Below are 126,653 nucleotides of genomic sequence, written 5' to 3'. Positions count from 1 at the left end.
TAAATAAAGATAGACAATGTGATTAGCGAACGAGTTGGCAATAGACGAATTGGCAATACCTTCATGGGATACCTGATAGGGCTATATTCCACTCGTTCAGGCCAATTTTGCGCTCATCTTCGAATTGTGCAACATTATATAACATTATATACGACAATATCTATATATAATAGCAGAGCCCGCTGTGAGAACAGTTTTTAGAACTCAACTGGTACCCTGGGTAAATATTCCGTTATTATTATCATTATTGTTATCATTATTATTGTTTTTGTTATTATTGTTGTCATCATCGTGTTATATATAAGAAGAATTGTAAGAGCAATTACATTCATTTATTTAGTTATTTCCTCTTTAAGGATATTCATAGCATAGAATGATTAAGAATATTTCAGAATGTCTCAGTAAAGCTTTGTTAGACATGAGTAATCTTTGAGTAATCTTTGTTATTTCTGGAATGTCCAAAGACAATAGACAATAGACTGCTGGTGGCAGTGAAAGGGACAATAGGATTAGCTATGTTGTTCACATTGTTAATTTCACTGAGGTCATTCAAAAGTCTTCTAAAATGAGACTGCTCTAGAAATTGGCAGAATGTTCTTTTTGTAGAAAATACTAGAAGCTTCCAGAATAGTGAATACTAGAAGCTTCCAGAATAGTGAATAATTTATATATAGGCTGGCAGTTTCTTCAAGGAGATCATCACATCACATTAGAACTCAGAGTTTCACACCAGACTTTATGTCAGAGCATAGTTTATTTCCGACTGGGATACAACATGTATCTTCTGTGGAATTATTTGCACGCCATCAATGAACTGTTTGCAGTTATTTTGAGAGAGGAATTCTCAGTTCTTATCGAGATCATCAACCTGTTTAATGAACGCTTTTCAACCAATGGATTGCTGAAATTGACTGTTAATCATCATCACCATCGTCTTCACAGACATTTCAACTCGTTACAGGGACTCTTGTTATTCATCGTGCTTCAACATCAAAGTCATCATCGCCATCATTGTGAACTTTGATTTAAGGAATCTTCGCCAACAAACTTGGATTTTATTTGGATATACTATCAAAACTTTGGCTTGCACATCTGACACTTCAAGAGATGTAAGATCAATATTTTGTTGATGTTTTATTAGTTTATGATTGCTATATTTCCTGTAATAAAAAAAGGGAATTCAAATTTAAAACTAAATTTTCATTGTTATTTGTTGCAGTATCGGAACAATAGTCATCATCTTAATTATTCTTAAAATATATCTTTACTTTTAATATTATTTGCGAGATATTGATCTGCGATGTCTTATAGTAATCAATTTTGTTGGGTGATGAAGACTGGAGGCCAAAAGATATAGGCCTATATCTGTACATAGTCTACCACTGAGTAATTCGTTTTTAAACGCGAGATGACGCTAGTCAGTTATTAAAGATTCATTTTATCAAGTAGGCATATTCTGACATTCCAAAAAGAAATCCGTTCATGTATTCCAGTATTGAAATACAAATCGTAGATTTGTATGGGTGGGGTTTTTTTTTTCATATGTTTTACAAATATGCCACAAGCTTCATCAGAGCAGTTTTTGTTAACATAAAATTACCATAATTACTGGGAATATTTCCTGTTTTATAATAAAAGGAAAATCAAGGACAAGTTGAAATGAATCTAAATGCCGTATGTCTATTGCCCAGAAATATTGCGCAATATTGTATGATGGCAGTTTTAACTTATGGAAAGGCAGACGGGTTTGTAAAAAATCTGCATTTTTACACTCGTCCGATTACTTCCGGCAAATGAAATTGTCATAATTATGATATTGCATTTTTAGAAAGTCAAAAGGGGCCTAAGCTTTCGATCCTAGCATAATCTTCGTCGGAGGCAAAATGACAAACATATAAAGTGGAACGACCATAATATAGACCACAAACAAGCTACAGCAACACTAGAAACAAGGAGACAAAAGGGGCATTAGTGAGTAGAGAAGACCAATCAGGTTAGTGAAGGGGATGAAAGAAAAGGAGTAGGCAGACACAAAGGGAAGTTAGTGTAAGTAAAGCCAGTAAAAGACCTCAAACCAAGAGGGATAAAGATAATGAGGCAGGCAACATCAAACAGATCTGGAACAAAACAGTGATAGAGGGTGTGAGGAGAGATATTGCATTTTTATCCACAAGGGCCCTGTTGAGTAAATTCAAATATTCGAAACGCTTTGCATCATTCTTTTTTTGCTTGTCCCTGTACATCTATGTATTAATCTTGCTTATATTGTGTGGGTATAGCAAAAGGTCATTATGACCACAAAATCATTTAACATAAAAACATGCAACCCCTATAGCCAACGAACGTAGAGAGCAGCAAACCTTTGCAGTGTAGGTTGCATGAGCCTATTTATAAAAGGAAGACAAAAGATGTTCGCCCGAGCCAACCCATTCTCAAATATTTAATTTAATAAAGCTGATTGACAAAAGTGTATGAATATGATTGGCCATCTAACACTGATTCTAGGGAGGGTAACTACTGAACTTCCTTTGCCCAAATTAAGAAAAAAAATATCAATGAATTTGAAACTATTTTGACTGGCGGAAGAATTAGGGCTATTTTACTCTTTCAGGTGATGAATTTGATCCCAGTAGGAGATGCATTCATAAAATACCGATTTATTTTTAAAATGAGCCGGTCGAGGTATCCCTTTCATGCAAGTCAGATATATCCTATCCACTGGTAGTAAACATTCGACCCTCTAATTTCATTCTTATTTTTATGAATTTTTTTAAAGTGCCCCTTTAACACATGAGTCTAATGAAATGTTTTACACTCGTGAAACCATGACGGCGTACGTAAATACGACACACCGTTCCCCCATGTCGTCATGTTTCTTGATGATTTATAAACAATTGCCATTGTTAACAACACAAGAGGATTTTTGACAAGAAGGAAATGAATTCGGCCCGTGGGAGCTATTCCCAAGAGAACTCTCTTACATCCTTGTCCCCACTGGCGGATCGGGGGGGGGGGGGTCACAGCCGACCCGTGGCCCCCCCCCCCCCCCTTTGAGAAGCAAAATTAATTTTTTTAATGTAAAAATTGCATTAAAACAAAAGTGTGGCCCCCCCTTTTTTTTTTTTTTGCTTGTCAATTTATTTGCATACACGCACGCAACCTCTTCCCCACGCACACCCTCAATCACACCCGTAATCTCACACATCAGAATACACACTCTCACACACACAAACCTATACACATACACGCCTACATAACCTAACCGACATAATACTGATTACACTATAGGGGAAGGAGGCACTTCTTGAGGCACTCCATCAGATGTAAAACTACTAAACTATATTCATAATCTTTTACGAGCACAAACTTATGAAGCGACAACTCCACCATATTCGGTAAGAATAATGTATAAGATTTAAGGTATGTATGTATATAGAGACGTATATTTTAATAGGCAAAGTCAGGTGCGCCATTGTAATTTGATAGGGTCACCCAAAGTTGATCGATATATTCGTCCCTCGATAAACAAAAAAGTGGTATAATGAAGGAAAAACAACAAGGGTCCAAATGAATAATAAATACATCATCCATTGGCTTCCAAATTCTTTTTCAGAAGGTTTTTAGACATTTAATATTTACGTTATGTTACCGACATAACATGCATAGGGTACATTGCTTCCGCTAACTCAAGAATGCTTTCCGGAAAGGTCTCGGTCGTCAGTTAAAAAATGATATCTCATGTACAAGTTATATGACCATGAGCCACTCAAATCAGGGAGGTGGGAGTTAGACACCTTCATGCTCAAATACTGTCATTCAATATTTGGTTGTGGATTATTAATTTAGGCCTCCTGGCCCTCCCATTTGTTCTTGAAATCACATTTTATGAAAAAGGGAATTAGAAAGAAATTGTTCACATCTTCAGTAGATATCAAAAGTTACTTCCAAGATTGCAAACTGTGTAGGGATGGCATTGGGCAAGGGGAACCGCCCCTAACAATAATGAATAAGTTAAGAATAAAACAGTGAAAGGGGGGGAATTAGAAAAAATTGTATCTAGACTTCCACCAGAACGAATTTTGTTTTCAAACTGTTTTAGTATTTTTCTGTTTGTTCCTTTTTCAATAACACAAGGATAGGTTTGCTTGTGTGCGAATTTTTAGGCTTCACGTTAACAAAAAACAATATAGCAACGATTCTTTATTCTTGTGATTTCTCGTGAGGTTTAAATCAAAGGTAAAAGATGAATAGAATGGTGATCATGCAACGTACATTTTATTGTAGTTTTTAAACTGTTTCAAAATCACTATTGACATTTTTCCAAATTTTGACTCCTTACAGATTTTCTTGAAGTATTAATAAGAAATTCCTCTTGAGAAAAAATGTAATGAAAAGAACCTTTTAAAGAAATTTTCCTTCAAATGAAGTAATACTCAATCGACTGATGGGATTTAGCATGAGACACAATCTGTGATTTGTGTGCGTGTGTGTATATAACTTAAATGTAAGTAAGGCGAGGTGCCGTGGCAGAGTGGCTTAAGGCGCCCGACTACACCATGAAAGTCCGTGGTTCGATTCCCGGCACGGCCCTTGACCAAAGCATTTTCATCTACATTTCCCTTTTATTTTATCTTGCATCAAATAAAATTAATGAAAATGCTTTATGCATTATTGATACCAATGTGTGTACGTGTTGTTTTTTAAATAAAAAAGTAAGATGCTAGATGATGGTAAATTATAATTTTGAAACATAAATTTGAAACACAATATGATATTTGCAAAAAATCCTCGAATTAAACACCGATGTACCTAGCATTGATTTGTTGGTAGTAAACAATGGGGGCTCCCCCTCCCCCCCCCCCCCCAATTTTTCACGACCAAGAAAAAAAGATAAAAAGAAGGAAAGAGAAAAAAACAGAGGGGCGAAATATGATATTACTTTTTTTTTATTATGTCAAAATCTATCATAAAATCAGATTTTTGTAATAAAGCTTCGCTTGCTCGCAGCATTTTATTACATGATACGCCATATCTAGCCCCCTCTAAATTATTTGGCTCATTACACCACTGGTAGTAACAAAAATACTAAACCTACATTACAATTTGTCTTTACCGTTTCAATTAGAAAAACCCATCATTGAATTCGATAGCTTTTATAAACGGCGTATGAAGGTGACAGGCAAATTATATAATTATGTTACAATTTCATGTGTGCGATTCAGCTGACTGGGCTCTTAATCATCATTTCGCGAAGGAGGGATCCTTACCCGGGAGAGCTCCGGGCGTTCGTCACTCTACTTACCCGCTCAAGTGCCTAATGAAATGAGAAGGAAATTTGAAATCGAAAGTGTCAGTATAATGATGATAAAACCAACCAAAACGGAGTTTTATTGTCACAGTTATCGCTAAATCTCGCTTGGAAAATATTTATATCTCGCGGTGTTATCCTGATGAGAGAAAGAGATAGAGGTGGGAAAAAATGACAAGCAAATAATTTTTTTTTTTTTATTATAATAATAAAAAGGTCCTCACATTCAAAAGAGGGGCAGGCCTCTGTTTTAATGCAATTTTTACATTACAAATTTTAATTTTGCTTCTCAAAAGGGGGGCACGGGCCAGCTGTGCTTCCCCCCCCCCCCCTGGATCCACCAGTGAGATGGAGAGGGTTTTGGAGAATGAAAGGAACGAGAGATAGAGAGGGAAGAAATGAGTAAGAAACATATTTTTTAAAATGGTTGGTCTTCAGTTTATTCTAATTTAATGGAAATGGGGGGTATTGCGCGCAAAATTTTAAAAGCAATATTTTAGTCAAACATGGTATTTTACAGTAAATAGATATTCGTAAATTATGGTTTCACATTTCAAACGATTTAAAACATTACTTTGAAACACTCCTAGCATTAAGCACTGGTATGTGGGTAATGAAAAATATTTGGAGTTTAAAGGGAACTTGATTGTGAATTTTCATCAGAACATTAGCATATTACCTGTTTGATTTGATCGTTCCTCAGTCGCAGTATGCAATGTCAATTTATTCAAGCTTTCATTTACTCATTTAAACATATCAATACAAAATATTAATTGAAAATTCTATGAGAATGAAATATCGTTTTGAAGCCTTACTTTTATCAGAACTGAAATTCGCAGCACTATAGTATTTGTCTTTAATCATTTCCTTTCATTCAAGGTTTCTGTATTAAAGTACAAGTCCACCCCAACAAAAAGTTGATTTGAATAAAAAGAGAAAAAACCAACAACCATAACACTGAAAACTTCATCAAAATCGGATGTAAAATAAGAAAGTTATGACATTTTAAAGTTTTGCTTAATTTCACAAAACAGTTATATACGCACATCCTGGTCGGTATGCAAATGAGGAGACTGATGACGTCATCCACTCACTATTTATTTTGTATTCTATTACATGAAATATGAAATATTCTAATTTTCTCCTCATTGTCAAGTGAAACAACCATTAATTCCTCCATGAATATGTGGAACTAGCATTGCTTAAAACTATATGATTCAGTCAAGTTGGTCCCTATTGTCAAATCTGTAAAAAATGAAATATTGTATAATTCAAACAATAAAAAACAAAAGATATAGTGAGTGACGGACATCATTGACCGTTTCATTGCATGTCACTGAGTTGTGCATATCACTGTTTTGTGAAGGCTTTGAAATGTCATAACTTTCTTATTTTACATCCGATTTTGATGAAATTTTCAGCGTTATGCTAGTTTAATTTTTCTCTATTTATTCAAATCAACATTTTTCTGGGGTGGACTTGACCTTTAAAAACAGATTGATATGATTCAGAAGGAATTAACTTATTTTGGTTATAAGTTAGAAATTGGCTAGAAATAAAAACGACTTTCATATTCCTATCTTGTCCAGATATTTTATGCGTTTATTATCTTAAGGCTTCGTAAATGCTCTTCCCACACATTACGTCAAACCCCCGTTTGGAGAAAGACCGCAGTTCAGATTGCAAACTGCGGTTCTATACCCCATTTTGCGTTTGTAAATCCCAAAATCATTTCCAAGCCCAGGGGGCCGTTTCATAAAGCTGCTCGTAAGTTAAGAGCGACTTTAAGAACGACTGGTGATCCTTTCTCGCGCGCTAGATCTTCGCCAATGGTGTGTACCATTTACCGCAAGACAGGATCACCAGTCGCTCTTTATTTACGAACAGCTTTATGAAACACCCGCCTGATCAATCCCGCTAGGCCAGGTAATCCCCGCTGTCTCAATTTTACCTCCACAGGCCAGATTATGAGCGTTGAGCCAAGGACGAAATGATAAACAACAGCTGTGCTATTACGTAAGACTTCTCTGCCTGTAGTAGGACCTTCGGAATGAAATTATTGTATTCGATATTTAATCACGTTTTCAAATGCATATTGTATTCAGAAATCCAATGTTAGTCCATTTTCAAGTTCGAACGAAGAAAATCGACCTCGAAATAAGGAAAGTAAGTGAATTAAAATGACGGCATGCTTTGCTCGGGCTGTTGTGTTATCTTCGGACCGAGGTCAAGAAACAGGTGTTTTGATACTTAAATTGCTTGCTTGGGGCAGTTATGGTTTGTCGTACTTGGAGAAGAGAATTGATTGAGGGAAACTGGGGTATAGTGTTTTCAAATGAAAGGTTTTCGTCATGAAACACATGCTTCCACTGGCTATACTGTATATAGTACTGGCTTAACAAAGTTATACCCGATTGAATCGTAAAAGTACAGTTACCATGGTCAAAATAGAATAGCTACATCAGATAAACACTTTAAACTAGTTTTTTTAAGATGTATGTTCATCGAGATTGAAAGAACATTTGCAATTGTTTATTAATATTATTCATAAAATTCAAAAGCTGATAATGTAGGCCTATATGAAGACGCCAGAAAGATAGAGGGAAAAAGAAAGTGAGAAAGAATGTGATATATATATCCTCAAAAGCATGATATTTTCACCACGGAATTAGAGGATTAGAGGAAATATGCCTAAAACATCAGTGCCGAAAAATAGAATTCAATTTTATAACAAAAGAGGCGCAAATTTCCCTTTAAGGCACCCCCAAGGCACCGTTACGATGTTATTAGTGGCGCGAACTTATACGCAACCGCGATGCGAGCCAAGATTCAATAAACTCGAGCGGTCGTCATCCACTCAAGCGTCGGCCAAGTCGCGGCGTTGCTATCCACTGCCCAACCGATCGATGCAAAGTCATTAGCTATGTGAGTACACCTGTGCCACCTGTGCGGGCCGTCGCGGGGGACCAGGGCGAAGGAGGTGGCGGTATAAAGCTCGACGGGGGTAAGGGGATCTGGGGATTACAATACGGGAGAGATGAGCGGAACGGAGGGAGATTTATTACGGAGGCTATCGGGGGTAGAGGGTGAGTGGGGTTGAAGGGGAATATGCTTATGAGAATTTGACACTTGATGTGACAGTGTTGGTATTAGAATGGAAACACAGCGTAGTGTTTGGTTCACTGGACGGATTGGGATGAGCTGGAGTTATGGAAAAACGAAGTAAAGTATAGCAAACGAGAGATCGAGAGTGATGCGTGTGTGTGAGTGCGTGAGTGTGAGGTGTGAGTGTGGGGGTGTGCGTGAGTGTGTGTGTGTGTGAGGGAGGGTATGTGTGTGTGCGTGTGTGTGTGTGTGTGTGTGTGTGTAAGGACGAGATTCGAAATAGAAGATAATTTTGTAAAGGATGATTTCGATCAAGGGGTTTCAATTCTTTACTAAACAATTTAATTCTGACACTGGCATTCAAAGATGTAATTAAATAATGACATTGAATAATGACATCATTAAACGCAATACAGATAAAGAAAATAATATTTGGGAGATCATTAAATCCTTTGAATGGGCCTAATCATTATCATGTATTCACGGTACCCATTTTCCACCCAATACAGTAAGGTAAAGAGGAAAATATTTGTGAGAATATGAATGAATGAATTTAAATATCAATCAATCATTAGTTCAGTTGAATTTTTTTTTCTAAAAAGTAAGGAAACGTATAACCTGAATAATCTATTTAAAAAAAAATAATTAAAAAAAGGTATACAGAGAGGGAAAAAAACTAAACGATATACTTTAAAACTTTAAACATAATAAACTTTTTTTCTGGAACACTTGGACATATCATATCACATGATATGCACATTCATATCACGCTTTTCGATAACGTAAGTCACTAGCTCGCAAGTTAGTGATGCTACAAAAATTAAAACTTTCAGAATTAAAGGGGTACTCCAGGATGAAATAATATGATTGGAACAGATGAAAGAAAAATCAGACAAACATATCACTTAAAATTTGAACTAGAACCGACAAGGAATAACAAAGGTATGGCATTTTAAAAATTTGCATTATTCCGCTGAAAGAGTTCTAGGCATGTCTTCAATTGATATTCAATAAGCAAACTGATGATGTCATATCCCCGCTTGTTCTTTTGTATATTTTATTATATGAAATTACGTTTATTCAAATTTTTGCGTCCAAGAACTAAAAAGAAAAATGGACTGACAAACGATTTAGTGCATTAGATATTCATTGCTACAACTTATTTCATTATAGGAGACTCATTCACACATAAATGAAACAATTATGATTTCATGTAACTTTACAGCAGGGGCGACGTCATGATATTTTGATGGGGGGTAAGACGGCCAAAAGGGGCTGGTCGCCCACTGCCCCCACCCTCCTCCCCTCTGTTGGTTTGCCCCTTAATATCGGAGTGTACTTTCTAATTGCCGCATGTCACGTTGTGTAATCAAACAATAATCGGATAAAGTTTAACAGTCATCATTTACTTTGAAAGCACTGCCCATTCTATCTGACATTGAAAATTAAAGGACAAGTCCACCCCCCCCCCCCCCAAAAAAAAAAAAGGGGTGGTTTTCAATGAAATGAGAGAAACCCAACAAGCATATTACTGAAAATTTATCAAAATCGGATGTAAAATAAAGAAGTTATGTCATTTTAAAGTTATGCTCAATTTTACAAAACAGTAATATGCACATCCTGGTCGGTATGCACATGAGGGGAATGATATCGATGACATTATCCACTCACTATTTCTGTTGTATTTCATTGTCATGTGAAACAAAGATTTATCCCTCCTAGCTGAATGTGGAATTACCATTGTTTTAACATTGTGGTTCAGTCAAGATGGCCATTATTGTCAAATCTGTAAAAAAATGAGATATTGTATATAATTCAAACAATAAAAAACGAAAGAAATGGTGAGTGAGGGACATCATCGTCTCTCTTATTTGCGTATCATTGACAGGTGCATCTACAATCATGTAACTGTTTTGTTGAAATAAGCGAAACATTAAAATGTCATAACTTTCTTATTTTACATCCAACATGTCCAAGTGTGATGAAATGTTCAGCATTGTGCTTGTTTAATTGCTCTATATTGATTTAAATCAACATTTCCTGGGGAGGACTTGACTTTTAAGGTATAAATGTGACGGGATTTTATTGTGAAATGTAGTTGATATCTAATCTTCTTGCCGTTAATAGTGGTTATTGTGAAACAATAGGTATGGTAGTTATGGAAAGGTAGTTCGATTGGAAAGCTGATTGCATAATCCTACGCCGATATTCAATAAAAGAAATCAAGAAATCTGAATACATCTAATAAATGAATAAAAATAAAAGCAATCTTACTGCAAACAAATGAAACAAGTAAATAGCCAACAAAAGATCAATATGTTTCACATACGACTGTTATTATGATTATGTTAAGATGAAAACTCAGTGTAATGCCATGAAAATGGGGCACTTTGTTTCAATTCTGCCGACGATCGTCAATATATTCCTCTCATAACGCATGTTAGCGAGGAGGCAGTTTTTCTCTTTTAGTATTAGGATTCCATAATTGATTTTCTTCGTCTTTCTATCCCGTTTATCTTTCCCCCTCTCAATATTTGTACACCTCCTGAGGTCCGTTGCAGAAAGAGTTACGTTTAAACGCAAGTCAAATAATCAATCGCAAGTCCCAAATGCACGCTGTTGATTGGTTGAAAATCAAATTGCGCGTGATTTTTAGAGTTGGGATTGATGCAAATCTTTCTACAACGGGCCCCTGGAGAAAATTTGACAAGTAAGGCAAGATCGACCGAGAAATTCCCCGCAGCTTTACCGGTTTTAGCCTACAAAAAGGACATTGAACAGTAAGTTGAAGCGCGCCTGGCTATCGTCTACCCAACACCGCTCAGCCCTTGGGCAAACACTGCGATTTTGTAAGTAGCTTACACTTATTTCTTTATATAGAAATACTATATTTCTGTATAAAGATGTTCAGTCCCGCTATTTCTTTTTTTGGGGGGCACTTTGACTTGGGTAAAATGACAACCAAAGCACCTCTCTTTCTTTCGCTCTCTCCTCTTCATAAGGCACGTTGGCATCCCATTCTAACCTCGGCGCCTTGTCTCACTTAAAAAAGCGGCACATTATGATAGACGTTTGCACAGCGCAACCCCTCTTGAACTGAATGAGGGTAAATTTGAAACATACTCAAACTGACTTAGTATGAGTCAGAAAATAGGGGCCTTCAACGTGCCCAAGTCGCCTTCTCATTATTCTTGAATTTTTCCCCTTTCATTGTTTATTTTGCAGAGTCGCGCGGTAATGAAAAGATTATGACGATAAAGTATAGGGATGATGATGATAGGACGATTTGTCAATGCAATATTGCCACTCTAAAAAATCGCAAAAGGCTAAAAGGTGGAAAATAGTAAATGGTGGTGATTTTTTTAATCTGATTGCTATAAAGGGTGAATAGTTGTAAGCAAGCAACCAGAGGACCGACGACTTAATGCTCTTTCCGAGGGACCTGGTAATGAGCATTTCCAAGTCTGCGGAGCTAAAGAGTTTTCCATTCAAACGCTGTTATTCCTCGAACCTTCGTTAAAGGGTGATTCACCCCTTACTCATCATGCTCATGTATTATACATACTAACACATTTTTGGGCCTGAGGATTTTGGTTTATCAACCTTACTTAATCAGTTTATATTTCTGTTGTATCTGGCGTTTAATAGGCCTACGTAGGAACGAAGTCTTACAAGTATTTGATTATTGCCATGGTCATCGGATCCTGACTACCCCCCCCCCCACACACACACACACACACACGCACACAATGTCTGCACTTCCTCTACTCCCTTGTGAGAATTCTTACAACATTTTTACGCTTTAATGATAATAGCAATAATAATAATATTAATAATCATCATAATAATAATATTGATAATAATAATAACGGTATATTTACCCAGGGTAGCCACTTCAGTTCCGAAAACTGTTCTCCCAGCGGGCCCTGCTACTATTATTACTCCGGCTTAGCTCGGCTACCTACACAGTTAAAAAAAATAGCACGTTGTTTAAACCCGTCACTCTAATAAGTTGTTTTAAAGAAAATGTAATTGTTTAAACTTTTTAAGCAACTTGTTTAAAAAGTTTAAACAGTTGTTTAAAAAGTTTAAACAATAGAGTGACGGGCTTAAACAACGTGCTTAAAATTTTAAACAGCGTTTTTACAGTGTATAGGCGCTCAAGCATTAAAGGAATTTCTTCCTACCGGGTACTCATTCACCTCACCTGGGTTGAGTGCAGCACAATGTGAGTACGTTTCTCGATGAAGGAAAACACGCCATGGCTGGGAATCGAACCCACGTCCCTAAGATTGAAAGACGAGAGTCTTAACCATGTCTAGATTACGACGCCCCCATATAAAAAGCTTTGGTAAATCTTTACGCTTTACAAAAACAAAATATACATGACTGTGATGCAGCATATGCACAGTAAAAACGCTGTTCGAATGTTTATACAACGCTATGTAAATGTCCAAACAGTTTAAACAACCAAATTTATTTTTTTATATTTAATACTCATCAAGTTAAGCATGGTTGTTTGAAGTGTTAACCAACTATAAATGTTCATGATTATAGTAAACAGCGCTGTATAAAATCTTAAACAAGGTTTTTACTATGTGGTGCATCAGGATATACTAGTACTACATCGGATAATCAGGATTGTGATAAAAGGAATAGATTTAGGGCGAGTATCAAATTTACAGAATTATATTTGTTTTAGATGCCCTGGAAATTGAGAAATACTATACCTCTCTTTGTATAGAACGATGCACTGGAGCTGTTTCCGATCACAAACCTCCACTTAATTCCCAAGGAAGGCAATATCACAAATTAGTCAACATTGTGAAAACAATCTACCTGTTAAACATTTCTCAATGACAGTTTACACAGCGGTTATGTTACAGTCACACCAAAGTAACCGACTCCAAACCGATCAAAGCTATTACATTATTACCAATAGTATATCATCGGTCGGTTTGAAGTCGGTTTCGGTTACAATCACACCAACGAAAACGACTCCAAACTGATCAAATCTAATTCATTATTACCAATGGCACATCAACGATCGGTTTGAAGTCGGTTTCAGTTACACACTAACAAAACCGACTCCAGACCGATCAAAGCTAATACATTATTTCCGATGACATATCATCGGTCTTTTTTGGAATCGGTTTCGGTTACAGTCACACCAACGAAACCGGCTCCAGACCGATGAAAGCTAATACGTAATTTCGAATGGCATATTAAAGAGGTACGCCAGGCTAAAAATAGTATGATTTAAACCGATAAAGTAAAATCAGGTAAAGTCGGAAAGGGAAGAATAAAGTTATACCATTTTAAAAATGTTGCATTAGTTCGGAGAAACATTTTTATGTATTTCTTCATGATATACAATGAGTAACTGATGATTTGTACGAAATTGTAATTATTCATATTTCGTCAATGAATAATAAAACAAATCGTCTACTGATTTGATATTTAAGATAATCTTTAATGCAACTTATTTCGTTAGAAAGGAGACATTATCATACACACATGTATGAAAATTTTATGAAATGATTTCATGTAATAATGTTTAAAAAAAGGTAAAGTCGCCTTTTATAACTTGACATCATCAACCAACCTATTGTATTTTTATTAATAAGGAGTTATTTTTCACACAATATTGCTAAACTTTAAGATTCAATAACTTTGTTATCAGATTTTGATGAAATAGTCAGGGTTTTTCTCGGTGAATTTTACTCTACTATTTATTCAGATATGATTATTAAGCTCGAAGTACCCTTTAAGTTTTGAACGGCGTATCATCATCGGTCGGTTTGGAGTCGGCTAGTGTGGCTGTAGCAAGGCAAAAATAGAAAGAAAAATTATTTGTTCATTGTCGCTACAACAAGTTGTCATTTGGCTAGCTAAGTAGGTATCTATATCTAGCTTTGTTTGCATATCATTGTGATTTGTTATGGTTCCCACGTTACCACATAGAGTGCGCCGAAGCGTCGGGGGAGAAGAGATGTGAGACACCGCTCAGGTTAAGCTCGACTGATACTTGTCAATTCAAGCTTTTCTCTCTCAGACCTATTAGGTGAATTTATCCTGCCGTCATTTTAGCTGTTATTAAAGCAGTAAATGCGAAAAAAAAAAATGGTGATGATGATGGTGATGATGATGACGATGATGATGATGAAGAAGAAGATGATGATGATGATGGTAAGGATGGTGATGATGATGATGGTGATGATGATGATGATGATGATGGTAAGGATGGTGATGATGATGATGATGATGATGGTGATGATGATGATGATGATGATGATGGTAAGGATGGTGATGATGATGATGCCTGATGATGATGATGATGGTGATGATGCCTGGTGATGATGATGATGCTGATGGTAAGGATGGTGATGATGATGATGATGTGATGATGGTGGTGGTGGTAGGTGCTGATGATAACGATGATGATGGTGCATGGTGGTGGTGGTGATGGTGATGATGATGAATGATGGTGGTGGTTGTGGTGATGATGATGATGATGATGGTGATGATGATGATGATGATGATGATGGTGATATTGATGATGGTGATGATGATGATGGTGATGAAGATGATGATGGTGGTGATGATGATGATGATGATGATGATGATGATGATAATGGTGATGGTGATAATGATGACGATGATGAAGATGATGATGATGATGATGAAGACGATGATATTGTTGATAATGATTGTGATGGTGATTATTATGATGATGATGATGACGACGACTTTCTCGAGATAGAGAGGGAGAGATAAAGAGTCTACTCATTCTCTCCATCCCTCCCAACCTCATATCACTCTTTCTCTCTCCCTCATCCTTTTTTTTTTCATAGTACACTTTTTTTCAGTTGTCAGCATTCAATCCTTTGTTAACCCATATACGTCATCCTCCGTGTCCCCAGATCCGGGTCGTGTGGTCCAGTGGTTTGAGCATTGGACTCGCAATCGCAAGGTTGTGCATGAGTTCGAATCCCAGCTCTGCCATGGTCTCCACTTTGATAAGAAGACCCGAGAGTAATATTAATATAATGTCGTCTATAAGGTCAGCCACTATGCATGCTATGTCTGACTTATACGTAAAATGTATCAGCTTGGCGTTTACCCGCAAAAAGCTGTCCTGCCGGGTTCCTATACGGGAGTTACCATAAATAAGAGTCCGTGTATCTGTCCGCTCTGTATTCGTCATTTTCACACCCATATAACCGCCATAAATCTTTATTGATATTCTAATATTCTACAATATCTATAGACAGCCCTTATCATCGCCTCCATATTCATTGAAATTTATTCTTTGATTGATTGTCAAGGCTAGAGACCCTTTTGTTTCAGAAAGCCGGTGATATATTATGATTATATGTAAATAACAGAGGAGTAACGAAAATTAATACCACCATGGACCTACTAAAAAGCATAATTTATGCTTTGTAACTTATAAATCAGTGAAACACAATCATTCTTCAGCGTGCAATATCCAGTCAACGTTCCATTGTCGTATAAACAAACTCAAGTTCGTGCCTCATTCACGGTCGAGATTTGATAACCTGTCATCGAATATAAACTCCCCGTCAAATTCCTGCAAGCGAAGACTGCAGTTCTAGCGCTATGGAAAGGCGAGCCCCGGCGAGCCGCCGGCCGCAGCCCATACCCGATGGCGAGTGGACTGATTTGGGCTTTGGGGTGCAAACTTCGTTTAGATAAACCGAACAGAAATGGACGGTGGCCGCTTATTATATATATCAAAAAGATGGCGACACGAAAAATAAGTAAGAAGGGGTTTGCGCCAAATTGACCGAGTAATCTCGGAGTACTGACCAATTAAACTGTTCACTGAACGGGCAACGGGTGTATTGTTCTGGCGCGTGGCGCTGACGCATGCGCAGCGTTCGTATGATTAATTAACAAGTCGTGTTAATGGTGTCTTTATTCGACACACACACATAATCTCAAACGGTGGAGATATGCAGGAGAAAGATGACACACAATAAATTATAATTCATGCCCAATTCGCTCGTTGCGCATTCATTTGCATAAAAAAAAGGAATGAAGTTGTTCGCGTGCCGTCTGCGGATTTAAAAAAAAAAGAGTTTGGGGACATGGGAGGAGAGTTATTTTTCCAATGGTTAAATACAAACAATATTGGAAACAAGGATGCCTTCCAAAGCGGCACGCGAGCAGAGAGAAAAGGGGTCGATGAAACTAAACGAAAATGAGCCAAGGGGAGGTATGCTAGGACCGCTCCGAATAAAAAGGGATCCCGAAAAGCCCGGGGAAGTCATTCGGGTTTAACCAACCTTCCAATAACACGGCGGTTGGCTTAAATTGTACTTTGTAAAGAAGCTGGCCCTTTTTAACAGCCAATATTTTGTGACGTACGTTATGATGAATTGTGCTCTGTCAGTCATTACAGGGACTGAATTTCGTTTTAAGGACACGTCGCTTATCACAATTTTATCACCACAAAAAAATGATCAGTTTATGATCATTCTTCATTGCTGACAATACTGGGGGTGTCACTCCTATTTCAAAATCTATTTCGCTGGACCTAGTATATTGCAATTTCTTCCTTTTCATTGAAACAGACAAATAGCATTTTAGCACCGATTTGAACTTCATCTCACGGAGGTCGCACCACTATGTTTACAACGGGAAAAGTTCGAACATAAAATCCGCAGCCTTGACGAATCGAAATTCCGTCATATCTATCTTCCAATGACATCGTCGCTCACAAATCGGATGGGAAGACGACGACGGCAACGACTACGATGACGATACGATGCCGTTAACAGCAAAGTTTGACTGAACATTTAAAAATTTGATTATCAAACTGCTTTCTTTCAATACAGCCAAACGAATATTTATCAGGCAATGGGTGTTACGTGTGGTTGTTTTTGTTTCTAAGGAGCAATCTGACAGCGTTTCAGCTAGGAGGACGATATTATCCCAGAAAGGGCGCTCCCTACCGCAGAGCACCCCGGCCTCTTCGGCGTCCAGTGTTAGAAGATACGGACGGGAAATTTCTTCTGCTTTTTGGTGAGTATCGCCGAACAAAATACTTTGTATTTTCCTATCACTCTAAAAAATGAATTGTTAAACCAACGTTTTAAAAGGTTGAATTGACAAACTTTTCTAAATGTTGCATTTACCACTTTAAATGGTTCGGCCCAACACTTGAATTGTCGGATTCAGCTTTATGCAAGGTGGATAAATTTTGGAGAAGGTCACCCCTCCAAATTCTGAAATGTTGATTTAACATTTCACTATTTTAGAGTGCACGAAAATGAGTTCGAAATCGTTTCTCTTGAATGTGTTTTTTCAGGGACGTAGCATTCTTATCGTTATTACAGTTATATGGAATGATAATGTGTTCTTTCGAAAGACACGGAAACAGCAGAAAAGAATCCCCTTCTTGCCTCGTCATAGCATTAACATTACAATAGATACACTTTGCGTTTTCTCCACTTATTTTATCCATCTCCGTCGCAACTTCCCTTTCTCTGTGTGACTGTGTCCTCTCCAAATTTGAATATTTTTTCTATCTATTCCCTTCCAATTTTGAAGGGCACAGGTCCATCTAGTCCCATCATGTAATACTAGAGTTTTTTTTTTTTTTTTTTTTTTTTTCGGTTTTCCGTTCACCATTGCATGTCACTTTTGCAGGAGAAATAAAAGGTTGCTTTTTTACCAACAAGATGTCTACTTCTGTCAGATTCAAACTTAAGAAGTAAAATGTTCAAGGTCTCTGGTGATTTTGACTCAGTTTTCGCCATCATTATCTGTCATTATCATCAAATTAGGAAATTGATCTTCTTCGGTTATTCCGTTACCATGGTTACATTGGAAAGTAGGTTTACCTGGCCTATCTATTGGTAACCATGGAGGTGACACGACCGTTGCTCCTACGACAGTTGGTCTGGGCATTTTTTCGTCTAAGATTTAGGGTTGCAATAGGATTCTATGTTAGGTTTAGGGCTAGGTTTGGGAAACACTGTTAAAAAAACACCCTGATTTTACAGAAAAAAAAAATTTGCGGAATCATTCTGTAAATTCATAGAACAGGAAATTTTCTGAAATTTAACAGAACAGGTCTGTTTAAAAAGAGGAAAAGAGTGTTTTATTTAAGAAAATGTGTAAGGTTACATGCTCCAAATACCGATTTCCTGTAATTTTACGCAATCTGTAAAGATTACAGGTGTTCTCGAGACTCTGCTGAAGGAACTTCTTTTACTTTAAGGATACATTTTCTAACAGTGTAGGGTATAGTGTTAAAACAAGGGTCGAAGTTGGTCATTCTGTTAGCTTGTGGAATTCACAGCAGAGCAATTGTCGCCGGAGCTAATGTCATGGAACCAAAATGGGAACATTAATATTTGTTGTATTAACGTGATACAAAATACTCTCCATTATATACTGTGTGATGCTGCGTTTTTTTTTTATTGTCAGGGATTTTTTTTTTCTTGATATACACTCTAAAAAACATTGGGTAAAAAATGATCCATGAGGGTAATTATGTGTCCAACCATCGTTTGACATTTCTTTTGGGCATTTTTATTTATCCAGTGTGATGAAAATGTTGCCCACTCTAAAGTAAATGCTGCTTATTTGTTTAACCTTACTCGACAATGTGCTTCCCGCATTGGGTAAAGTACTGCCCAAACTTAGTTGGACGCATAATTACCCTCGTGCTGGTTAAAATTTCACCCAATATTTTTTGCAGTTATACGGAAGAATATTTTATTTGACATCACGCGTATTTCCCTTTTTTGCCGAATATCGGGTAAAGATTTTACACTGTTTCTGTACGTATCTTAGCAGAATTAGAAATCTACTCAAATCTCTCTTTTTTATAGAAAAACGAATGATTCATAAATCAAACGAAACTTGTTAAAACTAAAAAGATCACCGAATTATTCATGATAAACAATAATTTGACTCACAGATCCCATCATCAAAAATGTAAGTCAGTGAGGTCTTGAAGTCGGGGAGGGGCTGAATCGAAAGTGGGGGCTGACCATGCAAAAAAGATAAACAATCATGATGGTAATTTTTACGTTTTTAGTACTCGTTTATTGAAAAATATTGCCCCGCGGCCCTTGAAAAACCATTACCATAGTTAAAACCATGAATCTTACCCCTCTCTATCTGCGAGTTTTATGCTTGATATCCATTTAGCCTTCATCGGATGAAATATTGCTCTGATTTCACTTATCACACAATTATCTGTTGATACATTTTTACCATGCAGAACAGAAAGAAAATTATCGTCACAACAGTATAGTCCCAATAACATGTGTTTTCTCTTAGTATAGTCCTAAGCCAATATTTGAGTGTTTTGCATCTCCTCTGTCAAATTATTGCTCCTGAGTTAAACCATTCTCAGCTAAATATTCCTCTGAATTAAAAATATGTGTACAGAAGTGGGCATTTGGAATGAAGCGGCGGTGTTTCGAAAGCAGCCGAGCTCCTTAGGGAACGGAAGCCACCCGTTGATGGTGCCCTAGGCCGTAGCTCCCCGATAGTAAACCCTTCGTTGGTGGTGGGTCGGCTTTGGACAGGGGGAGGCTGTCCAATGTTATCAATTCTACAAGTGATATAAAAAGTTTTGATCGGGCAAAAGAAAATTATATATCATTTCAACTGCTGAATCGGCCTGAATGCATATTAAATTAACTGATTCATGTTACTTCTCAATAGCATAACAAAGATATAGACACACGGTGCTATTATTTCTGTACCAATAACTAATTCATTCTCAAAACATAATTATAGTCATTGATAATGTGTGATTTCTTTCAGTAGTTTGATAGTGGATGGTAATAGACATAAAGTGAATAGGAATCTATTTAAATTTGATTCAGTTTTATTGAATAGTGGTGTGCCTGATTTCCTTCAACATGTTCAATGTCATGCGAGAAATAAGCCGATGTAGAGAGAAATTACAACAATAAAAAATCGATGAGTTTTCAAAAACCGAGGAACATTTTCATCTTCATTCTTTCTCTTTCATCCTAGGGTCATGAAAGGATAATCAAATCAATATAGTCATAGGGAGGTTTCGACTTAATGAAATATGCACAAAATTATTAACCTTACGTGTAATCGGAGGTCCACGGATGAATGGGAGAAATATTTCATGAAAAATCGACTAAAAACACATTATTACGAAGCGATTTGCATTGCTTCCCAATGGACGTTTGCATGAAACATGGGCTGGATTGACCAGTGGTCCGATACAGTTATATCATATTTGTATCATTCAATATACCTTCTATAAAATATACATGGAAATTGACATAATCAAGTTTTCATATAAGAAAATACAAAAAGAAAAGGTACGTTTACTATAATTATAATACCATAAGAAAGGGTGTATATGAGCTATCGTACACACACCCATGTATGGTTGTATGATAGCTCATACACGTTCCTCGATATTGAAACATTGTCCCAAACCACGAGAACAGACATGAAAATGCTTTAAAATTTTCATTTACACATATATTTTTTGGAAAAAAAACACTGTTAGCCTTTGTATGTGTCTAATTTTATGAAACATCATCCGGACTTTTTAAAAACATAACCCTTTTTCGCAATAAGTATTTTTTTAGTAACGTTAGCCGGGTAGAAGGTCTTTGTCATAACCACCTGTTGGAGTTTTAATAAGAACTTTTTTTTATTTAGAATCAAACATTGGGGGCATAATTCGTAAATGGGCAATTCATTTACTGAACTGACACAAAATAGAAAACAAAGATTTAAAGGAAATTAAAAACAGGTAAAATTCATAAGATTTGAAGGATGCACACATTAGAAAAAGACGATAATTGGCCAATATAAAGATTTGAATTTACCAACTCGTTTTTTTTTGCCGCTTCTCAATTATTAATTCGATTCAATAGTTCAGATGCCTATTTTAATAATTTTATAAAAAGATTCTGAAGATCAGTGATTCTATGGTATTTAACACGTTTAAAGGGATTAGAGCTTAAATATAATATGCAATATTAATTTACATTGTTTTGATTCTTGTTGAATGTTGGGATTGTGAAAAAACAGTAAGAACATCTTAGAAATATAGGTGCATGATCTCTTTTAAATGTATATGATTCACTTTTTATTATTATTCGTTATCTAGTCTTGCCCCCTCCACGTTCCTTTTCCTTGATTCTTTTGGCTCCTGTTGCAGGGGGGGGTTAAGGTTTCCTATATTGTTTACATAATTTTTTTGACATTTTTATATAAAAGAATTATACTTAAACTCCCTACCTTGACAGTTAAGCAAAGAATTGAAAGATTCTTTATCTATATATTCTTTTCTGCTGGAAATAAAATGAAAAATAAGATTTGAATCCATTTCTTTAAAAAATGTGCAGTCGGTTACAAGACAATGTAATCGTGTGTAATGCCCAATCTTACTTCAAGACCATTATGACTTTTATGACTTCATAGTGTTAATTATAGTGGTAAAAGATTAAAACGCAAAGTTATATTTTAAGATGAGCAAATATTTTCATTCAAAATCCGAGCAGCCCCGACATGATAAATTACGAGTCGTCCACCCCCCCCCCCCCCCACACACACACACCCCGCCCAATAAAAAAAGAAAGCGGAATATAAAACCAGATGTGGGAAGTGGAAGGTGTAATCTCTTTTGTTATATCGTTATTCTCAAGACCAACTTCTGTGTCAGTGTCAGTGGAAATGAGATTCCTCTCAATTTAGTTCTTCGAATAGAGCTGAACGGCTATGATGGGGAGGACAATTTGAAAAACAGGAGGGAGAAACTAATCGATTTGATTTTATTAAAATCAATTCTGAGTCATCATGAAAAGCTTCCATTAGTAATAAAATATCATATTCATCATCCCCTCATCAATTGGATTTACTGAAATTGCCCCGCCAACGAGGCATTATGACAGAGACGGGATTTGCTCGTGATGTATGTGAATAATGGATTTACTTTATTTTCGATATGATTCGGTGAAAAACATAAATAAATTGCACTTTATCATCGATGTAGGCACATTATTTATCGACTGTTGTATTTAACTTTTATTACCTGTCAAATAATATGAAAACAAAATGATCCGTGGTGCGATTACACTAAATGAGGGGGGTCGATGGTTTCAGGTATCGCTTTTTACACTTTAACAAATATATGTTTATTAATGTATTTCGCTCTATAGTCTATTATAATGTTTGATATTTTTGCAAATGAATAAATGGTATCAATGAAAACTGATATGGAGAAACTTTTTTTTTATTTGATGTCAAACCTGTCAATAAGGCAGAACGATCCTTTGAATAAATGAAACAAATTTTCTTCAGTGAACATCATCATCACAAATTGGCATTATGAACAAGATTGCTATCTATTTGGAATCTTTCTATTATCTATTCATCATCCCTCTTTTTTTTCCTTTTTTTTCAGATTTTTCACAAAGGATCGAATTCTCCATCCGACGTCGCTGGTACAGACATTCCTATAAGGCCATTCTTTAAGAAATAAAGTGAAGCACTTTGATATAGAATTTTCGGTGATCATCGGCCTCGCCGGCTAGGATAATCCCCTTCGATGATGTCGATGATGATGGAAGAATCGCACTCGGAGTCAGCCCTGTACTCGACACCGACCTGCGTCCAGCTCGGCATACCTCTCTCCGACTGCCCGGGCGGCATGTACCCCATCCGCGATCCCCATCACCCATCGGCAACAAACCCCGATGTACCTTTCCCCGTACCAAACTACCTGGATCCGCGCTACGCAAGCTCCTTCATCAGCCACTACGGACACAGCTACGTCCCGCTCCCGAACCCGTTCGGGTTCTACGATCTCGAGCCGAGCTTCATCCGAAGACGCAACGAACGCGAACGGGAACGCGTTCGGAATGTTAACGAGGGGTATGCGCGTTTACGCGATCACCTACCGTGTGATAACCCGGAGAAACGCATGAGTAAAGTCGAGACACTGAGGATGGCTATTCGCTACATTAAGCAGCTACAAGGTGTTCTAGTTGACAATGATGAAGGTGAAAAGGAGAATAATTGTGGCGAACCTGAGGAAAAAGAAAGTGGTTACCATAGCAGCGAGGGAGATGAGAAATAAACATCGATTATATGGATTTTATGAAACAATGGTTCTTCATGACGCTAAATCAACATTTTTCATCATTTTTTTTCTAGTTCAAGAAGCACAATCCTAAAACGTATAACCAAATGTCACATTCCGAATTCATATTGTCAGTGATTGTTTCATTGTATCACACTTGTTAAACGGAAATGTGTTCTCTTCAGTATCTATAATTTATACGCAAAAGACCGAATCAAATATATTTTTGATGAATTGTTTTTTCTGTATATTGATTGTGTTATACAAGATAAGCCAGTACATCAGACTCCGAAAAGCTGCAAATACAAGGAGAAATGATAAAACATTGTACACAGCTTGCCTGTGATTTGCATACCAGGTAACGTGCTTGCTTTGGCAAAGGAAAATATTGTGTGCTACAAATTAATGTGCAATTCTGATTTATAATGTATATTGATGTATACTTTGTACATACCCAGAAAATATATTTATTTAGCTAAGCTAGACTTGAGATCTGTTTTCATGGTTTTTTAAGCGATTCAACTTCCATTTTTTTTTTTCATTTTGTTTATTCCGAAAGAGAATTGTTTTCATCGATTTTCATCAAATTATTTTTATAATCATTATTTTTTTGTTTAAATTGGCATAAAAAAATCTCACCCAAAACAAAACACTATCTTCAGGAAATCGGCTGAAGATAGTGTTTTGTTTTTGGTGAGATTTTTTTATGCCAATTTAAACAAAAAAATAATGATTATAAAAATAATTTGACTTTATTGTATAATTCTCTCTTTCACATTGAAATGATGCAAAAGATACTAAGATAAAGATATAAACATATTGTTAATATTATTATGTGAGGAGAAGTGAGAATTTTTTAGATTAAGTCAATTAATGGCGACAATAGTCAAATATGACTAATTGCCACTCAAACCAACAGAAGAAAACGCTCTTTTAATTTCAAATCCCCTCCCCCCTCTATCTCCTTCACTCCACTTTACACTGTTTAAAAAAAACCTGATTTTACAGAAAAAAAATAAAGATTTTGCAGGAAGCAATAACAGAATCATTCTGTAAATTCATTAAACAGGAATTTTTCTGCAATTTAACAGAACAGGTCTGTTTAAAAAGGGGAAAAGGGTGTTTTATTTAAGGAGATTTTTAAGGTTCCATACACCAAATATCAATTTCCTGTAATTTTACATGATATAATGTAAGATTACGCAATCTGGTAAGATTACAGGTGTTCTCGAGACTCTGCTGCAGGAACTTCTTTTATTTTAAGGATCAATTTTCTAACAGTGTATGTTGCTAGAATTGTCAGTGGTGTCTTCTACATCAAAGAGAAGAGACAGATGAAAAATAATGTAGTCGTTGAGTAGCCTACACAGTGTATCATCACGTGACAGACTTTCAAAATGGATGTGAACCGAATATTCTGGAAACTTAATCTGACAAAAGAGAGATGGAAAAAAATAAATTCAACCCCGTGACATTACTCAATCCAGGGTGGTGCAACTGTATACAATTACAAAATGTTATATAGTATCGAAAGGTTCGTTTAAAAAAAGAGATAAAATATGTCTAAGACCATAATGGCACTCCATACGCATGAAAACCACACGATATGAAGAAAAATTGGGTAAAAATGCACCCCGGGGTTTTGCTATCATTTTGCATGTTCTTAACATCGGGTGTGCTTCACTATGAGGGCGGCGCCGATAATTGGAAATTTAGCGGGTGTTAGTTAACACCTCTCGCCCGAACGCCGGGGTTAGGTGACGGGCGCGTAGCAGGTGTCTCGGTATGCTGTGAAACGCACTAACAAAATGTAAGAGGGGTTGGGAGTTATTTCTCATAATGTGATTTTTTTTTCTGCATATTTTCATGACTGCATGAGCATTAATGGTGGGAAGGAGAAAGAGTGGGGTCTTTTCTTCTTTTATAATGCCCTGGCACGGCGCAAGAATGTTTTCAAGCCTCGTCAATAACCATGATGTGGTATAATTCCAAATCGCGCTAACTCCGCTTTTATTACTTTTTGACAACGGATCATTCCGTTTCTCCTTGTTTTTTTTCTACAGTCGTCAGGAGACATACTTTTCATAATAATTTTGATATCAAGAGTTTTTTTAATAAGTTCCACAGACAGCTTGGTTAAATGTGTCCATTCTTTCGATGACTAGATTTTCATCAAAAACACCTTTTGGGAATCCGAACGAAGAACGTTGAGATAAAGTTGAAGGGTTAATTTTAAGGAAAAAAATTTGAAATAAAGGAAGAAAAATCGTATATAGAACAATGTTCAGCGATTTATAATGATATCTTCTAATGCAGAGGCATTTCAACAACAAATATGTAACCTTGCATAATTCATCATTTTAGTTTTTCCGTCGTCATGGTTATTGTGCATTTATAAATGTATGGAAAGACATCACCGTGAATGTATTAAGAAACCCTTCAAAATAATGCTTATATCTGAAATATAATATCTATAAAAAAATATTTCATACTTGTACGACACATTCCATGCCCCATGTATGGACGGCATTATGTTTTTTTTTTCCTAATTGTAACTGTTAATATCAATGTTTGCAGTCATGTATAGAACGTGAAGAATGCATTGCTCTGTGGCGCCGAATATGAGGCACCAGTTCGACGTGGTTCGTTTCACAGTTTAACCATCTTTAGGCATTCCAGTATTCATAAATTCTTTTGAATCATGTTACGGTGACAAATATTTTAGGATTTCATGTTGATCAATAATGTTTTGCATTTGAAATGTTATTTAAAAGCCTCTTTGTGCCCCCGGTCTGTGCCCGATGATATATATTTTCTGCTGCATCTTTTTTCCCCTATTAATCGTTGAAAGTTGACTTTTCTCTTATCTCGCTTTCTCTCTCTCTCTCTGTCTCTTTCTTTTTTTCTTTCTTTTCCTTTCTCTCTCCTTTTTCTTTCTTTCCTTCCTTCATGAATTATATCTTTCTTTCTCTTTCTATATGTTTTCTCTCTACAAAGCTGAAATTATTTTCTTCTCTTTCCCCAAATCTCTTCTCTCCCTCCCCCCCCCCACACATCCCATTCATAATTCCTTCTTTGTTTCTCTCTCTCTCTCTCCTCTCTCCCCCCTCTCTCTCTGTCTTTCTTTCTCTCCCTTTCTCTCTCCTATTTCTTTCTTTCTTTGCTTCATGAATTACATATTTCTTTCTCTTTCTATATCTCCCTAATGTTTACTCTACAAATCTGAAATTATTTTCTTCTCTTTCCCAAATCTCTTTCTCCCCCACATGCCCCATTCATAATTCCTTAATCTTTCTTTCTTTCTCCCCCCCCCCCCTCTCTCGCTCTCTCTCTCTCTCTGTCTTTCTTTCTCTCCCTTTCTCTCTCCTTTTTCTTTATTTCTTTCTTTCCTTCATAAATTATATCTTTCTTTCGCTTTCTCTTTCTATATCTCCCTAATATGTTTTCTTTCTACAAAGCTGTAATTATTTTCTTCTTTTTCCCAAATCTCTTCTCTCCCTCGCATACCACATTCATAATTCCTTCTCTCCCTCTCTCATTCTCTCTCTCTCTTTCTTTCTCTCTATCTCACTTTCTCCTTTCTTCTCTCCCATTGAAACAAAATAAAAGTTTTTCAACTACAAGATGAATTTTCAGTGTTTGAAACAATAACTTATTTTAATCCTTTTGTTGGCATAAAATATGTAAACGAGAGGTAAATATTTATGGTCATATTCATCATGTTCGCCTGTTCATGGTGAAAAGTATTACGAAATAAATATGTAAGCTATACGCAATCATAATCAATAACGGTTATATCTTTTTTTATTGTTTGTGTTTGTTCACCTGTTTGCTTTCACGCTATTGCTTGCATACTTATTTTAATAATTAAGTTGGCGTGCTGCTGTCATTCATGAGACTTGTTTAAAAAATGTATGTTCTCGGTCAGCTCGCGTAATATAGCCTACTCTATTTAAAATAATGTTCGGCAATATCCTGTCCACACAATATTGGGCTCCGTCATACGAAGAGTAACGATTGATCCGATCAACCTCAAATGTATGGAAATCCATCAGTGTCATATTCTTTTTCTACAGGAAAATTTCCTTTGTAAACAAAAAGATGCATCCTCCCTTTTCAAGAAAGCAATGAATGTAAGAAAAACAGCATATCGAGAAAATGCATTTCAGATGTTGACGTTGCTGGCCATCCATAGTTGTGGTTGATTGGATCAATCGTAACTCTTTGTAAGACGGGGCCAGGTCTGTGTCTTTTCATAACATACAATTAACAATATCAGGTTAAATACAATTTAAATGAAAATTTAAGTTAATAATAAAAAAGAGCAACAAAATATAAATGATATCAACAATTGAGTGTTGGTGATGGTGATAACGCTTTGGTAGTGTGTTGGTGGTGTCTTTAGTAATGGTCGTTAAGGTGGTCGTTGGTGGTGGTGATGGTGATTTTATTAATGGTAATGGCAATATATGGTGAATACTGCATGATATGGTGGGTAAAGTGGTTGTAGTTGCGGTGGTATAGTAGCAGTGGTAGTGTTGGTATTGGTAGTTGGAGCAGTGGTGGAATGACGTTAAGCCTAATTGAATAATAATCATGATAATCCAACTGAGAGAACAAGAAACCATTGCTATTAACATTCATTCAGCATGCCACCAATTTGTTGTCTTTCCCACCCCTCCCCTTCCCCCCCCCCCTTTTTTTTTTCTTCTTAAAGCCATGATACAAACTCGGGTTTATCAATGAAGTGCATTGGTTTCTTGGTTTGCATTGAATCAATAAAAATGATTGTTATTGACGTCTTGGAACAGATTTTTAACGTCACTATGAAAGACGCGACTCAAAGCTCGAACCTTGGAACTCTGATATTGAGAAGGATTCTGTCGCACGCCACAACGACGAGCTAATCAACACCATAACATACACAGTCCTCGTTTTATATCTACGATAGATCATGTGATTTTTTGGTGTGCACGTTGATACAATCCCCGGCATAAAATGTCCCCGGGAATGTTTAACCTTGAATGGCTATCGTCCTGTTGTTGCTCTTGTCCGTGTCTAGAGAATCTATATAAAATACGTTCATCATGGATAAATAATGTATTACTGTTTGAGTAAAAATGACAATTATTTCCAGATGCATCTCTATATGTTTGCACACCTTCAAAGACTTAATCGATAAAGGAGCATATAGTCGTCAATCAATTCTTTAATAATTCAGTGACGTCATTATTTTGAGCCACCGTATCTTGTTTTCCCACGTGCAAGAATCTCTGCTATTGTGCGTATCTCTGTGCCTACTAAATTTTATCATCTCTTTATACTAGATACGTTTAGGAACTACCAGTAAAGCAGTTTCCTCATCACTCTCGGAAAAGTCGATATTCGATTTCGTCCCCCGTCTCGTGTTTCTCCGCCACTTCTATAATCACCCGCGATAATAAAGGACTCCCCACGCGGGGTAAATAACAAACTCGCACGTGGGAGCGACGTAGTTGATGTGTGCGCCTAGTTGTGCTTTTTGCTGTGTTATTGCCCACGTGCGCGCGCCTTGCTCAGCTCTATGCGAACACGTGCATCGCGCTCCGCTGCAAGAGCTCTACTATTTATCTCTTTCCACTCGGTTTCCCCTTCAAAAAACAAGCCGGAGGCCATTTAAACAAGTTAAACCCCCTCGAACGAGGAGATTAAAAAGCTCAGATTTGTTTCATCCATGCTCACATGGGTAGGCCTACCCTCTCCGCACATCAAAAATATAGAAACGGGCCTAAAAGATAACCGTGGAGACACGAGAGAAGGGTGATTGGGGCTGCGAATATGAGACGGACTGACGTGCGTACCGGAGTGCCTCCTACGAAGTTTGACGGTACTTCTTTCGCGGGTTCATTTCCGTGGCTCACGCGTGCGTTACACGTTGTTTGTTTGGTACGGGTGGGAGACCGGTCTCCCGGCCGGTCCCGCGAAGAGCTAAGCCCCGTCCCACGGGGCGGTCCACCGTGTGGTGTCCGCGCCTTCGCACGTCACAATACGTAGCGCGTGGCGACTATTGTTGAGGTTGTGTAATTTTTGCAGGAAGTCAGTTTGACGGAGCGCGATTGACCCCATAAAAGTTAGTCTGGAGCTAATGTGGAAAACGAGTCCAGCTATGGTCAGTCTCGTATTATTTTAAACATTCGTGGAAGGATTCAGGTGTAAACCTCATAGGAGAAAGGGTGTTCAAAAGGGGTGGCGGACAATTTCCATTATACTGTTTTGAAAATTTCAAAGGAATCTGTCGTGGATGCTCAATTTAACGTGATTTATATAGTTACTGTTTGATGGTTTAAATTGACTTTGGTTAATGTTGCGTACAGTGGCGTAATTAACACATAAAAACTAGGGGACACACACTCCAAATGGGGCAATCATCGACTAAAAAGCCAAAAGCCGCGAGCAAGCGAAACTTTTGATATTTCTCCATAAAAGAGAAAAGCAAATTTTGTGATATATTTTGACATCAGTTTCAGAATTGATTTCATACACCATCCCTTCCTTTTTTCTTTTTTTTTCTCTTTTTCTTGGTCGTAGAACTTTTGTGGACCCGAAAAATCGCTCTCAACCCCCTCCCCCCGTCTATGTGACAGTGGTTCTTAAAGTGGTTCATGATTTCAGATTAAGAAAGTGTTTTGACGTTTCCCCAATAGAGTTAAGATAAATATCTGTTAATATAACATTTTATGAAAAACATGCTGATGCATAGAACTGTATGATAGTCATTTTCAGTCAGTTTAATGTTATAAAGTATTAAGATTTTTTTGTGTTGGGAAAACTACAATCAGTGGCAGATCCAGGATTTCATGAAAGCTGGGCCCATGAAGGGGCATGAAACATTTTAATAATAATAATAATACTAATAATAATATAGGATTTGTATAACACACCTATTTCACCTTGCTAGGTGCTCAAGGCGCTTCGATATTACCCCGGCTAAGCTAGTCTACCGATTCCGGTGCGCACAGCTTTTTGAGGAATATTTCCTACCGGTACCCATTAACCTCACCTGGGTTGAGTGCAACACACTGTGGGTAAAATTCTTGTTGAAGGAAAACACACCATGGAATCGAACCCACGTCCTTCAGATTGAAAGACGAAAGTCTTAACCGCTAGACCCCGACGCCCCCACATACTATCCAGTTTTGATTAAATAATATGACAAGCTAAAAGTTTTACTTTTTCAAACAAGTCCATTGTATTTGAAATATCAAGAACAGGAAAGAGAAAAGCATGTTTCCTTATTATCTCTTTTGTGTATCACTCACTTGCATGAAAGGGAAATATGTGTATTTTTAAATAAATAAATGTGTGCGCGTGCATGTGTTTGTTGTGTGTGTGTCTTTTTATATCACAGACTCAAATGATAAGAATATTATGTGTATTTCAAGAATAAAAAAATGTGTGCGCGTGCATGGGTGTGTCTGTGTGTGTATTTTTGTATCACTCGAATGATAAGAATATATGAGTATATTGTGCGTGTATGTGTGTGTATGTCTTTTTTATATCAGTCACTCGAATGATAAGAATATTATGTGTATTTTATTATAAGTTTGTACACGTACGTGTGTGTGGGTGTGTGTGAATGTCAATGCGCCTGTGTGAGGGTGTGTGTGTGTGTACCCGCGCGCGAGCAAAAGCAAGAGTGAACGTATATCAGATAGATATAGAAAAGAAGAAGGGAGGGGTGGAAAATAAGGTGGGGTCCGGAAAATATTAGAAATAATCAAATAAAATATGTAAAAGGAGAAGAGAGAAAGGGCAGGGACAGATAAGCAAGTAGGCCTAAATCAGGTAGAAGGTGAGATCCTCCCTCCCCCTGAAAAACACAAATGTAAAATATTAAAATTAATTCAATTCAAATCAATTGGATCTCAGAAGAATATTCAAGGAGTTGAGTTTTATAATGACCCATTGAATTATTAACTGACAATAAAACTGACTAAATACAAAATGTCAAACATAATCTAAGAAACTGCGATTATTAGAGATGATGTCCGTGTCTTCACCGTGAGGCGGTTATTCTTCCACCACAATAAGAAAAAAAAACCTCGGTGTATTAGTTGAGGGCAGACCAGATAATCACGTCACATTGCAAAATTATGCGCCCCGTTTTAACAACTGAATCCTCTAAAAATAACGTTTTAATCAAATCTTCGGCCGCTGATAGATTATGCAGGTGTGGACTGAACTAATAGAGACTGTCTAACCCCAAGACTGACACCGTTTTTCAAAAAGAAATTATTAAACTGAATTGAATTATGGTTGCACTATTTTCTTTTCAACACTCTCCGCGGTGTTGACGCTGGCGACCGTTTTGATAACGCGCCCGTCGATTTTTTTTTATTACCTCGGGCAAAATCTTCTCCAAAAAGATAGGAGCGCTCCGTACGTTCGTTTTGGAAACGAGCGCGGAGAATGTTGTTTTGCGCAGAGGGATTTCATATCTCGCCCTCTTTCTTTACTCATTAATAGATCAACTCCTTTTTAATTAACAAAAATTGTTTATTCACTCCAGATTTGGAATAAGCAGTGACCGCTTTCAAATTTGGTGCGAAACTCCATCCCTCTCGGCCCTTAAATTATAAAAAAAAAATGCATAGGTGCTGTAAATGTTAGAAGAGTATAATGTTTATTCAGTGGGGAAGGGGGCGTTGTTTGAAACCGGCGAATAGGGTCGCAAAGGCCCCGGGGCATAAACATAAGAAAATTATAGAGAATTTATCAGTCATTGATAAGGATGAATGTACCGTTAAAGAATCGTATTAATATCGACACACATGACATTCATCATTTTATTCCCACAAGGAGGAATTTAATCAAAGAAGTACATTGAAACCTTCAGTTTATTTTAAAAAAAAATATTTTTCTTTTAATTACAGTTTATGGGAAAATGAAACCAAGTATATTCATTCATTTTTCGGTACATGTTTGTTTAGTGTCTATTCAAATTTGTTTTTATTCCATTTTTTCAATTCTTATGCAACTAACTATTCAGAAAAACAGAAAGCAAATGCATGAGAAATAAAACCCAACTAATTTATACTTGTAAATCAAATAAAGGATAAAATGTTTTCAAATTTGATTAATCAGGAGAAATTTAGTGCATATTTGTCATGTTTGTTTGTTTTTAAGAGACCGGTATTGATCATGCAAAGAAGCAAATCTTGTTAAAAGGCTAGTCTCTGGAACAGGTAAATTGTAAAACATGTGACCCCCCCCCCCTCCTTTCCTCCCCCTCTCTTTCTCACACAGGGGCGGCGGAACGTATTTTCGTTTGGGGGGCAAAGCCAAAAAGGGCACTTATATGTCGAAATAAGCATTTTGGTGAAAACCGGTATTTTCACCATGAGTTAATAATCTGCGTGAAGTAGTTGGATGATTTGTATTAATTAAGTTCAGCAATTATTTTTTAAAGTGATTTCTGATTGATAAGATATATATTAAGGCTTTATTTTCCCGCTAACGATTTGAAAAAAAAAATTCTGAAGTTGTAAAACTCTCTTTTTGGTCAATTATGGCGCTAATCACTGTAGAAAGAGCATCCTTGCACAAGATGTTGCAAGCGCGAAACGCGAGCTCAAACTTTCGAACATTTTATGTAATAAGACATGAAAATGTAACATTCCAAACAGTATTTTTTAATCATGAAAAGCTTCGTATCTAACTAAAGCATTAACACGAGCGCAAAGCGCGAGCTGCAATTTTTAATATACTGACCAGAAAAGGGAGACTGCATTTAGTGACTCATGAATAGGATACATATCTCAACAATCGAATGCGAACGAGAAGCGCGAGCCAAAAATTTTGTGATATTCCAACCCATTGGCGTATCTAGGACAAACGGCGCCCGGAGCAAATGCTAAAGTCATGCCACTTTCAAAGTGCATTATATATAATGTATATATATATATATATATATATATATATATATATATATATATATATATATATATATACACACACACACACACACAGCAACAACAAAAGTAAGTCCCCCCTAAATCAAAATGCTGTAACTTTTGAACGGAATAATTATTGAGATATAATATTTTGTAGGTGGTTTTTACACTCATTATGCAAATCCTGGGGGGAAATGAGATTGATCGATTAGGTCATGCATGAGTAATCAAAGATTGAATTAATTGTTTTTTTTAAGTCACAATAGTCGTTTTTCAGATTGTGTAAATACAAATTTGGGCAAAGGTTGTTTTTCGTGAATTTTATGGTGTTAACGTTGTTTTACTATCCGTCATTTAGCCAATCCATCACACAAAATTTTGATAACGTATGCTCATGGTTGAGTGGGCACATTTTTTGTGACGTATCCTCTCATAGGGGTTTATGGTATATTATCCTCTGTAACTTGTTAAATCATGTTAAAATTTGAAAATGTTAGTGGCTCCCCTCCCCCAATTTCTCGGTACCTCCCCAATTTCAAATTCTGGATCCACCACTGATTTGTCCATAAATTCAACTGATCCTGAGAAATTGTTAGGAAAGAATACATTTATGCAGTAAAAAGAGTATTAATTCCTAAGTTTTCGAGTGTGCTCGCTCAACCATGACAGTGTAAAAAGTTCGGAAAGTGTGTGGTGATAAAAATGATGGATGATAAAAACAACACCAATTAAGTTACATTTGAGACCGAATTTGCCCCCATTATTCACTTTATATCCCCTCAAAATGAGTCTGTGACATTGAAAATGCCCCTTTCCCCCTTTGAGGCGTGCTCACTCATCTATAAACAAACAAATCGATTTCATTTTTGCATAGAATTCTGCCCATAGGTTGATAAACATTACTGCCAAATGATTTCAAAGCTATCTTGAGCAGTAACTGCTCAAGATAGCTTTGAAAAAAGTTCCACTATATTGAATGAGGGGTTACTTATTCTCAAAAATATGCACCCAATGTCTATGAGAGAGGAAGTCAAAATTTTAACAAAAGTTAAATAAGGGTTTGATTCATAAACGGTTTTTGTTACTTTTGCCAATAGTTTTCTCATGAAACTTCGCACATGGCTTCAGAGTGACACTATCCATAGGGCTCGCAAACTCAAATAACCATTAGATACGACACAGAATGGGGCCAAGGCCTTGAAATTTCTTCTCATTTGCATAATTTTGGAATATTGTGTGCTCACTGAAGCATTAAATATCGGGATTTTCATAAAAATCCAATCAAATTAAATATGCAAGAAGGTTTGTGACAGATATTCATAGTTAGCAATTTCATTTTTTTCCAATAACGTAAAAGAGCTAATCACATTCCACATGTTCATTCAAGCATGATTTAATTAAACGCCTTTTTATCATTGAAGCATGTTAATTGGTCATAAACTTAACGAAAACGGTTGAGAAAAGATAATTTCAGTTACCAAGTTGAAGCATTACTTGCCAATGATATTTGAAAATCGTATTGTTTGTTTTCATTAAATGTCCATTGAGCCGTGAAATTATGAATATTGTTGAAGATACTCTTCCCAAAAATAATTGTCATTATATTCGATCATTTTCATCGATGGAAATGTGTAAAAATTCCAATAAAAGCAAATTTTGACTGCTTTTATTCAACCGTGAAATTTAGCAAAAAAGTTGTATCGTCTTTAAGAAAGTACCCTTTACAAGCCTTCTGAGTAGTTTTCATGATGAGAATGTGGAATTCGTTCCAATAAACTGGATCAAAGTCATGATATTTTGCTTGTGACATTTAAAAATTGACAATTTTGCATTCTGCCGGTGCTCACTGAAGCATAACATGAAATACGTCCGTAACATTCAATAAGAGGGTAGCTTATAAAATTACCTACATGCTCATGTAAAAATATATTTTAAAATCCCAGTGGTTCGGCAATTATGGATGTTTGTTTAAGGGAGGACTTACTTTTTTGGTGGTGTATATATATATGAAGAGTTTGGTTGCAAAAGGGGTTAGGTCCACTTTGGACCATTCCGAGAAAACCATGTTTTTTATTCTCACTTATTGCAATATTCTTATGAGAAACTAAATTGTCATGATGTACTACCCTATCATGTGAACATAAAATTGGATGTAAAACAAATCTACCTGTCTTCAATATTTTTCCATATATATATTTTTTTAATTATCATTGTGAACCTATATATATAACCCCTTTTGCAAGCAAACTGAAATGAATCCAATCTCTCTTGATTAAAAAAGTGAATTTTCTTTGCCACTTTTATTCACGTTTTCATGTGAATTTCAAATTTTCTTTGGTATCATCAGAGCGACTAGAAATTTAGAGGTTTTGAGACAGAAAACAATAAAATTTGTGAAAAATGGACCTAACCCCTTTTGACAAATGAGTTATTCAGAAGGGTGAAGTTGCAAAAGGGGTTAGGTCCACTCCAAGAAAATCATTTTTTTTTATTCTCCCATATTGCAATATTCTTATGCGAAACTAAATTTTCATGATACCCTACCATGAAAACATAAAATTTGGTATAAAAGAAATCTACCTGTCTTCATATTTTTTGAAATATTCTTTTCCAAAAAGAAATTGTGTGGACCTAACCCCTTTTGCAACCAAACTGAAATGGACCTAACCCATTTTGAAAAAGAAAAAGAATATTTCTTTGTCATTTTAATTCACTTTTTAATGGGAATTTCAACTTTTTTTGGTATCATCTTATAGAGCTATTAAAAATCTTTACATTGAGACAAAATAATTAAATTAGATGGAAAATGGATCAATCCCTATTGCAGGTGAGCTCTTCATATATACTAGAGGATTATGTATTATGCACACTGCATCATTGGTGTAAACGTTTGTTCTTTTATGTGCACAGGGACCGTGTTCATTGTTAGCTGCCATAGCACCTGAAGCTTCATAGCCCAGAGCAACAAATAGACAAGGTTCTTATTTATGAACACGGTCAACTCTCAAACATGCCTACCGTTAACTGCCCAATTCCTGGCTGTGACTACGCCACACCAGACCTTGATGCTGCCATTGTAGCTGCCCTTCTAACTGCCCACAGTACCATTCACACCTCTGGACAAGCCGCCAAGGTCGAGAAGGTCAAGAGACCAATGATTGCTGCTGCTGGCACCAGCGAGGAATGGGCGTACTTCAAGTCGCGGTGGTCCGACTACGTTGATGCAACTAAGATCACTGGGAAAGACAAAGTTGTCCAGCTTCTGGAATGTTGTGACGAGCCCCTACGGAAGGACCTCACACGAGCTGCTGGTGGCAGCCTCACCAACAAAACTGAGGATGAGGTGCTGACAGCCATCAAGAAGCTTGCCGTACGAGAGGAGAACACCATGGTTGCCCGCGTGACACTCCACAACATGCGTCAAGACAGGGACGAGACAGTTCGCAGCTTCGGCGCCCGTCTGCGGGGACAAGCAGATATTTGCAAATTCATCATAGCTTTCCCTGCCTGTAATGCTGATGTCAATTACACTGACGCAATCATGCGGGATGTGCTTACCAGGGGGATTGCCGATTCTGAAATCCAGCTCGATCTTTTAGGGGACAAAAACCAAGACATGGGCCTGGAAGAGGTTTTCCAGTTCATTGAAGCGAAAGAGGCTGGTAAACGCTCTGCCTCCTCTCTCCTCGACTCACACACGGAAACGGCCAGTAGCTCCTCCTATAGGAAAGCTAAGCAGGCGCACCCAGGACCCAAGGACAAACAGGAACTGTGTGCCTACTGTGGCAAGAAAGGACACGGACGGAGTGCCCCAGCTCGTGTCCGCAAGATGCAGTGCCTGGCCTATGGACAAAAATGTGGTCACTGCGACAAGTTCCACCACATGGAGGACGTCTGCCGCACCAAGGGCAAGCCAAAAACGTCACAGTCGACCTCCTCGGGTGAGCAGGAGGGGGCCATCTTCGATACCCTTTGTGCTATCCGTGACCTAGGACAATCACATGGCCTCCCCATTGATCACCACGTATATGATGACATTTCCCAAGCATGGCACAGGAAGAGATCAACTCCTCAGCCATACCTCAATGTGACTGTAAGGGCTGTTCCAGAGGACTATCGAGCCCTCGGGTTTAACCTGTCATCCCCCTCACAAACCAGCGCCATCCCAGCTATGGCGGACACTGGGTGTCAGAGCTGCCTCGCCGGGTTAAAGGTCCTACGCCGCCTTGGGTTACGTCAGCAAGACCTCATTCCTGTCACCATGGCGATGCACACCGCAACTGAGGGCGGCATTACGATCCTCGGAGCCGTTCCCCTACGCCTCTCTGGCCAAGATCCTCTTGGCCACATGGTTGAGTCACGGCAACTCACTTATGTCACAGACAGTTCTGATAAGCTCTTCCTCAGCAAAGAGGCCTGCATTGCCTTGGGGATCATCTCAAAAAGCTTCCCTACTCTTGGCATGACACAAGGGGCACACCAATCAGACAGAGCAGCCACCCTCAAGGAGGTTCCCAAGCGGGCCGCCTGTCCCTGCCCTCGGCGTCAACTGCCCCCACCGCCTCCTACAAAACTGCCATTTCCTGCGACTGACGCAAACCGTGAGAAGCTCCAACAGTATCTCCTAGATTACTACCAGTCCAGCACATTCAATACCTGTGAGCATCAGCCCTTGCCACTCATGGCTAGCCCCCCGATGAAATTGATGGTAGACTCAAATGCGGAACCCGTCGCTCATCACACACCTGTGCCGGTCCCACTCCATTGGCGTGATGCCGTCAAGGCTGATTTGGATCATGATGTGCAGTTGGGCGTGCTGGAACCTGTACCCATTGGGGAGCCTGTTACATGGTGCCACAGGATGGTGGTGTGTGCTAAGAAGGATGGTAAACCGCGTCGAACAGTCGACTTTCAGGCCCTCAACGTCCATGCTACACGTGAAACGCACCATACACCATCACCCTTCATTCAGGCCCGCTCTGTCCCTCATGGGAAGAAGAAGACGGTATTAGATGCATGGAATGGTTACCACAGCGTCCCCATATGCCCAGAGGACCGACACCTCACCACTTTCATTACCCCATGGGGCAGGTACCGTTACAAGACAGCCCCTCATGGCTACATTGCCTCTGGAGATGGATACACCAGGCGGTATGATGAAATTGTCTCGGGCATCCAAAATAAGACGAAATGCGTCGACGACGTCCTCCTGTGGGCTGACACGGTGGAAGACAGTTTCTTCCAGGCTGTTGAATGGCTGGATATCTGCGGCCGCAACGGGATTACCCTCCATCCTAGGAAGTTCACCTTCGGTGCGGATATCGTCGAATTTGCTGGCTTTGAGATCACCCCTGACAGTGTTCGCCCATGTGAGAAGTACTTAAAAGCCATCCTTGAATTCCCAACGCCCACCGGCATCACAGACGTGCGCTCCTGGTTTGGCCTTGTCAATCAAGTGTCCTACGCCTTCAGTATGGCTGAGAAGATGCTCCCATTCCGTGACCTCTTGAAGCCCAACACACCCTTCATATGGACCACAGCACTCCAGACAGCTTTCGACGAGTCCAAAGCCACCATTGCCAGCGAGATTGAGGAAGGCGTGCGCATTTTTGATCCACACAAACCCACCTGCCTCGCGACAGACTGGTCCAAGAATGGCATCGGATTCTGGCTCCTACAAAAACACTGCAGCTGCAAAAACACTGAACCCTTCTGCTGCAATACGGGCTGGAAGATCACCCTTGTTGGGAGCAGATTCACCCATGCCGCTGAGGCACGCTATGCTCCAGTGGAAGGCGAAGCCCTAGCCGTAGCTGATGCCCTGGACAAGGCGAGATACTTTGTCTTGGGATGTGAGGACCTCATCATAGCTGTCGATCACAAGCCCCTCCTTAAGATATTTACCGATCGCGCCCTACAAGACATCCCAAATCCCCGCCTGAGGAATTTGAAGGAAAAAACCCTGCGATACAAGTTCCGTATGGTCCACATTCCAGGCGTCAGACACCGTGCCACAGATTGTCTCTCAAGACACCCGACCGGTGAGCCAGAGAAGTTGCACCTCCCTGATGACATCGCTACAATCTCTTTGACCCCTGCCATGTTCCTGCACTCCGAATCACTCATGGCAGGCCTCCGAACCATGGCCCCACAAGAGGACACTGTCGGGATTTGCACGCTTTCCTCTGCTATGTATGCCCTGGAGTCCCTCCACTTGAAGTCAGTCACATGGGACCGGGTCCGTACTGCCACAACTAGTGACGACAACATGCAAGCACTACTCGATGCTGTTGGAGCTGGCATGCCAGAGTTTCGTCATGAGCTCCCCTCACCTCTCCGTGAATATTTCCCATTCCGTGACGACCTGTATACAAGTGATGGTGTCATCCTCTACAAAGACCGCATTGTCATACCACCATCACTCCGGGAGGAAGTATTGGCTCATCTGCATGCTGCGCACCAAGGAGTAACTTCTATGACAGCCAGAGCGGAGTCCTCAGTCTTTTGGCCTGGCATCACTCCAGCCATTACAGCTCTCCGTGCCCGGTGCAACCAATGCAACAGGATCGCACCCTCCAACCCGTGTGCACCCCCGACCCCGTTGCTGTCTCCGGCCTACCCTTTCCAATGCATCTGTGCCGATTTCTTTCACTACAAGGGCTGCAACTACCTGGTCATCGTGGACCGCTACTCCAATTGGCCCATCGTCGAGAGGTCCAGTCAAGGGGCAACTGGACTCATCTCTTGCCTACGAAGGACATTCGTCACCTTCGGGATCCCGGATGAACTAGCATCGGATGGTGGCCCAGAATTTACAGCGGCTGCCACACGCCGCTTTCTCAAGGACTGGGGCATTCATCACAGACTTTCATCCGTTGCTTACCCACATAGCAACTGTCGTGCTGAAGTGGCTGTCAAATCCGTGAAACGTCTCATCATGTCCAACACCAGCCCTGCAGGTGCCCTCGACACTGATACCTTCCAACGGGCTATGCTGCAGTACCGGAACACTCCTGACAGGGACACCAGGCTCTCCCCGGCTATGTGTGTCTTTGGCCATCCAATCCAAGACTTCATCCCCATAGCCCCAGGAAAATATCTACCACACAACACATGGCGCGAGACCCTGGCAGCTCGGGAAGAAGCACTTCGTACCCGTCACATGAGGGACGCAGAACGTTGGTCCGAGCATACTAAACGGCTCCTGCCCCTTGCCGTCGGAGACCACGTCCGCCTCCAGAATCAGACAGGACCACACCCACTCAAGTGGGACAGAACTGGGACTGTGATCGAAGTTCGACAGTATGACCAATACGTCATCCGAGTAGATGGTTCTGGGAGGGTCACCCTCCGCAACAGGAAATTTCTTCGGAAATATGTGCCTGTGCAACAGCACCCACCCCCAATGACTATGGAGGAAGACATCTCTCTACGTCACCGTCCAGCACCCGCACCCCTCTCTAGCCGTGTGGGACAGGTGCCACTCTCCCTGCGACATACCGGCACTGCAGATGCCCCATGCCGCCCCCCTGAGCCTGCTTCTGCCGCATCTTCACCTCCGCAGGCAGCCAAGGATGCCCCTCGTGGAACGCATCCCCCCTCTACCGTGCAGGACTCCCTCCCAACGCCGCCTGAGACACCACCAGCAGCCCCCGGCTTGGATCCGGTTCCTGCACCGATCACTGTTTCTCCGCCTGGCACCCCTCCTACAGCACCACGGCGCTCTACCCGTCGCACCAGACAGCCTGTCTGGCACTCGGACTATTCCATGTGATTTCAGCCAGTTCAACTGACATTAGTGTTGCGTTCAAGAGTTTCCTGTTATTTGCACTGGTGTTGACTTTGCACGTTGTTTTCGCGTTCCTTAGTGTTAGTTATGTTATTCCCACGGTTCTTGATTTTATACATAGAGCTTTATGGACTCATTTCGACGATGCACCATCTTTGTTAATTTGACTTCTTCAGTCTTCGTTCCCGTATTGCCATCTTCTCTACAATACACGCCAAAGACTTGGGGGGAGATAGAGGATTATGTATTATGCACACTGCATCATTGGTGTAAACGTTTGTTCTTTTATGTGCACAGGGACCGTGTTCATTGTTAGCTGCCATAGCACCTGAAGCTTCATAGCCCAGAGCAACAAATAGACAAGGTTCTTATTTATATACAAACACACCCACCTGGTGTAAGCACACAAACAGTCAAAATTAAACATAATATCAATGCGAGTGCGAATATTTTTTTTTAATATTAAGACGTAAAGATAAAATTCCAAGTTTCTTTTTTTCGAAGCGCGAGCTGAAAATTATTGATATTCAGACCTAAATAAGGAACATTTTAAAATACTCTTTAGGAATTTACTGAGATGATAGGTACCTCATTAAATAGGTCGATTTAATATACAACGCGAGCCTAATTTTTTTTTCAATAGTAAGATCTTATATGATTGAATGATTCTAATGGTAATCATTAATATGATGCGTATCTTAATAACTAATGTGAGCGCGAAGCGTGAGCTAATTATTGCTATTTAGATCTGATATCGTGACATTTTAGGGAGAAGTTATCCCATGGTTCGCATCTAACTGAGCACGAGGGGTGAGTTGAAATTCATGAAACACTTACCTGATCAAAAGGGGAAATTTGTAGGATCTCATGAAAAAGATATTTATCGCATCGGCGTAATCCTTTTCTACGCCTTTGTTCCTTTTTTTCTCTTCATTTTTTTTATTTTTTATTTGCGTTCCCTGAAAGTGGCGCCCGTGGCACGTGCCCCACCCCTTGCACCCTTTACATAGGCCACTGTTCCAACTTGAAAACTGGACATTCTAAGTATTGTAACCACGAACATGATGATTACCGTTACTAAACAGTAATTAATGCGAGCACGAAGTGTGAGCCAAAAATTTTGTGATTTTCGAACCGAAAATGTATTATGCTTTACTTCAAACAACGTATTTCATTTTTTCCTACAGGGCCTTTTTTTTTTGGGGGGGGGGCAAGTAACCCCTGCTCCCGGTTCCGCCGCCTCTGCTCTCACACACAATATCTCCTTAATTTCAGTGATACTTTCAGTGCTGATTATTTAGTCATTAATGGGGCTTAGAGCAAAAATAATTTCGTATTTAATACAACTCGAGAAATCAAATGTAAGGATTATGCGGGCTTTTGATTCGTTGGAAATCAAGTTTCTTTTGATTTTTCGAGTTGTGTTTGATTGTAACTCTTCCTGTAACTGGTAACTGTTCCGTGACAATATATTTTTTTATCGAGCGCTCTATTTCAAACGTTGGAGGGCGATATCACATTCGGGGACCATTGCAGAGAGAAACGCAATCAAGCGTAAATCGAGGCATCGCAACTCCCTAATACATGCGTTTCATCAAGTTTCGTTCGATTTGGAGGAACTCTTTCTAAAAAAAATATATAGGCTCGTATTGATTGCCATAACAATTTGTGAATCTGGAGTATATAGAAGTAAACCTAACAACTTATCAGGAACAAATATCAATCTGTGGAACCTTTTTTCAATAAGTTAAAATTTATGAATATTAGAAGTGGAAATAGTAAATGCACCTTTCCGGCATGTTTTTTATATGATAATGATTAATGGTGATAATATTTCATTTATATACCGCAGTTACTGTATGCATATTGACCTACTCTGTTGCGCTTGATACCCGGGCTGTAGCTGAGCCACCATATACATTTGCATGATATCGGTGCAAAAGTGTTCAAGGAATACATCCTTTATACCCATTCACCTCACTGTCGAGAGCAGCACAATGTGGATCAATAACCCGTCATCACTGGGATTTGAACGGCACGACCCAGCTTTGTTTCAAAATCCAGAGACCAGTGGCGTAGTCGGGAATTTCCTGGGGGGCACTGGGGGTCCTTGCTTTTCAATGGAGGCAACATTTTTTTCCTGTGTGTGTATGTGACAGGGGCGGATCCAGCTTTCGCCAACAGGGGGAGCCGATTTTTTTTTCACCCATATTTTCCCTGATCGGCCGCTCAAAGTTGTTTCTTTAAAGGGGTAGTCCTCAGTCACGTCTTAGCTTTATTCTTATAAAACAACACAAATATGAAGTAATCTCATAAGCCCTATTTATTATTTTTTTTTCATGTATTTTGTGTTTAAAATTTAACATTCAGCTTAATGTTTGTAATCCTGAACAAGATGCATATTACTGTGAGCGCCAAGCGCGAGCAGAAAGTTTTAATAAACGTTCTGGTCTGATCTAAAAGGGACCCATTTTGGAGGCGCGATAGCTCAGTCGGTAGAGCGGGGGACTCGTATTCCGGTGACCCGGGTTCGATTCCCACTTGGTGCGCTAGTGCCCTTTGGTAAGGCATTAATCCTCAGTACCAGGTCCTTCGGAGGGTACCTTAAGCCGTCGGTCCTCTGGTTGCTTGCTTACAAGCATTCATGCTTTCTTAGCAATCAGGTTAAAAAAATCACCACCAACCATTTAATGAAGACGATACATGTTCAAACAATTGAATAATGCAAGCGCGAAGCGCGAGCTGAAATTTTTTTGACATTCCTATCTAAAAAATTGTCATTCTAAGCACTTTTTTGTAATCATGAAAGGGAGAGGTATGCAACTAAATAAATTGATGCGAGCGCGAAGCGCGAACGGTAGAAAATTGAGATTTCAGACCTAAAATCGGGACACTCTATTCATGTTTTGTCTTCCTACATTAACAAATAAAAAAAATATTGATATTCGGATCTGGAACTGCATTTAATCTAAGCACGTTTTAAATAAAGAACAAGCTGCGTATCTCAATAAACATGTGTGCTTGTGTTTTAGATTTAGACCTAGCTAGAATCTGGGCATTCTGAATATGTTTTTTAAACATGAAGATCAATAATACGAGCTCGAAGCGCGAGCTGAAAACATTTGGTATTCCGATCTGAAAAAGTTTAAATTTAAGAACTATTTCAAGCACATAGGAAAATTGTGAAGTGGATGTGGATCACACTCAATAAAATGATGAGAGCGCGCAACGCTCACTGCTGATAGGCCATGTTTTGACAATCACACCTGATAAGGGATAATTTGAGAACTTTATAGAATACACGAAGACTATAGGACCGGACCCCCGGGCCTCCCTGGATCCGCTGATGTGTGAAAAACATAATAGGCATAGTGCTTGTTATGATTTTCCTATTTCAAATATGTGCTCTCATTGAATTATGTATAACTCTTAAGCAAGAAATGTAAATAATGCTGAAACTTAGACCCTACCAATTTATTATTTCCAGCAGAATAATTTTCAGGGGGGTACCTGCATGGGAGGCACACCGAATCTCTGCCCCCCCCCCCCCCCGTAGCTATGCCCCTGCCAGAGACTAATCATTGGCCACAACGTAACGTTCCAATATGAAAGAAATATGTGTGGAATCCATTCCGTAGGCAGTAATAATTTGCCCCCGACCTCCCCCCTCGGAAACAGGGATCTCAAAAGGGAAATCCCCATTGGGAATCCCCATGAATCATTGTCTGTTATGTGTTTCGCTCAGTGGGTTTCTAGCCAAAAGTATTGCACTGTATGACGATCATAGTATTGAAAGCTCAGTGCAGTTGATTTCACCGCATGTGTGTGCTGTCTAGCAGTCTGGACATTAATTGCGTTCAAATCCACTATTCGTACGGATACAAGTTTTCTCTGTCGAACCTTGAACCTTGAAGAAGTACTCTCCAAATAGTATACAAGTTGTCCTTTTAGAGGGTTGTGCTTTGTCAGGTACTGCCAGTGCTTCAGGTGATGTGGTGATGTTCTTGGTGCACTGTTATACAGTAATAGAGCACAGAACGCCTAGTGCATAGTGTAGGCATTATAAAAGTGCTAAAACACGCGAACTGTTCTACAAACATGGCTCAAGGACAAGATAATTTTGTTGGTTTAAACGTCGGTGGAAAGATCTTCAAGACATCCCGTACTACTCTGTTAGCTGACCCAGATAGTTTCTTTTCTGGTTTACTGGATGGCGCCATTCCTTCGGCCAAAGACGACCGAGGGAATTTCCTCATCGACCAAGACGGTGAGGTATTCCGTCATGTCCTCAACTTCATGAGATATAATAAACTAGTACTGCCAGAGGGTTTTAAAGAGTACGGTGTCCTTAAACTCCAGGCAGACTTTTTCCAACTTGGATCATTGAAATCGTCAATTGAGCGACCGATGCAAGTTAGATTGATGTGTCCTGATGGAAAGGTATTCCACACGACAAGAGAAATCTTGATGAGAGAAAGGAATTCATTCTTTACCAGGATGCTGAGTAAGGACAGTACCTATGAAAGAGATTTACAGGGAAACTATTTTCTGCACGATATAAGCAACAGTGAACAGCTACAGCATGCCCTTAGCTATCTGACTCATGGTGGTATTTTTGACTGCATCCGTAATATCGATGCATTTAGAATGTATGTTTATGGTCCAGAAAAATTAAAGAATCCTTTTCAGCTAAAAGGTTTTGACAGTCATTTTGGAATTTTTAGATGTGGACCTTCAAGAACCGATGAAGTTACTCAACTGTACTTCTTCTATAATTTAAATACCCCAAGTTTTGCCTACATCCGACGTATGGACCTTATGCTTGCCACTTGTAGTGTTAGTACTATGTACATGTTGGGGGATACTAGACTATTTCTGAAGAAGGTCAGAATCACTGAACACGTCGAAGCAGGAATGGTGAACATGAAATACATTAACAGCAATCAGCCTGCTAGCTTACAGGATGTGATTGCTTTTTTCGAAGCGGATAAGACAGCAAAAATTGATACTTATGCAAGTCCCAATTGCATCAGATTAGAGATCAAATGGATCCCAGATAGTTAGTAGAATTTACTTCTTACATGTCTTATGTAATAATCACTATCTCTTGTAATTTTCGTAAAGTATTTCGTGGCCGGTAATAACTGGAAGTGATGAGTCACATTATAACAATAAACATTGCTATTTCAGGGTCGGTGTCACGGGGGAGGGGCATTGAGACGTTCAACTCCTCCTTTCAATAGTGGAAAATTTAAGAAGAAAAAATTGAACAAAATAGGAAGTAAAAAGGAAAGAATGAAGAGCGTCGTAAAAGAGATATTTTACATTACCACTGTACCAAGAATAATAGTTAGTGTTGCACACCCCAATCTAGATTGGCGCCGTCACTGTTCCGTTCTATTATAATGTAATACTTTTTTAATGATTCGTCTCTATTCATTCTTCAATAATTGATTAACGAAGAGCTTTGATGAAAAAAAATGATATCATCATTTCTTCAGTAGATGTAGGGGATCTACATCACACATGTGATGTTTCCAATTAGTCTATTTTAGGCTTGTATCTTTGTTATTATTGGTAAATGTTTGGAAATGTGTAAATACAAATTATGACGTAATGCAGAAATTGAATAAATCAAGTCAAACCATCTGAAATATTACATACACGAATATCCCCTCAAACACGGAAAGAATTTTCAAACGTGGCATACTTGCCAACACTGATGAATGAAAAAGCGGAAGACTCGAGGGAGTGGATCGACGGTCAGGCAAGCAAATGGTAAATGCCGGGCCAAGCCGTCCGATTTAACTTTTTTTTATTTAGACCTAAAAATGGGACATTCTGGGGAAAATTTTAATATTAAGTTCTTGCCTAAATTGGGATTCGATCCCACTACCTTGCCATTGTATGCGCAAGGATTATCCCGGTGACTCGGGCCGTTGTATCTTTTCGATTCCTACTGATGAATATTCATGATGTGTTAGTAGTCTTAAACCATATTTCAACGCCGGGAAGAAAAGTTGGTAAGAAAAAAAATCGCGGACAGGCGACAAACAAATTATTTAAGTTCAGAACTTTATTATTTTAAAATTTCAGATGTTTTTACTTTCTTGCAAATTAGTCACTCCCATTCATTCATCATTTCAGAACTGCAATGAACATGCACAGAAATGATACTTCTTGTTTTAGTACCATGCATGTTTTGCCTCGGTATTCATTAACGGGTTTTTGCAATCGCGACTGGGACGGATTCTACAACATAGAAAATATATTGAAAATGCCAGTCAAATCACACTGACAGCTGAGGGATCTTTGTCGATAGTTGGTGATTCAGGACAGCTGATCCTCATATATTCTGATGATCGTTAGAGCTGATGAGCAATTGCAGATATGTCGCTCGTCCAGAGCCCAGGACGAAACTGCTATTTTGATTCACCGATTTATAACAAAGACTGCTTTGCCACGAACCTGTCATGAAGAGCTTTTGAAAAAAGATTTTCTGTGATGTAGAATCCGTCCCTGTCGCCATTGTGAAACCCCAAGATAGGGCCACATATACCTCCATTTTCGTAATCAATGATTCTTGGGTGGAGCTTTGCTCTGACACCTCACTATAATTATTTGTGATAGTGACCATGGTGACATCTGTTGCTTCCTGCAGTGCTTAACAAAGACTATCACACCCTTTGTTCGGCATCTGTTCCAAGTTTAGATGATATTCGAATTAATACACATTGTATTGTTCTCAAATTTCTAAATATCAATACAGCATACATAACCATTTTAGATACCCATCTTAATTTTTGGTACCAAAAATGCTTAAAATATCAACCTGTCAGATCAGAAAATAAAGAAATTTCAGCTGAATTTCGGCACTCGCATTATCTGTGTAGTGAGGTATGTATCCTCCTCATGAGTGAGTCACTACAAACAGTCCTAAACAGGTACCTTTTTCCTGTTTTCAGGTCTGTATACTAAAAATTTTCAGCTCGCGCTTCGCATTAATTTGTTGGTGAGATATGTGTCTCTTTCTCATGAGTCATATATATATGTATATAATTCAAAAAGAAATAAAAACTCCGTAATGAAAAGTATATAAGTGAAATACTTTTCATTACGGAGTTCTTATTTCTTTTTTAATTGTTTATTGGACCAACTCCGCGAGCAGAACATTTCCACTTTGTTTATTTATACATATATATATATATATATATATATATGTATTGTTTTCCTTGTCTGGACCTTAAATTATAGTATACAGTGTTTTGTTTTGTTATTTTTCATTTCAAAAAAGGAAATTTTGTAATAGCCTGTAATTTTTATGTGGATTTGATATGTAAGAAATGAGACTAGAAATGGTATAAAGAGAAAAAAAATATATATTGTATTAGTTTTTGCACAGGTGGCCCAAACTATATTACAGTACGATATATAGGGTAAAATAAATGAATTGTATAGTGTAACAAGGGTAGTTTGTGGAATATTTAATTTCATTTTGTAAAGTACACCGACGTTTCTCGAGATACTCGTAGATATGTGTTCGTTGCAATTTAAATGTTCATCTATTGTAACATCTAAAAAGAATTATCATTTTTTCTTTTCAGAGGAGTATTGTCTATGATTATATTAAGGAAATAAAGATTTGATTAGGCCCATGAAAAAAATTATAAATTTGCCATATCATTTGTAATTTTATCGTATATATGTACTAAAGCCTGATCTGTTGAATGTCCTTTCCTGAAACCATATTGGTTTGAATTTAGAAAATGAAAAGCATCTAGGAATGTGTAAAGTCTGCTGTAAATAAATTTAAAAGAAGAGAGCTTACATTTTTTTGTGATTTTTTTGTTATTTTGAATAAAATCGCATAATGAATGAAATAATCCTAGAAGCCCTCCAACAATTCAACAAAGTCATATAGAAAATTTAATTATTAGAAGAAATAGCGTATACTATTCTGAATAGATTTACATTTGCACAGAAGTGTGATGAAACATATCAGTGGTATAATGAGCCAAAGATTTTGAGAGGGACAAATATAGCAAAAATTTATTTTTAAAAAGTTGTGAGCGAGCAAAAATTAAGACATTTTTATCTTTTAAAAAATTCAGTTATGCATGGCATAATTTTCAAAAAAAATATATTTCACCCTTCTCGCTTTCCGTTTCTTTTTTTTTTGTTGGGGAGGGGGAGGGGCAAGGGTCCGAAGTCCCCCCCCCCCCCCCATCCGTACACCACTGAAGCAATTACTTTGAAACTGAATTTCCTTCGCAAGCTGCTAGCTAGTACTAATATAATAGCTACCATGTCAGACAGAATCCGGTCGACGCGTGCACTGCCGAGACCATTGAAAATAGATAAACCTACATGAAAATGCACAAAATTTGTGTTTTTCCTTCTTTCCTTCCTTTTTTAATGCAAATGTCCGTCAAAGTGTTTCAAAGATGGCACACATGCATACACACACCCACACACACCCCCACACACACCCTCACCTCATATGCGGCCTCCATACCCCCACACAAATTTACACAGACACACAAATAAACAACTGGTACAAGAGACTACTCAGCACTGCCTTTCGTGAAAAGCCCCTGGTTGTCTCGAAAAGGTGCGTCATTTTGACTCCCCTCCCTCAACCCACCCTTTCGAGAAAAGCTCCCCGGTTTTCTCGAAAGGATGCGGCCACCCCGGCTCCATCCCCGCTCCACGAACGCAGACGATCGTAACAAGCCTTGGGGGGAAATGGGAAATAACCCAACAATGTAGTACTAAAACAGCCTATACGGTGTCATTGGCAAACGAAGGGGTACACGACGTGAGCAATGGATTATCCGCGAGACATGGCAGCTCATACATAGATGAAAGGTAGAGAGCTAAGACCATGAGGGACCAGTCCGGCCCAGAAGAAGCCAAATCGACCTATGCACAGCTTTACTCTGTTCTTGACAAGAAAGTAAAAAAGCACTGTAAAAAAAAAGATAAAAACGCATGGTTCCATAAAAAGGAACGAGATGCACAAGATGCTGCCAGATAAAATGAGGCCAGGGCCGTAGCTAGAGGGGGGGTATGGGGGGGTGTGACACCCCCCCAACATTCGTGGCAGTCGGCAAAATCATGTACCAGTTGGCAAAATGGAGGATAGGGGAGAAAAAGAAAGAAAGATAGAGAGAGAGAGGGGGGAAAGAGAGAAAGAAAGAAAGAAAGAAAGAAAGAAAGAAAGAAAGAAAGAAAGAAAGAAAGAAAGAAAGAAAGAAAGAAAGAAAGAAAGAAAGAAAGAAAGAAAGAAAGAAAGAAAGAAAGAAAGAAAAGGAAAGAAAAATAGGGGTACTAACTTCGAAGAAGGTTACGACTTTTAGAGTAAAGACAACCAATTGGCTAATCCAAGTCCATGTAGCCAGGCTTAGAGCCCTACTAGTCAGCAAAATACTAAGTACAAAACAGATGGAGCTATAATAACACACAAAGTAAGCCCCCGGTCCTCCCCCAATATGAACAAGCTTGTTAGTTTGCAAATTATACCACAATTATTGACGATTTAACAAACACATTAGTTTTGTAAAATTAGAGGCAAGACTAGCTACATAAATATTGGGTGGGATGAACTTCCAAGGTTTAAGTTGAATAATCAAAGCCAAAGTATAGTTGGCAAATTATAAAGTGGGCCTATTAAAGTGGCAGAACACTATACGCTCTACCAGTCAGCAAAGTGATGTACAAGTACTGCCCCGTTTCAGATCTGAAAAGAACAGAACACATGACTTAAAAAAACTGGTAACTCTGCAGTTGGCAAATTCATGAAGACAAGTCTACAACTTGTAGACTTGTCTACAAGTTTGCAGTTGGCAAAAAACACAAAAATGTTCTAAGTTATTTTTACTAAACTTTTTTTTTAATTTATGGTGTACGTCAGAAGGTGCTTAGGGTGGGTATGGGGGCAGGTTGGGGTTGCATCATTCTTGGTGCTCGCATTGTCTGACTAATGAGATATATAGTCCTGTTGTATTTTAAGCCCATAAAGATTATGCACCAAACTATCTCCTTGCACTTATCATTGTTATCATTGTTTTATGTAGTGACATATGCTTTTTTCATGACTATATACTTAAAGTGATTGCCCCCTTTTAAGGCCTTAATAAAACATTTCTAGTCTGTGCTTACGTTCGCATTGGTGTGTACCGATATAGATACCGGGCTGGTGTTAAATCAACACCGGCGTTTTTGCAGTGCACGAATTCCTAAAGACAGTCCTTAAAATGTCCCTTTTTCTGATCTAATTATAACAAATTTTCAGCTCGCGCTTCGCGCTCGCATCACTTAATTAGTGAAATAGTAAATTCCTACAAACAAGCCATAGAATACCCCTCTTCAGGTCTGAATTTCAAAAATTGTCAGCTCGCGCTTTTCGCCCGCAATATTTCATTAGTGAAATACGTATCATGTTCATGATTACAATGACCACAAAAAGTGCTTCATGTGCCAGTGTAATTCTAACAAAATCAGCAAACGCTTGGCGCTCGCATTAGATGACTATGATGAGATACGTACGCACTTCATAAATTCCAAAAGATAGTCCTGAAAATGTCCCTTTTTAGGGTTAAGTTATACAAAAAAATTCAGCTCGCGCTTCGCGCTCGCATTGTTTGTTTTGTAAGACAGGTACGTATCATGATTACAAAACTTTGCTTATTATGTCCCTTTTTAGGACTGAATATCAAACATTTTCAGCTCGCGCTTTGCGCTCGCATTATTTGATCACTAAGATACATATCCTTTTAATGGCACAGTCCTTAAAATGTCCCTATCAGGTCAGTATACCTGGCAATTGAGCGCGCTTCGCGCGCCCACTTAAAGACTCTAAATTTTTGCTGGTGCCCCCCCCCCAATGCCGTGACCCACGGTACGCCACTGTTAGCAGTAGCACTCTTGAAATTTTAGTTGAGACATCTTGCACAGAAGGTCAATTAAAAATTAAAAAATCTTTGATTTTGATATTATTAATGCATAGGGTATATCATTATACTGCAAGTTAGCAACTACAGCACACTAGCCTTTCTATTTTGATCCAAAATGTTTATTTTTAAGTGCAAATATCTTTGTATATCTTTGTATAATTTACCTTAAAGTATTCACCAAATGCCACTAATTCAATTCTAAAAATTTCAAAATCTTTTAGCATCCCCCATCAGACTCCCCCTGTGCTCACGTTGGCGCTGTCACGCCAAATTTAGTTGGCAAATTTAGCTGGTACACCCCCCCAACAAAATGCTTCTGGCTACGGCCCTGAATGAGGCCAAAAGACTCTAGAATTACAAAGGAGTTAGGGGGCTGCAGCAACCAAAGCACAATCCTAACAAAGGACAAGCATAGGAAGAGTCTTATGTCCGATGAAGAACAAAATGCCAGATCCTCTAGACGAGGACGACAAGTCAGATTAAAGAAGCAGTAGTCCACAAATCTATGAAAGTACTAAAAAACGGAAAATAACCCGGTATAGACTCAATTTCTCCTGAAATACTTAAACATGGTGGCAGCTTCAACATCTCTTCAGCATGTCATTTAAAGAGGAAGATGTGCTAAATGAGTGGAGAGAGGGCATGATAATCATCCTACCAAAGAAAGGAGACCTGAGCAACTGCAACAACTGGAGAGGCATCACACTACTCTCTCTTCCAGGCAAAGTTTTGTGTACAATATTACTCAATAGGCTGAAAGATAGCATTGTCTTAAGGCTTTGCGAGAACAGGCAGGATTTTGCAGTGGGAGATCATGCAGTGAACAGATACTTACATTAAGAAATATTATAGAACAGAGTATTTAATTTTACTCCAAACTCTACATCAACTTTATAGACTTCATGTGAGCATTTGACAGCATACATAGATAATCTGTGTGGGAAATAGCACAAATATATGGCATTCTCCCAAAGTTCATTAACATTTTTAAAAGCCTGTTTAGAAACTCGAGATGCTGTATCAAAACTAACACTGGCCATACGGACTACTTCAGCATCTTGTCAGGAGTACGCCAAGAATGCATACTGTCTCATTTGCTGTTCCTTATCACCATTGACTTTGTGATGCGACAAACCATGATCTACCCAGCTCTTGGTATAAAGTGGACCAACTCCGCAAGGCTGACTGACCTTGACTTTGCAGACGATCTGGCCCTCTTAGGAGACTCTGCCCAGAACTTGCAGACTATGACAGATGTCCTCGGCACCACAGCATCGAAGGTAGGACTCAGAATCAATACAGAGAAGACAAAGGTCATGGCAGTCAAGACTGATCAACCCACAAACATACACCTAAACCAACAAGATGTGGAGGAAGTCTCTACTTTCACCTACCTTGGAAGCACCATCTCTAATCAGGCGGACATAACAGTTGATCTGTCGTGCCGCCTAGGCAAGGCAAACTCTATTTTCAAAAGACTCAACAGGATCTGGAAGTCTAGGGAAATTGCCCTCAATAGTGCACTCATACTCTATACATCCCTAGTTACCACAGTTGCCATTAATGCCAGCGAGACATGGAAGATTTCATCGAAAAATTATGGGTATCAACTGGGAAGGCAAGGTAACAATTGAGGAAGTCCTACGAAGATCAAAACAAACGAAAATCAGCCTAACAGTGAAATAAAGACGACTAAACATCCTGGGTCACATTCTTAGAATGCAAGAAGGAAGACACCAAAAAAGAGCTCTAGAGTGGACTCCCGATGGGGGTAGGAGAAGAAGGCAATTTATTCCCGACCTTTCGTTGGAAGAACGCGAACGCTTATTTACGACGTTAGTTGATATTGGAAGTGACTTTTGGGCCCGTCGTCATGGTCATAAAACTCTGTCCTGCAATGCAAATTGTGTGACATGAGATTTTTTTTCGTTTCGCATCTGGAATGGAAACATTCAATTTGCGTTTCGTGTGCAAAATTCTGGTTGCTACTATGGTAACTGCGATATATCCGATTTAGGACGACTTTCCAAATCCACATTTGGTTCCTCCCAGAGCTCGAGAGGCCGCCCGGGGGGCCCACTTCCATTGAAGAGTGGATACCAGGCGCAACCACGCGTAAAAAGGGAAAGAGTGGGTAAGTACGTTACGTATAGGCCTATGTAACGTTATAAAGGTGTCAAAAACGATGATTAAAATACTGAAAAAGGGATATATTTCCAATACTTGTAGGGTTTCACAAGCCAAATACTTGTTAAAAGATGCATTTTCATAATCTGGAAATAACTTGCTTCCCTTGTATAGGGTACTTTTCGAAACCCCATGGTCGTGCCTGGTATCCACTCATCAATGGAAGTGGTTCCCCCGGAATTTGAATCTAATCCCCCATTTCTGGGGAAAGTAAAAAATAATGCCCATTACATCGTGTGCTAGAGGCGTATCGTTTGTGTAGGAGTAAACAAAAGAAACAAAAGAAACCCGCATGTTCAAACGTATTGCATACGCTGTGTACATATCAACGCATACGAAATGGTTTCGGCTGGAGAGTGATCTGACCCATGGAATCAATTGCCAGTCATCCACCAATAATCCACATTAAATGCAAAATCGATTCGATGGACTGTAATGATCTAAGCCTTAATTCAGTAAGTTTTTCCTCACTCAATATGTACTCGATTTGTTTGAAAAAACATTTTCTTATCCATGTCATATTCTATTTTAGGTCCTGCATTTCGAATATCTCCAGCCATCAGTCGTAATACATGCATGTATGGTGCGGGTGTCGCGGGAAAGAATTTTGCACACGAAAAGCAGATATGTAGGGCCTGTAACCCCCCTGTAACACAAATCTTAGCATTGATTGTAGAGCAGTTTCCTACGTTTGATTCTATTGACTATAATGTAAAATCAATCTTAAAAATCAAGTGTATGATTAAGCGTAAACTTTTGTGTTAGGGGACGCTAATATCAGCGTCCGTGAGTATTGCGAAAGGTGGCAATAACCTGGAGGAGAACGGTAACCAAAGACCTCCAGGAAATGAAGCTTTCCTGGCAAGAGGCGAAGGCTTTAGCAGAAGTTGAAAATGCTCTGTTGCTGCCCAATGCTCCACTAGGAACATGAGGAACTAAGTCTAAGTAAGTAAAAGTTTCATTACGGAATTTTGAAAAGAGTTTTGTGAAAAAGAGGACTCTTCCGCATAATAGCAGGAATGTTATCTGGGCCAAATGACTTTGAAACTTTTTCAGAGCACAAAGAAGCTCTGCTTTAGAAAATGACCCTGTTTTGATAGGGAGGAGATCACATACTTTGTGGTTGAAAAGGGAGTCATGTATCACTGATAGTCGATTTGACATTTTTCGAACCTAGAAATGTTCTTTCCGATGAAGTTTTTTTCTTGATTCATGTTGGTATGGGGTCCTAGAACAAATTCAGCTTGGTTGCCCAACCGGCAACTTTGGGCAATTTTGCTAATTTGCATAAATCCAAAATGGCCGCCACATGCCATCCTGAAAACCTAAGTTTTGAACCCCTTGCCCCAAAATGATGATCAATAACTCATTTTAGGGGTTAAGGGTTGTGTAGAATCAATTTTTATTACTATTTTTGCATTATAAGGTAATCTTCAGGTCAAATCCAAGATGGCCGCCAGATGCCATCTTGAAAATTAAATTTGAACCCCTTGACCCAGAATGATGAGTAATACCTTTGTTTCGGGGTTTTGGGGTGAGTAGAATCCATTTCTGCTATCTATTTTGCAATATAATGTTATCTTCAGGTCAAATCCAATATGGCCGCCACAGACGTCATCTTGAAATATTAACTTTGGAACCCTTTGCCCCAGAATCATGAACATTAACTCTATTGGTGAGTCATTTGGTATGTTGCTTCAATTTATGTTGTAATTTTGCCTAAAGGATAATCTTAAGATCAAATTTAAGATGGCCGCCAAACGCCATCTTGAAAAAACTACTTTCCGATGCTTATACGTGTGAGAGCCAATGTAAAGGGATTTCAGTAAGAATACTCATTTCTTTTATTAATTTTCAAGTTTTAGGTCAAGGTAAAGTCACATCTGAGATGTCAGATTTCGACATTAAGTGCTCACCTTAGAATGAATCCTTTTAGGTTTTGGCTATGGTCCATTTCGTGTGTATTTTTATTTGTGTTAATGTCCATCCATACTTTTGTACTGAATAGGCTTTTGGAGTCTTATTTGAATTCGAAAGTGTTTTCTTCGTAGTTTTCCTATATCAATGTGTCCAATGATTGGTAGGCATCAGTTTGTTTTAAAAGACGATGGTGTAGCGCTAGGTCTTACATTTTCGAGAGCGGTTGTAGAACTCAGCTCTAGAGTGGCAGTCTGTAGAGCAAATTTGTACAGGTGAAGGAGGATGGCGCTGAGACAGGTATAGATAGAAATGCTGCCCTAGCCTTCCTCCTAGGTCTTTGGTCTGCCAATTTAGCATTCCGATTATTTTTTGACGTCTTGACCCCTGTACTTATTAGCTCTCCATAGAATGGCGACTATCATATACACCTTCATAAGTGTTAGTGTCTATGCCGGCAAGTTTTATGTCACGTTTGCAGGTGTCTTTATAACGAAGGTGTGATCTACAAATGGGGTGAGACCAAGCACACGGCTCACCTTATCTTGGCGAATCCCTTCTGGGATTCGCCAAGGTTTCATGCGGCGAACATGCCCCAACCACTTGAGGCGCCTTTGACTATAAAGGAGCGAGAATAAGCTGGGGATGCCAGCACGTACGCTGAAGGGCCTCTGTATTTTTCACTTTGTCCTGCCATTTAACGTGCTTGATACGTCTGGGGCAGCTGATATGGAAGGTGTTTAGCCGGTTTTCTTAGTTGACGTACGTTTGCCAGGACTTACTTCCGTACAGGAGCTTTGCCATGACTGTGGCAGATTTTCCTATCCTGGTGCTTATCTCCTTGTCCAGTGAAAGGGAGCTAGAGACAGATAGGTGATCCAAGGTAGGTGAGGAGTCCACCACAACCAGACGAGTGCGTGCTGTTGATAGATATATCTGGAGGACAGTCAGAGTCGATCAGGATTTCTGTTTCACAGGCTGATGCTTATCCAAACTTCTTACATGCACAGGACAGGCGGCTGTATGACTAGGTATTGTACTCCTGTTTCTTGAGAGGCAGGGGCGACATCGTTTCCGTGCAATATCTCACGAATGAGAACAATCCTGACCATTGTTTTGGCAGGTAGTCGGTTCCCCCTCTGCGTTGGTACGGATATAGAAGCCCTCTGTGCAATCGCCAAATGCATACTGGGGAAGCTTGGAGAAGAAGATCCCAAAGAGTGTCAGGGCCAGGCGCAGCCTTGCTTCACGCCACTGCTCACAGGAACTGAGGAAAGGTACCAGATGTTCAAGTGTTGTAGCGAACTGTGCTCATGGAATGATATGACAAGGGAACAGTCTTGGGGGAACATATCTTCTGCAGGAGGCTAAATAGTGCACTCCTGCTGACCAAGTCAATGGCTCTTGTCAGGACAAAAGGTCCAATGATAGTTGTAAAGGAAGGTAATAACTTAACTATTTTTTCTTAAAAATATGGAGATATCACTTTTTAATTCAATAATAGAAGTCTTTTCACTAGAAAAGTACGGTTGGACATAAACAAGAATTAGAACTCCCGAAATAGATCATAGCCAAAACCTTTAATGGTTTCATTCTAAAGTGAGCGGTTAATGACGAAATCTATCAACAATCTGAACATCTTAGACATGACTTGACCTCGAACTAAAAATGGAGTGATTAAAAGAAATGAATCATTCTTACTGAAATCCCCTTACATGATCTCCTACACATAATACCAACCTCTTCAGGACAGCGTGTACGCTTTTAGGGAGAGTACTTCTTCCAGGTGCAATAGTCACGGGAAGTAGTTTTTTTTTATATTGCGTTTTAGCGGCCATCTTGGACATGTTAGATTTGATCTAAAGATGATCTAATATTGCAAAATTATTAACAGAAATGTAATCAACATACCAAATAACTCACGGAAATTGGTATTAATCATTAATCAATGCAAATATTGCTGAAGCATTTAATGATTTTTTCATTTCAAATGCTACTAATATTACTAAGGACCTGCAAAGGGATACGTCTCAACAGAGAGTTCAAGTAGAAGATGATACAAATGTTGGTTCAATTCACTCTCAATTTGAGCTAAAGTTGATTACTAGATATTTTGTTTTGAAACAGATTGATAATCTGAGTATAGATAAATCAACTGGGGAAGATCATGTCAGCTGCAAACTTTTAAAGATGACAAAAAATGTTATCGCAGAGTCCCTTTGTGATATTATTAACAAATCCCTTTCTACTGGAGTTGTTCCTCGTGAATGGAAAAAGGCTCGGGTAGTACCAATATTTAAATCTGGTGATATGTCTTCGTTGAATAATTACCGCCCCATTTCTATATTACCAATCGTGAGTAAAATTTTAGAAAGGGCTGTTCACCAACAGCTAAGTGAATTCTTGGACGTGAATGATATATTACACCCAAATCAATCTGGTTTTCGGCCTATGCATTCAACAACTACTGCCCTTGCAAAACTTGTAAATCAGTGGTCGTTAAACATTGATAACAATTTAATTTCTGGAGTTGCGTTCATAGATCTTCGGAAGGCCTTTGATACCGTGGACCATGAGCTGCTTTTAAAGAAATTAGCTTGCATTGGTTGTAGTAATAGGACTATCACTTGGTTCAAATCATATTTATTTGATCGACAACAAGTGACACAATTCAAAGGGGCCAAATCGCACCCTTCAATCGTTAAATTAGGCGTACCACAAGGGTCAATTCTAGGTCCCCTTTTATTTTCAATATATGTTAATAGTTTACCTGAATGTATTCATGAAGGTATCATAGATATGTACGCTGACGACACGACACTTACCGTCAGTGCGAATGATGCGACAGTTTTGGAAGAAAAATTAACTGTTGCATTAAACAAGGTCATAGCATGGATTAAAGATAATCAGCTCGTCCTCAACACTGAAAAAACTTGTGTCATGATAATAGGTACTCGTGCTAATCTCAGGAAAATAGATTCTTTCACGATTTCGTTAAACGGTGATTTGATAAATAGAGTTCAATTCACCAAATGCTTAGGAGTTTTGATAGATGAAGAACTGAAATGGTCAAAACAAATTGAAAATGTATGTAAACTTACTCAGAAAAGTATTGGCATAATAAAGAGAGCGAAAAGTTCTTTGCCTGTGCAGTCCTTAAAGTTGCTTTATAACAGTTTAGTGTTGCCCAGATTTGATTACTGTTCTGCTGTATGGTCGAATAGATTTCAATCCCATACAATTAAGCTGCAAAAAAATCAGAAGAGGGCTGCAAGAATAATATTGAACAAGACATACGACACACCGTCGGCTGATTTGTTCGCAAGTCTAAAATGGATGACACTAGACAAACGATTTGAGCTCAGTCGCGTTTTGATGATATATAAATGTGTTCATAATTTAGCACCTTCTTACCTTCAGGTAAACTTAACCAATCCAAATGATGTACATGAACATCATACCAGACAGAGAGACAGTGGATATTTACGTGTGCCCAAGTTTCGCACTGATTGTTATAAGTGTAGTCCAATTGTTTCTTCAATATTTGAATGGAATAAGCTTGATAATTCAATTAGAACAGCTCCTTCTGTCATTTCATTTAAGAGAATGTTTAGAAGAACTTGTATTTTATAAATAACTTGCGGAACATCCACTGATGTGCGTATTTTGTGTTAGCATGACCTTGATGATTTGGTGTATATTATCAGTATTTTCAAGATGTCGTTCTTAGTTAATTTGATTTATTGATATTTGATTATACGTCAAACGAGTGCCCGTCTGCGTTTTGTTTGCTGCTAAGTTTGTTAATGTTTCGTTTTACATTCAAATCCTAATGTGAATCTTAATGCCGTAACATTCTGTACATACGTTATGCATTTTGTAAATATGTTTATTGTTATTCAGGGCCCCATGGAAGACCACTACTTATTGGTGAATGGGCTACCCTGTCAAAATATCAGAAATAAATAAATAAATAAATAAAATCTGGGACAGAGGGTTCAGAAGTTTATTTTTCAAAATGGTATATTCTGGCGGCCATCTTGGATTTAACCTGAAGATGACATTATATTGCAAAATAGATAGCAGAAAGAGATTCTACACACCCTAAACCCATAAACAGAGGTATAACTCGTCATTCTGGGGCAAGAGGATCAAAAGTCAATTTTTCAGAATGGCATCTGGTGGCCATCTTGGATTTGACCTGAAGATGACATTATATTGAAAAAATGATAATGGAAATCTGTTCTACACACCCCTAAGCCCCTAGAATGAGTCATTACTAATCATTTTGGGTCAAGGGGTTCAAAAGTTAGGTTTTCAAGATTTCATATCTGGCGGCAACTTTGGGCAACCAAGCTGAATGTGTTCTAGGACCCCATAGGAACAAAAACTTAATCGGAAAGAACATTTCTAGGTTGGTGTATTGAGACTATGGGACTGTCAAATCGACTATGACCTGAACCGGTGAGCCTAATAGGTCTCTGAAATACTTCAGCCAATACCCCCTTCTTTCTGCAGAAGTGTCACCTTTTATCATAGTAATTGGGACTTACAGATTTCTTAATTGTTATTATCTTTCAGGAGATGCCAAGTTGATGCATGTTTCTTATCAATGGGAAGACTTTCAAACTTTTCAGTCTTGTCTTTAATATTTTTTCAAGGGCCATTGTATAGGCCTCATCATGTGCCTTTTTAGCAGTTTCAAGATTCTTTTTATTACTTCGAGCCGGTAGGCCTTGCGTGATATTTAGTTGAAGCCTTCTTTAATCCCCTCCCCCCTACAATGCCCTAGTGCGAGCTACATTTCATCGTTTGAGACATTACTCATTTCCTGAGTTTTCTTTTGGGAGAGTTTGGAGTGTGATCTCTTTATTAGCATCAATGGGTTTATTGTATGCTAATTCCTATGCCTCACTATTGTCATCTAATTCATCACAAAGTGTACAAAACCTATCATACACATCGAAAGTGTATTGATCTTTCAACTGATCATTTTGATTTACCTGCCCAATCGATACCCTTCATGGGGTCTTTAGATTGAGTTTTACACTTTCGATAACTTATTTGACATTTGCATGATACAATTCGATGATCAGACCCAATCCCTTCAAAAGACCGATATTCTCTATTATTCTTAAGTGAATTGATCCACTTCCTTCTGGCTAGAATATATAATCGATTTGAGCAAGCTGACCAAAATCCATTCCGGTGTTGGAACCTAGTATCAGTAGCAAGGAGGTTGTAATAATCTTTGAGGAGCATGCCATTCCTATTGTTTTTTTATGAAATAGTAGCGTGAGCATCTTCAGGCCAATTTGTAGATAAAAATCCTCACCTATCATCACCAAATCATGTGCAGGCAAAGAGTATACAGTGCGTATCAAAAAAGGTTTACACTTTGAAAAAGCCCTGGGAATTAAAAAATATACAACATGTGGGTGATTTTTTCACATATATTCTTGGTTTTGGGTCTCATCTATCTAATGAAAGTAAAAGTTTTGACAGAATGTTACACTTGAGTGAGCACTGTGCATTTTTGTATAGCTCGCAGAATTCTGTTTGCGCAGAAATGCTCGTTTTCACGCTGTGTCAAGGGGAAACGGGCGATATCAAACTTACCCTGTGAAACATTTCTCATACATTTCCCCTGCACTTTAAGTTAATTGAATTAAAACGGATACATTCAAGCATTTTGTAATAATTTTACCACCCAAACGGAAATTTCAACACTTAGTAAGCACAACCTTTACCCTTTTTGTGCCAGCTGGATCTGAGGACATAACTGAATCTGAACAAAAGTTTATATCAGACATCTCCAGCATTTTTTCACTAAGTTTTTATCATTTAAAGTGAATTTACAATTCATTTTTCATTTAATACTTATTTCTCCACACTTTTTCCAAGCTTGACAATGATTAACAAAATAAAAATCAAGCCTAAGCCATTTCATGTAAATCACAGCTCAGTGTAAAGCAAATATCGTCACAATGGCCGCGGTGTTTGGAGGATTGGGGTGGGGCGCAATGCACTCTTCGAAGTGTTTTGGGCAAGGAAACAAGTTAAAAAAGGTAAATATATCTTCAAATCAATTTTACTAGCTAAATTCCACATGTTCTTCATGATTAAGGTCTACTTTTATTCGCATAACTATTTCAAAGTTCTGCGCAAATCATTTTTCACTAACTTTTCTAAAGAAAGTGGTGCTCACTCAAGCGGAAATATTTTTAGACATTTATATCGTCAATCGGTTAAATGGATCTGTACCAATGTTAAAATGTGGAAAAATCTTCAGGATATCACAAATGTATAATTTTACAGGATATTGTCTAAGTGTAAACTTTTTTTTGATACGCACTGTATAGCGGAAGAGAGTTCATATATAGAACTGAGCGACATCCTCTTCAGAATACTTATTATGCGGGCTGTAACAGGAAACTATAGTGGTCGTTGGATTGCCGTTCAAAGTGATTTCAATAATACGATTACCATGCTTTCGAATTTTAAGAGATGCTTTCAGAGCAGATAGTGAGATTAGAAAACCAACACCAACAGAAGATGAATTTATGGAGTTCTTCCAGGCAGAGCAAGTAATCAAAGTATACCCATTCGCAAATTTATTTCAGAATGATCTATCCGATGCTCTTGGAGACAAATAGCACCAATGCCTAAATATTAGGCTAGCTCAACCCTCTTATCTTAAAGTTAAGGTATCAAAACTACTCACTATTACAGGTTTATATCTTTTAAGAAAAGGATCCACCTTGACTTTGTCACTATTATCAAGGTTGGTCCGTCCCGGAGGCTTCAGGGTCAACCCCTCATTGATGTTGGAGTGTTCCGACATCATGGGCAAATCAGGATTTGGATTCGAGGCAGGGGCTCGAACCCTGGTGCTGTAGTGTTGTGATTTCATTCTTGTCGTTGGCTAGTAGAGAACTGGGTCGCCACTCCTCAGCCTCCATGCGACAAGTCGTACCGAGCTACATGTTATCGGTAGCAAGTCATTCAAAGATTGGGTAGAGATCTGCCCAAACACATTTATGTTAGGAAGACCATGGACCTACTACAAGCAGCGGCGTAACAGGGGTCGGTGGCCAGGGGGGGGGGGCAAGAGCCCAAAATTTCCCGGTCATATCATGGTATGAACAAGTGTAATAAGGCGACTATTTTGAGAAGGCCAGATATTGCGTATCGGGCAGAATTTATCTTTAAAAAAAAAGTTGCGAGCGAGCGGAGCGAGCGAGCAAAAATTTTGACTTTTTAATACAAAAATCAAATTTTGTGATAGGTTTTGACATGATATCCAGAGAATAATATATTTCACTCTTCTTTGTGGCAGTAGCGTGAAGAGTAAAAAAAAACGAGGGGCGCAGTATTGCACATGAGCTAAAAAGCTGCTTTATATAAGTCCCGAGCGAGCGAAGCGAGCGAGAAAAAAAATCACCTTTTCATGATAATAATAATACTTATAATAATACTTCTCTTATATAGCGCATAATAAACTGAAAGTTTCTCTGCGCGCTTTGCAATAAAGGAAACAAAATACACATACTGCAAACAAAGAAGAATCTAACTTTGAGCTATTTTTTGATATTATATTCAGTAAATAAAATCATATTCTACACTTTTCCTTTGCTTTTCTTTCCTCCTTTTTTGTTTTCTTGTTTGTAGAACTTTTTGGGGCCATGGCCCAACCCTTCCATACGAAGTGCTGTGCGGTTGGGGTCAGGGGCGGAGCCCCCGGAACATCTTGATATCAAAGCCATTTAAACCTCGCAGATTGCCGCTATTTTAATCAAATCGCGGGCATGTACAGGATATAGCTTTTACACAACACATTTATTCAACCCAGTTGCGTAATGAACCAAATATTTTGAGGGGCAAAACATAGTAATTTTGGAAAAATCTTTAAAACGTCGCCAGCGTGCAAAGCGAGCTGGAAAAAATTGCCTATTGAAATTACATTCTAATTATGCGATAGATTTTTCAATTATATTCAGCAAATAACACATTTCAATGTTTCCATTCATTTCATTATACGTTGTCTCCTATAATTTCTTTTATTCCCTCTTGGGTGTGGAACCAAGACCCCCCCCCCCCCCCCCCCCCGCGCCTGTGCAGTGATTGAACGTGATTGTGAACGGGGGGCGTTATAGAGCCATTTGAAGGTTATAAATGAAGAGCCCCTACTGCGTGGGGTCTGGGGCAAAGCCCCGGTAGCTTATTTGCATAAAATTTAGCAAGCTTATAGCACAATGTTGTATGCAGTCCATCTTTCTTCCCGCTCTTTAATATCAATCATCGGCAGCCCGGTCGTGTTATTTTATTTCTTGTCCCTTTTCTTTGTTTTCCAAAAATTAGCTTTTGACTAATTACATTCTACCTTCATTTCCCGCTATTGTTTGCCATTTTGTCATCTTTTAATTTATTTCCCACCGTACTATTGCATTACATAGGCCTATTTCGTTATGATTTGTTCTTTCTCAAATGTTCTTCTTTCGTATATTTTTGCCGCTTTCTTTCCTTTTCTATTAAAAAAAGTTTTTTCTTCGTTTTCTTTTCATTTTTTCCTTTCCCTTTCCTTTTCCCCTTTCCCTTTCTTTCTCCCTCTTTTTTTTCTTTTTCCCGCTTTTCTATTATTTTCCCGGTGAAATCCGCCAGGGGGGCAACTTGCCCCCCCCCCCCGCCTGTTACGCCACTGACTACAAGTAGTAGGTCCATGGGAAGACTGCCCTGAATTTATGTTAGGAATTAAGACTGAACTGACACACGTATTAACTTGTGTTGATTTATTAGGTGTATATTTCATTTGAAATACATACATGTATATAGTTTTGATTTGGTATGAGATAACATGGAAACAGATGATAATAAAATTACATGAAAATTAATTTGTGTACATTATCATTTCTCTTTAATTGCACAACCAGCCAGTATTCACAGGTTCCTGTTCTAACACTGGCTCGTGCACCCACATATGTACACAAAGGCACCATCCCCAACACACACACACATACACACACACATCTTAACATGTGCGTATGCATAAATGAGAAATATTGATATCTGGCGTGGGGAGGAAAAGGGATTATTGGTGTGTTAGGAAGAGAGAGAGAGAAAACCCATGAAGAGACAGAAAGGATTCATATAGGTGTGGGTGTACGTATGCGTTTGTGTGAGGTAAACGTGTGGGTGTGTGCACTGGTTTGGTGCGAGGGTGTGTTTTGAACATCCTAGAACGAGAGTAGAAATGGATTCTTAAGGTAGGACCAGGTGTCTTTGCCATGTGTGTGAAGGCGAAAAACTATTCAAAATATGGAATTTATTTTGGGTGATCTATAGGCATTTAACCTTTTTTCGAAATGGATTGTTGCTATGTCTGACAAACCTTATGCAATTACAACCGTTCTTTGAAAGGTATGCATTGAATTCTAATATTTTATTGAACAAGTTCACACATGATAGGTTCCCCCCCCCTTAAAGACCCTGTCACATCCTGCAATCACTATCTGCTTCAATACTGTCACGCCTTGCTAATTCACGTATGCCGAAGAACGTATTGCTAGCCAAACTCGTTGATTGATTTTAATATTTCCATCCATATCAATAACATATTTTTTTTTACACAAAATCATTTATAGCACCCAATTCTGGATTTCAAATATGATTAAAAGCAGTGGTAAAACGAAATGCCATACGAATGCCTCTGTAGAATATCGTTAGAGGTATGACATATGTTAGGTTGGCTCAATCGTTTACATGGTTTAGGTGTGACAAACCCTTAACCCTTTCCCTCTCTCCCCCTCCCTCTCTCCCCCTCCCCCTCTCTCTCTCTCTCACACATACATTCCTCTACCCATCTCCTTCATCCTCTATCGACCTCTCTCTCCCCCTCTCTCAATTCCTTCCTATCTCTATCCCCCCTTCAATATTAAATCGATGATAAATCACATAACTTTTACCTCCTTTGATTCCTATTAAAGCAACAAATATGCAAGGATTTCGAATGCACCTTAAATCATGTTTCTATCCAATAAACATTTATTGGGATCAACTTATATCACCTCACACAGATAAAATCATTACAACAAAGTAATGTGTTCATATGAAAAAAAGAAACACAGATAATAAATTTCTAGAATTGTTCAAAACACAATCCAAAAAGAATAATCATCAAAGTTATTAATAAACATAAAAACATACAGAAGATTTCTTAAGCCCTATCAAATGCTATGCTTGTATTTGCATGCATTTTTTTAATACTGAAATATCGTCTTAATTTCATATTAAACTGTGTTCTTGGCTCATATCACCAGTCTTGGCTGTAAATGGTTGCCTAAAAAAATAAAAGCAGAAATCACATTTAAAAAAGGATTTTCAACGAGTCTTTTTTGTTTTTAATTGAACGAAAAAAGGGAAAAATACTTGCTAAAACTGGCAGCCATGAAAATGAAAGAAAACGTATCCATATTTTTGGACGTTGCATCTTCAAATTCATATTTACCACGTAAATACACGCAAAGAAAATAAATATTTTACCGAAGGCGTTCAGAGCCACTAAAATCTCTATAGAACCTTGGCTGTATACTATCAGGCAGAAATTCTTTATACGAATGATGTTTGGAAAAACGATTCTAGGACATCTACCCCCTGGACATCCACCCCCCGGACATTTACCACCCGGACATCCACCCCCCGGACATCCACCCCCTTAGGACATGTACCCCCTAGGACATGTACCCCCTAGGACATCTACCCCCCGGACATTTACCCCCCGGACAAGTACCCCCCGGACATCTACCCCCCGGACATCTACCCCCCGGACATCTTCCCCCCGGACATCTACCCCCCGGACATCTACCCCCCGGACATCTACCCCCCGGACATCTACCCCCCGGACAATTACCCCCCGGACATCTACCCCCCCGGACATTTACCCCCCGGACATCTACCCCCCGGACATCTACCCCCCGGAAATCTACCCCCGGACATCTACCCCCCAGACATCTACCCCCCGGACAATTACCCCCCGGACATTTCCCCCCCGGACATTTACCCCCTGGACATTTACCCCCCCCCCCCCAGACAGGCTACCCCCGGGCATCTACTCACGGATATTTTGGATACGGGGGGTAAATGTCCGGGGGGGTAGATGTCCAAGGGGTAGATGTCCGGGGGGTAGATGTCCGGGGGGTAGATGTCCGGGGGGTAGATGTCCGGGGGGTAGATGTCCGGGGGGTAAATGTCCGGGGGGTAGATGTCCGGGGGGTAGATGTCCGGGGGGTAGATGTCCGGGGGTACTTGTCCGGGGGGTAAATGTCCGGGGGGTAGATGTCCGGGGGGTAGATGTCCGGGGGGTACTTGTCCGGGGGGTAAATGTCCGGGGGGTAGATGTCCTAGGGGGTACTTGTCCTAGGGGGTAGATGTCCTAAGGGGGTGGATGTCCGGGGGGTGGATGTCCGGGTGGTGGATGTCCGGGGGTGGATGTCCAGGGGGTAGATGTCCGGATACGTGGAAAAACAAGTGTTTAAAAGTCGTAAACAACCAATTTTAAATTCTAATATTTAATTATCAATAAATAAGCATGGTTGTTTAAGATTTTAAACACCTGTTTAAACTGTTTAAACAACTACTGTGTGATTTATATAGCGTATATACAGCGTTGTTTAGATTATTTTTAACAGTGTTTAATTACTTTAACAAAAAATAAATACTGAAAATGCACGAGTATAAATAAAAATTAAGTGTTTCGTGACCAAATATAAAACAATCCACGTTTGCATTGTAATTTCACTGCCCTACAAAAAGTTCACCAACCTTTGTAAGGCACTATTTTTAGAACACACTATATAGGCATAAATTATATTCTAGCCTATTCTCTTTCAACAGATTTTGACATACTCTTATCAGCATAATGGTCTTTTTGAAAAAATAATCGCCTGAATTTTTCTTACCAATAGCAAAAGAAATAAAATCCATCTTCATGGCAAACATGTTTTTGTTTGTTTAACGAAAAAAGGCAAAGGCATAATACCACCTTCAAGTTCAAAGTTACTTTGACAAAATCTTTGGTTAGCAAGGCACATTTGGCTTATTCTAACTAAATAAAATCAGAAAAAAAAGAAAAGGTGAAAGACAGTAAAAAAATGTATATACATATATTCCAAATAATGTGGAGACCTAAAAACACAGTCAAGGATTTATTATATCAAATAGTTAAACAAATAAAACCTCCAAGCATCAACGTTTTCAAGAGAACATAATTATGAAATGTCATTGTCATATAAATCGCGTTACAACTTCACACAGTGCGTCTCATGCCTGTAAACGAAGTCTAAATAACTAAGGCAACATCCAATTTTTCTGTATATCTACACTGCTTTAATATAACAAAGCAATAAAAGTGTATATAAGAATACCAGTTTCTTTTAAACACGTGCTTGAATAAGTGTCTTCTGGAGGTCAAAAAACAATAATAATTCATAACAATAATGCCATTTCATGGAAAATAAGGTGACAAAAATATATGGAAAACACTTATAAGTTATCAATATATTTTAGGGTCAGCGTTGCTTTCTTTAGTACCTCAATACCAATAAACAGATAATAATCACAAGATCCTGTGTTATGATAAATGAATATTTCAACAACAACAAAAACCGACAAATAATTCTCTCAATGGCTTCTTAAAAACTGTATGAGGAAAACATATCGATTATTTTTTTTTTATATCTCCAGTCTTTTGCATGTTTTGAAGCAAAGCATGTTTACTCCCAAAGGTTGAAAAAATAGTATTTTACATTTTGATAGTTAAACATTTCAAATATAAAAGCTATCTCCTTTTCGTGCAGTTTCAATTGTTAAAGTGAATTGGGTATTTAAAAAAATAACGAATGAACTTTAGAAAAGTACTCATTATGGTTCTTCCTTGATGTCACGTGATTCATTTTATTGTTCTCATTGGTTGACACCTGCATCGTTGCTCCTAGCACATCCATGCTTATCACGATAGCAATGTAACATTCTATATTTTAACGCTTACAATGTCCAATACATAAGCAAAAAAAAAATTTCGTGCAATTTACATATTTGTTCATGATTGAATTGGCCATTCAAAACAAAAATTACGAATAATCAAACTGGGAGAAAATGTGTTTTTCGAATTGTCAAAGAAGTTCTCGTCTTGGCATCACGTGACTAGGGTTGCTTTGCAACGCCGGGATTTCTTCCTTGAGGTCACGTGATTCACTTTTTTGTTTTGATTGGTCGAAACGTGCGTCGTTGACCCTAGCATGATAACATCCTGATCCGCACCGTCTATTGGAGGGACACCGACACTTCCTGAACAGATAATAAATTAATTGCATTTTTTTTTAAATACACAAACTGACTCTATGATGCTTGCTTCATAGACATTATGGGATCAAAAGAGAAGAGGAATCAGAGGAAAAGTACTTTAAAAAAAAGTTATATCAAAATCAATTTTCATGATTATTGGATTTGAAAATTATACAATTTTGAATAGTTTCATTTTACTTTCTGTAGCGATTCTTAATTTTAAAAAGGTAAAGGGAAACTCTATTTCCAAATCAATTCAAAGCATTCGAAAAAAAAAATAATCACAAATCAATAGATATGTTTAAAACAAACAACAGAAAAACATGAATAAAATAATGCAGCGTATTTGATTGGAAATTAGGCAATCTTGCAACAAAGTGTAATGTTTCTTGTGTTTTGTACACAAAATTTATCGTTTTTCCCATAACCTCTCAAGGTGCACCATATTTGGCACAACATTTGCTGGGTTCATATAAAATATTAACAATCCAATTTTAGTTTCAGTTTAATTCCATTTTGAAGTATAAATCAACATAACGAACACATACATAACAACAAAACAGATTAAACGCTCGTCCTAAGAAGTACTTCAATTATGAATAATTCGCTGGAATGCGAGTGGTTCATAAATGAAATGTTGACGCAGTATGGAGAATTCAACAAACTGCAGATTGCAATTACGAAATGAAAATTAAATTTAATAATTGGTAACATAGTTGGGTAATTAGCCTAGCCTATATAGACCTCATGTATATCTCTCACCATAGAATATGCTTTAGTTGAAGCAAAAGTGTAACAGTAATTCTGTTGGGTGGATTTCTGATAAAGATTCTACACTGTGTGATTATGATCCGATCAAGATGACATGCAGGGAGTTGTCACCTCCCATGTGAATAGTTGAACCAGCGGCAGATCCAGGGGCACATCCAGCCGGTGCCCCCCCCCCCCCTTTTTTTTTTTTGGAGAGGCCCCAACATTTTTTTTAGTGGAATATGTTATGCATATATGCAAGTGAGGACCTTTTTTCTTACTTGTAAAATTTTTCGTGGAAAAATGACCTCCATTTGGTAGTGCAGACCTTTTCTGCTTTTAGTGGGGGGCTGTAAAAAGTCCCTTTACAAAATGCACCACCCCCCCCCCCCCCTTGGAAAATTCTGAATCCGCCCCTGAGTTCAACAGAGTACATTATTTTTTGTTTCACTTGCTTACCGTGAAAGTTTATGAGCCAGGAGAGGGCGGTAGACCCACTTTCTTGAATAATTCCACTTGAGTGACTACGATGCAGACTGGGTATAGAAATCTGTTGAAATGAATAAAAAGAAAGAAAAGTGAGCAGTGGATATATAGACAACTATTTTACACTTTTATTTCCTCAAAGCTCACATAAAGTATAATTTGTAGTTGTATGAAAGGGCGCGCAGGTGATGATGGATGCGTTTTGGTCGCCTCTGAGCAAGCAGTGGTGGCATATCCGAGGGGTAGGTAGAACTCACCAGCAACAATCTCACCTGCAACAAATGAAAAGATAAAGAGGTAGAAGAGAAAGGTGGGGGACGAAAGCAAATGAATGGGGAAAAAATGTTGTCGTTGTTGTTGTTTTTTGTTATTGTTGCTGCTGCTCTCGATGCTGTTGTATAGCTGCTGCTGTATAATTATGTTCTTGTCGTTATTGTTGCTTCTGTTGACGTTGCTGGAGCTGGTGTTTTGTTGTTGTTGCTGCTGTTCCCGTTGCTGCAGTTGTTGTTATTGCTCCTCTTTTTATTGTTGTGGCTGATGCTTCTTTTGTTGCTAAAATCAAATTTGTTGATTTAAACATGAACAATTTAAAAGCAGTATTTCCGAGGGGTGCTTTCGTTTGATCATGGTAATGCTTTTTAAAAACGCTCCCAGATAAGACGATGTCTAAAATTCAGGGTAGCGATCCTTCTTGTTGCATCTCGTATTATCCAATTTTCCACACCTGTTCTTACACTGCTAAGCCAGCTGGAGTCAAGAAAATACTACATTAGAAGAATAAAGATATAAATCAATTTCCTGATATATTATGAATTTCCATTTCATTCATTTTAAGTAATTTTCGACATCTTCAATAATATATCTTGAATTCATCATTTTATGTGATTTCTAGCAGAGTAAATACTCCATTACTACACATTCATATTCATTAATTTGTCGTGCAATCTAAACAAGTGGAGTGCCTCTGGTAGTCTCACCCGCTTTACGCGATACAATATAGCAGCAGTGCTGACTTTGAAAACGACTATAGAATAATCATTCACAACTGGAAAAACACCATTCATATGATGAGAAAATACTACGTTAACTGACCCTGACCCTAAATGACATTTCACCTTGATCGTGTGACCAAACACTTGTGCAAGACGATCAGTGATACTTGATTACCCTTATGTCCACATTTTATGAACTATAGATCCATAAACTTTCAAAGTCATGATATGGCAATTCAACAAATATGCCCCATAACAACAAGGCCAACGTTCACTGACCTTGGTCATGTGACCTGAAACTCACGTGTTCACTGATGCTTGATTACTCTTATTTGTAAGTTTCATGAACTAGAACCATATACTTTCAGAATTGTAATATTCAAAAATATTCAAAAATATTAACCTTGGTTAAGATTTCGTTTTGAATCCCCAACATAATCTAAGTTCATTGACCCTAAATGACCTTTGACCTTGAACATGTGACCTGAAACTCAGGTAGGATGTTTAATGATAATATATTACTCTTTTATCTAAGTTTCATGAACCAGATCCATATACTTTCTAAGTTATTCTGATATTTAAAAAACTTAACCAGGGAAGCGCTCATGTTTATTCATATCAAGATTGTAAACATCGATATTGCTTTGATTGATAATTTGCAAATCAGCAATAGAAATTCGCAATGGATTCCAAATATTTTCTTGCGACGCCCCCAAGACGTGGGCTCAATCAGGTGGCACTGATCTGAATACTCAGAAAAGGAGTTAGCTCCTTCTAGCACGAACTCCCTCAATAACGAACCTCACCTGCAGGTAGATGGCAATGACATGATTGAGAAGAGAAATATTAGAAAAGTATCTGATTCGATTTGAAGTGGTATCCCGGTCGGAAAGTGAGTTGCTATCAGCGCCCCACTGGAAGACCTCCCCCGGAAGCTACGCGTGGTTTTCCCGCCTAAATGTAACATTTTCCCCGCGCTACTGTCTTAACTTTACATTGTCATGATTGTGGGATATTGCCGCAAGGTTTTTATATTCACTCATATTTCAATTATTATTACTAAATGTTATATTTTGATGACTGATAATTAAGAAATGCACAAGATTCATTGCCAATTGATACATTATGTTCTCAATTTACAGTATTATTTTGCATATTCGTTCAAATATTTGGCATATACCGATACGCTATATGATTGTATTCTTCAGTAACAAATTTTAATGAGAAAATTAATGTTCAATTTGATTTTCTCAAAACATATATGATACTCCCCGTCGAATCCGATTCGTTAAACCATCGCTTCTATCATCTTTTATAATTATAACATTCACTTTTTATGCATTGCAGTTTCATTCGAATATTTACCTATATTTCAATATTGGAATGATGATTATTTTTCGATCACTGTTCTTTTTCATGGATTTAACGAATATTAATTCTTCCCAACAATATCAAACTCAGTATCAAGTCGTTTCATCAACACATCAATTTTTCATTCCTTATTTTTATATATAACAAAAAGAATCGCAAAAGGGAAATCAAATTTTCTATTATGCTTTAACGAAGCATAACGTGATATCAACTGAATATAACGTATTCTAAAATCATAATCATCTGCAAAATATCTCCAGATAAACGAATTTTGAACGATTAAACGTAAATAACTCGTTTTTCCTTTCTCAGTCTAGATAATGAATAAAACACATGCATTCTTCATCTTATAAAGAAAAACTGTTTTCTTGCATAAAATATGAAAGGGTTCTACGCAATACATTCAGTATTTTAATGTGTGTGTGTATTTGAGTTTTGTCAGACGTGTATCAATCAGATATGATTATTTACGTCTGGGACCGACCTTTAACGTCACCATCCGAAAGACGTGACCAGGGCTCAAACCTCTGCATCAATTTGTAACTTCCCCACAGCTTGGATTACAGGCGCATTTGAATGAGTTAATGCCACAAAGATTAAACAAAAAAAAAATCCTCAGATGCTAGTTTGTAAGGAACGAATTTTCACTCGAAGAAATCGAATTCTGCACAGTTTCCCGACTTTCAGATTTCCACATCAAAAATGAAAATGAATATGTGAAAAATGGGCGTCCTTATTTTGTTCAACATCATTCATTCCACAACTTATCATGGTATCTCTAACTATTTGCAACAAAGAAAAATAGAGGGGAACAATCTAGCAAGAAATGCGACTCATGGTGCGTTACATTCACCACTGCAACATATCGAATTTATTCATCATAATTCTATGTTCTCTGGCAAAAAAATGAGAGAACTTTTGGCCCATCACGGCGTGGGGTGAGACCATGATATTGCATTTTAACGAGGGGTACATGTTTACCCCCTCTGACTCCGATGGGGGTTAAAAACTTCTCTTAGCTCCATCGGCGGAGAACCTGTGATTTGTTGTTTTCTAAAACACAAGGTTTCTATTTCACAAAAACGACATTTAATCTTAAGAAAACAGACGCAAATTTGGAATAATATTAAACATGATTTGATCGGGTGTTTGCAAGGCAGAATCAATATAGCATGGAATGTTGGCACTTGACTTTGGACTTTGAAAAATAAAAACATGATAAGTCAAGCATCTGTCCAGAGATGATTTCCAGTTTAAATCCGATTTTGTGATTCTTGGCTGTCATTGACTTTTCGTAAGGAATTTAATTCCATTCAGCTTGTAATGTAGAGACGTTGTTTCAAACTAGATTGTACAGTGAGATAATGTTTCTCTGAATATGAGAGAAAGGTTATCATGGAAGATCGAACATGTTGAGAGTATATTTTATGAACCAGTAAAATGCAGATATATACTCACTGGACTGACTCTATTCTATCATCGCAGGTTAACACTTTTTTTAATGTCTTATTTGATCTGGCTGTATTTGACCTCTCATATGAAATTTAATTTAGATTTGGTCAATTCTTCGAAAAATCAAAAACGTTGTACGAATGGTATTCGATACAGAAATAGGATATCAAAAAGGAAAGCAATGTCTATTGTTCAATGAATGGGTTTTTAAGGAAAAGGATGTAATTTTTTTTTTCTTTTTCACATTTTAATCTAACATTTAATATTTGTAAAGTTAAAGTTTTCTCTGAAACATAATATCTACTGAAATGTAACAAAGATTACAAACGGCTTTTTGATTACACAGTCATTTTGGAAAGGTGATGAATTCAGCGGAATTCGATACAATCGCATTTTCCAATAACAAATATTAAAACGATAAGCTTACAAACTGTTTACAACAAAATGGCGACTTCTCGCAAATTGCATTAGGTTGGAAAATACCAGGTGGAAATGTTGCAAGAAAAATCTAAGCGTTCATTTTTAATCTATCCGAATTACCCTCGCAGTTGGACTATGTAATATAGAAACACATAGCAAAGAAACTAAGAATAAGATAGGTATCGAAATCAGATTTGGCATCTCAGAGGGGTCGTACTGGCACGAAGCTGAATTGGTGGGTAATCGAATCAGTCACATTTGGCGACTGTAACATTTCTCAAATTGAATTCTGATTGGATAATAAGTCTATCACATGATCATGTAAACTCACTTACGTCACATGGTTGAAATGCACGCGCACGTAACTCAACGCTGACCAATCAACGCCTTTGCAAATATTGCTAATGATATATAACACCCTCTTTTTCATTTTAAAGCAATTAAATAGTTAATTCATTTCATTAAAATAACATTTATTATAGGAACCCAGTTATTATACAAACATTATGTCGTTTGCCTTCCTTATATTTCGTTAACAATTTGCTGTAAAGGCATTCTCACAAGTAAGATAATACCGTTTTTAAAATCCCTTCATTGTGTCCGGGGAAAAGCGAGCTATACTACAAGGCATTCGGGTTACAATGAAAGAAAGAAATCTACATTCCAAAAATCAAAAGTATTATCTACTCGCAGGTGAATATCGAATCCGTTTGTATTTTATAGCAGGTCAATATTGCGTCATTCTGATTTTTCGTTCACGATGAAGTTTCTGATGAAGAAAATTAGTATAAACTGTTCCTCGGCTGTATTCTTATAATTCTAATGAAACATTGTGATAGGTGAACAAATCAATTTCTTGCAAGAGCCAAAATGAATCTGATAACATTTTCAACCTTTTTTGCTTCAAGGTCCCTTTAAAAGGGATATAAAAAATGTTAATAAAAATAACCACTAATTTGAGCATGTTAAAGGGGAGCCTAATAAACAAAATTCTAATCAACAAAATTCATTTACGAAATTATATGATATTTTACGAATCCATGAAAGTTCGTGTTTGTTTTATTGTTGTTGTTGTTTGAAGATAGATGATCACTTTTATGTACGTTTTATGAAATCTAACTACAATAACAAATGAACTGCATTTTGAATGACACGAAAATAAATAATTTAACTTAATTTTCGAGTGAATTCCAATAAAGCTGTATAGTAAGTTCCCGAAGTGAAGCGAATGCGACTATTTTCCGGCCGAAGGAAAAAAGAAATGATAAACGAATTGTGAGCTGGTGGGGTCATTTATATTACCTCATCTGCATATCGACCAGGATGTGCACATAAGGGTTATATGAAAATGTGCATAATTTCTAAATATCATAACATTATTTCAGATCCGATTTCGATGGAATTTTCAGTGTCGACCCTATTATGTTGATTCAAATTCTCTGAATTTATTAAAATGTCATGGAGGGCTGGGCTTGCTGTTTAAAGGACTAGTCCACCTTCCAAAAAAGTTGATTTGAATAAAAAAAGAAAAATTCAACAAACATAACACTGAAAATTTCATCAAAATCGGATGTAAAATAAGAAAGTTATGACATTTTAAAGTTTTGCTTGATTTCACAAAACAGTTATATGCACATCCTGGTGGGTATGCAAATGAGGAGACCGATGACGTCATCCACTCACTATTTCTTTTGTATTTTATTATATGAAATAGAGAATATTCCATATTTCTCCTCATTGTCAAGTGAAACAATTAATTCCTCCCTGAAAATGTGGAATGAGTATTGTTTAATACTATATGATTCAGTCAAGTTGGTCCTTATTGTCGGTAACGCGTCTGCCCGTCGAACCAAAGATCGTGGGTTCGAGTCCACCCCGGGCGGATGACTGAAGCCAGTGCGTTGTGTGCAAACGTCTCTCCCATGTTTCATAGATGCAGGCTATGTTACAATGGAAAACACTCCGTCCCTCGGATAGGACGTTAAATGGAGGCCCCGTGTAGAGGAGAGTCACCACCTTTGCACGTTAAGAACCCACTGCACTATTCGTATAAGAGTAGGGGGAAACCCCGGTGTAGTGGTCCACCTGCATTCCCCCAATCAGTTATATCGGGAGGAGAGACCTGCGGGTCATAGTGATTCAGTTCGCTTTTCTGCTCCCAGGCACAGGTGACGCCAAACAAATAATAATAATCATAATAAAATCTATAAAAAATGAAATATTGTATAATTCAAACAATAAAAAACAAAAGAAATAGTGAGTGAGTGACATCATCGACTGTCTCATTTGAGTTGTGCATATCACTGTTTTGTGAAAAATAAGGAAAACTTTAATATGTCATAACTTTCTTAGTTTACATCCGATTTTGTTGAAATCTTTAGCGTTTTGCTAGTTTGATTTTTCTCTTTTTATTCAAATCATAATTTTTCTGGGTTGGACTTGACCTTTAATGTAAATTCTATCCGTTTTATTCCTATAATATCATTTTTACCATGGAATACTTCTTTGAAAATGATAGTGAAGTCTTTATGAGAGTTGAACTCTAGATTCAAACACCCGACATTTTTAGACTCTTTTTTTCTTTGAAATTGAGAGTGAAGTCTTTATGTGCGTCGAACTTTAGATTCAAACACCCGACATTTTTATACTTTTTTTCTCCTGATTCTTTCAGTGTTACTATATAAAGTTATATTGGAAACTAGAATTTGCCTATACTGATAAATACGATATTGCACCACCGTCCACATAACAGAAAAGTAAATACAATATCAAATGCTACAAAGTATCTGATGAAACCCATAAACTATCCTATATTTTTAAGAAACAACTGCGCCAAAAAGTGGAGCTGATGAAAGCTGTTAAAAACAGGTGCCGATAAGCGACACCACAGCGGCTAACACCCGGGAACCCCCGGGAGGGCGAGAGTCTGGCATACCGTTGCCGGTATGTTCCATTCTTACTGCTATTGGTATGTGTTCAGAACTCAAGCTGGTCGCCCTTGCCTCGCACATTTGGCGGGAATTTATTTAGAAACAAAATTAAGAACGTTTGCTATGGGAGCAAATGCCCTGTTTATTCGACGCCTTTTGTTTTTATTGATGAATTAGTGTTCGCATTGTCCGAGAACTGACAATTAAAAGCTCAGAGTGCCGTGGCTTGCAGACATTTGGGAAAGAGAGCAAATTGGCATGGGTCTGATAACATCCGAGGCCAAGTAAACGCAAAAGGTTTGTAAAAATATATATATATTTGAAGAGCTGAAGGACAGACTAGGAAATTCGAAGAAGACGAAGGAGTGGAAAATAATAACAGATGAAAAGACGAATTAGAAGAAAACATATAAAAAAGTTATAAGACACGAATAAAAAATTAAAATGACATAAAAGAATCAATGGAAAAAAGTAGAATGAGAAAAGGTAGGAGAAAATATTTTCATGAGACTTATTAAAATGGATAAATGGGAGAGAAACGAGGAATAAGAAAAAAGTTTTTTTTTAAAGAAACACTAGAAAATGTTAAAATTGATAGGTCTATATATTACTTTAAAGAGCATTAAAGAAACAACAAAACTAAAACATTAATAAAAAATAATAGCACTTAGGAATGAAAATATCGATACAAGCTATCCAAACTCTAATCAAATTTACATAGATACCCCTTTTATAGCATAGGGGAACTTTTACACCATATTAGACAAAGTAAAGACAATATATATGAATCAAAATAATTGAGGAAGATTTCTCTCTACATCCAATACACATAAGTCTAATGAAAATGAAGCGATTACTGATTAGAAAAATTTATATCACTATTCCAGTAAAATCAAGCCATCTGATCGAAATTGCAAAAAAGTGTTAATAATGCAAAGATGACAAAGACAAACATAAGTCCTACAGGTTACCCATTTACTACACCTGGGTGGAGAGTATCAAATGTAAATAAATGCATTGCCAAATGACAAGAGTGCTTTTTATGTACACATATTTACATGAAAACAATTGTTAAAGAACAAGACACAATTCGTAAAATATAAACGTGAAATTTCATATCTGTATATTAGAGAAAATGAGATCCAAGTTGAACCCAGCAGGGCGCCATCTTCCAGAAACTTTTCTCCAAGAACAGCTGAATGTCGTTTCAATCCAATCAAACCCTACAATACTTCTTTCCTTGTTTTCACTTGTTAGCAGTACCACCCGGAATAAAATAACCAGTGAGGATGTTGAATTACATCTTGATGCTGACACTGTGACCGATCGAAATCTTCCGATACGCCCACCCCCCCCCCCCCCCCCCATTCCCCGCCCCACATTATTAGAAAGAATACTGGTTATTTTTTATCTTTCCGTCTTTTTTTGATTGGCTGATTGATCGATCAATTTACTTTACAAAGTCTCTAAAAGTTCACAATGAATAGACTTTATACATCACATATCAATAGCAGATCAGTTGGATGATAGCTCCCATAATTAGAATAGATGTATATCAAACCCATAAAAGTAGCGATAGTATTTCTCGAAATTCAATGGACTATACATTTACGGGTGAATTGTTTGCATTATCCTATTATTTTGTGAAACTGTTACAGATGTATGCATAAATGAGCGATTGTCCGTTAAAATTACCCCCCCCCCCCCACCTTCCAATTGAATTATGTATGAAATCCGAAAAATTATATTTAAAACAATATCCCCAAAAATGAAAATGAAATTACCGTTTGTACAGGATGTCCATCGTATCCAGATCGCATATGCAATACAGGAGGTAGATCGGCCCGAGGCTGTGGGTGTAACACTGGGAAAGGTATATGGTGCACCGGTAGACAGGGGTGTGGTCCAGATGGTGGCGGTGGTGGTGGTGGGGGAAGAATGGGGTGTGGTACCGTGGTTGGTAGTAGTAATGAAGGGCGCGGTCCTGGTGCTACTGGTACTGGTAGAGCATGACACTCCCCTGTTGCTGGTAGTGGTGGAAGAGAAGGGCACGGCCCTGTGGATGTGTGATGTGCTGGCGTTGGATGTGATGATGGTGGTGGCGGTGGTGGTAGTGGTTGTAGTGGTGGTATTGGTGGTGGGTTGACGAAGCGATAACCCGGTGGTAGGACAGGGTAGGGGGCTTTCTGAACACTCTGAACGATCCTTATGGTGTTCTCTGTAGGAGGGAAAGTTAAAAAGAATAGTCAATATAGGCGATTCCATACGTGTCGTACGGGACATTTCGACAATTTCTAGTCTATTAGCTGATTGCTTGAGCAATAAGAATTTATTTTTGGTAAATAATAAAGTTAATAGTTGGTAGTCATGTGAAAAGCTAATTACCAACAAAAAAAGTTTGATAATTGGTGATTTAACGGTGAAAATATTGTGTGTCGTACGGGACTCAGAAATGTCCCATACGACACACAACACTTTCACCTCTAACATGTCTAATTCACCAATGGACAGCATATATTTGTTGGTTGTCATTTTTTTCATGACTACCCAGTAGTACTTATTTATAAACATCACAAAACAAGTTGAAGTTCCACGTTTGTTTGGACAGTAGGTTGAAAAGTGTTGCGAAAATGGCTGATTTTTGTCTCACCTACAAAGCATAGTGAGACTATATAGGCGCCGCTTTTCCGACGACTGCGGCGGCGTCAATATTAAATCTTAACCGAAGGTTACGTTTTTTAAATGACAGCATAACTTAAAAATATATGGACCTAGTTCATGAAACTTGAACATAAGATTAATCAAGTATTACTAATTATCCTGCCTGAGTTTCAAGTCACATGATCAAGGTCAAAGGTCATTTAGGGTCAATGAACTTTGACCAAGTTGGTTTCTTTTATTGAATTACCATCATAACTTTGAAAGTTTATGGATCTGATTAATATAACTTGGACATAAGAGTAATCAAGTATCACTAAATATCCTGTGCGAGTTTCAGGCCACATGATCAAAGTCAAAGGTCATTTAAGGTCAATGATCTTTGGCCAAGTTGGGGATATTCGTTGAATTACCATCATCTTCGAAAGTTTATGGATCTGATTCATGAAACTTGGACATAAGAGTAATTACGTACCACTGAACATCCTGTGCGAGTTTCAGGTCACATGACTAAGGTCAAAGGTCATTTAAGGTCAATGATCTTTGGCCATGTTGGAGGTAATTATTAAATTGCTGTCATAACTTTCAAAGTTTATGGATATAGTTTATGAAATGTGGACATAGGGGTAATCAAGTATCACTGACAGGTCTTAGGTCACACGATCAAGGTCAAATATCATTTAGGGTCAATGAACGTAGTATTGTATCATTATAATTATGTATGGTGTTTTTTGTGAACAATTATTTTATAGTAGTTTTCAAAGTCAGCACTGCTGCTATATTGAATCGCGCAATGCAGGTGAGACTGCCAGAGGCGCTCCACTTGTTCTAGCATGGAATCGCCCATATTATGATTAAAGTAGACACACATTGAAAACTGATTTAGACTAAATTTGGTATAGATTGTCGGGAAATTGCATCTAAAAGCGACTAAATAGATGAATGCTTTTAAACCTAGTTAGTTCTTGAAATCAGCTATAGAAAGGAACCCAAATCTTCCTTCCAAGTTTCGGGAAGAATTGGTTGAAAAGCTACCAAGACATGTCAAGACCAAGTAATTTTAATAAACATTATTAAGAAAAATGAATCATGGTGAGCTGATCAAACGACCAAGTAATTTCGTACGATTATACGTTCATTTGTTACTGCAGTGCGTGTATGAGTGTCAGGCATGATGTGATGTATGAACTGAAGACTAACGACGCAAGCTTCATGAGCAGCCTTGTACGCATGCGCGAGAGAGAGCAAGATGGCGTAACATTAAATGGCAGACACTACTCTACATCGCTGTGCTATTATCTCATTATTATGTATCCCTTTAAGAACCACAACACGAGAACATAACAATTTGGCGACGAGGATGCAGGGATAAACATGAGAGTATAGATTCCCTTGTAAAAAAGTACTGCGATTACCGCGGTACTACTGCGGTACTACCACAGTACTACTGCGGTACAATTGAAGTACTTGTAGTACCGCGGTACTACCGCGGTACTACCGTGGTACTTATGCAGTAGTACCGCAGTACAATTGAAGTACTTGTAGAACCGTGGTACTATCGTGGTACTACCGTGGTACTTATGCAGTAGTACCGCAGTACAATTGAAGTACTTGTAGAACCGTGGTACTATCGTGGTACTACCGTGGTACTTCCGTGGTACTTATGCAGTAGTACCGCAGTACAATTGAAGTACTTGTAGAACCGTGGTACTATCGTGGTACTACCGTGGTACTCTTGCAATAGTAACGCGGTACAATTGAAGTACGTACTTGTAGAACCGTGGTACTATCGTGGTACTACCGTGGTACTACCGTGGTACTCCTAATCACTAAATATGGCTCAGAATATGCTTATTATCTGTATCAACATCCATTTTTACTAAATAAACTGGTTTTTAACATTACAAATTGTGATAGCCAACAAATTCCTCATGTATTTCTTGGTTTTTAATTTCTTATGTATTTGTTTGATATTATATTTTTTTTGTTTTTCTTTTTATGGAAAAAATATTGAACATTATTCAACAACTTTTAGCCCCAAATCAAATGATTGCAGTGATGAAAAAGAAAAATAATGAGGGTTTTGACTATTCTTTGAAAAAAAAAACAATTCCCACAGGATTTGTACACAAATCACAAAAATCATGCGATGTAATATGTACGCGATTGTTTGACAATCGTGATCACCTGAAGGACGCATGCGCGTATCTCGAAAAATCACGTGACGCGCGTGCACCTTTTTTATTGGATCGTAGAAAGGCGCGCGCGATCGTCCATTTTTCATTCAAGATCTCAGCCTCACTATGCCGACACCAGCTTCAGACGAGTTCTTCTGTCTTTTTGAATTTGAAAGCGATGACAGCGTCGAAATTGGACCATTTTCTTGGATATTAGACACGGACAAGGATGTGGATCCTGAAAGCTATGTCGATCAAGCTGTTGAAGTTATGTGGGTCAGTGGCAGCAAAACGGAGAAGTATCGAGCAACAGTGTTGGCTGTAAATAAGTAAGTCCGTACGGTGTACCCATGCAACTCAGTCCCATGCATCATGCATGCATTACTTATATGGTAGGGGGTCCTAAAGCTACGCGGGTCCTAAAGCTACGCACCACTCCAATGCGCATGCAATTTCAATTGCAAAATGCGCACTCTGTGTGTGGAGCTAGTGACTGCGGGGTGACTGCAGTGTGACGAACGATTCCTATTCAGTTTTTTTTACAGAGGCTGCAATAAATCGCTAAATACAGAAAAAACAACAACTGTTTGGAATTTTGGAGTTATATTCACTTTGATTTCATATTTTCCTATAAGAATATGAACATTATTTAGAAGTTTAGGCACAGGAAATACTTTTTCTTTGCATGATAAATTGAGTGCGTAGCTTTAGTTTAGGACCCCTTCTATATCGGGCGGCGAAATCAAGAGGTGTTCGGAAAACACGGCGGGATTTTCGTATTAGTGAGTTTTGTGATATTTTCTTTTTGGTTATGAATCTTTACAATATTTAACACAAATTTGTGAAAGACGATTTGTTAGAATATTAAACTTGGCATAGTTTTTATCGTTTGTAAACAAAGTGCGTAGCTTTAGGTCCCCCCATCATACGATAATTGTGGTCATACATATTTACAATGACGTACATGTCAACGAATAATGTCAAAAATACATATTCTCTGCATAAAATCAAATTGAAAATTATATGATCGGCTGCACAATCTCATAATGAACACATCTGATGTCATACAATATTTAAGTCTAAAGAATTTAACGTAGGCCTACATATTTTTCTTCAAGTTCAAATCGACTTTCAAATAGGCCTAGATCTAAACCTTCCAAAAAGAAACTGTGTCTGCGAAGCTGAAGACAAACGTGTGCATGGCCATGGGAATGTAACATTATTGTTGACATGCTCACTCACTGCCACCATTCCTAATCCTATATATTCTAGTCATATGTGTAAAACACCTTGTGTATGTTAGTAGATCTACTTGTGACTCATTAACCCATCAAGGACGAGAGCTATTTAAAGGCTAAAGGCCAAATTGATCATTGTCTTCCTCTACAAATTGGCAACTCGTATTTGTCGTAAATTTTGTTGGCCATTATTCGTTAAAATATCACTACCATCCCACAAATATGCGGGGCTTAGCCTTAGGCACTGATGGGTTAACAGTCAATTGACATGGTCCATTGACTTGTACCACTACCAGTATTACAGTCAATGTACTATTAATTAGATCTAGCCTATATTGATTCAAATTGTTATTTTGGTAAAAAAAGGTCTACAATTGCACACCCCCCTGGCATTTCAACAAATATTTGGCCGATTGAAATTTGCACAAATTGATGCTCTAACTAATAATGATTGATATGTGACAAAAATTTCAAAGAAATTCGAAGGCGGGAACTCACGATATCGCCTTATCGGTGTCAACATGGCAATGGCTGCGATTGCGATGCCGATGGAGAGTAGTTGTTGCCTCCGATCGTACAACCAATTGTGATGGATCACAAACAATTATAACGCTGTGAGTGTGATAACATTAACAAGACTTTTTACATTTTTTTCTGTTATTTTTTCCCTTATAATTTATATTCATAATGGAAAAAAGTTTATCACATGTTATGATCAGCGTTATTATTGTTTGGGATTGATCACAATTGGTTGTACGATCGGAGGCAACAACTACTCTCCATTGCGATCGCATTGGATGTCGATGCCGATATCGTAATGTATTAATCATTATTAGAGCATCAATTTGTGCAAATTTCATCTCAATCGGCCATACACTTTTGAAATGCCAGGGGGGTGTGCAATTGTAGACCTTTAGGCTTTACCGTTATTTTTGTTAACTGAATTTGACTTTGTATTTGAATGTTCTACTAGCTACTCTTCTATATTATAAACATTGTCTGTGATTTATGTTCTGATGTTCGTACATTGCCATGATGTTGGTATATTGCAGTGAGTGCGATGTAAACAGTGGCACTGACCACATGATCACGTAGTACTAGTAAATTTCCAAGACCAAGCCTCACATGCATTATCAACATGTCTGTTATTTAACTCCGGGCATCGCTAGCAGATTTTTTTTTTTTTTTTTTTTTTAATTATTTTAAAGCAGTTTTTCGCTGCGCATTACTCCCATTAGACATTTTTGGCTCCGGATCACTAGCGCTGTCGCGCTAGCGATCCCCGGAGTTACATGTCTGTTAACTCCGAGGATTGCCACGCTGCGCGTGGCGATCCGAATCCACTCAAAAGTGAACAAAAAAAGTTCACATTTGTGCAGCTGAATTCAGCTTTAAAATAATAAAATCATGCAATACTTAATTACCACCAAAATATGACGCAATATGCTAGCTTTGCTGTGCCTCCATAAAAGAATCGGATTTCCCCCTCCATTCGGCACAAATTCAGTCATTTAATGGCTTCCGAGACTTCCCTCCCGTGGCCAACTGCACAAATGTGAACTTTTTTAGTTTTTTGTTCACTTTTGAGTGGATTCGGATCGCCCCAGAGTTATGTCTGTATGTGTGGCGCTGACGAGCTGCATGAATGATGAGGTAGGTACTAGAAATTGACAATCTGACATAAACATGATTATGTGCATGATTATTTTTTAGAAGTGCCCTAGCCTGTTAAAAAAATTTTTCGGGGTCTCCCTGATATGTTAAAGCAATTATCATGATTATGGAGACATTTGAAAAGTGATTTTTGTATTAATTATTTCCATAAACCAAACCAAATGAGGAGTGGGAAAGCTCCAAGTGAGTTTGTTTGAAATTGTATAGTTAATTTTTTAATTTGTTTCAAAATTGTTTAAAGGATCCAAGGATAATCTCATCAGAAAAAGGAACAAGATGTGTGACGGGCAATCAATGGAGACTGATAAGGAAACTGGGAGAGGGAAGAGAAAGAAGAAACCAACACGCACATACATGTATTCATCTTCGGAGTTGGAGACGGATGATGAGGAGCCTCAACCAAAAGAAAACAAAGGTGTGTGTACATGTGTCATATGATATCCCAACACTGGAAGTAATTTTTGATGACTGACAGATTAACAAAATCTTTCTATCCAGTTATCATTTACAAACTCATCAACAAACATAGTCAATAAATCCTTTACAGTTTACAGAAATAACATTGTTGGCTTTGTTTCAATATTATGCAGCTCAATCATATTTATAAACAAATGTTCTGGTTAAAATGTATAAGGAGGGATATTTGTTTTCAATTTGTAGAAACAGAATAACATGTTTTTGCTCTTTTTTTAAATTTCTTGGGTGCTTAATACAGATGGTTCTAAGCGTCTACATATTGCTAAATTTTTCTTCATGAAGTAACTGCAATCGCCAATGGTTGTGTAACTTGTGTGCCTAGACAATTCCCAAGATGCTAAACAGTACTATTTAAAAAAAATCATAAAATTGTTTTTACTTCTATCTTTTCCTTTTTCAGAAATCAAAATCAAAAATTTCACAGTGCAATGAGATGGCCAGGGATCTCAGGAAGCAAATGTTTGGTGCCAATGAAACGGTATGTGCAGCTATTTAAACACCTTGGAATTGCAACTTGCAAGCGTGATTAATCTAAGGTACCTGTTGATGCATAGTAAGCTATAAGTTTGTTCACATATGCAAAGTGTCCTAAAATCACTGTTATATGACAATTAACTAAATGCTCAGTCCTGGGCAAGTCCAAGATAACGCGCGTGTTACGTATGGGACATTTCAGAGGCTTTTATTTCCAGAAAAATGGTGTAAAGGAACTTTGATTGCATTGAATTTAACCATGGTGATTGATATCCAGGAGAAGTGTATTCATGTAAAAAATTGTGAGAAATGACCTTGACAATGAGATTTTAGAAGAGAAAATGTGTGCTGTTACGTATGGGACCAGAAGAAAAGAGATTTTTTTAATTTCTTTTTCAAGTTGAAATTGCTCAGAAAGTATTTCATTTAAAACCTTGAAACTCACTGTGATAAAAGTCACAGCACTCAAGTTTACCAAGGATAAATTTCATGTAAAAAGGCAGAAAGCTCTAAGTACAGGCTCTGATTAAAGACAGATATGACGTGTTACGTATGGGACATTTTTTCCCCTATTCGTTTAGTGTGTGGAAAGCGTATATTGGATTTTTGGTCTGGTTACCAAAGTGAAATAAGCTGTAATTAATCAGATTTGTTTGCAAATTGTCAGGAAAATGAAATTCCAATAAAATTTACAACCATAATCATATTTGATTATATTTTTCATTTTTATCTATTTTGTTTCATACGGGCATGCTGCTAATCAACCACTAACTGATTTGAACATGTATTTACTAGTGCTAATTATTATAGAAGTTTTGATGATATTTTTTTGTTTTTTTTTATTTGGGGGTGGGGGCAATTTTTATACATTCACTGGGCTTTTAAGTTGTATAATTAAACTGTGTGAAAATGCCTTTTCTATTGTTCAAGAAGAACCACTTGAGTAATACCAGCTATAGATCTACAAACAAGTATGATCATTCTGTGCGAATATAATGAACCACCGTGCACCGTTCTTGGTCTATATTAGTGTATTTTCCCTAAATATGAAATGCCATGAAACAGTTGCATGATTTCTAAAATGAAAGCATACACACCCTTGCTTTTATCAAATACATCTTTACTACCTGTAGATTTAATCTTGAACAGGGGGGCCACAATATGAAATAATACACAGTTAAAATTCTTGATGTTGTCACAGTTTCTAACAAAACTTTTCTGAAAGGCTATTTTTTATGGGCATCTTCTGCATCATCACATAATTTTTGTAAAATTTGTTCTTTTTTTTTTTTTGTTATCCCTCTTCACTGTATTTATCTTACTCAGTAGCTACACTTTCCTCTGTAAAGATGTGAATTTCTTGATTGGTAGTAACTGGTGGAGGTAAAAAAAAAAAATCTGTCTCTGGTTCATTAGCAAAGCTGAACTTTGTTTTGCAAGACTTGTTTTCTTCCTCATGATTCCGAGGCTGACAGTAATGGCAACTGTCTGATTGTCATATATTTTCACCTTTCTTACAAATTAATAAATAAGAGGGTATTTTTTAATCAAATTATAGCATTCTTTCAATCTGAATCAGGTTATTCTGGATGGCTTAATGTTGTTGCATTTCTTGAAGAACAAATGTGCTCCTTCATATTCAGATTGTTCTCAAATGAAGTGATGACTTCTGTATGGATTATGCTCTACCTAAATTAATATATTTTACACATTTCATGCTGATTTATTTTACCTACCTCTCCCCATTTAGAATGCAGCAGTCTAGTATTGTCTCAAGACAGTGGCTGCAAGATTGGGATGCATGCTGCAGGCTCATTGACCATTCATGTACTGAGAAACTATTGATGCCTGCTGCATGTACATTCGCATGCAATATATATGGGGATGTCCCATACGTAACACATTGTCACATACGTAACATTATTTCATTTGCTAATTAAAAATGGGTCTAATTGTTATTTCTTTTCTTTCTAACCAGTATCTAACTTCTTAACACAATAAATTAGAACTTCCCAGAATAGCACTGCAATAACTTTTACAAATTCAGAAATAAACTAAAAAAATGTCCTCAATTTGTTACGTATGGGACAATCGCTGATAGGACGCGACCTAATTTGCATAATTAATTGCGTCGTGCATAAATTTTCATACCAAATTAAAATAGATGATGAACCTCTTAGGTCCACATATTAATAAAATTTCAATTGTGTTCCTTTAAAGGTGTAGATCAGTAGTGGTTTAGGAACTCGAAATGTATTTGAAATCAGGTTAATGGGTATTTATATAAAGAAAACATCATTAAAGAACTATCGTGGAATTTTGGACACCTAATTTTACTTCTGTGTGATTTTATGAATGAAAAAAGGTTGATCTTGTATCCATCGAAGAGCGAAAATTCGTTCGTAAAATTCAAATATCAATACACACGGCCGTTATCGACTTTTGTACGTGGGCCACGTACAAAAGTAAATATCTGTTTTCTTTGATATTTCAGCCATTTCTGAACCGATTTTGATCAAATAAACGTGACATTTGTTTAAAATTAATGATCTTACTTCAGTATTTTTAGTTATTTTCATTCCAGCTCCCAAAATAGTTAAATGGTTCCAACGCCCTCTCGCCCACTACTGATCTTCCTCTTTAAATAATAATGATTTTTTATATTTGTCCCATACGTAACACAGCATTTCTAATTTATGCAAATTAAGTCACTGAAATTTGCATAAATTTGCATGATACAATTTATTCCTTCACAGAATTTTAAATTTCAACTATCATGCTTCAAAATGACACCAAACATTTCAATGTTGAGCAAAGATGAAATTTTGTCTTCTCAGGGGACCTTATCTTGGACTTGCCCTCCTATTGATTGCTACAATTTTAACACATTTGAATGAATCCTTTAAAATTTTCATTGAACATATTTAGCTAAGTAATTAAACATTATAAATGTACAAAGTCAATATATTTAGTTAGATAAGTATGCTAATTGCCATGTAAAATCTTACAAATCCTAATTCACAGTGAAACCTTGTTATTGGTCAAAATTAACTAAATCCTGTTATGACGAGGTAATTGCGCTGGTTCACATTCATAAACCATACTTTTTAACTAGTGTCCGATTTGTTATCATTCTGACAGAAAAAATCAAATGGACGTACGGCAACGGGAAGTGGAACAAGTGGTGAGATAATTGACCTGAAAAAGCAGTTGGAGAAATCAAGGAGAGAGACTGAGGATCTGCAGGTGAAGCTGACTAAGGAGAAGGCAGTTAGGGAAAAGATACAGCAACAGCTGTTGTTTTTGCAAGGTACAGTATTTCCTCCCATTATTTAGTATTCAAATGCTTGGACAATACCTCATAGTCATATACCTCACATATTCGTTAAACAAACCTTTAGTTTATGGTGCCCTTTTGAGCCCATTTAAATAATTCATGTTGAATAGTTGGTAAAAAAAAAAGTTGGAATGAGGGGACTTGTTCCATATGTTAACAACTCTGTATAAGCCTTCTGAACTTTGTGAAATTCATGGAGTGGCTTCTTTTTCTGAGGTATCCCAATCTCTCAAAGAAGTTTTCTACTTTTTTTTATCTGTGTCATGATCTTATGTTTGTATTAAATCTCCAGCTCTCTTCTCCATTCTAGAGTATTCAGCTTCGGTTTGGCAAATTTTTCTTCATATAATACCTTCATAGTTTTAAATAGTTCAATTTTTAGTGGTATGAATAAATATCTATGTTATTTTGTTTTTGTTCAAGGAGTGCCTAAATTCATCGAAACCTTTAAAGGGTTCATAGTGGATATGGAGGAGATGTCGAGACTCAAGGTATGTTGTGAATCTTAAGGGGTGGTCACACTGGACATGACTATACCCACGAATTTGCTGTATGCATGTGGTACGAACTAGTGCTCTATGTCTACTGTTCACATATTTGCCAATGCCATGAGAAAGCAGTAAGAATCCGATAACACTTCCATCAAGAATGGAGAAGAACCAGTACGATGTCTTGCGAACTCAGTATGATTGCAGTAAGAATGGTGGACAATACCTATGACATTCTTACTGCAATTGTACCAAGTGTGTAACCCTCGTACTGGTTCTTCTTTCTTGATGGAAGAGTATCGCATATTTACTGCTGTCTCACTGCATTCTTGTGGCATTCGCAAATATGCATACAGTATGCATTGAGCATATGTAGGTATGGTCGATACATGGCGAACTACGATCGTACAGGTTAATACCGCAGGCAAATGTGTACAGCATTTGTGGGTATAGTCATGACTGTGTGATCACTCCTTTAGGCAAAGCGATTCCAGGCCAGCGTGCATTTGTGTTTATGATGAATTACTCTGGATGGATCGTTATATTGTATAGGTCTATGAAAACTGAATCAGTGGGAATTAGTAACTATTTAGAAGTCATTTTTTAGAGGAGGAAACATGCATGCAAATCTCTTATGCTATTTGCTATTTTCTGTTTGCTTTTGTTTCCTTTGATTGCTTGACCTACTTTGCAGTAAAATCTTGGTAAATATTTGATGGTATGAAATATGGATTTTCGTTTTCATTGGCAGGCTGATCATGAAGAGATGCACTGTCCATCAGGAGGGTCATCTACATCATCCTCGCCCGCTCGTTCCTCGCCCGCTCGTTCCTCCACCCAGTCCTCCACCCAATCCTCGCCATCATCAGCACGACCACAGGTAATTACTTCATGTATAAATATTTTAGTTCGACTAAGTGGCCCAGATTCAAAAAGAAAATTTGTACATAACCATGATTAACATTGATTACTGCTCGTATACAAGATAACAATTTCCAATTATATGATGGTTCGAGCTTGCAAATCGGCAAAATATTTCAGAAACATTTATTTGTTGCATTAAGTGTGTACTGTCAATATTGTTAACAGTATTTAGTCCTCACCAGGCCAGGTTAGTCTATAGCCCGCACCCCCCCCCCCCCCACAAGAAATCTCGGCCGCAGAACGCGCCGCCGCCACGAAAGTTGGCACCATAACCTGCGACATAATCTACAAGATTGTAATATTTTTTTGAAAAAATCAGTATTGTTAATTATGCAAAATTATGCGAAATCCCTTTTGTCTATAAATCTCGAAATATAATTGACAATATGCTCAATTTGTGCATCATCATATTTTATAACTTATAACATGTTTTCAAAATTGCGACAGCCAAATAATTCCTGGTGTATTTCTTTGTTTTTGGAATTTCTTATGTTTTTTTTTTATTTTATTTTATTTTTTATTGTTTCTTTTTTCGATGGAAAAATTATTTACCATCAGTCAACAATTTTTAGCCCAAAATCAAAAGATAGTTTTGATTGAAAAAAAAATTAATGAAGCTTTTTTCTCTTATTGGAAAAAAAAATCAGTTTCCATAGGATTTGTACACAAATCACAAAATTTAGCGATTTCCGGGCTAGCAATCGCTTACAAAAGGGTATACACATGGTCGTTGCGAAATTTGGTCTCATACGATGCGGAAGACTTCGATGAAAAAACTCCTGAAGTCGCGCGGCAATACCTGCGTGCGTTGCAGAATTATCGTGCAAAAAGTGAGGGGGTGGAATCCAACCCCCGTCCTCCCCTTCCTGCGCACAGTCAAAAGATCCATCTATTTTATCCATCAGTTTACAAATGGTATTTCATAGATGTGAACAATGGTTTGTATAAATCTTTGTTAATTTCAACCATTGCATTAAATATGTTACAGTAAATTTACCCTCATTTATGTTGGCCATGATTAAGTCAGTAGGGTATATCAGCATATAATCACTAACCATGTTGTATTTTCTTAAGTCCCAACAGATTGCCCTTGGATCGAAGGTCTCTCTTAGTCGAAACGTCCTCGACAGGTGCAACGCTGGTGATTTTCGCAAGTACACCTGCGATTTGATGCTGGCGGTGTTCGGCAGGCCTACCCTACTGACCTCGTCACTGACTGGTGCGAAGAATGTGGCAGGTCGCGCAAAGCCACCTCTGGACAGTGACAAGCTTCAGGGGATAATTAGTAAGTAACAAGACTTAGCTCATTATTGATTAAACATTTGTCAAGATGTACAATTTTGGTTTTTGTGTTTAAATTTGTCAGCTTTACAAATTTGGTGGGTGCAGATAATATTATGCAATGCCATTAATGTTTCATTTTAATCATTAACCCTCCGCTAACAAAGTGGTTGGATTTTAAAATTTTAAAATTTGTACATGTGCACATGAAACCCCTTATAACGAGGTGTTTGGGACCATCGATTTTACCTTGTCATAAGCGGTATCTCGTTATAAACGGCAGATTCAATAACACATATAGAAACACATTTACAATTGGGACCAAAGGATTCTCCTCGTTATAAGCGGTACAGGGAAACCCCGTTATAACGAACTCGCTTATAACGAGGGGAATCCTTTGGTCCCGATCGTAAATCTGTGTTTTATATGTATTATTAAATCTGCCGTTTATAACGAAGTACCGCTTAATATAACGAGGTAAATTTGATGGTCCCGACCACCTTGTTAAAACAGGGTTACCTGTACTTCATTATAAGCGAGCTCGTTATAACAGGGTTTCCCAATATCATGATCACTTCTGACAGATGTACCCGTCCATTATGTAATTTTTACTCAGATTACAAAGCTACCAGCAATTTTGATTTGATAATATTTTCTTCATTCATTGTTCGTTTATAGTGGAAAATGTGTGCCATCATGGACATTACATATTTGGGCAAATTATGTAATGGATCCTGATGGTACACATTTTATGAAATAGCTGAACATTTGATGAGCCAAATGTTTGTAAACTTGTAGTGTATAAACTTGTTCATAGCTTTGTATTCAAAGTACAAGTTACATCCTTTAAATTGTGCGATAGCGGAAGCAGGATTTTTTATAGTTCGCAATCGAAGATCCATCTAGTTCATATTTGTAATGTCTTTGACTCTGGAATAGCCCGTATCAGCCTACTTATTATAAAAAGATATCACTGCCCAATCTATGCAGGGCTAGTGCTTAGCTTTTTATTTACAGGTGAACATAACACATTAAATATATTTGATCATAGACTTGTGTGTTGTAGAACCTAACAAGTTTGTGGCTAATACAGAGCTTCTTTCTTATTTCTAGTGGCCAAATAAAATTTCAAGTGGCCATTGGCACCCAAGTCGTGCTATGATTCTCATTTACCTACCTTGACTATAATCTTTTTTTTTTGTTTTTTACGTGTTCCTTTGCAGGTCATGTCAAGTCAAAGTTCCCAGGAGTGTCATCATCGGAAATCCGCATCGTTATGCGGAACAAAGTTGGCAACGAAATTAAGTTGGCCAAACGTAGATCTCAACCGAAAGAGAACCAAGCCAAAGAAAACCAAGCCAAAGAATTAAACCAAGAACCACAAGATGAGACCGAATGAAGCACTTTGTCAAGATGACTAATTAATTAATAATGAGCTAAGTCTTGTTACTTACTAATTATCCCCTGTTCACTGTCCAGAGGAGGCAAATTTGCGCGACCTGCCACATTCTTCGCACCATTCAGTGACGAGGTCAGTAACATGGGCCTGCCGAACACTGCCAGCATCAGAGGACTTAACAAGCACATGCATATTCTGTTCCAAATATAATTTAGTATGATCATCATGATGCGACCTATCCGAGTATGCCATGTTTGGTACGTTTCTGGCACTTCTGAATCGCCCGTCGCTCCTGTGTATTTTTTTGGTTGATTGGAATATGTTTTAGACCACAGGCATTGCTATAATGCTTGCTACAGACCAACATTAAAAAAAATAATAATAATGTTTTAATAGGGGCCAGAATTATCCTTATCTGATATATTAAAGGTGCTCCTGCATCGTTTATCATACACACAGTGCCATCTTGCGCACAAACTAGCCTAGTTCAAAATGGCGATCTGTAGCGTAGCATCCCAACGCTTGATGATCTTTAACATTTCACCTGTTTCTAAAGCTATTTTGATAAAAAGCTCTTCATGGGCCATCACATCAATTCTAGGCATGTATTGTGTTTTCCGTCCAGCTGGTACTAATATATTAAATTTTATGTTTTGGCATGTGGATATCAAATGACAGTGCGCACGCATCAATCAGTGTTCTTTGTTGGCACCCTTCTAAACAAATAAGTGTCAAGAACTTTCTTGTTGAGTAAATTTTGATCTGATAAGGAAACAATTTGAGATTTTTTTGTGCAAAAAATGGCATTTATATATGATCTACGGATAAAAGCCCAAATTCACCTTGAAGAATGGAATCAAATCAGACTAACAAGAAACTACGTCTCTTGGAAGACATCAAAATTTATATGGGGAACCTAAATTGCCTCAAACATGCATTAAAATTTGAGACATTTGGTATTGTTAATCTGGTCTTTAAACAAAAGCGAATGGAATTAAAATTGCTTTTGTTATGATTTTGAATGACGGGAATATACCAAATTATTTCATGTTCCTGATTGTTCCGTACTCTATTTGCCAAAGATATTGCTGAAATGTATTCATTGTGTGCTGAAAAATAACTTTGATAATGTGTATGCGTTTGACGCCATTTATTTAAGTGGCAAATTTCCTCTCGTCCTTTAAAAACTTTGCCTTGTGCCAAATAACAAAGTATGCTCATGTAACATTTTAAAGGCATTGTCTTCTATATGTGTACACAATATATTTACCCTACTTATTTGTTGTGTAAGGTCACATTGATAAAGTGCTGTAACAAATATTGTTATATTATTGATAGATTATCTGTAGTAGTTATAAAAAAGTACTAAAGTAGAGATGTTAGATATCTTCATGTTTTTGTTGCAACTCAGTACAGATGTTTTTAACTACAGTTTTGAGATATTATTGATAGATTATCTGCTACAATTTCTACATATATGATTCATTTATTTATTTATGATTCATTATTTTAAATAATCATATTTTACTTCTATTTACTTACCTTGTCAAAGATTTTCTTTGCTCTTCATTACCTATAATATATATTTATGTTCAGTTTAATTCTCCACTCAATTCAATCTTTATTTGGAAATAAAGATTGAATTGACTGTATTATTCGTGTTAATTATATTTTCAAAAAGCTGCATCACTTCGCCGTGATCCCTCGCATAGGCCTATAAAGTTGATTCTATCCTTTGGGTTTATGTCAGGTTTCTATAGCTTCTGACCATACGAGCATTGAAAGTTAAGGGGTTTATGGGACGAATTATCGACTAGGGCCGTCCATAGCTCAGTCGGTAGAGCACCGGGCTAGCAATCCGGAGGTCTCGGGTTCGAATCCCGATGGAACCCCATTTTCTTTGCTCTTTATTACCTATAATATATATTTATGGTCAGTTTAATTCTCCGCTCAATTCAATCTTTATTTGGAAATAAAGATTGAATTGACTGTATTATTCGTGTTACTTGTCAAAGATTGGAAGGAACTTGATTGATGTATGTTTTTGTTCCAACTTGGATACAAGTACGTGTTTTACAACTCAACAGTTCTTGAAAATTTTATAGACTTTATATGAAGCGTAATCTCAACTTGCCTTTACCATAAACATTGTGCTCGAACCTAAAACTCGTTAGTCATAGTAGTTATAAAAAAGTACTAAAGTAGAGATGTTAGATATCTACATGTTTTTGTTGCAACTCAGTAGAGATGTTTTTAACTACAGTTTTGAGATATTATTGATAGATTATCTGCTGCAATTTCTACATATATGATGCATGTGTTTAGTTTTAATGGTTTTAAATAATCATGTTTTACTTCTATTTACTTACCTTGTCAAAGATTGGAAGATTTATGTTTTTGTTGCAACTTTGATACAAGTACGTGGACAGTGTTTTACAACTCAACAGTTCTTGGAAATTGTATAGACTTTTTATATGAAGCGTAATCTCAACTTGCCTTCACCACAAACATTGTGCGTGAACCTAAAACTCGTTAGTCATAGTTGTTATAAAAGTACTAAAGTAGAGATGTTAGATATCTTTGTTTTTGTTGCAACTCGAGTACAGATGATTTTCACTACAGTTTTTATCATGTAAAATATTAAGCATATAACTTTAACTTGCCTTTACTTCAACCAACCATTCAGCCATTGTGTGTGCTAAAACTTCAGGAATCCCGTTACCTCAACCAACCATTTAGCCATTGTGTGTGCCAAAACTTAGTCATGTTAGTAAGAAAGTACATGATTACAGATGTTAAAACATATATATATATATATATATATATACATATCTCAAAATAAACTTTTTATAATATTAATACTTTTGTAATTTTCTTATTACTGTGATTAAGCTAAATGAAATTGTGATCGTTTTCATAAAGGTGTGCAAGTACCGCAGTAGCACCAGGGTAGTACCATGGTACAGGTACCACGGTACTATCGCAGTACTATCGCAGTACAGGTTTACAGGTACAGCGGTACTACTGCGGTAGTACCGCAGTATAGGTACCGCGGTACTACCGCAGTACAGGTACCGCGGTACTACCGCAGTACCTGTACTGCGGTACTACCGCAGTATAGGTACCGCGGTACTACCGCAGTACAGGTACTGCGGTACTACCGCAGTACAGGTACCGCGGTACTACCGCAGTACAGGTACCGCGGTACTACCGCAGTACAGGTACCGCGGTACTACCGCAGTACAGGTACCGCGGTACTACCGCAGTACCTGTACTGCGGTACTACCGCAGTATAGGTACCGCGGTACTACTGCAGTACTACTGCGGTACTACCGCAGTATAGGTACCGCGGTACTACCGCAGTACAGGTACTGCGGTACTACCGCAGTACCTGTACTGCGGTACTACTGCAGTACTACCGCAGTATAGGTACCGCGGTACTACCGCAGTACAGGTACTGCGGTACTACCGCGGTACTACCGCAGTAGTACCGACCAATTTACCACGAGTACTACCGCAGTACTTGTACTGCGGTAGTACTGCGGTACTTGTACCGCAGTACTACCGCAGTACTTTTTTACAAGGGTTGGACTTGATTTCCAGTAAGTGACATGCATTGCGGATAGCTTTTGGAAATTAGCCGCGGATATTGTCATTGATACACTGCACTGCAGTGCAACTGCAAGCAAGCATAGTGTGATCGGTCAATCGCAGCCTAGCCGTAATTTGGATGACGGATGAATGTGGCTTGTTGAAATGAACGCTTTGCAGAAGCCTCACACCGCTCATGCCAGCCTATATTGAGACCGAGTTATGTAGTGTCTACAGCCCATATGTAGCATAGGCATAACGTTGACAATTGCTGTAAATTATGCCTAGCCCTAGATGTTACTTGTTAACTACTACATTTGACTATTGGAGCCAACTTCAAGCCCGAAGTCTCCAAAGCAGCCCAGCCCAGCAGCAAGCAACAGAGCCCAAGGACCAAGCCGATCGAGGACCCAGCCGAGACCTCTTTTGCCAGGTTCAGCCCAGACGGTGTTGCATTCATTAGTCAAGTCCAGCCAAGCAAGTTTTGAGTCTGCAAGCCAGGACAAAGTTGTCGTGCCAAGAAGACTCAATACAAATTCAAGCCAAGCTGCATAATTAATGAATGAAACAGAAACAAAACATCAAAGACTTTAAAGACTTTTTGATGGACTTATTATGAATAATAATAAACACAGCATTTATTTATTATGAACTGAAGCTTAATCTAAGACTAAAGGTAAGATTAAGACAAATTAGTCCAGGTCCAAAAAATACATTATGGTTGTATTTGCAACGTGTTGGACTAAACTAAAGAATTAGTCGAAACATAGATCTGGTCTAATGTAACAAAGTACCGTACATGCCCTGGTGAGTTGTTACACTGGTTCAATTAGGTAGTATTTAGATTTAGGTCATTAAAATAGCAATTATAGATCTAGGTCTAGAACCAACAGGACCAAGTCCAAGACTGAATTGAGATCTGATGCTACAGTAAATAACTATAAACTTAAGCTGAGTTTATGCCGTAGTCATATAGCAAGTTGGTCCAGTCAACTGGTCTAAGACTATGCAAGTAGGACCAGGCCTATGAAATTTAGGACCAACAAGAAGGTCCAGGTTTAAAAAAACAGGACTAGGTCTAATCAGTTGTAGGACTATAACTTAGGCCCAAAGTGTTGATCGATTATAGTCTAAGACTTAGCAATTAGGACCAGGACCCAGTGCCTATAATTGCTATGCAATTGAATAACTGCAGCCCCACGACACGGGAGTAGTCCCACATATACCAGTTGTGTGTAGTGATATAGTATTGTCAATCGTTGGACTATATATGTCGTTCTAGCTTTGTTTCAGGTATACAATAATGCTTTGTATAGGCATTATGTACTAAGAAAATAAGCTTTGCTTACGCGCAATTGCAAGATCAAAATCATATTTTATGATCAATAAGTCTTGATATACTTAGTGTTACAGCTACCTATTGTGTAGTCACAATCAAGTTAACAGCTGAATTTTGTACAACATATGAAACAAAATTATGGCAAGCCAACATATAGGTAGTGTGCCCAAACTGAGTGATGGGTACAATTTTGACGAATGGCTTGAACTCCTAGAAGCATGGTTTGATGCTAACAATATACAGGATGATGGGAAAAGAAGGGCGATATTTCTGACCAATCTTGGTAGCAAGAGCTATCACATTCTCAGAGCTCTCTTGCAGCCGAGTAAACCAATAGATCAAACATACACAGTATGCAAAACTACGCTTACGTCACACTTCGTACCAAAGCCTACCGAAATTGTTCAGCGCTATAGGTTTTACACTTGTGTGCAAAAGCAAGATGAGTCCATACCGCAATTTGTAGCAAATTTGCGCCAATTAAGCGAAGGCTGTAATTTCAAAGAATTAGATAACATGATTAGGGACCGCTTAGTAGTGGGTTGCCGGGATATCGCAATTCAACGCAAGCTGTTAAGTGAGTCATCCCTAACCTTACAACATGCACTTCAGACCGCCACAGCTATGGAGGTAGCAGACAGAGATGTTGAAAAGCTCAAGGTATTGAGTAAAGGGACCGAGTCACCTACAGTTCAGAAGATGGAGGGCAGAAGCCAGCGTAAACCATTTATGTCCTCATCGCGTAAAAATACACATCAAAGACAGAAGCAGGAAGTGCAGGAAAAGCCAAGCCAAAAGAAACAGGAAAAACCTGCCTCAAGATGTTGGAGATGTGGTTCAGGTGATCATGGCCAGTCAGCATGTAGATTTAAGGATGAGAAATGCTATCAGTGTTCTCAAGTGGGTCACACCCGCAGCCAGTGTGAGAAGATCAAGCAATACAGATCTAGAAAGAAATATGCAAACCACTTGAATGGTGAGGAAGGTGCAGAACTGATAGAAAACATGCCTAGTGGAGAACTCAGACACCTTAGGGGTGGAATGGTAAACAAGATGGCAAAGTACAGTGAACCGTTCCAGACTAGCCTAAGCCTAAATGGGATCCAAGTTAACTTAGAAATAGACACAGGAAGCCCCTGGACGATGATGTCGCAGCAGGATTTTCATAAACTGGGACATCGAGCTGATGTGAAGCAAGCAAATGTTTCCTTGAAAACATACACAGAGTCATCAGTACCAATCATTGGTGAGGCAATGGTAGAAGTCAAGTTTGATGCCAGCCAACCACCAAAGAAGTTGACACTTCTTGTAGTTGAGAAAGGTGTTGCGTTACTGGGCCGAGACTGGATGCAAGCCGCACCAGAAGGAATCTACAGATTCCTACAGAATCGCCTCAACCTTCAAACACATGTTTCCAACAATCCAGAAACCGTGCATAAGATACAAGCTACCTTACAAGACATGTTAGTGAAGCACAAGCAAGTGTTTGACTGTTCAAAAGTTGGTAAACTTGAAGGCTACCAGGCAAAGGTGCATCCTCAAGATGATGGAGATAAAGCCAGGTTCTACAAAGCTGCACCAGTCCCATATGCAATGCGCCAGAAAATTGACGAAGCCATTGATGAGCTACAGGACCAAGGCGTGATTGAGCCGGTGAAGTTTGCTGATTACGCATGTCCTATCGTAGTGGTGAAGAAACCAAATGGTAAAGTCCGCATCTGTGGCAACTATAAGTTGACAGCAAATAAAGTTCTAAGGGTGGAACGGTACCCAATTCCTTCGCTCCAGGATATGCTCCAGGACTTAGGTGGAGGTCAACAGTTCAGCAAGCTTGACCTTTCACATGCATACCACCAGATAGAACTTGATGAACAAGCAAGGAAGTACACCACAGTAAATACTCACAGAGGACTTTTTCAGTACACTAGGTTACCCTTTGGTATAGCCACAGCCCCTGCGCTCTTCCAAAGAGCAATGGAGTCACTCTTAGCTGACATACCAATGTGTCGCCCGTACCTAGATGATATTATAGTTAGCGGGAAGACAGATGAAGAACACATTGCCAACTTGCAAGCTGTACTGCATTGCCTAGAGAGTAATGGACTTCGACTGAAAAGGGAAAAGTGTGAGTTCATGATGGACTCGGTGGAGTTCCTTGGCCACAAGCTGGATCAACATGGAGTTAGCCCACTCCCAGACAAGATAGAAGCCATAAAGAAGACTCCAAGACCACAGAACCAGAGTCAACTACAGGCATACCTAGGACTTCTTGGCTACTATCGGAAGTTTATACCAAATTTGACCAAAGAGATCGCCCCACTAATAACACTGTTGAAGGCAGAGTATGCTTCAGTGCCAAAGAAGCAGGGAGACCGGAACAAAGCAGATCCAAACCTGAAGTGGGGAAGAGACCAAGAAAGAGCCTTCCAGAAGTCAAAGGAACTGGTTCAGAGTGACACAGTGTTGACACACTATGACCCCAGTAAGCCTTTGTTGTTGCAATGTGATGCAAGCCCCTATGGTCTAGGTGTAGTCCTCAGCCATGTAGGAACAGACGGTCTAGAGCAGCCCATTTCATTTGCATCACGCACGCTCACTAGAAGTGAAGCAAATTACGCCCAATATGAAAAAGAAGGACTCTCTGTCATTTTCGGTGTAAAGAAATTTCACAAGTACCTGTACGGAAGACGATTTACAATCGTCACAGACCACAAGCCGCTGTTAGGCATATTCGGTGACACCAAACCTGCAAGCCCCATGGCCTCTGCAAGGTTAGCCAGGTGGCACATGATCCTCTCAGCCTACGACTATGACATCAAATACAAGGAAGGTAAACAGCACCAGAATGCAGACGCCCTTTCACGCCTACCCTTGGCAGATGATGAAACAGTGTGGTCGCATCAGAGTCTTGCAGAGCTAGATGAGCAGCCGCCAGTTCAAATCAACATGCTGGATATTGACACAAGGCCAGTTGAAGCCGATGAAGTCAGAAGAATCACCAAAAGGGATCCTGTTCTCGCAAGAGTAACAGCCTATGTGATGAATGGATGGCCAAACCCCAAGAGCGTTCCACCAGAGCTCAAAGCCTTTGCGCAGAAGAAGGAGGAACTCTCGATTGAGGATGACATCATATTATGGGGGCATAGAGTGGTCATTCCAGACAACAAGCAGATGAGACAAAGAATCCTTGATGAACTTCATGGGACTCATCCAGGCATAGTCAAGATGAAAGCACTTGCACGATCCTTTGTATGGTGGCCAGGCATCGACAAAATGTTGGAAGAGAAGGTGAAGACCTGTACAACTTGTCAGGAGCACCAGCGAAGCCCACCACCTGCCCCTATCCACCCATGGGAGTTCCCAGAACGTCCCTGGAGTAGGATCCACATCGATTACGCCTACATCGATAACCAGAACGTGCTGATTGTTGTTGACGCATACACCAAGTGGATTGAAGCTATTAGAGTAGCACACGCCACTGCAGCTGCTACAGTCACTGCCATGCGACGCCTGTTTGCAACGTATGGTATTCCAGAAACAGTCGTAAGTGACAACGGCACCCAGTTTGTCTCTGAAGACTTTTCGAACTTCCTGTTCAACAACAATGTAGAACATGTGCAAACAGCCCCAAAACACCCTTCCAGCAATGGCCTTGCGGAAAGGGCTGTGCAAACCTTGAAAAGTGGAGTGAAGAAAACCAGTGGAACATCATTGGAGATGCGCATCCAAGTATTCCTAATGACCTATCGGATAACTCCACAAGGAACTACCATGAAAACACCAAGTGAACTAATGTTCAAAAGGAGGATCAGAAGTAGAATGGATCATGTCCGTCCGAACCTGCACAAGTCGGTTCAGAAGCAGCAATCTGCAATGAAACAGGCGGCAGACAAGCGCTCAAAGATGAGACAGTTCAAGTTGAATGATACTGTCTTGGTGAAGAACTTTGCAGCCGGACCAACTTGGCTCAGAGGAATAGTAACCGAAAAACTCAATGAAGTCATGTACGTGATAGAGTTACAGGATGGTAGAGAGGTACGTCGCCATGTGGATCACATTAGACTTTACACTATATCGCATGGAAATGATCATGACAAGGAAGAAATGCCTGATCAGAACACCAATCTACAACCAGAGATTCTGATTCAACAGACGCAGTATCCAAGCCAGACAACAGAAAATCCCAATATGGCACCTAGTACTAGCGAATCCTTAATTTCAAACACTGAACAGAGTATCGCTGATACTACAGCCATGTCACAGCAGGTCCAAACAGAGTCACTAAGTGATTCTGATGGAGCTGTCATGCCAAACATGCCAAATACTAAAGTCATGTCAGAAAGACGAATGTCCAACCGGAAGTCAAAGACACCCTCAAAGTTAAGAGATTTCATTGTATATCATTAAAGCTATACACAATAGCAGCTAAAAAATAAAAAAAAAAATAAAAAAAAAAGGAAAAAAGCTGTTAACCTGATTGTAAATAGTTGTTGGACAGTACAGTTAGGAGAAACACTTATAGCCACGTTAGAAGGCTTCTAGTTGGTATTGATACTAATTTGTAAACAAAAGGAAAGAGGTATGTTATAAATTGGTAATTCAATTTGATAGTTGAATGATTTAAAAAAAAAAATTGAGGGTGGAGAGAAGAATGAAGTTCTATAGGTAGAGAGAAAAAGTGTTACCTTTAAATTTGATATGGAGGAAAATAATGACAATCACAAGTGCTGTAATCTTGAAAGTTTGTTTATTGGAAATATGAAAAGCACATAACTCGCATTGTATATAGTAAACTAGTCTGAGATTTAGATTTTAGCCGTTATATGAGTCGTGAAAATTGTATTTGGAGTCATTCACGAGACATTATTCATTGATGCAAACACATTTATGCAAACTTATTGATAAGGTTTAGTATATGATACAGTGATACAGTCTTAAGGATTACATTATTATTTGATTCATGTGATATAAGAGTCACACAGTTTATGCTAGTGAACAATTAACAGATAACCCAATGAAGTAAAATGCCACCTGTAGCTATTTCTTTATAAAGTGAGATTTAGGATGAAGTATATTCAAAGAGGTTAGTTTGAAATAGCCATGTATGTTTAATTGATTATGGTTAATTGTTGAGTAAGCAAAGTATTATGGCGAAGTTTAGCCTAGCATGCCTATTTTAGTATTACTGTTATCTGGTTACAAGTTATACAGTGTTACTTGTTGTATTTAGTGTTATACATGGGTAGTGAATGTATTACATTAGCCAGTTGAAATGAAGCAGGATATGCTCCCAATTAAAAGGGGAGGAATGTGATGTATGAACTGAAGACTAACGACGCAAGCTTCATGAGCAGCCTTGTACGCATGCGCGAGAGAGAGCAAGATGGCGTAACATTAAATGGCAGACACTACTCTACATCGCTGTGCTATTATCTCATTATTATGTATCCCTTTAAGAACCACAACACGAGAACATAACACATGATGACGTCAACTTTATTGTAATTTCGTTTTGGATGTCATGATTTTATTCATGTTACTTCGATACCACGGTACTCGTCAGAGGAAACAAATTCGTTTTGGGGGCGGGCTTAATGTTTTGGAAATTTCTTTGCGTTTCAACTTTAAATGAACGCATTTTCAAATATTGCCTAAAATTAAAAAAAAATAACTTTCTTAGATCATAATGAGATATAGATGTTGTATTTGATTTTGCATTTACAGTAAAGGCAGAAGCAAATGTGAGTGTGAAAATTGTAATGGCTTGAAGAGCTTATAAGGTTTCAGGCTTATAGATTAACTTTTGTCGAGAAAATCTCTTTTTTTGTGACTAATGAAATTTAGATTTATTTTTGTCTGGTTATAGTTTGCTTTTGCATTTTGCTTCTTTGATTTTATTCTTTGCCCCTTATAGAACAACGTCCTTCCGTTTTTGGCTGATTTCATTTGTCCATTAATTTCCTATATCCATGGACCTATACATGCTCTATCTACTTGCCGAAGTTTTGGAATACTGGTACATTTTGACCTGGCAGCCAACCATACCAACCACCTGCGTCTTTTGTCTCAAACCACCTGTTATGCTGGAGTACATTTCAAGAACGCGTAGAAATCTACACCCATTCCGCTTGGAAATGAACAAGCAACCATGATCTGAATTCAGCGACAACAAAGGAATTTACATTCAGCATATTCAGCACTGAGTGTACATGGGGAGGCTGGAGCCCCCCCCCCCCCCCAAAAAAAAAAAAAAAAAAAAAAACAGACAAAGATGTAATAAAAGTAATACTAATGGCGATGATGGAGCAGTAAAACTGTGTTATTCCAATATCATAGCTTTCACAGAATTTCTATAATCATTGAGACAAAATTCAACCATTAATCGATTCATATAGACAAAATAAGAACACAATCGCCCAATTATCCAAACATCTCAGAACAAAATATCATTAAAATTGATAAAAACAGATTTTGGTATGGAAATTGTATCCCCTTACAATCAGGCAAAAGGGGACACCCCCCCCCCCCCTTCCGAAACATCAAGAAAACAAATTTATTTTGATAAAAGCATGAATCTTAAATGTCTTATCAGAAGCAAATATACTTGCCGTTTATACACCCCTTGTAAATTTCGTCACTTTCATAAAGCACCTTCATAGCCAACAAGTACTCTAAACCGACAACTTGGGCTGTCATGCCAATTGCCACTACTTTCACTAGTCGTGCTTGTCATGGTTATACAAATATTTTTTGCAATAAAATCTTTCAAAAAACAAATAATTGCTCGACCTACGACCCTACCCGTTGTTAACATTAGCCAGCGTTAGAGCCCACATTTGCTTCAAATTAATCCACACTCGTTATTTCGTTAAGTGGGAGCCATCGAACTTCGAAGTCGTCGAGTTTATCACGTTTTTCACACAACCAAGCTTCTGGCATTTCATAAAAACAAACAAGCTACGAGTCATACGTGATTTTCGCTACTGAAAATTGTGTTATTTCTTATGTAAAAAACGAGCGTTAAATTTGGCTAAGTAATAGTTTCTTGATATTTGAAAATGATTTGAGCACCTGCCATTAATTTGTGTACCAAAATTTATTTGACTTGTACCAAACATTGCAAAAGATCAAACTCAAGAGAGGTAAAACAAGAACAATATTCTGATCGTTGTTTACTTTTCTTAATTCAAAATTGGCTCAAAGTTACAAATCATGCAGTTTAACAATGTTCTACTGATAATTATTCTTACGTCTTGGAATGCGTTGCCTATTCATTTTGTTCTATTCTATTTACCTTTTCATCATTCGATTTACATTTTGTTGCTTCATGTTCCTACGATCGTCATGATTTATCCTTATGATTTCACTGTAGATTTCTCATTCTGCTCTCATCATAATTCATTTTTTAATGATTAATAGATATATATGCCGAAGCAGACTATTTCTATATATTATTGGGATACAACATTATAAAGTAGGAATAAGTTATCAATCAAAGCTACATTAGGAAGTCAAAACAAAAGTAATTCAACATGGTTTCATATCAAGGTTATGATATAAATGCCTTGCCATGGTTATATGATTTGACTGTAGTTAGTAAAACAAATCTCACTGTAGCTTTTTTTTTTTTGCAGTTTGATCCGTCGGGAAAAATGTAGTTACTTGGTGGTGTAAACAAAAAGAAATGAAATTGTCAAAACTGAGGAATTCGTGTTTTACTTGCTGTTGTCATGATGATTGTTGTCCTTGTAAATGTTGTTTCATTTATATTCATATCTTGCGTTTCATTGATTTATGATGAGCATTCGTTCATTATTTTGTTGTTGCTGCAATTGTTCCTGATGGTGTTTTTTTTTTCCTTGTTAGGAAAAGAAATGATATACCTATTTAAAAAATAGATAGGCCTACTCACCAAGAACTATTCCATTTCGTAGCCGTAACGTCTCCGTGGGCGACAGCTCCGCTCCGACCAGCATACTCTGCAAGAATCGGATGTACGAGATCGCCGCTCGAAGCGTGTCGACTTTGCTCACTCGACGACCACCACGATACGCCCACGGTAAAACTCTTCGAAGCTGCTCGAACCCGCCGTTGAGATGGGTGACGCGATCCCTCTCTCTTGCATTTGCTTCAGTTCGTTTCGTAAAAGGCGGCGACGTTCCGTGATTCGTTTCTTGGGGTGTGGCTGGGATGATGTCGGTTAGCAGCGGGCGACGAGGCCGTCGGCCGCGCTTCAGGAGCGGGTAGCTCGCGGCGAGTCTTGCTGTCGAATTCAACGCAGTAGTCGTGTTCGTTGTTGAATGCATTAAGTGAGAACAGTTTGTCGGGTGTCGTCCGGGTGTTCGTTCAGGTATTGGTCCAGAAACATGGCTATGGATATGCCAAGGGAAGGTGGATGGTAGCATGTGAATGGGATGGGTGAAAACAGCGAGTGGTGGTAAAGGAATGGGTAGCATGGGATGAGGATGGACCGGGGGAGGTACGGCTGAAGAGAAACCTGTCATCCCGCAAGCTATCAGCTGATGAGGGGCTGGGTGTGAAACGCTTAGGGCGACCGGTCTGATGGGCTGCGTAGACGGCACGGCGACCGCTGGCAAAATGCTACCTGCCGGCTCAACATCTCGGCTGGTGGAGTCGTGGTCATATTCACCGAAAGATCTCGACAACCAAGTCGAATATGCAGTCGACTTCATTGCAGTCGCTGTGTCATCGACACGCTGATGATGTATTAATGGTCCTTCTATGCGACAGTTACCATGGTTACAATCTGTTGCTGTTGATGGTGACGATTGTAAAGTCAAAACATTGTGAAAATCATTGTCGCTTTCAGCTGGACGGTCATCGTCATTTTGTTCATTCTCATAATGATCATGATCTTGTTCACTGACATCATCATGATCTGTTGTTCCAAACATTCCAAGCTGACGGCTTATACTTGGCGGCACTGGAAATTCATCTTTTTTATCGTCAGCTTCGCGGATAATCTTCAAATCACGATTTTCGTGAGGTATGTCCAGTCTAGGGATGGCGGTCCTTTCCGATAATGAATTCTCGAAAATCACCACGCAAGGTTTGTCAACCCTCGACTCTGCCGAATCTTCCCCATCGTCTATCATTACAATCTCGTTCTCCGGCTCCGCTGGAAGATGATGCGGGATGAGCAACCGGCTTTTCTCAGATTCGTGTACGAACTTCTCATCAATCTTTAGCGATTGTCGACAAATGTTTGCCTGAGATTCATCTGATGCTTCATCGTCCTGTACGTAAATGACCTCTCCATTTTCTGGGCATTGCTCTGCTCTCCGGGGAATATCGAGGACGACGAGGTTCGTCGAAGAAAAAGTATAATTCGTCATCGACGCATCCGAAGTCGAACTATTCATAAATCTGGTAGCTGGTGCCATGCTCGAGCTGATGCTTTTGTGCGCATCTACAATCGAAATCATATTGACTTCATGTTCTCGCTGTTCGTAATGAAGTATGTCAGTGGCGGCAAGGATGTCGCCGTAAGTAGGTCGTTCAGATAATTGGGATTCGTCGACGAGCTCGTTCACCTTTTCGATTCTATCATATTCAACCGACAGTGATTGATATTCTTGATGTTTCCACATATGAGAGTAAGAAATGTCCCCTATTGTAGTTTTCACGATCTTCTCCAACAATTCGTTTCCGTTCAAGTCGCATCTGCCTCCATCTCCAACAGCCCTCAGCTCGTGATCGTTATCGGCTATCGATACGCAAAAATTGATCGGGTGCGTCGTCTGCGCAGAATTAACAAACAAACAGTCTCCATTCTGGGAAATTTCAGACTGGGAATTACCTCTCCCCTGGTGGTGGAGTTCTTGAGAATTGTCAAGCTGACCCGACTCGAGTCCATCTCCACCTCCTTTGATGCCTTTGGTCAATTCCCCGTGCCCATTTCTAACGGGGAGGACCGACTCGCCTCCGGGCCGCTCCCGCGAAGCTGCAACAGAACTGCTGCCGAATTCGTCAACCATGCTACTTTCGATGGCGGTTGCTGGCAGCGCTTCCACTAAACCGGTATCCATGTTGTAAACATATGATAACGAATAACTACATTCGCTTTTAATATTAGAATCGCGGCAATTTGATACAAGATTCTCCATTTTCCGTAGCAAAAACAGTCATGAGCTTTCTACCTGTCAGTACAGTGCAATGCAACTCTTATTTTCCCACAACGTTTAAATATATTTTCACAGCGCGTTAAAGTCAACCTATACCGAAGATTCCTAAGAATAGAAAACTCCTCAACCATGATTTGGTTCAATGTTTTATTATTCAAATGTGAACGTCTTCAAAGGCACATTTTCTCAACCTTCAAGAAGCCAGGATGAACCTTTTTATATGCCCCAAAACCCCCAATGCTTACAAAAGAATCAAGAGTAGGCCCATATTCAAATTATTTTAGGCGTCGCCCGCCTTGCAATTACGAATATAGGCCTATATATCAGGCAAGCATTGCCTTTTATTTAATAAATACCCTGTGTTATCTGACCATGTCTTGGTGTCTAAAATTAGTCTTCTTAATATTGATAGCATAAGGCATAGGCCTATAATGCTTTTTCTTAAAAGAACTATATAAGTATTATGATATGCCTTGAATTAATGTTAAATGGACTGATGGATAAGGAACTATACTAGTACATGAAAACGTCCAAAAGCATTTTACATTTTAGTATTACACACATTTTTTTACTAATATTTCTAAGAGAATTTAATAGGTGGCATGAAATCATTTCAATATTTTTTTAATGATTTCTAATTATAAGTTTAGTTTAAGAGCAAAATCATATGAATATTGCAACTGGCGTATAGATGGAGGCTGGCGAGGCACTGCCCCCCCCCCCCCCAAAAAAAAAGTTTCACTACCAAGAAAAAATTGATAAAAGGTACAAAAGAAGAGGAAAAGGGGTTAAATAATCATTTTTTATTATGTCAAGATCTATCATAAAATTAGATTTTCATCAATATTATTCAAAAGGCCGAAATTTTCGCTTGCTCACGACTTTTTAGGAAGTTTGCCTCGTCCGCCACATCGTGCCCCTCAGATTATCTGGCTCATTATGCTATTCAACTGCGTGTAACAACGATCAGATAATGATCACAACAGGCTCCCGTCTTACAAAAAGTTGCGATTGATCCAATCAACCTAAAGTATATGAAAACCCATCAATGTCACATTTTTTTCCTCCGGAAGTTTGCACAATGTTCTTTGTAAACAAAGACAAGCACACTGAATTTTCAAGAAAAAATAAATTTATGATTGGACATCATATCTAGAAAAAATGTTGAACAAACGTGCTTTTTAGATAATGACATTACTGGCTTTCCATAGTTGTGGTTGATTGGATCAATCGCAGTTCTTTGTAAGACGGGGCCCTGTTTAAACAATAAAAAAAAAGAATTCGTGAGTGAGGGTCATCATCAACTCTCTCATTTGCATATCACTGAGTTGTGCATATAACTGGGTTTTTTTGTAATAAGCAAAACTTGAAGATATCATAACTTTCTTACTTTACATCTGATTTTGATGACATTTTCAGCAAATATGCTTGCTTGATTTTTCTTTTTAAATTAAAATTATCATTTTTCTATAGGATGGAATTGACCTTTAAATTTTTCAAGCAAAAGTTTGAAATAGTTGAAAAGATTTTCATCAGCACCAGAGGAAAATAACAAAGTTCATGTTATTTTTATCTAATGAAACTAGTATTGAATCAAATGCTAACTGTTTAAACTGATGTGTAATGGCTTTTGCCTTTCTTTGCATATTATATAAAATCTGATATATCTCCTTTTTTCATTTCAAGTAGGTAAGGAATCTTTCCTTTGTATTAAAAAGAGTATTGATGACTTGTAAGACAATTTTGGGGTGGTTTTTTTTTCATTAGTGGAGCTGAACTTAAACCAAATTTTCATCTGACAAAGTAAAACATAATAGACATGATAGGTTGCATCCGGGTATTAGTCAAAATGACAATTAGACCAAGTGATAATTAGACCAAATTCATAGTAGACCAAATCTGTTTAGTTTGTGTGATATTAGAAAGGTGACACGTCATTTGCTCTTGCTACAATCGCTCCGGGCTATGATATAGGGCTGTAATAGGGTTTTATGTTAGGTTTGAGTTGAAGTTGGCGATTCCATTAGTGTGTGGAATTCACAGAGGAGCAATTGTCGCCGGAGCAAATGTCATAGAACAAATAGAAAACCTTAAAAGTCAACTTCGTGTAGACCAAGGGGGTGGATATAAAACCCATTAGCGACCTTTATGAATAATGACCCTATATTCTAACGCAATAATGACCCTTTTTCATATTCTGAATGAGAAACCTTATGAAACCTTAAAGGTCAAGTCCACCCCACGAAAAAGCTGACTTGAATAAATACAGAAAAATCAAATGAGCATAGTGCTGAAAATTTCATCAAAATCGGATGTAAAATGAAGAAAGTTGTGACATTTTAAAGTTTCGCTTATTTTTCACAAAATTAGTGATATGCACAACTAGTTGAGTCGGTCGATGATGTCCATCACTCACTATTTCTTTTGTTTTTTATTGTTTGAATTCTACAATATTTCATTTTTTATAGATTTGACAATAAGGACCAACTTGACTGAACCATATAGTATTAAACAATGCTAATTCCACTTGTTCGGGGAGGAATCGTTGTATCACTTGACAATGAGGAGAAAATTAGAATATTTCATATAATAGAATACAAAAGAAATAGTGAGTGGATGATGTCATAGTCTCCTCATTTGCATACCAGCCAGGGTGTGCATATAACTGTTTTGTGAAATTAAGCGAAACTTTATAATGCCATAACTTTCTTATTTTACATCCGATTTTGATGAAATTTTCAGTGTTATATGCTTGTTGGATTTTCTCTTTTTATTCAAATCAACTTCTTGTTGGGGTGGACTTGTCCTTTAAATATGAATTGTGGTCATTTTAATTTGAAAACTCCACATCCTGAAAAGTTAAAGGCACATTCTTGCTTTTGTCTGCCAATGATCATGCGCAAGAAAAGAACGTGGGTTTACCAGGCATGCCAGAGCTGAACACCTGTTTACAATAGAGCAGAATAGAGTAAACAATTGCGTTGCAATGTCAGGCATGCGGTAGCATCAGCGGGAGAGCAAGGGTATGTTGAAAAGGGGCAAGCTGACCGATTGAGTGACTTCATTTTCGGAAACAAAACCCAGGGGTGAGATTCATTCGTTTCGGGCGGGTGCTTGAAACTACTCTATAATATATATCCAGCAACCCTATATAGCTCTTTCATTGACACATTCAGTTCTCTGGATTTTTTTTTCGCATCGTCGAAATGCGTAATCTCGAGTAAATGTGTTTTCCAAATGAAAACGCAGTATCTATGATTCGCTCAAAGAACACTGAACTATAAGGTTGTGATTTAAGCTGCCCCGCCCCCATATTGATGCATTTTAAAGGTCAAGTCCACCCCAGGAAAATGCTGACTTGAATAAATAGAGAAAAATCAAACTAGCATTATAATAGTGCTGAAAATTTCATCAAAATCGGATGTAAAATAAGAAAGTTGTGACATTTTAAAGTTTCGCTTATTTTTCACAAAACAGTGATAATGCACGATTAGGTGAGTCAGTCGATGATGTCCATCACTCACTATTTGTTTTGTTTTTTATTGTTTGAAACATACAATATTTCATTTTTTATAGATTTGACAATAAGGATCAACTTGACTGAACCATATAGTATTAAACAATGCTAATTCTACATGTTCAGGGAGGAATTAATTGTTGTATCACTTGACAATGAGGAGAAAATTAGAATATTTCATATTTCACATAATAAAATACAAAAGAAATGGTGAGTGGATGACGTCATAGTCTCCTCATTTGCATACCAGCCAGGATGTGCATATAACTGTTTTGTGAAATTAAGCAAAACTTTAAAATGTCATAACTTTCTTATTTTACATCCGATTTTGATGAAATTTTCAGTGTTGTGCTTGTTGGATTTTTCTCTTTTTATTCAAATCAACTTTTTGTTGGGGTGGACTTGTGCTTTAAGGCTACTTTCTATCAGTGAAAGAAGTTTTGTTGTAGACCCTTATGAATTAGTCCACTGCTGAATATTCAATGAGTAAACTCGTCAGGTTTTGTAAAAAAAAATATATACATTTTCATAAAAACAAAAGAAATGCCAGATTTCCCAATATCCACGTGACGCAACAGTTAAAAATCATTTTCTAGCGGCTTTGGCAAAAATATAAACGTGTAAATATCTCAGCTTGTTAAAATTGTAGATCCTGCGTGAACAGAATTCCATGCTTTCACACAAAACATTTCAGAATGCCTTTCTTCACTGGTGATGCATGTCTGACATTGCATCTATTATGTTAAGACTGTTAACAGGTGGTCAGCAATTGCAAAGCTACGTGCCATTCTTCCTTTGTGAGCTCATTAACAATTGCAGGGCAGGGGCGGATCCAGGATTTTCCAAAGGGGTTGTTTACAACTAAATCGACGTCATTTTGTTCCCGGAAAAAATTTGACAGGCATAAAAAGTGAGAAATAAAGAACGGTCCTCGCTTGCTCATGCATGACATAACCCCCAAAAAATATTTGTTGTGCCTCTCAAAGGGGAGGGGGCGCTGGCCGTATGTGCCCGTACCTGGATCCACCATTGAACAATTGGCTGATATAGTCATGATAGAATTGAGATCAGCAGCTTTTTAAAGAACTTAGCTAGTTCAATATTTTCTTTCACAAATTATTTAAAGACCTCCGAAATAATTAATACTATTCTAATATTAACAACATATATATGAGATTTATTCAGCATTGTGAGACTATCGAAATCAACTTGATTTTTATCGAAGGTGCTTTTAACAATTTATTGAAATTTCACCTTTCTTGCGCTATTTATTTAAATGGTTTTCGTGGCTTTATGCATTTCTATACTAAATAGGTCTAGACCTTATTTTGCAATTGCAATGTGTGGTCACAAACAACTAAACCATTTTTTTTCTAATCTTTATTATTTTCTCTTTTTTTAGTCTACCTCTTCACCACTTAACAAATTACAAGGACGATCGCCCAGTCATTCACCCAAACCAATAATTTATCAACGCCTCTGCCCCTCCCCCTCCCCGCTCTGCCCCAGTCAAATATTTTTTCTTTAAAAATGATGACCTTCCCCCCCCCCCCTTGAGAAATAAAATCATCTAAAATTATCAATCCACAAAGATGAAAACTGATTACTAAAGAAATTCTTTATTCATTATTTTGTTCTTCTTCTTCTCCTTTTCTCTGAAACTCGAGGAAGGTTTGAAAATGTTTCATATCAAATCGAGAATTACACTGTAGCGTACAAAATATTTCCTCTCGCTAACAGGTTCTCGGTCGCTTTCTTTGATGCTAGCAGAACACCTGTACCCTTTGGCTACGGACACATACCCCGCAACTTCCCCGTTCGACGTGGGAGGCGATCGCTCCATGGTTTACTATACAGCCAGAATTGCATTTTGATCTTGACTTTATTGCAATGATATAAATACTTTTCATCGCGGACACGAACTGCAGTTGTTTTTGTGTAATTGCGGTCAGGAACTTTTGGAAAGTTGATTTATAAATTTGGTGATATATAATTTGGGGGAGGGGTTAAGGTTGAATTATTGTTGTAATATAAACGAATGTACAAAATACATTCCTATACTTTCATGTTTCGACTGGGAGCCCCATCTGTTACTCATTCTTGTGAAAATAGTTTATTTCGAGGACCAATGGGCAGAAATCACAGGGGGGACGCGTCCCCCTACCCAAAATAGTAGGGGGACACAATATCAAATGTGTCCCTACTATTTTTTGTCTTTTATGATGAAAAGAAATGCATCATTCAAAATCGAAATAAAACATGTATTTTGGACGAGATGACCTTACTTTTTGGGAGGGTGACAACCTTTTTTTTTTTTTGCTTGTCAAATCTATTTTGGTCGAAATGACCTGACATTTGGGGTAATAACCTTTCTTTTTTTTTTTGCTTGTCAAATTTTCCAGCCCCTGCTCCCCCTACCTTTGGGGAGAGATTTCCGCCCTTGCGAGGACCCCCCCCCCCCCCTCCCCTTCATTTGCATGGGTGACCTAGGCATGTCCGAAAAATCGGCACAATGTACCGTGATGACTGGTATGATTGCATCTTAAAAGGCTAGGGCAGTACAATGAGTTGGAACTGGGCTGAAGATAGTGGTTCTGTTTTTGGGGTGAATTTTTAATGCCAATTTAGACAAAAAGAATTAATAATTACAACAATTAGTTTCATTGTGAAATTTATTTTTATATTGAAAGGATATATAAGATAAAAAACATATAAATATATTAGTAATAATGTCATTATGTGAGGAGAGGTGAGATTTTTTAGACAAAGTTAATGGCGACAATAATCAAATATGACTAATCGCCACTCAACATCAACAGAAGAAGAAGAAGGTAGATGCACTGTCTTCATAGGCTATATAGGGCAAGATATTTTGTTGTAAATTGTGGTCGTTTTTCCTCCTTGTATATCCTCTCAGAATCGCTGAATAGAACCGCTGTATAGGTTACCCTTTTATCGGAATGGTGGTGATACAGAGTTTGCAGCACTGAAAAAAGTTAAAGGGGAAGTTTATCATGACAAAAAGCAACAAAAAATAAAAGATATTTTATATATAACTAAATAAAATAATGGTGAAGGTTTAAGTAAAATCCATCACCAATATGAAAATTTATCACCATTTCATTTTTTTAATTTGTGACGTCGTATTATGTGAGCAGATTCTCCATAGGGCCTATGTCTTGCAGTTGAAAATGAATAAAATGTCATTTTCTCAAATAAATGAAAATGTCTCTTATTGTACCTTCAGTATATCAACAGACAAATCATTTCATACCCGCTCCTGAATGAAAACAACGGTCATCAAGAACCATAAAGAAAAAATGAAATGTATGCATTTTATATTACATAGCATTTGGAGCAGTTGTTCGTATATGACGTCACAAATCAAAAACTTCAATAAATTTCTTAATCTTTGATTCATTATCCTCAAACCTTCACCAATATTTCTTTTTATTATTTTTTTTGTGTGTGTATTTTTGCAACAAACTTTTCTTTAGAGTAAAATGCCCTTTTAGCATTAATTTGAAAGAAATTTAACCTCTGGTGGTTGCAGTTTGAAGGGGGTAGAAAACGCAAAATAGACAAAGAAAAGGGCGGCGACATTAAGGAAAATAAGAATATTTTAATACACAAGGTAGAAGAGTATATATATACTATTTCCCTCAGTAAAAGAAAAGAAACTCTTTAGGATTTAAAATTACAGAAATTTCTGGAATCTGGTCGCTTCGCCTATTCACACGAAGAAGGGCCTATATTTTAAAGTATCAATCATTAATGTTACCGCTGCTAATAAAAAATATGAGTATGTGATTTCTCAAGGATTTCGTCAATCTCACTCCACATCTTGGTCGCTTTGCCCTCTTGCTCATAATAAACTTTGTTTCACGTATTCAGGGGGCGTCGTATTGTCAATGCTTACTCCGGGCAACATACCCCCCCCCCCCAAAAAAAAAAAAAGTCCCACCCGGCCTGCCTATGATTTTTTTTTTTACAGGCAGGCATCACGCAGCAGTAGCTGTGTTATTCTTGTTGGTGAAACATGAACAGCTTATCATTTAACCTAAACAGTGCTTGAAAACAAGAAAAAGTTTTAATTCAAATCATTTTCACAAAATGCAATGGATGATGCAAATTTTGTGTAACAAATTACACCGTTGTTACCCCCCCCCCCCCGCCAAGATTGAGAGGCGTGGCTCCTGGGGGCAGAGGCAGCCCCCAGAGACTATTCAAGTATGCTTGTAAGTCTTTATTACTCATGGCCCTATAAAATGATGCCAGGTAGTCCCCCCCCCCCTTCTATCCCCCACCAAAATACCCTGGTATCACTCCTGCCTCACCCTCTCCATGTTTACAAAGTCTTGGAGAAATTATGTTCTTTGTCACGTTTGATTGATTTAAAAGTAGTAATGATGACACCATTTTCTTTTGCTTGGTCGCTTGAAAAAAATGGTATTCATTTTTCAAAGGGCGTTGTGGATTTAAATTGCCAGCTATAGGTTTGCTACATGGGAAATCAACCTTTCTTGCTCACTTGTTTCACTCCATTAATTGAATACAAACAACTAAATCTAAATTTTCAGGGGATGAATCATCTGGGTTCCAAACCCCCCCCCCCCCTTTCCCGCACTCGTTCAAAAAGAAAATTAGCACCCAGGTCAACATTTTCATTTCATTTATTTTCCACAAAGTAATTAAAATACAAGCATATAAGTATAACTCATCCTGAAATAGTATAAAATGATTACAAAGTGTAGACGAAAAAGAGAAATGCAATCTTGAGCGTTACATTTAACGTGGATGGACCTATAAACGTGATAAAGTAAAGCAAGAGCTTGTTGGTTTGCATTCCGGTTTGCACATTCCTATATTCTTCCTTTACTTTCGTCGATTAATTTTAACTGTATCCTATTCAGATTCCTGGTGGGTGTTTCATAAAGCTGTTCGTAAGTTAAGAGCGACTTTAAGAACGACTGGTGATCCTTTCTTGTGGTAAATGGTATTGGTGATGGTTTAGTGCATAATAAAGGTTCACCAGTCGTTCTTAAAGTCGCTCTGATCTTAAGAACAGCTTTATGAAACGGCCCCCAGGTGACCTTTTATTGGCACCACAGGTGGATGTAGAACGACTCCACCCCTTTCCCCTTCTCTACGATTTTCACGTGATAAGAAAAGAAGAAAGGGAAGGAGAAGATATATAAAAGATATTGAATCGATAAGAAAAATAAACTGTGAAAAGGAGAGCTGGATCATATTCATTTTGGAAAGAAAAATCCGTCCCATTTAAAGTCTTAATGCCCCTCTCCTATTAAAATACTACGGAGGCGCCGCCCCTGACACAAATAAATTTCCCCTCTCGATCGTTGTTTGTTTGAAATACAACTTTTACCATGTGATTTTCAAAAGATTAAAATTTGGTCGCTTAACAAATAAAGTAATACCGTGGTCATGAAAATAAGTGCCTTAATTAATTCATTCCCAGTTTAGTTTAGTTCTTATGAGGAATTTTCTTCCCCCGTGGATATTTGATTTCAAATGCCGATTAGCACCCCCTCCCACTGGTTTGGTTTCCGAAACGCGACTTGTACCGCCTGAGGGCGCATGACCAAAATCTGCTCAAAAAACAAACAACACGAGTTGGTGGTCCCGTGTCTGGAAACCAAAGACCAGGATCCCGTAACACAAAGGTTGGCAATTAATTGTACGCATAAATTTAAAGTTAAATGTAAATTGTAATCAATGCAATCAATCGTTAAACAAAATTGTTGTACGATGATTGTTAAAGGGGAAGTTCACCCTGACAAAGAGCTTCTTGTAAAAATAGCAGAAAAAAATAATGCCAAAGGTTTGACAAAAATCCATCAAATAATACCGAAGTTATTAGAATTTTAATTATTCGATTTGTGACATCATATACGAGCAGCTTTCCTACATATCGTATGGTAAAAACTCAATAAAAATGTCATTTTTCCAGAAAATTGAAAATGGTTTTCACTGTAGCTTCATTATATCACTAGACAAATCATTTCACATTTCTTAAAGGTTAAGTCCACCTCAGAAAAATCTTGATTTGAATCAAAAGAGAAAAATAAGACAAACACAATGCTGAAAATTTCATCAAAATCGGATGTAAAATAAGAAAGTTATTACATTTCAAAGTTTCGCTTATTTTTAACAAAATAGTAATATGAACGAGCCAGTTACATCCAAATGAGAGAGTCGATGATGTCACTCACTCACTATTTCTTTTGTTTGTTATTGTTTGACTTATACAATATTTCAATTTTTACGAATTTGACGATTAGGACCTCCTTGCCTGAAGCACAAAATGTTAAAATAATGGAATTCCACGTGTTCAGGGAGGAATGAAACTTCATTTCATTGACAATGACGAGAAAATCAAAATATTTCATATTTCATATAATAAAATACAAAAGAAATAGTGAGTGAGTGAGTGATGTCATCAGTTCCCTCATTTGCATACCGACCGAGATGTGCATATAACTGTTTTGTTAAATGAGGCGAAACTTAAGAATGTCATAACTTTCTTATTTTACATCCGATTTTGATGAAATTTTCAGTGTTATGCTTGTTTAATATTTCTTTTTTTATTCAAATCAAGTTTTTGTTGGGGTGGACTTGTCCTTTAAAAGAAAACAAAAATAAGTCATTACGAACAATTACAATTTTGACATTTATGCATTTTATATTACATAACAGTTGGGGCAGCTGCTCGTTTATGACGTCACAAATCCAAAACTTAAATTCTAATAACCTCCTTTATCTTTAATGGATTCTCCTCAAACCTAATTCACCAATGATTTTTTATCATTTTTTTTCCTGCTATTTTTGCAACAAATTTTTCTTCAGGGTGAACTTCCCCTTTAAGCTTTGTGATACCGGTCCCAAGTGGTATCAATGGTGGAAACAAACCAAAGGAAAATCGACTCGTTGTAAATATTTCTGTATTGTTTATTCATTTTCATAACGAATCGTTTGAATTGACTTTAGGAATGAAAAAAAAAATATTGAAAATAATGATTTTTGTTTCAATTCGAAAGGAATATAGAGAGGAAGGAGAAAAATACATTTATTTGATTTGGGGATTCATTGGAAAGCCGAAGGAGGGTGTTATTGGTGAGGTGGAGACAGTTTGTTTACATAAAAATATGATGAAGGAAAGTAACTAAATATGACAACTGAAACATCCCTTTTTATAAAAAAAAAAAAATTGTAATGAAGAAATGTACAATCTGAAAACGAAATCATAATAGTCGCATTTACCAGGGGCGGCTCCAGCCTTCGCCAATAAGGGGGGCCGGAATTTTTTCAGCCATATTTTCCCCGATCGGCCGCTCGAAGATTTTGCCGGGATTTTTTGTTTCTTTGAAGGGGTAGTCCTAATAGTCACTTCTTAGCTTTATTCTTATGAATAAACATAAATAAATAATACCATAATCCTTAAATATATAATGCGAGCGCGAAGCGCGAGCTAATTTTTTTTGGAAATCTTATGTATTTTTTCCTAAAATTTTGAACATTCTGGGCAATGTTTTTTATCCTGAAAAAGATGTGTATGCAAATGAATAATTACTACAAACGTGAAGCGCGAGCAGACTCTGAACTGATGGAAAAGGTACTGTTAAAGACTGTTTGCATTTAGCCATGAAGACGTTACATATTTTAAAAATCAAATAATGCGAGCGCGAAGCACGAGCTGAAATTTGTTGACATTTTTACCTAAGGAATGGAAATTCTAAGCCCTTTTTGTTACTTAAACAGAATAGGTAGGGAAGGCGGGGTAAGTTGAGCATAGGGGCAAGTTGAGCCACCATCCCCAGGCTAATAATAAATGAGTCAGACATTGTGGTGGTGTCATTTATTAATGACCAATTGCATAACCCTTAACCCCACCACATTGTTTTCAACTTTGAAACAAAAAGTACTTTTTTAGAGGGAAAAATACAAATTTCAGCCAAAAAATTAAAAAAGGGTGTGAAATAGATAAGTTCTATTTACCCACACACTTCTTTAAATATATTACAGAAATAAGAACAATATTGTTAGTCCAGGTATGGATTCTCATTCTTTTCAGTCTTTTACATGATGGATGCATAAGAAATGTGTGGATGTGAAAATATCACATAAGTTCGGACAGGGCTAATTTAAGCCAACCAACATGGGGCAGGTTGAGCCATGGTAATTCCTATGGTAATATATAATAAAAAATTAAAAAGCATAAAAAGCCATTGATATGCAGGCAGACAGGAGCAATTTCACATGACAGTTCTTTTACTTTTAGAAGATGTTAGTATTTATAGAGAATTAGCAAGTGAAAAGACTTTAAATGAAAAATTGACATCCTGGTTCTCCCGCATACATATTGTAGGCCTACATAGTTTTTATGGCTAAACTTACCCCAGACGGTGGCACAACTTACCCCACAGATGGGGCAAGTTGAGCCATTTGACATCATTTTTTTCAAAGGTCACAATGACTTTCAGTGTGGGGGTAGAAAGTTATATATAGGTGAAAAATATTTCCCAAGAATCAAATTTAAAGGCAAGGTACTTATTTTTACAATATTACTAGTCATATCAATTCTAACATGCAAAATGCTAAAAGTATCACAACTTACCCCGCCTTCCCCTATATATCTAAACAATTGATGCAAGCGCAAAGCGCGAGCCGACAATTTCGAGATTTAGACCTACTTAACGAGGCACTCTATTCAAGTTTTGTAAATCATGAAAAGGATGAGTAAGTGGGCATCTTCCTACATTAATAATGCGAGCGCACAGAAAATTTTTGTATACGTTTTGAACTGATCGAAAATGTACCTGTTAAGGACTGCTTGCACTTAGCCATGAAGACGTTACATATTTCAACAATCAAATTATGCGAGCGCGAAGCGCGAGCTGAAATTTTTTGACATTTCTACATAAAGAATTTAAAATTTTAATCAATTTTTGTAATCCTGAACAGGATAGGTATGTAACTAAACAATTGATGCGAGAGCGAAGCGCGAGCGGAAAAAAAATCGAGATTTAGACCCAAAAACGGGACACTATTCATGTTTTGTAAATCATGAAAAGAATAAATTATAGGGGATCTTCCTACATTAATAATGCGAGCACAAAGCGCGAGCAGAAAATTTTTGATATTGTGATCTGAAACTGGATAATGATTTAAATAGAGAACAAGTTGACTATCTGAATAAACATGCGCGCGCGTGTATCATATTTGTACCCAGAATCTAGGCATTCTAAATACATCTTTAATCATGAAAATCAAAGCGAGCGCGAAGCACGAGCTTAAACTATTTGATATTCCGATCTGAAAAAAAAGAGTCTATTTCAGCTCTATATTTCACTGCGAAACTCCGCTATTTATAGTCTCCGAGAGCTGCTGCCTTACGCAGTGCGTTGCGTAAGTCGATCATTGAGTTCTAACGCACCAAAAGCTATAGCGCCATCTACGTTTACTGCATTATAACCAAAAACCCGTAGTGGACTGGTTCGCTACACAGCCCCCCTCTTCAAGGAATGTGTCCTCACATTTGTTTTATCCTCACATTAGCTGAGGGATTCCAAACAATTTGACAAAGCAACCAAAATGTATTGAATTATATGCATCGCTGTATAATCATACTGAGAGTTATGTTCTCTTATATACACTACTTATATGGATACTATTTACAATCAATCTCTCTGCATCTTCCATAACTTATTTCTGTAAGCTATTATGATAGCAACATTATCATCATTCTCATTAGCTGTATGAAACATGTTCACTCTGTGGACATTAACTCTGAATATAAACATTACAGCGAGTGCTTCTAAGCAAAATTAGTTTCATAAGTATTTGTGAGTCGAGGACATTTCCTTGAACAATATTATCCGAAAAGATAATGGTGTGGTGTTTCACAAAACAAATAAATAACTTATACTACGACATAAATATGGCGAAACATTTATATATATACAAGTCCAGTATAGATTGGGTTGTTTTCCACATTGGTTCAACAGTTCGTGTGGATTAGTGCTTCTATCTCATTATTTCATTCTTCAACGGTCAATCCTTGCGTCTTCTGTTATACCACGCAGTAGATCCGTAGATTGATTTATGTTAACAGTTCAACAGCTAGAATACAGTTCCACGTCTGTCTTCAGATGGAAAGTTATAAGTGTTCAATATAAATAGTCTGGAGGTCTTCTCCGCCTCCTAGGATAGCGTGAAGGGTTGACGTCTGAGTCACTAGAATCATCAGGTAATGGAATCCCTGGTTCTACTGTAGTCTCAGTAGAAGCCTGAGTAGGTTGTCCATCATTCACTACATCTGGTTCACGATCGGAAGTCAGATCGTCTGTTCTGTCGGCTGGCTGAGTCCTCCAGGCCTCCGGTACATCAGATCCGTTGTAGAGCTTCAGTCGGTCAAAGTGGACCACTCTCAGTTTGCTCCTGGGGGATCTCTGGATACGATAGGTCACGTCGGAAAGTCTGGACACCACTCGATAGGGACCTTCCCATTTGGGTGCTAATTTGGGGCTGACTCCCTTCTTCCTGGCATTGTTGCGGAGCCATACGAACTGTCCAGCTTCATAGAGTTTCCCATCTGATTTCCGATCATAGTTCCTCTTCTGGCGTCGCAGTTCAACACCCTTACGTTGCTGGGCCCTCTGGTACGTCTCTTCCATTCTCTCCCTCAGCTGCTGAGCATAGTCCGTCCACTCACTTCCATCCTGTTTGGAGAACTGCAAATCGATAGGCAGTGAAACCTCTCGGCCAAACATCATCATGTTTGGAGTCTCCTTGATTGTGTCGTGCATGGAGCTTCTGTATGCAGCTGTGGCGTAGGGTATATACCTGTCCCAGTCCCGCTGGTGCTTCTCTGGATCCAATAGGGTAGCAAGAATGTTGATCAGCGTACGGTTGAACCTTTCAACCATCCCATCACTCTTTGGGTTGTACGGTGTCGTCCTTGTCTTTCTGACACCCAGTAATTGACACACTTCTTGGAAGATGTTGGACTCGAAGTTCCTGCCCTGGTCACTATGTATCTCATTAGGAACTCCATAGCGGCAGATGAATTCGTCCACTAGCTTCCGTGCCACTGTTTCAGCTCTTTCATCTGGTATTGCATATGCCTCGACATACTTGGTATAATAGTCAGCTACCACAAGAATGTACTTGTTCCCGTCATCAGTAACTGGCAATGGTCCCATAATGTCCAGGGCGATCCTCTCCATTGGATACCCACTCTGCCTCTGCTGTAGCGGAGCTCTTTTCCCTGGTCCTGCCTTCTGTCGGCGGGCGCAGTCTGGACATTGCCTAATGAAGGATCTGACATCTTCCTTCATTCCTACCCAGTAGAAGCGTTCCTGTACCTTGTGAAGAGTCTTTGTCATACCAAGATGTCCTGCCATGGGAGAAGAGTGTAGGTCCTGTAGCACCTCCGGTATCAGAGCTTTAGGTAGTACATAACGCCACCTGACATCTCTTCCATCTTCTGATTCCCACCTTCTGTACAGAACACCATCTTTGACCTCTAGCTGGTCCCAGTGATCCAGAAGAACCTTGACCTTAAAAGGATATGCCGTCGCCTCTTCCCGGGATGGCTTCCTCCCTTCCACCAGTGCATTCCTGACTGGATTTATGTAAGGATCTTCCTGCTGGGCCTCTTGGATGTCAGCTAGGTTGTCATTCCTCAACGTGATGACGTTGATATTCCCAGTGTCTCCTCCGTATATGCAGCCTCCTTCTCGCTTACACTGCCTGCATGGTCTCCGTGATAGAGCGTCAGCGTTGCTGTGAATCCTTCCAGCCCTATGTATAATCTCAATGTCGTAGCTTGATATGACTTCCAGCCATCTTGCCAGCTGACCTTCAGGTTGCCGGAAATTCATCAGCCATCTCAGAGCTCCATGATCAGTCCTCACCTGGACGTGGCGACCATACAAATACTGCATGTAATGTTTGAGGTACACTACTACAGCAAGTAGTTCCTTACGGGTTACACAGTAGTTCCTTTCCGGTTTGCTTAGGACTCGGCTTCCATAGGCAATGACCAGTTCCTGGCCATTCTGTATCTGGGAGAGTACACCACCGATACCATCATTGCTGGCGTCTGTGTCCAGAATGAACCTTCCCTCCTCGGTAGGGTATACCAGTATTGGAGCCGTGACTAGTCTATGCTTCAGTTTCTCGAAGGCTTCTTGGCAGTCCTGGTTCCACTCAAACTTCCGTCCTTTTTCTGTCAGTTGGTGCAGAGGTCTAGCAATTCTGGCAACGCCTTCAACGAAGCGACGGTAATAAGATGCAAGGCCTAAGAATCCACGGACCTCCCTCACTGACTCGGGTCTGGGCCATGTCCTGATTGTTTCTGTTTTGTCCTTCTCAGTCGATATACCTTCTGCAGAGACGACGTGCCCGAGGTATGAAACAGAAGTCTTGAACAAGTTGCACTTCTTTGGCTTCAACTTCAGCCCTGTTCAAACACCTGCTGCAGCCTCACCATCTCCTCATCAATGGATTTCCCGAACACGATCACGTCATCCAAGTAGACCAATAGCGTCTCCCAGTGCAGTCCTCTCAGTACCTGGTCCATGAGTCTTTCAAACGTTGCTGGGGCGTTGCACATGCCAAAAGGCATGACCTTCCAGGCATACAGTCCCCCATCTGCTAAGAAAGCTGACTTCTTCTTAGCATCCGTGTCAAGCTCTACCTGCCAGTACCCACTAGCAAGGTCCAACGTTGAAAACCATTTGGCTCCAGAGAGTGCATCAAGGGTCTCGTCGATACGAGGGAGAGGATATGCATCCTTGATGGTAACACTATTCAGTTGCCTGTAATCAACACAGAAGCGCTGGGAGCCGTCTTTCTTCTTAACTAAGACGATGTTGGCTGCCCATGGACTGTCTGAAGGCTCGATGAGTTCCCTGTCCAGAAGATCATTGACATGCTTCCTGATTACATCTCTCTGTCCAAACGGATGTTTCCGTGGCCTCTGTTTGATTGGCCTGGTCTGTCCGGTGTCAACTGTATGTTTCACCAGATTGGTTTTCCCCAAGTCATAGTCTCCTTTGGAAAAGACATCCTGGTATGTAGTCAGAAGCTTAGCAATAGGTGCATGGTACTGCTCTGGCACCTCTTGTATACTCCGCTCGTACAAATCAGTCAGGTACTCTGGTAGATCAATCTCCTCACTGGAAAGATGAGATGCTCGGATATCTAGTTCTGATACTGCCGACAAATATCCTAGCTCTGTCCCCTTCTTTATCACACGTTGTGATCCTGTAGGGTTGTATACTCTAACTGGGACTGCTCCATTACTAGTTCTGACGAGGGTCCTGGCCAAGATGATGCCTTTCTGTGTAAGTTGACGTCTATCATTTGTTGCTTCGACCATGCCTGTAACGTCATCTGAAACCTCATCCAGTACTTTTCCTGTAATGATGCCTTCTCGGCCTGCCGGTATAGTGTACATCTCAGTAGCTATGATGCGGAAGCAAGTTCTAGTGTTGTCTTCATGGCGACACTGAACCGAACCCCACTTAGTTTGCATTGTAGCAGTCTCCAAGTTAAGCCTTGCTCCTAACTGCAGAAGATTATCCATGCCCAAGACTCCATCGCTACAGATATCAGCGACAATCAGGGTGATCCTTGCCTTCCCCTGGCCTATAATCACTTCTGTGTGGATCTTTCCATCCACCTCTAGTTGTGAGCCATCTGCAAGCATAACCTTCTCTGTAGTAGTTTGAATTGTAGGCTTCTCTTGTAGTTTCCTATAGCCTGACTTGGAGATGTATGTATCTGTTGCTCCTGTGTCTACCAGAAAACTCAGCTGTGTCCCACCGATAGTGACTGGCACATACATGA

At 38.3% G+C, this 126,653-nt stretch overlaps 5 protein-coding genes and 1 non-coding gene across 12 annotated transcripts; 4 read left to right on the top strand and 2 right to left on the bottom strand.

Annotated features, from left to right (window-relative positions):
- The first annotated feature begins 23,006 nt into the window (after positions 1-23,006).
- LOC129282380 (achaete-scute homolog 5-like) lies at positions 23,007-23,647 on the top strand. The gene has a single exon (XM_054918267.2). The coding sequence runs from the start codon at positions 23,007-23,009 to the stop codon at positions 23,535-23,537; it is 531 nt and encodes a 176-aa protein (XP_054774242.2). The 3' UTR covers positions 23,538-23,647.
- A 42,692-nt stretch (positions 23,648-66,339) lies between these two features.
- On the bottom strand, positions 66,340-86,207 carry LOC135157827 (uncharacterized). 3 transcript variants are annotated; one of them, XR_010296773.1, is made up of 5 exons: positions 84,631-86,207; positions 79,844-80,277; positions 70,868-70,958; positions 67,832-69,661; positions 66,340-67,117 (listed from the first exon to the last, which is right to left on the bottom strand). XR_010296773.1 is itself a non-coding variant. In XM_064114798.1 (4 exons), the coding sequence occupies exons 1-4, from the start codon at positions 84,653-84,655 to the stop codon at positions 69,510-69,512; spliced, it is 702 nt and encodes a 233-aa protein (XP_063970868.1). In that variant the 5' UTR covers positions 84,656-86,207; the 3' UTR covers positions 67,794-69,509. The 3 variants fall into 3 exon arrangements, 1 of the variants encoding a protein (XP_063970868.1); XR_010296772.1 differs by having other exon boundaries at positions 66,347-67,030; XM_064114798.1 differs by lacking the exon at positions 66,340-67,117 and having other exon boundaries at positions 67,794-69,661.
- On the top strand, positions 80,257-97,045 carry LOC135157826 (uncharacterized). Of its 5 annotated transcripts, none has more exons than XM_064114797.1 (8): positions 80,257-83,223; positions 86,048-86,221; positions 86,684-86,761; positions 89,899-90,067; positions 90,518-90,585; positions 91,334-91,462; positions 92,581-92,791; positions 94,011-97,045. In XM_064114797.1, the coding sequence occupies exons 2-8, from the start codon at positions 86,189-86,191 to the stop codon at positions 94,184-94,186; spliced, it is 864 nt and encodes a 287-aa protein (XP_063970867.1). In that variant the 5' UTR covers positions 80,257-83,223; positions 86,048-86,188; the 3' UTR covers positions 94,187-97,045. The 5 variants fall into 5 exon arrangements, with proteins under 5 accessions (XP_063970867.1, XP_063970862.1, XP_063970861.1 ...); XM_064114792.1 differs by having other exon boundaries at positions 83,004-83,170; XM_064114791.1 differs by having other exon boundaries at positions 83,004-83,215.
- Positions 96,008-96,078, top strand: TRNAA-AGC (transfer RNA alanine (anticodon AGC)). The gene has a single exon. It is a non-coding gene; the product is annotated as a tRNA-Ala (tRNA).
- Positions 97,046-99,632: 2,587 nt separating the features above from the next.
- On the top strand, positions 99,633-103,523 carry LOC135157809 (uncharacterized protein K02A2.6-like). The gene has a single exon (XM_064114749.1). It carries the CDS (start codon positions 99,633-99,635, stop codon positions 103,521-103,523), a length of 3,891 nt encoding a protein of 1,296 aa, XP_063970819.1.
- Positions 103,524-107,020: 3,497 nt separating this feature from the next.
- LOC135157808 (uncharacterized) lies at positions 107,021-109,313 on the bottom strand. Its single transcript, XM_064114748.1, has one exon. The coding sequence runs from the start codon at positions 109,241-109,243 to the stop codon at positions 107,021-107,023; it is 2,223 nt and encodes a 740-aa protein (XP_063970818.1). The 5' UTR covers positions 109,244-109,313.
- Positions 109,314-126,653: the final 17,340 nt, after the last annotated feature.

Source organism: Lytechinus pictus, unplaced genomic scaffold (genome assembly GCF_037042905.1).
Source record: "Lytechinus pictus isolate F3 Inbred unplaced genomic scaffold, Lp3.0 scaffold_20, whole genome shotgun sequence".
NCBI classification, from domain to species: Eukaryota; Metazoa; Echinodermata; class Echinoidea; order Temnopleuroida; family Toxopneustidae; genus Lytechinus; species Lytechinus pictus.
This window is presented reverse-complemented; position numbering and strand designations above follow the sequence as displayed.

What these genes read in the sequence shown, in the direction of transcription:
- LOC129282380 (XM_054918267.2), top strand. Translation starts at nt 23,007, where the DNA reads ATGATGTCGATGATGATGGAAGAATCGCACTCGGAGTCAGCCCTGTAC.
- LOC135157826 (XM_064114791.1), top strand. Translation starts at nt 83,021, where the DNA reads ATGCCGACACCAGCTTCAGACGAGTTCTTCTGTCTTTTTGAATTTGAA. An exon ending in TGTTTGGTGCCAATGAAACG is followed by an intron (nt 86,762 to 89,898) that starts GTATGTGCAGCT and finishes TCATTCTGACAG; the next exon opens with AAAAAATCAAATGGACGTAC. An exon ending in CAAGCTTCAGGGGATAATTA is followed by an intron (nt 92,792 to 94,010) that starts GTAAGTAACAAG and finishes GTTCCTTTGCAG; the next exon opens with GTCATGTCAAGTCAAAGTTC.
- LOC135157827 (XM_064114798.1), bottom strand. Translation starts at nt 84,655, where the DNA reads ATGTTGACACCGATAAGGCGATATC. An exon ending in ATGGACATCCTGTACAAACG is followed by an intron (nt 70,959 to 79,843) that starts GTAATTTCATTT and finishes TCATTTCAACAG; the next exon opens with ATTTCTATACCCAGTCTGCA. An exon ending in CTGGCTCATAAACTTTCACG is followed by an intron (nt 69,662 to 70,867) that starts GTAAGCAAGTGA and finishes TTATCTGTTCAG; the next exon opens with GAAGTGTCGGTGTCCCTCCA.
- LOC135157809 (XM_064114749.1), top strand. Translation starts at nt 99,633, where the DNA reads ATGATTAGGGACCGCTTAGTAGTGGGTTGCCGGGATATCGCAATTCAA.
- LOC135157808 (XM_064114748.1), bottom strand. Translation starts at nt 109,243, where the DNA reads ATGGAGAATCTTGTATCAAATTGCCGCGATTCTAATATTAAAAGCGAA.